The sequence below is a fragment of the Coptis chinensis genome, chromosome 7 (assembly GCF_015680905.1).
Source record: "Coptis chinensis isolate HL-2020 chromosome 7, ASM1568090v1, whole genome shotgun sequence".
Lineage (NCBI taxonomy): Eukaryota > Viridiplantae > Streptophyta > Magnoliopsida > Ranunculales > Ranunculaceae > Coptis > Coptis chinensis.
In genome coordinates this window covers 11,690,155-11,834,333 of record NC_141462.1, presented here as the reverse complement: position 1 = coordinate 11,834,333, position 144,179 = coordinate 11,690,155, and the positions used below count along the sequence as shown (strand labels likewise).

The 144,179-nt window shown below is 37.2% G+C and overlaps 7 protein-coding genes, 1 long non-coding RNA gene, 1 other non-coding gene and 3 pseudogenes across 12 annotated transcripts; 6 read left to right on the top strand and 6 right to left on the bottom strand.

The window, feature by feature from the left end:
* Positions 1 to 11,793: 11,793 nt before the first annotated feature.
* On the bottom strand, positions 11,794 to 12,567 carry LOC147486021 (uncharacterized). The gene has a single exon (XM_086573632.1). The coding sequence runs from the start codon at positions 12,565 to 12,567 to the stop codon at positions 11,794 to 11,796; it is 774 nt and encodes a 257-aa protein (XP_086429758.1).
* Positions 12,568 to 30,467: 17,900 nt separating this feature from the next.
* Positions 30,468 to 31,465, bottom strand: LOC147486020 (uncharacterized). Its single transcript, XM_086573631.1, has 4 exons — positions 31,344 to 31,465; positions 31,161 to 31,256; positions 30,584 to 30,927; positions 30,468 to 30,528 (listed from the first exon to the last, which is right to left on the bottom strand). Exons 1-4 carry the CDS (start codon positions 31,431 to 31,433, stop codon positions 30,468 to 30,470), a joined length of 591 nt encoding a protein of 196 aa, XP_086429757.1. The 5' UTR covers positions 31,434 to 31,465.
* On the bottom strand, positions 31,344 to 33,139 carry LOC147486019 (uncharacterized). Of its 2 annotated transcripts, none has more exons than XM_086572178.1 (8): positions 33,054 to 33,139; positions 32,874 to 32,981; positions 32,695 to 32,802; positions 32,503 to 32,620; positions 32,212 to 32,283; positions 32,069 to 32,122; positions 31,792 to 31,959; positions 31,344 to 31,640 (listed from the first exon to the last, which is right to left on the bottom strand). In XM_086572178.1, the coding sequence occupies exons 1-7, from the start codon at positions 33,120 to 33,122 to the stop codon at positions 31,847 to 31,849; spliced, it is 642 nt and encodes a 213-aa protein (XP_086428304.1). In that variant the 5' UTR covers positions 33,123 to 33,139; the 3' UTR covers positions 31,344 to 31,640; positions 31,792 to 31,846. The 2 variants fall into 2 exon arrangements, with proteins under 2 accessions (XP_086428304.1, XP_086428305.1); XM_086572179.1 differs by having other exon boundaries at positions 31,504 to 31,640; positions 32,215 to 32,283.
* An 86-nt stretch (positions 33,140 to 33,225) lies between these two features.
* Positions 33,226 to 35,948, bottom strand: LOC147486018 (uncharacterized). The gene is made up of 8 exons (XM_086573630.1): positions 35,870 to 35,948; positions 35,508 to 35,795; positions 35,323 to 35,416; positions 34,799 to 35,225; positions 34,207 to 34,233; positions 34,049 to 34,149; positions 33,923 to 33,982; positions 33,226 to 33,252 (listed from the first exon to the last, which is right to left on the bottom strand). The coding sequence occupies exons 1-8, from the start codon at positions 35,884 to 35,886 to the stop codon at positions 33,226 to 33,228; spliced, it is 1,041 nt and encodes a 346-aa protein (XP_086429756.1). The 5' UTR covers positions 35,887 to 35,948.
* A 7,908-nt stretch (positions 35,949 to 43,856) lies between these two features.
* On the bottom strand, positions 43,857 to 47,049 carry LOC147486017 (uncharacterized; annotated as a pseudogene).
* A 10,104-nt stretch (positions 47,050 to 57,153) lies between these two features.
* Positions 57,154 to 64,378, top strand: LOC147486016 (U-box domain-containing protein 45-like; annotated as a pseudogene). Its single transcript, XR_015201881.1, has 6 exons — positions 57,154 to 57,463; positions 57,648 to 57,739; positions 57,887 to 58,072; positions 59,454 to 59,565; positions 59,707 to 60,878; positions 63,453 to 64,378. The product of XR_015201881.1 is annotated as a U-box domain-containing protein 45-like (transcript).
* A 2,735-nt stretch (positions 64,379 to 67,113) lies between these two features.
* On the top strand, positions 67,114 to 67,186 carry TRNAK-CUU (transfer RNA lysine (anticodon CUU)). The gene has a single exon. It is a non-coding gene; the product is annotated as a tRNA-Lys (tRNA).
* A 228-nt stretch (positions 67,187 to 67,414) lies between these two features.
* LOC147486014 (uncharacterized) lies at positions 67,415 to 69,253 on the bottom strand. Of its 2 annotated transcripts, XM_086571446.1 has the most exons (3): positions 69,167 to 69,253; positions 69,010 to 69,062; positions 67,415 to 68,247 (listed from the first exon to the last, which is right to left on the bottom strand). In XM_086571446.1, the coding sequence occupies exons 2-3, from the start codon at positions 69,040 to 69,042 to the stop codon at positions 67,543 to 67,545; spliced, it is 738 nt and encodes a 245-aa protein (XP_086427572.1). In that variant the 5' UTR covers positions 69,043 to 69,062; positions 69,167 to 69,253; the 3' UTR covers positions 67,415 to 67,542. The 2 variants fall into 2 exon arrangements, with proteins under 2 accessions (XP_086427572.1, XP_086427571.1); XM_086571445.1 differs by lacking the exon at positions 69,167 to 69,253 and having other exon boundaries at positions 69,010 to 69,160.
* A 4,795-nt stretch (positions 69,254 to 74,048) lies between these two features.
* LOC147486013 (uncharacterized) lies at positions 74,049 to 86,197 on the top strand. The gene is given in 6 exon segments (XM_086573629.1): positions 74,049 to 74,884; positions 75,063 to 75,589; positions 84,446 to 84,971; positions 85,058 to 85,074; positions 85,077 to 85,335; positions 85,597 to 86,197. Coding segments are annotated over 6 exon segments (2,766 nt in total).
* Positions 86,198 to 87,318: 1,121 nt separating this feature from the next.
* LOC147486012 (uncharacterized) lies at positions 87,319 to 89,074 on the top strand. The gene is made up of 4 exons (XR_015200915.1): positions 87,319 to 87,359; positions 87,478 to 87,570; positions 88,763 to 88,882; positions 88,969 to 89,074. It is a non-coding gene; the product is annotated as an uncharacterized LOC147486012 (long non-coding RNA).
* A 760-nt stretch (positions 89,075 to 89,834) lies between these two features.
* LOC147486011 (uncharacterized) lies at positions 89,835 to 101,572 on the top strand (annotated as a pseudogene).
* A 384-nt stretch (positions 101,573 to 101,956) lies between these two features.
* LOC147486010 (DCD domain-containing protein NRP-A-like) lies at positions 101,957 to 103,712 on the top strand. Its single transcript, XM_086573628.1, has 3 exons — positions 101,957 to 101,963; positions 102,954 to 103,135; positions 103,221 to 103,712. Exons 1-3 carry the CDS (start codon positions 101,957 to 101,959, stop codon positions 103,710 to 103,712), a joined length of 681 nt encoding a protein of 226 aa, XP_086429754.1.
* Positions 103,713 to 144,179: the final 40,467 nt, after the last annotated feature.

Genomic DNA, 144,179 nt, shown 5'->3' with positions numbered 1-144,179 from the left:
GTCGAAAGAAATGAATCTTGAAAAGTATTTCATCGGTCTTTAGTGGTGGGTACAAATGTTCCATAAATAGTTAAACAAGTTTATCCCACGAGTCCACAGAATTTGGCGCTTGGGCAGTTAACCAAGACGCTGCCTTATCGGCTAAAGTGAAGGGAAATACCCTTAGTTTAATTTGTTCAGCACCAACCGCAGGATGGTGAAATGTAGTAAGGACTTGGTTAATCCTGCGCATGTGCTGATAAGCCTTTTCATGATCTTACCCATGAAAAACGGGTAACAAATTAAATATATTTGGGGGGATTCAGAAATCCCCCACTGGGTCTGAGAGAAGGATGCAAAATTTAGGGTTATCGTTCAAGGCTTTGTAAAAGTCAGAGAGAGGAGACTCTCTTTCTTCAGCCATTACTTCAGGTGGTGTGTGTGGTATATTAGTTAGAGGTGTAGTGAGTGGTATACTAGAAAGGCGTGTTTGTTGACGTTGTTGGTTGATTACGTTAGGCGTTTCTCTTCGGCCTGACCTTAATCTCATGCAAGGCTAAGCCAATCTTAACGAAACACAACAACACTCCAAACAATCCTGATATGCTAGTATGAACCTCTAACAGGAGATGCGAGGTGTGGAAGAAAAGAGTACCTGAATGCCTCCTTGCTTCGCTTATAAATAACGTCTTGTTTACACGTGCTCAGTGTGTATAACAAGTTAAAACACTGAAAACTATGAAGAAATGGAAATTTGAAACAAACCTGTGGAAATCGAGCAATTTCAGCAGAGGGCGCAGGTCGCGCTCAGAATAGGCCTAAGTAGGGCGCAGGTAGCGCTCAAGTTCGAGCTGGAGTTCCAAGCGCTTGGCGCAGGGAGCGCTCCAATTAAGCCTTGGTAAGGCGCGGGTAGCGTTCAAGGAAAACCTCGAGAGGGGGGGGGGGCGCCCGTGTTTTGCCTTGGCAAGTCGCGGGTCGCGCTCAGCCAAAAAGTGGAGTTCCAGGCGCTTGGGTCGCGCTCCAATTTAGCCTACCCAGGGCGCGGGTCGCACTCCGTGTAATTCTTTGAGGAAAATTTTCAGTGCTGAAACGGATAACCACAGAAAGAATCAAACAAGGGTGGGTGGGTTATGGGACTTTGGAAAATTAACAATTCTAAAGAAAACAATGCTAAAGGCAACTAAGATGGCAGCGGCGCCATTTGATAATACGTAAAATTGAAAGTTTTAATAATGAATAAAGCGATGAAACACTAAAAGCAAGTAAAACTAAAACTAAACTATACTCGTAATTATCAAAGATTTCTACTCTCGATACTATTGAAGTAGAGTTGGAATAGAAGATTCATTCCACTCCTAGTTCTTTAGCATTCAAGTTTCCTACGACTATCAATCCTACCAAAGTCAATGAGAGTTTTACGAATTATACTACAAAATGTTACGGAATACTAAAGTTTGAATCTAGAATAAGAATTAGGGGAGAATTGAATCTACCTTGAATCCAACTTAAGAAACTAGCAAAGTCGGTAAAACCTTTGGGTGATGATACCAGAGGTCTGGGGTTCGAACCCCACCAGCATCAAAGAGTTACTGATCTCATTTAAAACAGGCTTGCCAATAAATAATAAAAAAAAAAACTTAAGAAACTAGCATAGATTGTTGTAATCCAATTCTTACGTTCTTACGGTAAGAATTGGTCGTTCTAATCCCTAATTATACATGACAACTCTACCAATTCATAACTAGCATGTGAGGACGTCCACCCATTCTCATGGCGAATCAACGACCTTCTAGAGTGGAATAGACTCTTACAATGAGTCTATACTACATAATCAAGTTTTCATCAAACCCCTCTAATAAAGGTTTAGCCTTGATTCATCAAACTATCATTTCCATATGAAATTGAATACGACATAATATAAAGATTCTACCTTTATTAAATTTAACTAAACAATAATTAAAATATAAATTAACAACTAAGAAATCAAACAATAACAAGACTCGAAATTAATCTAAACAATCATTAAATAAAAAAGATCGAATTTAACAAGAACTAACTATTTTATTTATCTAATGAATGATAAACAATGATTCAATATTGAAATTAAAATAAGAATAACAACTAATTAATTAATTGAAAAACTAGATCTATAACTAAGCTTTAATGGCTACTCTAATTGATACTTAAGAGCTAAGTTGTGTGTAGAAATGGAGGAGACCAGATCCACATTTTCGTGCATGGGCTAAGGGTCCATGTTTTGGGTCGGAAAAATCGAGCCCAAAGCCCAATTTCTTCAGTCCACAGGCCCCTTTTCAGCTGACTTTGACTTCAATAGGCTTTTTGTCCACTTTTGCTCCTCTTATTGGAACAAGGTTTGGACCATTGGAAAGCTCTTTCTGATCCGGTCGTTTTGACATAAGGTACGCCTAATTCCGAGGCCTGAGTCCAAAGATACGATCTTCAGAAGTTCTACTGACTTTTGTGTGTTGTTTCTACCCGCGTTGCCTCTGACTTTTTAGCTTCTGACCGGGCTTTACAAAGGCTTTTTCTCCTTGAATCTTGGCCTTAAATCACAGAACTTCTTAGCAGCCAACCCTTACTCCTTTATATCGCCAAAGTGGCACATTTCTACACATAATTAACTTCAATACCTGAAATACATAAAAGCACATAATTAGCATTAACTCTTATTTATTACTTGCATAATTGGTCTAAAAGTATTATTGTTAAGGGGTTAAAACTACAGTTTTGGGCTCTTATTAGGAGGTGAACCACGTTCTCCTGAGCTGTTGCTAACGTGAGCAGGTAAGCTAGGATAATGTGTGAATATTCCAGCAGCCAGGTCACATAAGAGATTTGAGGGAGATTTTCCATGCTAGCACGTTCCTTAATTAGATAACCTCAATCTTTCAAGTTTCTTAGACACTAATGGAATAGGAGGATGATTGATGATGATGAAATTTTATTTTTATGATTTTTTTTTAAAAGTTTACGTAATTAATGTATTATGGAGAAGTGGGGAAAAACACAGGTAATATATTCGATCAGCCATATATGTAGCCTAAACATGTGATTAGATTACGAAACATGCAAATAAAGACAAGAAATGCCGAAATAGATGACTAATCATACAATTAACACATGCTAGGTATACACAGAAAGGCTACACATGCAACTCTATATTACTCATATGTGAATAGAAACACGTCCTACGCATGCAATAATATATAGCTACGCATACATAAAATATAATCTACATGTGCAACTAAATGCGAGCTAGAGGAATATCGAGAACGAACTCATGCAAAGTAATGCCGCGTATGTGAATGGATGTTACATACACATACAAAAATAATCTAAGCATGCGGGTTGAAATCACACAGACATCTAAATATATTCGAATCATATTAACCATATTAACGTTAATATGTAATGACTAACCACACATACTCAGGAAAAATTCTATACATGCAAAGAGTTCTCATGCCAACATATAAATATGTGATGTAAAACAGGTTATAGCAATCAACCAAATAATTTCTTCGACAAAGTTTGAAGAGTGGAAGAATGTGAAACCGGGAGCTTCTCGCAACTCCACCTATTAGAATTAAGCGACTGAATTCACTATTGAAACAAGTTTAACTCGTGCACTTACTGGAAGTTAGATAAACAGGTCCAGAGAGTCCAAAATAACACTGAGAAGGGAAGTGACTTGGGCCTAAAAATTGGAGTATTGATACTCCAGGGCAATCTCGCTTGTAACTAGTCAAAGTCTCGTCCGAGATTATGAGATAAATGCAGCAGTTCAACTTCTTACATCGTTCTTAAAATGTTCTAAGGATGAGAATTCCGATTTGGTTCCCAGGTTCCTGTATGAAGAAAAATAAAAGTTGGTACGAGCAGTTAAGAGAAACGTTAGAATCGCAAAATAAATGAAAAATTGAAAAGAATAGGGGGTAGGAGAGGGGGGTTGTCTAGTGATGTATTCCAGTTGTTATGCTAAATGTTCGGAGTTCTTAGGCGTGCAACGGCTCCATTTGATAATCAGTGTTTTAGGGTTTATGTTCTTTTGAGTCCAAAGTCCATAAAACGTCCGATTAGTCGAGTTACCTTACTCACGTGGGTTAGTAGCATAGATCGAGTAAGGGATCGTCTAAACCTTAGGACTAGGCAAGATTCACAACTAGATTTATAGCTTCAAGGGAATTAGTAAGTAGGATTTACTTTGTTATTTCTTATGTTGCTCAATTAAAACTTGGAATGCAAGTTAACTTAGAATTACAAAGATTGATTACTTAATACACTAGATAGAGAGAGAGATACAGGAAGAAGGTTAATCATAAACATGCGAGGTCAATTACAAAAGTTTAGAGTACATTACCACTATAGCTCTAATCCGTCTTGAGTTCATAAACAAACCCGAAACGGCGTCGAATATCGATCTCTAGTAAGATGTACTCATCTCTGAGTTCATCTCACTAGCATGAGGAGATGAATTAACATTCCATCTCTGGAATATCTCTTCAACTCCTGGTTTAAGTATACACCAGTTAGAAAAACCAGAGGGCTAACGACCACCATAAGATCTTGCACAAGACTTGGCCTAGTGTTAACTTGGTCTCGCACGAGACTGTTCTGGAGTATCAGCACTCCAAACTTGGTCAGACTCAGTCATTTTGGGACTGGATGTATAATCTAACCCTATTCCCTAAGTAGTGATCCTGGACTACTAAATTGCAACCTGACCCTCACATGAGCATCATTAACCCTCCCCTTGGGAGGGTTTTAGCTCATGGTCCTTGGATGGATTGATTTCTTTGATGTATGAAAGGAAAAATTGAAAAAAAAGTAAAAGAAGGACTGGAAATTTAACTTGAAGAAATAGATTTTATTTGAAGTTCAAGACTTCATGTACCAACCTAGTACAAAAGCTTCAAAATGAGAAAAAAAAAAACTAAGCATGAAAATGAAAACCACAAAATGAAATGCAAGAAACTCCACCTCCTTTCTCCAACATCCAAAATATATATCCCATTCTCACGTGAAGCCTTTCCCCCATTTATTGTAAGTTTGTCTGTTCCTTTTTCAACACATCCAACCTTTTTTTCGCAGGTATATCTTTTTCTTTTAAAACATCCAAACTTTTTTTCACCCTTTTCTAATCAACAATCTAATCATGCATTTAATTTCTTGTCTTGTCTTTTCTTGTAAGGTGTCACAAAAGTGTCCATCACTTGCCACTTGTCTATGCATGATGACTTATCATATCTTGTGGGCCAGCACGTGTTGTGTCCAGTGGCGTCCCAAATTTTAGCATTTTTACAACTTTCTGTCTTTATGTAGAGCTCGTCTCCCTGGTCATTCTGGCAGTTCACTTGCTGAAATCAGCATCCAGGTTTGAAAGATGTGAGCTTTGGAAGTTTGCTGCTTCTTTACACATAGTCCCGTTCTGCACTGGTTTTGTCCCTTTGGAATCTTCGGCTCTAGTTAGGCTTTGTTCGGCTTCACTGGGGCTGAGTGGGAAGACTTCAAGTATGCACAGTATTCTTGTACTTTGATGTAGGTTTTATCATTCACTACACCATAACAGGCTATTTGCAACGGCAAAAAATCGTTGCTAATAATTTTTGCAACGCTTTTTAAGCGTTGCAAATATGGCGTAGGTAAAGTGTTGGAAAATTTTGCAACGGTTAATAAGCGTTGCAAACAGAAATTTCAACGCTTATTAACCGTTGCAAGAAAAACTTTCCAACAGTTTTTAAGCGTTGCAAATACTATTTTACAAAATTTTAGCAACGTTTTTAAATTTGTAACGGTTATGAACCGTTGCTGATGGGTTGCAAATAAAAAAAAAATCTCATATTTTGTAGCAACCAGCTAAACCTGCCCCATTTTATTAGGACACATTTAACCTGCAAAAATAACACTATTTGTTCTATATTGAAACAAACATCTCATTTCCATATTGAAACAAACATCTCAATTCTATGATAAAATCCCCATTGCCTTTTCATACAATTTGACAAGTAAATAATAGCAAACACAAGCAAAAGACTGAAAAAAATAGGATATTCGTTAAACCATGTATGCAACATAACTTCAAAATATTTTCTAAGAGTTACAAATTCATATATACAAATAAGGGTAACATATTTAATACGATTTTCCAAGCAATCTCGAATCATTGCAATACCAAGTATTGGTGATGGCTTCATTCACTATAAATCCTAGTACGGCTCCACAAAGTCCATCTAATTCCTAAAAATTCACAAAACAAATAATGAACTTAGAAATACAATAGTACTAATTAAACTCATGCAATTAATTAAATATTTGAAAATCCACCCAAAAGAAGTAAGAAGTTGAACAAATGAGAAAATAGAGGGTGGAATTTTAAACTTTTACCTTGACGAGGAGCTTGAGGTGAGCATGATCATTTGATTGGGGAACAATTATTTTGGTCTACTTCTTGCTTTTCCTTCTATCAAATTGATACCCTATATAACACATTGAACGACAACAAAATTATCTATCTAGCTATTCTAAAAGGTTTTGAAACACTTTCTATATAAACAAAAGCACCACTTCTATAAACCTAGGACTGTCCAAAAATATTGTCCTGCATCAACATGTACTAGCAAGCCATGGACCCAACATAACTCTAAAAATGAGGGGTTGGAACATAACAATGTATAGAGCAGGTCGGCCTACTTTGTACCAAGTGAAATTCAAATTTTCAAATAAACACTTGTGTTCAGTGATAATATATAGAGCAAATAATGTGGATTCTCTAACCATGAAACCCAACTAGAAGCATCTAGTCATCAGGACATTAGTTTCAAACACGGAGATAAATGGGGCAGAGAAATTGTAGATAAAAAAAAAATGTAAGAAAGAGTTGTACGAAAGATTTGTCTAACCTGTTTTATATTTCTTAAGCACAATGCAAACTCAGATACTGAGTAGTCCACCAATAGGGAAAACCAAACCTAAAAAGTCAACAAATAATGATAAATTGTGAAGACATTGACACGTGGTCGAGCCATGTGTCCTTGTAGAATAATTGAAGTCTAGTCTATCGTCTTCTTCGTCCACTTCACTGTCCCCCAAGTCTTCTTTGTACTGCTTAACATCACTCAATTCCCCTTCCCCTTAACTCATCCTCATTCCTTGACATTTCATATAATAATTCAAGAATCTTCCATCTACTGAGGGTGATGTTAGCATCCCACACCTACTGAACTCCACACATTATTGAGGGATTAGGATGCTAGCACTCCTTTTTAGGTGTTTGAGATCCTAAGCCACTAATCCGGAAAATTCTTGCTCGTAGTTCCTTAGCAGCATCAAAATGTAATGCACAGTAGGTTTTGAAGAGCATAATAGGGTATCAATCAAACTCATGGGCCCTATCACCTTTTAAAGTTCAAAGTATGTTGGGATTTCTTCCTTAATGAAAATGCTTCAAACTCTCCTACAAGTTATAAAAGTTTGAAACTCGAATCAAAAGGTTCATTGTAAAGGGCATCGAATTTAACAATGTGAAAAGTAATATCTGTGAGATCATACCAACTTGAAGATGTCTTTCATTTTTTTTTTACTTTATGAAAGAATATGTGCATCTAAAACCTTCCTTGAGCAATAGTACTGTTGATATACATGTCCAACTAACTTCTATCAAAATGTAACGATCTAAGTCTTTTTTTAACTCCTTGTTTTTACTTGTATCTGATAGATCATATATTACGGTTTATTCTCTCCCGTCTATGTTGGCAACCAATTTCTAAGTGTTTGCTGATTCTCACTTCATATTTTCCAAGTACCATCTTTGCTACACACCTTGAGTTCTTGTTAAACATGTTTGAGCACCCCAGCTTAGACCCCGTAGTAATGCTTCGTTGCATTCATTCCACCAAGTCCTAAGGAGAGACATACTAATTGCATCTTGGAAACACACAAGTGAAAATCGAAAAGGCTTAGGCTTTAGTTTATGATATCAATCTCATCAAGCATAGGACAAACTAGTGCATGAAGCATCTCAAATTTGCAGCAAACAAAATGAACATATGAAAAGGAAATAATAAATCTAATATACAATAATATAAGACAAAATACTATAGCTGCTATCTTTTATGTGTTATTAAAGCCAATACCATAAGTACCTAATAACAGAACTCTAGGTACTTAGATACACTCTTATCATCGATGCTCTAGACAATCATCTACAGTCTCCAAGTCTAATCAAATTGAAACGGCCTAACATGATAAAGTGGAATACTTGGGATCATGAAATAAGTACAAGTGTACAACATCACTTGGAATATGGTTCTTGCAGCAGAATATAGGATTAAATAAGGTCATAAAGAAAGGGAGGAAGTAAAAGCTCATGAATTGTAAAGAAACCCAACTACTTCTCCTTAACACAAAGATTCAAACATCAGAATATCATAAACAAAAGGCAGAAACATAATCGTCAGCAGTGGCGGATCTATGTGCAAGGCAGGTAAAAAGTAGGCAGGCTTTAATTATGACAATAAAAATTAGTAGTACTAACATAGCAACAACATGACCATTTCAACAATGCTGAATCATTAGTAACATGATCATAGTGCAAATTAAGAGAAAATGTTAACCAAATAATCTCTTAAAAAATTGCCAGGCCCAACTGTTTTGCACCAGGCCCCCCTTGGATCAAAGTCCCCTGGCTCTGCCACTAATCGTCAGTATTGTCAACTAGAAGTATTTCACACTGACACTACTTGAGACGGACAATTAACTCTTTTATCTTGTACATTTTTTTTAAGATGGCCACTATTGATCTCAAATTTGTCAAAAGTGTATATAAATCTGTGAGAGAGAGTACCTATCACCCATGGCTCCAAAGGCAATTGTTGAGTATGATGTTGTTGCTCCTGTGTGAGGATTAATATAGATTGGAAGCAAACCATCAGCAGGGTAGTTCTTCCGAATCTCTGTGATAACATTCTCCACTTTGAAATATCAAAGCATGCAAACCCATATATCATTGATAAAGATTTGTTCCATATCTCTAGGTTCAAGAGGATGAATTCAATCCTCCACTCGATAGGAGAACCTTAGAATCGAAATAAAATGATAGATGAACAATGGAGCTCAAAAACCCCAAAAGAGGACAAGTTTCGGTCACAAGTGGAGCATCATTTACAAAAGCCGATTATTTTAAAAAATACAGCGGAGGCCTTCCAACCAATCATAGGACCACATAGTTGCAAAGTAATTGAAAATCATCTAGCACGAGTAATGTTTCATTTGTTTTTTCCTAACTCGAAACATCTTTTAAAGTGGAGCCAACTGAGGCATCATTAGGAGAACACTATGATTATGAGGTTGTTCCATAAGATTTTGTTCCAGGACACATCAATTAGAGCATTTGCGATCGGGGATGTAAATCTACACCTCCAGATGGGAGCCACAAGGGTTTACACACCCCACCATAGACTACTATATGGTATATGTTTTTACACCCCATCTCAATTAAGTTACAAACTCGTAAAACAAAACACGGACATCACTGAGAACACCATCAGAAATTTCCTAATCGCAATAATTTTCAAGTAACTGGCATGTCACTCCTAATGGCGTGCAAGTTGCAGGACTTGGAAATCAAAATCTCCTAGTTGGGACTTGCACGTCATTCCAAATGCAGTGCGAGTTTTACTTACATCGCACACCAATCCAAACCTCATCCATATTTTTAATCCAGTCCATAAACTGCTCATCCTAGATTACAAACTGGTGTATGACACCCTCTAAGCCAAGTTTACAACACTAGTGTAAAATAGATACAATGGACACCTCAAACACTCAGTGGAAGAAGGTTCTTAAAATGGCGGTTGTAAACTTACAACGCATCCACTTTACACCACCCATTCGATGCCCTTAGAAAGCTAAGGAATAAAAGAGAGTTATAGGGCTTGATAATTGGTTCGGCATGAGTAGAGAAGGTAACGGTGTTGTCTAAATGAAGTAGCAAGAGTATTTAGAAATAAAATAGTGATAAAGAAATAAAAAGGCTAAAAACGGAAATTTGTTCCATTCCACATTCACTCCTGCTCTTCGTTCAATTTTTTTCCGGAAAAGGTACGTAATGAGGAAAAAGTTTGATCCCTTCTAAGGTGGCATGTTTTGTACGGTTGCTTCTTTAAGTAAAAAACCGCATGATAAATCAAACACCAAAACTGAGGCATTATTCAGTCACAAACATGGAGAAAATAGATGCAAATGTCTAGTACTACACTACATGTCTCATTCAGAAGTGATGCAAAATATTTTTAAATCCATTGCACTAAATGGTTTGTGCTTTCCCAACTAGAGCGAACTCCTAAAAATAAGATCTATGAAGCCTTTCATACAAAAATACTGGTTGGTGCCCATCCCTCCGACCCACAGCAGTAACAATCAAGCTCAAGTTACATGTTAATTATCAATATTGTTCAAAACAATCATTGCCTTATTGGTGACAACCCCACCCTACCCCCATCTTATGACATGGACAAAGAAATGGGGACCACAGCCCACTTTCTTCTATGTAATAAATGGATATGTAATTGCTATTTTGTGATACGCGGCAAGACAATCATATTTTTTCTTGCCTTTGTGTGAGCCAAAATATTAATTCAAGATTAAGTTGTGGCTGCCATCTTGATAAGAAGTTTCCATTTTATAAGAATTCGTAAACCATTATTTACCCGCAAAACACAAGTATAATTTGAGATTACCTTCTTCTGGTACTTCGGGACTCCAATCCTTTGAAATAAAGCAATAAATTCTAGCTGCTCTGTGCTGGAATCTGCCAGGATACTTTCACCCTTGAGCAAAATGAAGAAAAAAAAATGTTTTGTAAGACAGAAAGAAACATGCCATCGTTCTGGATGTAAACTATTGCGTGACAGAGAGAGGGATGAAATCAATCAAGGCCGTATTCTCTTTCCTCGCTTCTTCTCTATCCAACTACGTTTCTATTTCTCTCTCTACTGAATAATAAACATATCATATAAGTATATAACTACATCAATGCCTCCAAAACATGATAATAATTAACAGAAAGAAAGACCCATATATATATCGAGAAGAATTCCAGGTTATAACTCCAATCAAGAAGTCTTCTAGTCAACTATTTATTTACAATATGTTAATGGTAAGTATAGGTAATGTAAAGGTGTGATGTAGCTTTCCCTTACAAACAATCGATGGGGGACTCGAATATGTTTTTGGATGGACCGAATTCGTCTTGAGAGCGAATTGCCTACGTATCTTACTCTTGGTTTTTTGTGGGAGAGAGTAGAATCAGGTCTGGCGTAGTTCATAGAAGAGGTATTTATAGACCTTGAGAGTGTATCCTTGCCCACCACGTGTATCCTTGAGAGGTATTTATAGACCTTGAGAGCGTAGTTCATGAAGGGTGCCAACGCGCCTTCTCTTTTCTCTAGATGTAGAAACAGAATCATCCTGAAGTGTGATCATGTGAATGGTTCTGTCGTATTCCCGACCTGTTGACGGTTGGCGACGATCTTGATGAGAGCGGTCTCGGGGACGTCCTCTGCTGTGAGAGCGACCTTGGGACCTCTGATCGTTACGTCGAGGTGGGGATCTACTTCGTACTCTGCGGGCCATGAGCTTGTGGCGCAGGTCGCCGTCGGGTATGTTGGTGTATTGCTTGATGTGTCCGGCTTCTATGAGATCCTGCAAGTAATGCTTGAGCCCCCAGCATACATCGGTCTCATGGCACCTAGCTCGGTGGAAGGCGCAGTAGGGCTGGTCGGGGCGATCTGCCGGTTATCTGATCTCAGGTCGGTAGTAGGCAGCTCGTTTGATCTTCTCTAGTATGTAACTAGGAGATCTGGTGAGTACGGCGAATTCTCGGTCATTGCTCGCTTTGAGTTTGGAGGGCTGCCCTTGTTGTCGGGGTCGTTTTTTAGAGGATGATGATACCTCGTAAACTTCTCCTTCTTCTACTTCTTCTTCATCTTGGTTCTGATTTTTCAAACCTTCTTGTAACTTGATGTACCTGTCAACTCGAGCGTACAGCTCGGCCAACGTTTCGGGCTGTTCTTTCAGGAGCGATCTGGTGAGCGCCGTGTTGCGGGTGCGGCAGGCGTTTGTGAAAGCCACCGCGGCGAATGACTCTTTGAGGCCACTCTCCATGTCTAATAGTTCGGTTTTGAACCGACTTAAGAAGGAGCGGAAGGTTTCCTCCTTGCCGAGTGCAAGCTGAAAGAGTGAATTGAGATCGCCCTTCTTACGTCTGTTATGGACGTATTGGCTTGCGAACAGGTCGATGAGCTGCTCGAAGTTTTTTATCAAGTCGGCCTCGAGGGAGAAGAACCAGTCGAGTGGGCCATCTTTTAGACTAGCGAAAAATAGTTTGCAATGAAGGTGGTCGAACTCTGGTGCACTGTAGAGTGCTAGACTTTGAACATACCGAGCTATATGCTGGCCTGGGCATGTACGGCCATCGTACATTGGGAACCGTGGTTGGACGAAATCTGGAGGAGAAATCTTGCGGAGTAGCTCAGCAGCAAATGGAGATGCGCGGTAGGTTTTCAGCATCTTTTGCACTATCAGGGTGGAGTCTTTCTTTACCGCATTTTTGTCGAGCCTTTGGCTCAGCTCGTTGATCTGTTGGCTGACGTTGATGACGTCGTCCTCAGCGGTGGCACCTAGTGGGTTCTGTGTATCCACTTGTGCACGTAGTGTGTGACGTTTCCTGCCTGAGCTGAGCTATTTGCTCGTTTACCGTCCCTAGTTGTCCTGCTAACATGTGGAGTTGAGCTTCGAGGCTTGCCATGCTTCGTGGGCTTGAGAGTTTTGGTTACTGGTTTGTTTGGAAGTGGTTTGGTCTCTCAAGTAATCGAGACCACATACGGCGCCAATGTAAATGTGTGATGTAGCTTTCCCTTACAAACAGTCGATGGGGGACTGGAATAGGTTTTTGGATGGACCGAGTTCGTCTTGAGAGCGAACTGCCTACGTATCTTACTCTTAGTTTTTTGTGGGGGAGAGTAGAATCAGGTCTGGCGTAGTTCATAGGAGAGGTATTTATAGACCTTGAGAGTGTATCCTTGCCCACCACGTGTAAAGGGTGTCCCAAACGAGGGGTAGAGATCAGGATAGCATGTGAGAACTGTCCTCATAGGTCTGCTGTAATGATGTGGAGTGGCAGTCTGTACAAGTAGCTTGCGGCCGTGACCAGTAGCTGACGGTCAAGATATGTGCAAGTACACCTTTAGTCATGATTGCTTCTAGAAGTGGTATCAGAGTCACTTTCCTAGCGTAGTTCGCGTGATACTGCGACCTGTCTGTATCGTTCTATTAGCTCATGGATGCGACCTGGATCCATAGGTCGATGTGTCATTTCCACCATGTTATGCGTGTGTTGGATAGAGAATATCACTCCCCTACAGGTAATACTTTTTCTTTTCTTTTTTATCGGTAATACAATTCAAACCATCAGACACAATTATGCAAGCAAAGTCACCTTCACATATACAAAGCAGTTGAACAATCACATAAGTACACTCTTAATATTCTCATATGACCAAAAACACAAATCAAAAGAAGATTCCTTCAACTACTACAAAATATCAATAAATAAAAGGGATTCACATGCCAATTAAAAATTAATAATAATAATAGAGTTCACAAACAGTGTATTTGTTTCAATTTTGTGGTATAATGTTGTATGTGGGTCACGTAACTTGAATCTTTTGAAAATGTGAAACAGAATTAGATGACGATGATTACTGATTACTGATTACATTATGAGAAAATAGAATAAACAACCTACCCCAGTCCAACCGGGGTTATGTGCATTGTCTTGTTCCAAGTTGATAGTGTTATAGGGAATTCCTGAAGGTGTATCCCATGCAAGCAATAATCTGTCTGCTATGTCCATAGCCTTTTCAAGGAACAGTTTGTCCCCAGAGAAATCATATGTACTAAGAAGGCCACCTACAACCCTAAAATTTGATGAGCAACTTTCAGATACGTAAGCAAAATACATAGAGAAAGGCAAATGAAGATATCTATTCTCTCACTCAATCCGCAATCTGTCTCAGGGGTTCTCCATGATAGGAGAGAGTAGTAAAATAAAAATAAGATTAAACCTTATAATACAACCTTATGGTTGTCTCGAATATGCTAGCGTCATAATTTTTGTTGAAATCCAATGAGTTTGCTACCCACCTGCCAAACAGAAAATAAAGATAAACAAGATGAGATCATTCCCTTGCTAATTTTGAGCTCTAAAATAGAAATGTGGAACTCACTCTCTAGCCCCTTTGGAACTGCTCATCTAACCCCATAATGTATAGTGTATCAAGAGAGTCTATCAAAGTTGCTCCAAGGCCGCCAAAGCTATTAACACCATTCTTTGTCTGTGGCTGCAAACAAGAAGATTGAACGTGATGAAGAAGTAGTCTAAGTAACTGGAAATAAAGAAAAACAAACCTGAAGTTCATCTTGTCCCCAAGCATAGTTTTCATAACAAGTCCATGCATGAAGCATCACTTCTTTGACTTTCCCTCTCTGTTGAACGTCAATCGGATCATCCTTAAGAACATTCGTAATTATAGTTTCACCTAAAGCATATTTAAATTCTTGCAGCTGATTCTACAATCAAAGCAAAAGTCTTGAGATAATTTGGTCATCTCTGCCTGCCAATCAATAATCATGTTAATTAGTTAAAAATATAAGGGTTAGTTAGACTTACCCCATTTTTCAAAATATTAGTGATACCCCCAATTGCAAGATCCAACGGTTCTGAGAGATTTTTTTTAGGATGAAGAAATCGACCGTTGGATCACTCAAATGGGGGTATCACTAATATTTTGAAAACAAGGGGGGTAACACTAATTGCAACTAGTAATGGGGGGTAAGTCTAACTAACCCAAAATATAATAATAATAAGGAAGAAGAAGAATAAAGTATTACCTCGTGTTCTCTGATGAGAGATTGTTGATCCCAAACGAAGAAAGTGAGGAAAACGAATGATGAGGAAAAGATTGATGATTTTCTAGCCATTGATTGATTTATTATTATTAGCTTCGAGCTCTGTCAAGATTTATTTTTTTTTTTGTAAAGAAGACGGGATGGATTGGTTTCAACACAATCCATTTGTTGGGAATTAGAAAAGGAAGAAGAAGGTAGGAAGTGATTGTTCTGGGGAAGAGGAGGAGGGGTTGAAGGAGAGAAAGAGGAACAAGGGTCACCAGCAAAGATAAGAAAACCCTAACCTAGCGGCTGTGAGAGAGAAAGAGAGGTTTTCTATTTTTACATACCGAGCACGATTTCTTTTCAAAATTTCGATGTTATTTTGGTTTTTTGGATTTGTAACACTTCTCAAACGATTTTCAAGCTTTAGCAATTAATTCCAGAAATTCAACAAAATAAAGTAACGCTTTACAACATTACTAACGTTTATATAAACGTTATAAACGTTTATATCAATTGATTGCGATCGATTGCGAGTTTGAAAGCAATTGCTGTTGGATATCTTTTTGAAATTGAAAAGTGGTATGTGTTAACTAAGCAAGGGTTTCCTCTAAAGGTGAGGGTTTCGGTGGTTTGGGTGCATACTGTTGCACTGGGTTTGAGCTACCCATGGGACCTCCCTGATGTATACCCTTATACCAAGACAAATTGGGGTGGTTACACCACCCTGGGTTTTACGTGTTAGAAAAAGGATTATTGCCTGGCTTTTAGTATGAATTAAAAGCATTGACTTGTGAAGTTACGCCAGGGCAATTATCTATAACGTGATCAAGACTATCACACAAAAAACAACAAGGGGCCTCAACATTGTTAACTGGAGCTAGGGAGTTTGTCTCTTTTTCTAGCTCGAGAACTTCAACTCTTCTAATTAAAGCGGTCATCCTAGTGTTCGTGTCAAATTCCTTGTCAACGCGGAACAAACCATTTTATGAGAAAACTATGAAACTTGAATTAACTATGAATGGTGGAAACACTAAGGCGTTTGATTCCACCCTAGACCATTGTAGGTTCTCTTAATCTACTAATTTAAAGTTCTCTTTTATTGTACGAGTAGCATGAGGGAAAGGTAACCCTAGCTTGCTCGAAGATGTGATCGTGTATATCTCATAGCAATCTATGCATTAGGTTGCTTGAATTTTCAGCACATATGTATAAACTCCTAGCAAGAATTGTCTTCTTACAGCACAGCTCTTCACAAGTTTATATTAACAGTAAAAGCAATGCTTTGATGATAACAACACTTAATCTAACTATGGACTAGTCAATACGTGAAGACTATCAAGAGAGATATAATCCATGAAAGTAGTGCTACTATAAACAGTGAAATTAATCAAGCTAAACATTAAAAATCAAGTTGAGAACAGTAAATCGTAAACAAGAAAATCATACGCAAGTCTAGGGCTTCCTCTAAGCCCTAGCTTGTTATTTAGCTACTCTTAAACATGGTGATAGAAGCAAGATAGTAAAGAAAAGAATTCTGTAACAAAAGCCTCGTCCTGTATGGTGGTTTCTTCTCCAGTAGCGTCTTCTTCTTCTTCTCCAGTAGTTTTGTCTTGAGGTTTGCGATTTTGTGTGATGGGGGAGAGATAGAGAACTCTCTACTTCCTTTGTTTATATAGAGTTGGATTAGAGCGTACAAACCTTGGAACTGCTTTTGGGAACTTCCTTTCTGTGTACTTTTGGAACTATCCAAATCGAGTTCAAGCGATGGAGAGAAGCTACGAAGTGTTCTGTGAAAACACTGTAATTCTAACAAATTTTGAATTAGGCTTCTTGGAGCACGGGCACGCTCTGACTTTGACGTCTGACCTTGAAACTTTTAGGTTTTTTTCATCATGTCCTTAGCATATTATTTCCCAACTCGTATCGAGCATTCTTCTTGTGATTAACCCATGAGAATTTTACAATCCTTTTAAAACCTCAGGTCTCAGCCCTTTTCAATGCATTCACATTGATTCCAGTAAAACCAATGAAACAGGACTAATCAAATAAACTTACACTAATTAACTAGACAATATAATATAAATATGGGCATAAATGTGTAGCATTTATGTTCTTATCACTACCTTTCTTCCTTCAAACTCTCATTCATTCAAGTTCTAAACAATTTATGGTGAACCTCACTCAACACTTTAAACTCACTACTACAACTTAAACATGAAATGGTGCCGCCGTCATAGATTGAAGGAGCATGGATGATTGGTTGAGCATCTAAGGAGGAAGCATCACTCTCACCATTTCATTTCTTGTTTTTTTTTTGGTGATATTTTTTGTTATTTTTCAATATTGATCTATTTTATTTCAAATCCAGGTTCAAGATTCAACATTTGGAAAATTTGAAAGCCGCTGGCTTTGGAAAAACGAGACAAGTTGGCCAGAACCGATCGGGCAACCGCCTGCGTGTCTGCCCCACTGGTGGCGCTTGTCCGCCCAGCCACCTCAGCACAGTGGTGTCTAGTTTTTTCACAGTTCATTCAGTTTTGATTCGTGGTTGTAACTAAAAGCCCAGATTTTGTAATAGGGTAGTATAAATCAGTAGACTTTGTTGTAATAGATAGAAATAAAAAAAAAAAAGAGAAAAATGAAAAAAAAGAAAAAGAAAAAAATGAGTTTTTGATTGATTATGTGGATGAACATGAGTTAAACACTTGGTTGAAGTTGTGAAACTTACCAAGAGTTAGAGTTTTCATTGCCTTGGTAAGTTCAAGTGTGCGAGGCGAGTCGTGAGTCATATGCTCGCACACTTTGAATCAACTTGGTAATCAACACTCTAATTACGATTAACTCTAGTTAATCTGGATAATCTATCTAATCTAGTTAATCTACTAGTTTAGTATTAGTGTTAGTTTACTTTTATGTTTTGGCCCTTTGAAGGCAAAGTTGTTTAATTATTAAAAACTCGGATTTTGGGCTTTTTAAGTAGACCTTTTTTGTAACCTAAAATAGGGAACGCTCGAACGGTTGGGCCTGATTCTCATATCATGTGCCAACCAATGTTGCCTTCTCCTCAAGCAGCGTGTAAGCACAACTTGAGAGGTAAATTCTAAACCTCTTCAAAGCCCATGTAAGAGGATAGCTTGTGTGTTCAAGCATGCTTACGTGATTGTTTAAATTTTAATTATCGCACTACAATTTAAATTCACGCATAAGGCTAAACCCGAGCCACGTAACAAACATTAGGAAGTCATTCCCTAATGTAGATACATTGGACGTTGCTTGATTCTTGGAGCCCTAGACCAAACAAATAAATTAAAATCAATCAACTATAGCCTAAAGTAGTCATGCTCCTCCAAAAAAGGACAAAAATATAGCCACGAGGATTTAGAGTAATCAGTTACCAGATTCCGGTGGACCAACTACCTTCCTCACTCCCCTCCCCCCAGATTCATCGTGAATGAGATTCTTGGTAGCACACTACTCGGTGACGTGATTGCTTACTCTTCCGAGCTATGTAGTAGATTCATCCGAGTCTTGTGCCCAATTGTTCCCCTTGAACAGGGCATAGTAAATTATAGACCAGCAAAGATTTTGAAAACTCCAAACTTGCAAAAATGAATTTCGATTGTTTGAGCATACATTGCATCGTTTGTGCATGTTAGGATAGTTTTGCTGTCTTGCTAAAAGTGCATGATATTGCGTTCAAGCACTACACGTATTAGCAAGAATAAAACTTACTCACGTAGGAGAGCACGTCATCCTAGACAATCTCTAATTACTCGTCCTCCACTTTCTAATATAGCCAACGAAGTAGTGCAAGCTGAAGAGCCTCTCTCCAACTTCTACACACCGTTACAAGATGGACCTCCATCTTGTATACGACTCACACCGCTCATGAGCAATTTTTGCATTCCACCAAACCTGTTCAATCTTCTACCCATCTTCCACAGGTTTGAACACGAGTTACCGTATGAACATCTACACCGGATACATGAAGTATGCAATATTGTTCACCATCTGGGCATCACCAACGATCAAATGAACCTACTAGTGTTTCCTTGCACTCTAGTTGGTAAGAGTCATGCATAGCTTCTTTCTCAGAAGCCTGATTCCTTCGATACATGGGAAAAGGTTGTGTTCTCCTTCATGAAGAAGTACTTTCCACTAAAGAAGACAGAAGAGATAAGAAGTAAGATACAATTCTTCAAACAAAGTCCGAGTGAGACATTTTCCGAAGCATAGGATAGATTCTCTGACCTACTCCATTCATGTCCTCACCATAAACTATAAAAAGCCACTCTTGTCCAATGTTTCTTCAAAAAGCTTCTCCAAGAACACAAAGTAACCCTCGACATCATGAGTAATAGTAATTTTTTGGATAGAGGTGCAACCGAAGCTTTAACCTTTCTTGAAAACCAAGTTGAAAAGAGTACCCATTAGGGCGATATAAAAAATTCAAATACAGCCCAACCCAATACATCTAAGGCTACTGGTATTTTTGAGGTGAAATTCAATTCAGAAATCAAAACTTTAATCGAAACCCTCACAAAAAAGATAGATGCCATCACAACCAAACAAAAAGACCAAACTCCTTATCCTATCATGATCATAAATACCTCACCATGCAATTTCTGTTTAAGCTTAAATCATATAGATGATACTTGTCCCTTGATCACAAACATATCATCGCTTTAACCAGAAGAAGTATGTGCCATCAATGTACCAAATGCACTATGGAGATAACACCCAAACTTCGCATAGACTAATAATCCACAAACTCAACCATCTCCAGGTTTTAATAAACCAAATACATTCCGACAAGAACAAGGTACCTAAAACAATCAGAATAGAGCATTGGTTCCATCCCAGTTTAACCAGCACTGCCAAAACCCACCTATCAACAACCAAAGAGACCTAGTTCCAGTCACACAATCAACTAGTGTCCAAACAGATAAGCCCACCGAGATAATGTTATATGTCATGTAACAACAAACCAAAATCCTAGCCTCCATGCAACAATCTCTACACTTGTTAGCCCAAAACAAAACCCAGAAAGGTGTGTTCCCAGGATAAGCTATTCCAAACCCTAAACCAACAAACATATCCCTTTGAATCAACAAGTGACATGAACGAAGCTGGAGCGCTAAAAATTCTTTCATGATCATCCCATCTATGAGGATTAAATCATCTTTTCCATGATGTATTCCTTCCCCATTCCATTCCACCTTTTGCTTTAAAGGGAATACATCAATAAGGTAACCGGACCCTCCATTTGGAGTGTGTGGTTGTAAGTGTCGGAGCCTTAGTCCACACATATCTCGCATATTCTTTATAAAATACTTTTTACTCATCGTTTGAGTAAGTGTGAACCTGTGGAGCGAGTATACAATTTTTCTTTTCTTTATTTTACATTTCTTTTTCAAAATAGTTGTTTTTTCCGTTCTGTTAATGCTAGATTCTCGATACATCAATAGTTATGTGATTTTTCAAAAACAGAACGAGCAATAGATTTTACACAGACCAACCCCTAGAACAACGCAATCTAGGGGCAGTTTGAGATCAGTTTTGCTTACTAAGGGTCGCCTATATCACCGCGCTATTCGCACGGGTCAAGACATTTCATGTCTTGCACAATAAATCCCCCAACTTGCATAGTTGAAGCTATGTCTGTCTAGATTGAGTTTGCCCCAAAGCCGACATGAAAGTTGCCTGAGATTACCTGTTATGGTTTGTTTTCCAAAAAATAGCATTTAGAATCACAGCTACGAGTATCTTAAAACAGCTCTCAATAGTTTTCAAAACTAGAGGATATAAAAATAAAAATTATACGCCCCGGAGTAACCAAAATAATACCAGATTCACGTGTAATTTTATCTTATTGTCAAAACCTCTATATGGTTAGAGATATCTTTTGCTTGAGAAAACCAACTAAAAAAAAACCTTCTCTCTCCCTGAACTTTCTCCCTCCCTGAACTTTGCAACACCACTTGTGCTGCACCACCACCCACCGTCCACCACTCTCTCCCCGACCCTTGTAATACCTGCATCACCACCCATTGTCCACTACCGTTGGACCAGCACTGCCTCCACTCCCGTTGGACCATTGTTCAAATTAAAATATAGATATACAACAAACCCTTCTTCCCTAGCGTCCCACCACTCGTGCAGCAGCTCCCCCCACTCTCGCTCCCTTCCAACAATACTCACTGGTTACTGCCTTCGCCACCACCAATCCCTCATGATTAGCTCTGTCTGTCTACCACCATCTCCACCATTTCTCCACCAATCCCCACTGTTCTCAAATAAAACCACACCACACCTCCACTGTTTCTCAAACCACACCAATCCCTCACCATGTACCGCCTATGCTAAGCAGTTCCGACCACCTCACAATCCCACCCCTTCTATCACCATTTTCTCAAACACACTCACCACTATCGACATCATCATTCATTCACCCACTACCTATCCCAATTTTCACACTGCCAACACCACCACCCAATGACCCAACAAAACATTCCACGTAACCTTGTATAGATCCCTACCCGTGTCATTCTACCTTTAGCAACAGCAACAACCAGCACCGCAAGCCAAAAAGCTAAAAAAAAATGCCTCACAATCCCACCCCTTCCATCACCAATTGCTTTACAAACACCCACCCACCCACCTTCCCCATTTCCAAACATAAAGGAAAACTAGCCCCTTAATTAACTAGCAGCAAAAAAAAAAGGAAGGAAACAAGAAAAGTTGCTTGTTTAATTGATTAGCTAGGTATAGTTGTTTGTTGGTTTTGATGGAGTTAGGTTTGCTTCGATGCTTATTTTGTTGTTTGGGTTTGATTTATAGTAGTGCTCTTGTTTGTTGTGGTTTAGATTTGGTTTTGTTTGTTTTTGGATTTGTTAGAGCATAGGGTGTCATCATCATGCTCTCTCAGAATAAGCATGTGCATTGCCCCTTTTGTGAGTTTGACAAGTGCAAAGATAGGGCCAATGGTGGTGGTAGCTTTGCGGTTTTGTATATCGAAACTTACATTAAGAAGCAGCACTTGAGTAGCCAGGGAGATACAGATAGACTGCGGGATAAAATTAAGGAGGACATAAGTTTATATTTATCCTTTCTTAACTTTTTGAAAATGGTGAACAAATGGATATGTGGCCACTGTCTCAGCATGCATGCATTAACCATATCATGTCGTCATTCAGGAGGCATCACAAAACCACCGAAAATGATTGATGATAGGGAGTTGGGATGTCTTATTGTCGATATACCAGAACCACAGCCCATCCATATGACCATGCAACCTGCACTCTCATCACAAGGAGACGCTAGTGATATCCTGAGGCCTCTGAGTGTTGTTCCCTCTCTGGATGAGATGTTACTTGATAGGGCATTCCGTATACCTTTTTGCACTATGAAAAGTATACCACGTGCTTGTCGTTTAGCCTTTTATAGTGTATTAAAGTCTGCTCTTTGGGATATTACGACTGACCCTAGTTCAATTATGTCATGGGTTCGTCTTCTCCTTCTTCCATGTTGTACTTTATAGGTTTTTCAACCACAGAATCATCAGGAACGTCAGTCTGGTAATAGGAAAAACCTTCAACAGAAACAAATTCTCCATGTTTGACGACATGGAACAAGCCTAGTGGACTGTTTTGCCTCTTAGAGTCTGCAGTAGAGCCTCCCTCAATCCAGCCACCCTAGAGATCTGTTTCCACTCAGAATGTGCATCGATGCTTACAGAAAGTTGCTGATAGGCATTTTACTGTAGCGGTAAAAGTGTTGTCATCATCAAGGGTTGCCCCTACTCGGTGGAGACTATTCAATCATTAGAGGATAAGCACCCAATACAACAACCACCTGTGAGACCAAATGTTCCTTTTGTTGAGCCCCCTTTATTGGTAGAGAGAGACACCCTATTGTCATGCATTAGGTCATTTTCGAAAGGTACTTCTTGTGGTCGTGATGGTCTCCGAGCTCAACACTTGTTGGATGCCATGAGTGGTGTTGCAGTAGCTATATCGTCTAATTTGCTAGATGCATTGGGCCCTGTGGTGAATCTTTGGTTACAAGGACGATGTCCATACATAGCCGTTAGCGAAATTCATAGCGAATGCTCCGTTTACTTCACTTCTTAAGCGGGATAATAGTATTCATCCTATAGCTGTGGGCATGGTTCAGCATCGTCTAGTCTCCAAGATTGCAATGAAAGGAGTTTCCAGAGATGTGATTGGGTATTTATAGGATTTCCAGTATGGGGTGGGTGTTTCTGGTGGAGCAGAGGCAATTTTGCACGCTGTCATCCGTATGGTATATGCTAACGGTGACAATACCTCTTTTTCTATGCTACTGGTAAATTTTTAGAATACTTTTAACATGGTTGATTGGACCACCATGTTGAGAGAGGTTCGTATCCGATGCCCAGCTATTTCCCCTTAGGTTGAGTACTTGTATTGTCAACCTACGAGGCTATGCGTGAGGGATGGCTACATATGGTCTGCTACTGGGGTCCAGCAAGGCGACCCTTTGGGTCCCCTTTTATTTGCACTAGTGTTGCATCCTCTGATTCTATGAATCCAGTCTAGTTGCTAGTTATTGCTGCAAGCTTGGTACCTAGATGATGGGACTCTAATCAGGGATACAGAACAGGTGGCAACAACTTTGGGTATGATTCAGGAAGAAGGTCCTTCTTATGGGTTGGTTCTTAATGTGGCTAAAACTGAGATATTTTGGCCATCACCGGATCCACGTCGCATTACTCCTGGTCCCTTTCCTTTAGATTTGTCCCATCCTCAGCAGGGGGCCAGGTTGCTTGGAGGTGCAGTTAGCACTAATGCATCTTTTGTCATGGGCCTTGCTCTTAAGCATATTAACAAGGCTATGACTTTGATGGACCGTTTAGCTGTATTAGAATATCCATAATGTGAGTTAGCGCTCTTATGAGCTTGTGCTGGGCTCTCTAAGTTGGTTTTCACGATTCGTATTTGTCCACCATCCATTTTTAGAGAGGCAGCTTAGACTTTTGATTGGCATCTCTGTAGTGTTCTCCAGGGTAATGTGGTTTCTGATAATCCTAGCTTCGTTGATTTGCAGTGCCGTTTATCGATACTCCTATTATGTCTGGGTGGTTTAGGTATTTATTGTGCCATTAATGTCTCTACATTTGCTTTTGTGGCATCCCGTTTTCAGACTTCTGAGCTTCAGAACCACAATCTTAGGAGTTGTGGTCCAGTGCCTTTGGATGAGATTCTTGATGTTGCTAGCAGTGCATTGAGTCTATGCCTACCCGATTTTGACCTCAATTCTCTGGCTATGAATGCTACCGTCCCCTCAAAACCACAAAACATTTTGGCAGAAGCGTTATACGGTAGGATTGTTGCTGGTCTCGAGAGGGAGTTTGATTTATCTGCTCATCAAAAGGCAGCAATGGGATGCTTGCAGTCAGAACTCACAAAAGATTATCTACTTGCTATTCCGAAGGAAGGACTTGGACAGCATATGTCGCCGATGGAGTATCGTTATATTCTATGGTACCATCTCATGATTCTTTTGTACTCTGACGATGGTTTATGCCCTGTTTGCAAAAGAGTAGATTAGATGCTTTCGAGGACCATGCAACCTATTGTTGACATTTTCCAAGTTTCAAATACCAACATGATCATGTCAGAGACATTTTATGCGATGCATTTTGGAGGGCTGGAGTACAAATGAAGAAGGAGGCTCCTGTCAATTTTCTCACTGATACGAATAAGAGAAGATCAACGCTTCGGCCTGTGGATGTATTGATCTACAATTGGCCGGTCTGAAGGGAAGCATGCATGTGTTGATGTAACTGGAGCCTCTCCATTGGTTGGGCTTGGGAATGGAGTATTTGAAGTGGGGAGAAGCAACTAATAGAGCAGCGGCAGGGAAGATTGAGAAACACGAGGATGCTTATAAGGCTAACCAGCATTGTTTCATTCCGTTTAGTTTCGATACTTTTAGTTTCTTGGCACAACAGTCTGTTGAGCTCCTTAAGAAGTTGCAGAAAGTTATGGATAATAATGTAATAACAGCTGGTTCTAACGAGTTTGTATTCAGGAGGATAGGATTTGCCATTCAGAAAGGACTTGTAGCGCAACTTGTTGCCCGCTTGTCCTAATCATTTGTAAAACTCGTTATCATTATCAATAAAATTTAAAAAAAAAAAAAAAAAAAAATCTTAGATGCTCGCAAAAAAAAAAAACATCTCTAAACAAGAATTAAACAAATAGAGTAATCCAAAGTGATAATATTCTTTGTTTAATTCTATCTTTTTCCTCCACCTCTTTATTTGTCTCGAAAATCTGACATTAAAAGACTCAAACTTGTACAAATTTTCAAAAAAAATATTTCTCCTTCTCTAATTATTTCCCCTTCTCAATCTCTCTCTTTCTAAAAACCCTTAAAAACTTTCAAAAATGTATTCTGTTACGAACAAAAACCTTCAATCTAGCAAGACTAGATGGATCAATTTCAATGATCGTGTGCAAGCACTTCTTAGAGAACTGCAACTTAAGATATGGACACATATACTAAAAGACAAACTATGAGAGAATGCTGGTGCTCGAACTGTAAAACACCAACTTGTCCCGGTCTTCAACCTCATAGTGAAAATTCAGTTTTCAAGGTTTTCATATGCCAGCCACCTGCGCACCGAGCACAACTTAAGAGAGTAATCCAACCATCTGGTTAGGATTGAGTCAAGTTTTCAAAAACTTCAAGTCTTGGGAATCTGACTTAAAATAACCCACTTTTTAAAATTTCAGTCAAACTTATTCAAAACCCAAAAAAAATTAATTAAAATTTTTCCTTCTTTTGTTTGTATATATTTCCCTTCAATTCTTTTCCGTTCTTTCATTTATCTGTTTTTCATCCATCATTGGATGTGAGTGTACCATATACTGTTGCGTAACATTTTTGATGCTGATCATTTTGGTACTTCACGGGTCAAGATCGGACGAGTAATGAAGCGCAGATCGGCTTTCGAAGTTGGCAAGGCACTAAGGACATGATAGGAATTACCTGATTTTATTTGGGCTTGGGCCAAAATTTCGAATAACTTAAAGAGGCATGTGCCATCAAATCCTTTTTAATCCACGCGACCGCCCAACCGTCCCTCATCTTCCCAATTTTTCCAAACCCTAGCCGCACTAACAAGGTGCGCGCCCGCCCCCTACCACTACTCGACCGCACACCCACCTATACACACCACCACTCCAAATTTTCACAACAAGCTCCATTTTCAACCCCCATTCCAACTAAAAACTCCAATTTCATCAATCCCTACTCTAAATGGCTCGAGTTCTAAAAATCATGCTGGAGCAAAATTTTCAAAACCTCTTCAATTCTGATATGTTTGAAGTGCACTTCAAGGCTGAGATTAGAAGAAGAGGATGGGAATCTTTGGTGTTGTTGGAAGGTGTATGTTATTCTCACTCTTTCGTTTTACAACCGCATGCAATGAAGGGAGGATGACCGCATCATGGTTGTCAGGGATGGCCACATGTTCGAGCTCACTAAGGAGGTGGTGAGTGAAGCACTGGGGGTTCCTCTGAAGGTCTATACTTAGACGGAATAGTCCCCAGACAATAAGACCACCAACTGATTCCTTCGCAGCGAGTTCTGAAACATGCAGCGATGGTTTTATTGTCTGGGGCATCTTAGTGGAAAACCTTCAACTTGGTAGGCTAAGCCAAGCCTTCTGATATCAATAAGGCGATGCTCCACATCTTGTGGATTCTTCAGGAGCAAAAGAACAGCTTCTGCATCGCTACCTTCATTTGGGAGTAACTCTGCAAACCCAGGGGGTCCACCACCCCTCTACCAGTGTTGGTCACCAGGATCATGCAACACTGGGGGTTCGATGCTACAAACGCTCTAGTGGAGGTAAAAGACGCTTCTATAGGTCCTATCTATGCCCACTGCATCCAAAAACTCTGGCATCCACCTGCCGCAAGAGCCACCGAGCAAGAACGCCCTACCGAGCCAGTGGATTACTTCGCTGAAGGTGCCACTCGACAGTTCACTCAGCCCATGGATGGAATTCACTTCCTCCATGAGGGCCAGAGCATTCTGCACCAGCACATCCACCACCTCAGGCAAGGTCAGCAAATAATAAGGACGGCTCAGCAGAACCTCAGAGAGGAGCAGCTGTCTTTCCAGCAGGAGCAGCGACGTTTTCAGCGTAGTGTCACAAGGACATTGCAGAGCATTAGAGATGAGCTCCCGCATAGCGATAGACACGCTAAGACCTGACGTCAGCCAGGAGAAGGATCTTCTCGACGTCATGACGAGTCACGCATGGATTCTAACTAGGAAGTTCCCTAGTGTCCATATAATTGGAAGTTTTCTTTTTATCGTATTTTCCTATTGTTTTATTTTCTTTTTATGTATATATAACGTTAGTAAAATATTAATTCTATATATGCTTGTTTATTTGTTTTTCTTGTGGAATTTGGTATATGAGTAGAAGGTAATACAAATACATCATATCATGCCAAGATTTTCCATTTTTTTTTTCAGTATTTAATATGTTTTTAAAAATGTAAAAACCCAAAAATTTCATAATTGAATAATAACGTAAATCCCTAGTACAATAAATCATGTATTTCTCGTTCTATATCGAACAACCCACTCCCCAAACTTATTTAGGGGTGGCAATTCATCATGAAGAACATAATACAAGTGTATCGCCGTTTTTGCTCATGTTTCTATGGTAATATCTTTCCCTATCTATTCATACTTTGAGGACAAAGTATATTTCTATTTGGGGGTGGTATAGTAGGGGTGCCAATGGGTCGGTTTTAGGTCGGGTCTTAGCAGTTTCGGTTTGGGTTTTACTATTTACGGTTTTATCGGTTTCGGTTCTCAACGGTTTTGGTATGAGAATTATAGAACCCAACCCAAAACCATAAAAACCCATATCGGTTTCGGTTCTAATTCGGGTCTTTATTATTTATTATGATTATTAAACAATTTCAATCATTTAAATACTAAAACTTGCATTTTTTATTTTTTTTTTTAAATTTCCTACACGATAATATTTTATATATAATTAGTGCACACAATTATATATACTAAACAATTTTTTTTTTTTTTTCCTAATGATCCAATTAGGATTCCCCTAACTTAATGGGAATTAGGGTTTCCCCTAAATACACACAAAAAAAAAAGTCAAATTGGGTTGACCGAATTTTTTTGTGTGTATTTAGGGGGGAGATCCTAATTTCCCATCTAGGGGGGGGGGGAATACTAATTGGATCATCTAGTAGGGGGGTAACACTAGTTCACCTTTTTTTTTCAAGTTTTTCATTGCATTCAATACTTGTTTTCAGTACTTGTCATTTCAATCAAACTTGTTTTTAAACTTTCATTGTCATTTAAATCTCAAGAACACAAGTTGCACTCATTTGAAGACATCAAATGAGTGTGACTTGGTGACAAAGTTATCTCCTTTCCTCTCTTTTCACTTCGAATGTGTTTGGTTCACCAAATATTGTTTCATCCAGAAATAAAATTCGTTGAAAATGAACTGCTGAAATTCATTTTCCATGAATGCACTTTTTAAGTGTTTGGTTCATATGTAGATACGTATTTCTGGACTGAATCAAGTCAACAGTCCCATACACCCAGAGCATATGATCAAGCCCCAAGACGCAGCCAGTAATACCCATCCAAACCCCAATCTCTCATAAATAGCCTTCTTCACTACAACAGAATTGTAGGGAAAAGACATATTCTGGTGCGTCTTTTCTCATGAAGAACGACACAGGCAAAGTGTCGGACTGTGACCCGTTTATTGGGCTGTCTTTTATTTTAAAAAAAGACGATACAAAAGTGTCGTCTGGCTCACCAAATTGCCTTGTAAAATGAGGCTTCATTGTGTGTCTTTTTATAGCTTTGGGGTTTTTTTTTAAAAATAACACAAAAACCTGATTGTTCAAGCTCACTAGAGCTTTCCTGTAACCAATAACCCTGCAGTAACCTTCCAAATAAAGCAATGACAAGACACTAAAATATTATATGAATATCAAAATGAGCATTCCGAACATTTGTTTTGTATGTAGTTCAATCACCTAGTATTGAGCTAATTGAATCACCTATTACAACAATAAAAATGTTATTTTCCTACTAAGTTTCGCTTTGCTAGTTGCCTCGATCTAAATCCTCCACAGCTCACTAAATGCACAAATCCTCCACAACTTGCTAATTGCACGCATTGCCATTTTCTTCACCTACAAAATAACGGAATATGCATGTCAATTTTTGAGTATCCCAGATCCCTTTAGGATCTAAACAACAACTCCACGGGTGAAAGAAGCAAGTAAACCCAAATGAATGCCCATGTGTACAAGCAAACCAAAGATGGGTGAAAGAAGAAAGTAAACCCCACCTGAATATCCTTACTAAATATAACTGATTTTTGGAGTATCCGAAAAAAAGAAATTCATAAATGGAAGAATATTTGGAGTTAATTTACAGATTTCCCTTCCATTCTTATAGATTCCAAATCACGATAGAATAGTATCTACCAACCTTGACATCCTACCTACCTTCATTCCATGATGTAATTAAAAAAAGTTATAACACAATTCTATATTGTCATAAGGGTACTACTTGTTGTAAACAAAAATATCACAACTGATGGTAGTGACACATGACTAGTGTGTAACAAAGAACACAAACGCCCGAGTGGCCGCGGACAGTCTTGCGGGATTAAGTGTTGTTGTTTGACATTCTTAAAAAGAATCGAACACGAAATAATCAACAATACCATCCATATTTCAAAATCAAAATTTGACATAAATCCATAAAAAGAGTACATGCAGACCAAATGAATAATAGAACCATGAAGAAAGTGGCGGTTTAGTATTTGTATATATATTTATCACCGAGCAAGGATTCTCTTTCTTTCAACAGTTTGAATGAACTGGTCACCAACTTTTCTTTGAAGAACATCATTAAGTAAACTTCCAAGTAATCTACAATCATCTTCAAAACTCTGAAACAATATTTCCTCTGCAATATCATCGGTAGTGTCGGTCATAGTGCAAGCTAGCTAGTTTCTTCACTAACTTGATTATGAATTACCATTTCGAGTTCCAAAGAAGGGAAGTATATAGAAGTTACCGACTTGATCGAAAAGTAAAATGTTTTCATGCACTCGACACAACATTGAAATCCTAAGAAAGTAATAAAAGGAGATGAAACACCAAAACCATACTTACTTGTCAAAGATATTGAGTTATATAGGAGTAAAGATAATAAACAACGTCATACCTAAATAAAACGAGTAAAAATGGTGGCCATTTGACTTTTCTTGAGAAAAATTTAGCTCTCCAAATGTCTTTTTGACCCAAACAATCTCATTGCGACCGAGGACAAGAGAAACTTGGACATTGTACATTTCAGGGAGCAATCGACATTCATATCGACAAAGAAAAACATTCGCTTTTGTTGCTCGTCCCTTTGCAACCACTTCCCTATGCATGTTCAACAATTCACACAACTGCATACCATGTGAATAGTTTCCACAGATTGTGTATTTGCTGGTTCCCGTACCTACAAATCAAATATACATTAGCAAAGAATATCAAACTAAGCAAAAAACACTTACGAAATCCAGCCAATATAAGTTAAGTAGAGTACACTAGATGTTGATGTATTAGCAACAACGCTCTTTGTACATTGATCTTTTATTTCCATCAGGATTTGGGTGAGTGTAATCATATGTTTCTCTATAGTCCCAACCCGCTCTTCAACCATAGTGCGTTGTTGAGTCTCTTGGTGAAGCTTCTCTTTGGCAGGACCTGATGCTATGAGAGAAGTTTTTGACACACCAACACCCATACCAAGCACACGACTATATTGATCGGGACCACATACTTGTGCAACTGGATCATTGTCCAAGTCCAAGTCAATGCTAGATGGGTCATCTTCAATTATAGCATTAATTCTAGCCTGTTACAATAGAAAAACACCTGTGAATCTATTGTCTAAAGTTGTATTGAATCAGAAGTTCATAACATATTCCTTACATTCTATACTCATCTCTACTATGAGTTCTATCTGTGCATTGCTATTACAAATATGCCTATAATATCTACGCAAATATACAGCAGGAAAGGAGACATACAACAAAGGAGTAATTAGAACAAGAGAAGGTACAAAACAAGGCAGCATAAGAAAAGAACCATCCTCTCCGGCGCAAGAAAAGAACCATCTTTGTGTGTATGGATAGCCATGTATGAAAGTGTTCGGGTGATCTTAACATTTGGATTCTTCTTTTTCTGGAAAAAAAAAAAGTATATAATAACCGATTTGGAATAGAAACTGGTTTTATGACTTCATATAAACTGAGATGTAAAGGAACATACCAAATTATGGATGGTTCTTGCTGCTCCTCTCCTTCCTGATGTATGTAATGATTTCAAGGCTTTTCTTGAATTCTTGCCAACCAGCCGCATTCGCTTCCTAGAAGGTTTTGCTTCATTATCTACAAACCTGTCCTAATCTTCGCGCTTCACTCCTTTTGGGCAGTGCCTCTTCCTTTCATCGTCATTGTCATACTTGTCATAATGTTTAACTCGAAACCGATGCTTGTACTCCCTCCAAGACTTAGCAAACTTCTTGAGTTGACATTTCTTGTACACTTCAGCAATACCATACTCATCCTGCACAACATAGCATTTACTTGAGAATAACATTTATAAATCCATTCACTTTATCAAGAACAGGGTCCACTCTCTTGCTCCTAATAAAAGCCATGCACCAATGTAGAAAGACAACAAAATTAATATTAAGAACTTAACATCGTAAACTAACCTTAATTTTCTTCCAAATCAATCTCTTAGTCGGAGAAGGCACATCCTTAAAACTTTCATAAAATATAGGACAATGGGTTTTCGCGGTTCCACCAAGTGCCTTTGGAATAGCTATCTGAATCATCTCCAACTGCTTGTCCATCCGCATCAAATTCAATTTTCTTATTTCCTATACAATCACAAAATCCAATCACTTTAAGTAAAGAACCCAAAAATTATTTTCATTCTTTCCATGAAAAAATGCTATACGTATGTGATTGAGAGAAAAGCTTATGTACTAGAAGACTGTCCATCATGCTGGCCAGAAACTTGGAAAGCACTTGATGATGACCCTGAAAAAGATGAAGTATACCCATTCAAAATTCATTACCAGTAATTAACTTTAAAGAAAAGGTTAAACTTGTTTCTCAAAATTCATTACCACCAAGTTGCTCAAAAAATCGTGATATAAACGAAGGCATTGAACCTTGATGGCACATCCTAGCACCTGATCCTGAAATTGAGAATAACTTTAAGCGATCAGGTAATGGTAACTTAGCGAGATTTTTAATCGTAAGATCAGGTAGGTGTTTCACATAGTTTTAGACTATATATTGGTCAAGTAAATCAACAAAAGGAAGATGTATGGAGTGGATGATCAATCAAGTAACTCAACAAAAGGAAGATGTATATAATTTAGACTATATATATTGGCCAATTAATTTTCAAGTACCTGTAGCAACAGGATTAGCCAGTGAATCAGACTTGCATGCTCCATTTATCTCACTTCCCCTCTCAACATATAGTGATGCTTTTCCCTTTTCAGCATTTCTTGTACCTTGGTTTGAGCCCTTAACACAAACTGTTAGTAGATAGCATTATTTAATGAAATTTATTGACTTTAGCAATTTAGTAATGAAGATACCTTTGTCGTTGAATCGATAAATCGTACTCCACCATTTTCATTTCTAGTCAACGCAGCATATATTGAAGCCTTTTCTTTTTCAATTCTTTTTGTCCCTTGCTTTGAGCTCTTCAAAGTAATATGAGCTTTTAGTAAACGACATTTTCATAAAACTTGTATACCTTTAGTAATGACATTACCTCTCCCCTTGAAGTAGAATTATATATTCTTTGATTCATATCTCCAGCCAAAACATCCTGTTTTGAAGCTTTATCCTTCTTTGCTTTCTTTCTCATTTGTGCCGGGCTCTTTATATAACACAAACCGTTAGTAATCGACATACTTCATAAAACTTATATACTTTTAGTTAATGATATTACCTCTGTCATTTCTTCATTAATATCTCTAGGCATAACAACATGTAATAGAGCTTTTTCTTTCTTAGCCATTTTCCTCTTTTTGCTTGGGCTCTTTACATAAAACAAAACCAATAGTGAATAGCATATTCGTTGACACTTAGTGACTTTCATATATTTAGTTATCAAAATATACCTATGCGCTCTGAAGGTCTGCCATATCCTAAAGAAATGAAAGAAATTATTCACAATACTATAAGTCTGTAATAGTATAACAAATGAACAGATGTACAACAACAATTGCTCAAGATGTAAGGGAGTATAGGATTCAGATTTTAGAGATACAAGCTTAATTAACTTGAATAGCGAAAAACAACTTTTAAATTATATGCAATCTATAAACAAGACTAATACAAAACATTGCCCACTTTCAAAACAATCTAACATTTATCCAACACCAGAAGAAAAAAAATAGTGTACTCAATGGTTCCTACTTTTCAACAAATATAAGAAGAACTGAGAGCAGAGAAATTAAATCAGGTACTTATATTACTAATTACTTAACAAACAATCGATTAAGTATGCAAGGGATTGATAGCAGTTAGATACTTAGATATACACTTGTTTCATCAAATATAAACATATCTAGACAATGTGAGTCCTAACCGATCAAAACTCGATTTCAAAACTAAATCAATTTTCAGATTCAGTACAAAATATGAACAATGACAACAGATTGGAACTACATACACTTGATTTGAATAAAAACAACAAAGCATATAAGAAAATTTGAATTATCGCCGTTGCTTGTGAGCTAAAGAAATGAGAGGACGGTGAATTATCACCGTTACAAAAAATGCAATGAAAGTTATACACCTTAGTCATGAAATTACCTCAACCCTCGAAGTATTTGTAGGCTTATCATCATGCATCACAGCTTTTCCCTTCTTGGCCTTTTTAAACAAATCATTAGTACGCACAAAATGCAATGAAAGTTATACACCTAGTCATGAAATTACCTCAACCCTCGAAGTATTTGTAGGCATAACATCATGCATCACAACCTTTTCCTTCTTGGCCTTTTTTAACTTTTTCCTTGAGCTCTTTATAGAACACAAACCTTTAGAAAAATAGCGTATTCAATGAAACTTACACATCTTTAATCACTAAGATATACCTTTGCGTTTTCCTAGTCTGCCATATCCTAAAAAAGCAAACAGATTATTGGCTCAAATATTGTACAATGGAGAAACAAAGTCTAAAATGTCTTAATGACTATACTAGACAAAGTAATGCTAGACAAAGTATAAATCTTATAAATCATCTTATAAATCTTATGACACAACATCTTATAAATCATGCATAAAAAGTGTACAATAACAAGTGCTCAAGTGTTCAGAGCAAAGTATCAATCATTGGCTAACAGAAAAATCATTCAGAAACATCCATAAAGAAAAAACATGTACCAATTTGGTGATTATAGGTTACAAATGCATATATTTCTCCTGCCTTTTCCAATGTCATTGGACTAGGTTACAAATGCATATCATTCATTCATTTTTTTTTTTTTCAAAATACGAGAATTTTTGGTACACAATCTGCACCTATTTCTCCAACATCTTCTAAATGTGATGTATATAAAAATTCTCTAGGCACTCTAGACTCAAAAGTCAAGGGGTCTTCATAAGCATCCATATCTCTAGTTAGTCTCTTTGGAGCATCTAACACCACATTCAACCACTCCTTGTTGGATCTTTACAATAAAATACTTGAGAGGCCCTGAGATGCTAGGATAAATGGCTCATCTTCAAACTTTGAACTTCTTCGAAACTCGCTAAAATTCACAAAAACTAAATTAATATCAGGGTCAAGGTAACATCCATTCGCTTTATCCTCAATTCGAACCCAATCACAGTAAAATACAGTTTGAGTGAAGTCAAAGTAGTTCAACTCGAGAATTTGTCTTATGACCCCATAATAGGTAGCTTCTTCATCGATAAGATTCCTATCTTTAGCACTCGAGCGAAAACTGGTCATCGCGTTCATTTTAACTCCGGAATTCTGAGTTGTCTTGTTAATTTCCCATTCAGCAGTAGAAAACACATATCCACTTGCTTGATAGGAATTATAAGATGTTGCTTGAAAGTGCGGACCATCAGCAAGTCTCTTGATGACAGACATCTCACTGTTTTCAAGCTGTCAAAAAACCCAACATATATATGATATTAATTGAACAAAACTACCTAATATTAATTGAACTTTAAATGTTGAATTCGGTGTCAAGATGTTTTACTTGTTGCCTTAACCAAAAAATAAAACTCATCGGACTGTTGCTTTTACGTTTGCGACTGCTGGATTTGAATCCATTGACGTATGCTTGGTATTTCCTAAATAGGAAACAAAACTAATACAAGTCAAATATATGCCTCCCCAGCTACGTAGTCACAAATTAAGATAACCTTGACTAGTTAAACTTACTTTCTCCATGGAATCGCAACTTTTGAACATTGAAGCACCCATTTTCGCACTTGTTCATATTGCACATTAGTTAGTGTATGTACACCTTTTTTGTTAAGGGGTTTTTCGCTTACAAATTCACCATCATCATCAATATATCTCTCCTTGCCTCGCTTGTGGCTTCCCTTTGAGCCATTAGGCATGTGCTCCATGCGGTACATTATTGATTCTTCAATGACATAACGTTCAGCAATACAACCTTCAGGGTGTGCCGGATTCTTTACATACTTCTTATAAGATCTCAACATCCTAAGACATGTCATCACCAAAATATTATTTATAACCAATAACAAAAATAAGCATGATTTGCTCAAAAGACTTACCGCTCAAAAATGTACATCCACCGACTCCAAACTGGTCCACAAATTTTGCTTCTTCCGCCAAATGCACAACAAGGTGTGTCATGATAACAAAGAACGAAGGTGGAAAATATTTCTCAAAAGACACATAATGCTTGACTACTCTTTCTTTCACAATACTGAAGCTCATCACGGTAAATTACTTTGGAGCAAAGGATTTTTAAAGAATGTTGACAATTGCCCAATAGCTACACGCAATGGCTTGTGTTTTTAAAAGCATGCATTAGCAGTAATGGTAATAATTGTTGCATCAAAATATGATAATCATGTGACTTCAAATCCTTTCAATTCAAAATCTACCCTGCTTGCATGTCGCTTCCAATTAGAGCTATATCCAATAGGTACCTTCAAAGTGGACAAAGTCTCTAAGAAGAGTTTTTTCTCAACCCGGGATAGAGCAAACTCAGCCTTTGGTAATAGTAACTTATCTCCCGATTCTATGGGCCACAAGTGTTGCTTAATTTTCATCTCTTTCAAATCTAGGCGTGCTTTCAACCCATCTTTACTCTTATCCAATTCCATAATAGTTGCAATGAGATTCTCCGCGACATTCTTTTCTACATGCATCACATCCAAATTGTGAAAGACACACAAGTCCTATGCATTATACAAACATTCAAATGACAATGACACATGATAAATCATATTCAAAATATTGTTAAAACATTACTTGCCTCCCAATATGGCAACTTAGTTAGAATTGAGCATTTGGTCCACGCACTAGGACCATTATCTGGTGCCCCCTTTCCATACACCGTTTCAAACCCTTCTACTATGCTCAACACCTGAGTACCGGTCAATCGGGATGGAGCAGTCTCAAGTTCTTCCTTTCCATCAAACGGTTTCTTTTGATGCCTAAAAGGATGATCTTCAGGAAGAAATCTTCTGTGACCCATATATGCAGTCTTAGACCCATGTTTCAATCTAATTGAACACGTATTTTTGGCACAAACAGGACAACCACAAGTTCCACCAATTCTACAACCAGAAAGCATGCCATACGCAGGAAAGTCGTGAATAGCCCATAATAAAACTGCTTTCATGGTAAAAGTAGACTGAGTATAAGAATCATAACATGGAGTGCCCGTGGACCACAACTCTTTCAACTCTGCAATCAAAGGCTGCAAGTAAACATCAATGTTTTTCCCTGGACTACTCTTCCCGGGTATCAACATAGACATCATAACAAATTGCTTATTCATGCAAAGAGATGGAGGTAAGTTATAGGGAACAACCATAACAGGCCAACAAGTATACGAATTGGTCTGATGAGAAAAAGGATTAAACCCATCCGTTGCAAGTCCTAGACGGACATTTCGAGGCTCAAAAGAAAACTCCGGATACTTAGCATCAATTGTACTCCAATTAAGAGAGTCGACTGGATGACGCATTCTATTTTCATTGACAACCGCCTCGAATGCCATGTCATTTGCTCCAATCCAAGGAACACTACGAAAACATAAATATCTTAATTGGCTATGTGTTAAAACCAAATGGAAATGTGTTATAAGTATTTAAACAAGAGGGTTACCTATACAATCTTTGCAACCTCGGTATCAAAGGGAAGTATCTCAATACTTTCGCTGGTACGAGTTTTTTCTTCTCTAAGAGATCATCACCTTTTTCATTCTTCCATCTACTTACACCACATCTTGGACAACATTGTAGACTTTCATCATCTTTCCAATATAATATGCAGTCATTTGGACAAGCATCTATCGTCTCATACTCCATACCTAAGGACTTGATCAATTCTTTGGCTTCGTATGTACTGACTGGTAAGGTATTATCTTCAGGGAGAATTCCTCTTAGAGTGTTCAATAGATCGGTGAAACAGTTGTCTGACAGCTGATGTTTCGTCTTAAGGTTAACCAGCTCAACTGTTACAGATAACTTCGTTTGATTGTTCCTACAAGATGAATAAATAGGCCTCTTCACATCTTCCCATAAATTGTTAAACTTTGTTTCCTTCCCTATATCATTTGGATTTTGATGATAGTGGTACTCATTATGAGAATTTGAATCATCATCCAAGATCATCTCATCTACATTTCGATCTTCATCTGAAGTACTCCCATCCATGGACTCATCCAAACCATCAAGATGAACATATCCTAACTCTTCACTAACTAAATCAATGTCTCGAGAATAGCCATCTTCATATTGGCTATGGGAGGAAGGACCAACAGTCTCAACATTGATTGCATCTTCTTCAAATGATTCCCTATGAAAATACCATGCGTATAGGATGGGTCTATTCCAATATGAATTAAATGGTCAGCCACTATTTTTGGATCAACCCTTCCACTCACATTACGACACCTCACACATGGACAAGAGCACCAAGTTCCTTTTCCTAATCTATCGGTCATGAACTTTAAAAAGGATTCAAGTCCATCCAAGTATTCATCGCTATTCAATGGTGTCGACATCCAATCTTTTGTGTGGTGGTAATAAAGCCATTCCTTTCACCACGAGAAATGGCTTTGGTTTGTGAGATTGATTCCTGCGTGCCTATTGAGGACACAAAAGATGTGTTGTAGTGAGGATACAAAAGATGAAACAGACCGGACACTCTCAAATTAATGAGATAAGTGGACATAATAAATGCAATTATAAACAAATAATATCAAAGGACAACAATGATATCAACAATCATAGTTGTTGGGTATTAAATACAAAAAGGTGGCCATAAGCAGAAAGCTATAATCAAATCAAGTTTATCAATAGCAGCCTTCAAACTCAAAAAAACACTAACAAATGTCAAAACAGGGAGACAAACAAAGACTACTAATATGTATGGAAAACTGTGTATCCCCAACTTCCCCAGGTAGATAGTCCCTCGATCGTGTTGCATAAGTAACTAAGTAAGCCTTGCCATATCTTCAAAAATATGAGTTTGTAAGTGTCCCAAATGACAAACCTCGGCTTTTAGTTGACGGATCATGCCTATTTAAGCTGTGCAAGGCCCTCAAACAATTCCCTTTCTCTGTTCTATCTCTTCTATATATGCACTCTTTGTAAACATTAAGCAACAGCTATGTTGTTATGTTGAAAAAAACTTGGAAGAAAAGTTATCACTGGGTTCTTGGCAAGTGGATACTCTTGGGCTTAACTCATCCAACTAATAATATTACTATCATTTCTCCTACAAAATTTCCACAACACAGTCCAATACCAACAAGAGCACTTCACTTCTATGGTATAAAGGCGAGAAGAAGGAAGCGACAAAAGCAAAGTGAGAAAAAAACAAAGTCACTTCACTATTTTGGCAAGAGGACTCTGGCCAAGAATATGGTACGAAGGGAATCACCCAATTCAATGGGCACTAGTAGTAAACATGTCGTCATTGTCATGGATGCACTTAAGGAATTCTCATACGAGACCTTTCAATGGGCCCTCGACCATGTCATTGGCATTGGCATCGATTATTCAAAAATACCTCAAATATTTACAAAAGCATCACTCATTCAAAAATATTTCTCAAATCAATGTTAAAATTCAGGTAAATAAGATAACTAAATCAAAATTATTCAAATCAACAAAATCAATGAATTTAACAATTCGATTTGAGGAGAACAGAAAATATAATGATAAAACTAGGGTTTCTAATTAGATTTGAGGAGAATGAAAAATCACCTTATTTGAGTAAAACACCTTTGACAATGAAAGAGAGTGGAATCGCCTTAATCTTTTTTCGTAAATCACCTTTGAGTAAATCACCTTTCGAGAAATGAAAAAAAAAAAATGAAATGAAAAAAGAAAAAAAGAGTCGGTGGTTTTATTTCGTTTTTGGGGCTGTTTATATTGGGCTTTTCTTTTTTAAGTATTTCAAACAAAAAAAATAAACGAGACTTTTGTAATATAAACGGTATTGGGTTACGGGTCCAAAGATTCGCTAGCTAATGTTCGCTCTCTTTTAACCTTATGCCTTTTATTAACCAATCTGGTGTAGTGCTTCCTCTTTTCATGGATAATACTCGTTCTCTCTCTCGTCAATAAGGAAAGCAACTTCCTTTTAATTCACTGATTTTGACCAAGATGGAGAATATGTTTTCCATTTTTCTGTTTTCTCAAATGAACCAAACAACAAAGGGTTTCTACTTTCCAAGAAAATACTTTCTTTTCCTACATTTTCCTTCAACCAAACACAGCCTTCATGTTTTAATCTCACACCAACTTCAATGTTTTTAATGTTTTTCACTTCATAAGAAACTTGTTTTTCAATACCCTTTTAGATCTAGAACAATGAATAAGAAAAGTTGAAAAAGTTCTTGTTTTTAGTCATCAACCATTTTTCCCATCTTAAGATTTAGGATGAACTTCAACTCATAAACAAACTCACTACAATATATAATACGTCAAGTACCACTACAAGACATATGTCCCAAGTGGGGATATCACCTCCAGGAACATATTTCCATCTTGTAAACTCGTAATTTGTAAGTCACAACCATCTCTGGCCTTTCATTACGCATACACAAAGCCTCTTTTGGGCATAATAAAATAACAGGTCATTCCCGTATATTCAAGAAATCCAAACCTACATTCCCGAACACTCAAAGAATACAGCCATCCCGCAAGGCGAATACCTTAGTTCCTTTTTAGGGCGACTTTTCACATGACATCATTAGTTATAAACATTTCTTTTCTTTTTCTCTTCAACAAAGAGGCATTGAGAGATCTAAAGATATGGGCGACACATTAAATTTTCACAAGACTTTTTACATCACATTTTAACAGCCAAGAGTTCTCATTAAATGTAATTCTTTTATCACATGAAATCATCTTCTCAAGCAATAGAATAATTACAAAACATACCAAACACGATATGATAGCCATTCAACTCACTTCAAATATCAACTATATAAATTATATATATATCGATATTTTCAATCATGAGCAATGCATAAATTGAATGCCTCGTCAATTAAAATACACTCCCAACCGAGAGCAACACTCTGAAAGAGTACATACAATCAAGTTTCACATATCATTTATCACAGATACTTTAATAAATTTCCAAGATACACTAACAAAATTCAATAACTAGCCATAACCAATTCTCTATATATTTTTATATTTACGATAAAATAAAACATATACACCAATCTTTCTACAATAGTAAGAATATAACAAAAGTATAAACATTAACCATATAGTGACATCATGCCAACACCCAAATTAAACACTTAACCATATTCATTTTAGATTTTTGCTAATACTAACAACCTTGTTAATCTGTGCCTCGACTAACAACCCACCATTGGATTTCTCTGAATCTCTAACATGTCAGACTTCCTAGTGTAATTAAGTTAGACGGAATTTGAGATCAATCCAATAATAGGTCGACCTCCATCTAATCAAAAGCAAAAGATTACACACTGCAGTTTTCTGGTGTAGTTTCTACTACGACCAATCCCACTAATGGAAACCTCGACAGAAACTTAACCATTTGATAAATCTAGAAATCTAATATGTCAAACTACGATGTGTCAGGAAACTATGGAATAAAATTTATACAAATCCGGGTACTAGAAGGTCTCCATCTAGGCAAAAACAAAAGACTATGCAAAAATAGTATTTTCTGTCCAATATTCGTCTTTTTCACATACAACCCTACAATTTAGTAATGTCTTCATACATCCAATCTACATTTAAGATTATGCTATCAATATCAATTTCTCATTTCGACAATATACTCCAATGGTAATTTGCACCAAGATAAACTATACATAAATCCATACTATCCAATTCATTATGATAATAGAACTCTCACAAGAATATTAATTTTGTATTATATTATGGATAATTCAAAACAATAAAATCAATGCTAAGAGGTGTATAGCACCATAAACATTCAATTCATCCCAAAAATCAACTATAGAGCTCATACAATAAATTCTCATAATTAATACTATTGCAACCAATTACCGCGACCAATAATCTTACTAGTATTAGAGCTCTATTTGTTATCGGCTGCACCAATTCGGTTGCCTACGTACCCATTTTAGGATCAAGCCGTCGTAGTTCACCTTTCTCTCCTCACCCCTCCTGCCTCTTTTCCTCAGCCCCCTCTTTCTCTCTCCCTCTCTCCTTCATTTTATATCCCTCTCTTAGGTTTACTCATGGGGAGTAGTATGGTCCAGGGCCTATTCTTTGGGCCCAATACATATTATGGTTTGGGCCTTATCTCTTGGCCCAGTACCTATGTGATACATCCCTGAATATGGCTACTACATTTGCCCCCTCTCGGGTTCGGCGACGATGACGACGGCGGACCCGAGAAGTCCTCAAACCTCCTTGTCTCTCTCTTTGAACTCTAGATATCCACAGTATCCTGCGACTGTACATAGTCTTCTTCTCCTCAGGATATTTCATATCCATGTACTCAAGCATCTTGGACCGGTGTCTGCGGAAGTACTCAATCCATCGGTTCTCGTCAGATACCCCATTAACGTATCAACGAAGGGTCTCATCCCCTTTGCTCTCTCTCTCTTCAACTCAATACAATGCCCACGATGTGTCCCAACCCAGCCAGCACCTCTCATATAGAACTCACTACCATGTCAGCGGAACGCCTCCCCCAGCCACCTGCTCTCCTTCTTGGAACTCACTGACCTGTCCACGGGGTATATCACCTCAGCCACCATCTCTCCTTCAGAGAACTCACCACTATGTCCGCAGAGTGTCTCAGCCCAGCTATAAGCTCTCCTTCACAGAACTCTTTCACAGAACTCACTACTATATCCACACAGTCTCCCCTTTTTATTTCCCTTTCGTAGAACTCAACCTTGTATCTGCCAAGGGTCTCATCCCCTTTGCATTTACTCATAGAACTCGATATCCCGTCCGCAAAGGGCCTCGTCCCCTCTATTTCTCTTTTGTCGAACTCAATAGTATTGTTTCTTCTGGATACACTGCTTGCTCCTAATTGCAATTTGGAACTCCGGCTCGCGGAAGGCTCATCCCCCCTGCTATCTCTGCTTTGGAATGGAGTCTGATGAGAGGCAACTCAGCTTGTCCCTAAGCTTGATTCGAATCTCATGTCCACGGAGGGCTCATCCCTCCTGCTGTCTCTGCTCAGGAGTGGAGTCTGATAAGGGGCAACTCAGCTTGCCCCCATGTTTGATTCGGATCTCATGTCTGCGGAAGGCTCATCCCCCCCACTGTCTCGGCTCTAGAATGGAGTCTGATGAAGGGCAACTCAGCTTGCCCCCATATTTGATTCGGATCTCATGTCTGTGGAGGGCTCATCCCCCCACTATCTCTGCTCTGGAATGGAGTCTGATGAGGGGCAACTCAACTTGCCCCCATGTTTGATTCGAATCTTATGTCTGCGGAGGACTCATCCCCGTCCGCTCGGGAGTAGAGTTTGATGAGGGCAACTCAGCTTGCCCCCATGTTTGGTCGGATCTCATATCCGGAGAGGGGCTCATCCCCCCCATTTGCCTATGCTCGGAGTGGAGTCTGGTGAGGGGCAACTCCACTTGCCCCTAGGCTTGACTCGGATCTCATGTCCGCATATCCTATCCCGCTCGAGGCTTCGGACACGAAGGTCCGGGACAGCTCTGCTTGCCCTACACGCGCTATTTGGACACGAGGGTCCGCGGATCCTATCCCGCTCGAGGCTTCGGACAGACCGGTCTGGGACAGCTCTACCTGCCCCACACGCGCTGTTTGGACACGAGGGTCTGCGGATCCTATCCCACTCGAGGCTTCGGACATGACGGTCCGGGACAGCTCTGCCTGACCCACACGCGCTGTTCGGACACAAGGGTCCGTGGAGGACTCATCCCCCCGCACTCATTCAGATAGCCCCACGACATATCCGCGAAGGCTCTTCTCGAACCCCTCCGCTCTCCTTCGAAATGCTTATCCAGGAACAGCTTGGCCTGCCCCCTATTTGATTCGGACACGATGGTCCGCGGAGGGCTCATCCCCCCCGCACTCATTCGGATTCCATCTCTGGGTCGACTCCCAGAGATGGTTCAAATTTGTCATTTGGAACTTCACCCACTTTCGCACACTCTGGACTTGGAAATAATTCTGCGGACAGTCCAAGATCTTGCATTTTCAAAACTGCCTTTATTTGAGTGTAACTTACTTGTTCAGGTAATTCCTCCTTTATTGACTTCAACCTTTCTCTTGAGCCAACTTTAGAAATAGCACCCTGAATATTTAAATATATCTCGTGAGTCATGCCAATCTCCTCACAAAATCTGTTCCAATTGATTTCATATCCTTCTTGGACAGCTTCAAAAATGTATTCGGAAATAGTACTTTCTTTTATCGGTGCTGCTCTCCCAGGGAAGTTAATTAGCGATTTTCTGAATAGTGATGCCATCCTTATGCCACATTCTCCAAGCTTCATACTTAGCTTATGTTAATTCCCTCTAGGGATTTGGTGTTGAATACATTTTATTAGCAACTTCAGTTTGTATGATGACTGCCCGATCTAAAGAGAGGTTCAACCCTTCAAAGAAATCGCGGACATTTTGAAGAATGTGATCTCCATATGTAGTTACAAGGTGCTGATTGACACCATCAATGTTTGCCAATCTGGCTTTGGTAGATGGGCAGCATAGTGCAATCTTCTGTATTGTTTGATCTGGAGCTATTCCCTTGATCCTTGCAAGCTTCAGTCTCATGTCTAACAACATGTGATAGAGTTTCACCTCAGCCTCAGAAAATCCTTCACATTCTAGCGAAGCAATGTTTTTAAGATCTCCTCCAATTTTTCCCGTTGAGTTTCTATGTTCTTCCTCGTCAAGCATTTCATCTGTCACAATTCTATACTTATCCTTCATGGTCTCCTTCAAATAACCTTAAGAAATCAATTGATCGGCAACTGCTTTCCAACAATCTGATGAAAAATATTTCCCAAGTCCATGGAGTGGAAGCTTATCATATTGATTCTCAATAACTTTTTTTGAATGAGAACCCCGTAGTACGTCTATGGGCATATTGAGGCCCCAACAACCGCCACAAAATCTTATGCACAACACCAACAAATAAACTTCTCTAGACATGTCACGCTCCTTTTTCATGTTGTTACAGTTATCACAATTACCACAATCACTGGATGCAGATTCCTCGCCGAAATACTCTAGCAAGAACTGTCAACAAGCAATACTTTTGTGCTGCCATCAAAGATTCAATAATAGCTTCTCTCTAAATTCCTTGTGATTCACCACAAAAGAAATCAGCCTTCGCAAAATCACTTCTTGTATAGTACAGCCAACAGATAGAAGCTAAGCCATCTCTGCCATAGCATCCACGTTCCTGATAATAAGATTCCAGACTTTTGGGACAACCATAGTGTGTCACACACCTTATGTTTGGTTTATCAATTCCCATGCCAAAAGCTACAGTTGCAACCATGACATGCACTTCATCTCGTATGAACGACCTGTGGGACTCCTCACGATCTTTACCAGACATCTGACCATGATAAATTCCAGCTTTGATTCTTTTGTCCTGGAGTGACATGTAAATCTGCTTGGTATCTTTGACTGTTGTACAATATATGATAATTGAGCCAGCAGAAGTTAAGTATTTCGATATTTCTCCCACAAGTTCATCCATAAGTGGAAGACTTCGACCAAAACACTTAACACCATAGAAAAGATTTGCACGATCCAATGAACCTTTTGAAATAAATGGGTCCTTCATCTTCAAAGAGCAGATAATGTCCCTTCTTACTCACTTCTAAACCTTATGTCATTCCACTAAGAGCCTTTGTTAGTTTGCCCTATCTCAATCCGACTTAGCCCAGTACTCCCCAAAACTGGATTCGACTCAAACCCAAGTTTTATCACCTGACTCCGAATACAAATCCCCAACACAAAATCCTCCAATGAAGAACAAGACCGCAAGACACTGTTCAAGCGTCCAAACAAGGTGAAGCTGATATTTAGTTTGAAACGTGATTGGAGCAGCTGCTTGTCCCTTATAAACTTTATCCACTGCTTCACTCACAACACTAGCGTTCAGAATAGGATCCCCTGAAGCACCGGTTTCAACATCGAATCCTGTAGCACGCCATTGTGGCAAGCCACCATCTAATACCCAAACTCTCTCATGTCTAAATGCTCGAAACATCCACCAAACACAAGCGGCGCCAAAAATTCCTTTTCCATCATAAACAACCAGCCCATCTTTATTATGGATACCAAGCACTGAAATCGTAGCAGCAAACGCTTCTTCCTTTGCTAACAGGTGCAGTAAATTTGAAGCTCGATCTGAAATTCCATCTACATCAAAGAAAAGTGCGCCTGGAATCGGGCAACCTAATATTCTCGAAATGGATTTCTCTTCTCATCTGGTATATACCAAGATGCATCCAGAACCTTAACATCAGGGCTTCTGATATTCACATGCAACCAATCAGCTGAAAGAACAGGTTCACTGGTAGATACCACATCGCCATCCCTCACTACCCCACAGCCCCAACAAACCTCTCAGGCCCCATCTCCACTACGCGCAGCCTCACCACTAGCTCGTAAAACATCCCCGGGGCCCCCATCATCTCCATTTTGGCTGGCGACATATCCCGAACAACTTTCTTGACTAGCCATGGCAGATCAATCAGGAAGGCAGCCATTCTGCCTTTTCCATCTTCCCTGGTCCACTAACCCCGCACCACTTGCCCCACGACTTCCTACCCAACAGCAAACAACTCAGCCCACCACATCAACCCGGCCTCCATTTCGGCCTCCAGGAGTAGCTCCTCCACGTCCCTCTTCACAACCCCAAGCCCTTAATAAGGGCGAAGTCGGCCTCCATCTCCAACCCGGAAAGACATCTCGAATACCATCACTAGCAAACAAGTCCCTTTCGACCTCAAAGTTGCGATATAAGTGAGTCCGAGACTCCCTCACCAAAAGCGGGGCAGCTCGGCGACCTCTCGACCATCACCACCATCTCAAGCGGCTCTCCCAACCTCGGTACCGAGGCAAAGACTGGTTCTCAGCCAACAGGTACGATAGGTACGCCATTAAGGACATCAAAGCAATTTCACGGTCAGTTGCAGGCCTCCCAAAGTATAAAGCTTTAAGAGCATAAGCAGTAAGAAGCCCAGCAGCAATTTCAAGCGCAGTGCTCATTGAAATCACCAACGACATGGGCTGCTGCCCAGCCATTTAATTTGAAAACCTCCAACTTTTGGATTGCATTGCAGAGGACCACCGATGTTGCATCATTTACTACTCCTTCTCCGAAAACAAGGATGTAAAGTAAATGGGGTCCAATCTTGGTGCATAACCTAGAGAGTACAGACGGCATCCGTTGATGAGAAGATTGTACCAATTGAAAGGCGTCAACCTAGATAGTCCCATGCATCCAGGCCAACAACCCATCTTTTGGGAACAGCCACCATCTACCTGAAATCCAGTGTTGAAGACTATGGGTGAAAGAAGATAGACGAAGACAAGTTTTCATCAAATCTTAGGATGCGAGAGTTCGTGCCTCTACTCATGAACAAAAGTATAATTCCTGTAATGCATCCACATTGTCTTCTTCAAATTCCCATCTTGCAGACGAGACAAGTTTATTAAATTGTGTTAACAACACCGAGATTTACTGTGGTGTTTGTTAATTAAAGGTGACACCTTTCTCTTGTATTTGCTGCGGAACCTGGTATTAGCAGTAACTGCCAACCATCTTTGCGTCATCTACTACCTCGTTCCCTACAGACGGCGCCATTTGTTGCAACTAATTACCGCAACCAATAATCTTACTTGTATTAGAGCTCTATTTGTTATCAGCTGCACCAATTCGGTTGCCTACGTACCCGTTTCGGGATCAAGCCGTCGTAGTTCACCTCTCTCTCCTCACCCCTCCTGCCTCTTTTCTCAGCCCCCCTTTTCTCTCTCTCTCTCTCTCCTTCATTTTATATCCCTCTCTTAGGTTTACTCATGGGGCGTAGTATGGTCCTGGGCCTATTCTTTGGGCTCAATACATACTATGGTCTGGGCCTTATCTCTTGGCCTAGTACCTATGTGATACATCCCTGAATATGACTATTACAAATACCAGACACTATTATGCGAAAATTAATATAACTTTCCCACCATATATCCAAACAGAACAAACTATATACCAAAACGATCGTATTGAAAAAACCTACGTTCCGTCATAAGGAACTTTTCTGATATTTCTGACGGGTTTTGTAGAAAACCTCAATTACTGACGTTACACTAATTAATTACAATATTGGTCGATAAATCTTATAAGCACACAAGTTAACAATCTTATGAAACGGGCTCCAAAAATTACGAAATTAATACTGCAGTCATTAGAAACTTCCAGGAACTTACTCACAAAAATCTAGAATTTTCTAACGTCATGAATAATTTTTCAAAATCGTACAAAACAGATATTTACCGAAAATCATAGCAAAATCATTTATTATCCAAAAATAGTGAATCATATGCCTAAGCACATCTACTCCAAAAGTTCTATCTATAGAAATTGGAAGCAATGATTCTAACTTGTAATACAACGAGAAAGCACGTTTTAAGAAAACAATTTATGTAATTACGAAAATTTACCTAGAATTAAAATAGATATTTACCTAGAATTAATATATATTTTGTATTGCAATTTGTAAATGATGCAACTAATTTTGTATTGCAATTTGTTCCCCCATTAGATCAGAGATTACAATGTATTATAAATGATGATGTGTGTGGACAAATTTATGTACGAAATGGCTAATAATTAAATAGAATACAGGTGGGGGTCAGCCTAACCCCAACTTAATGTTTAAAATATATATATATATATAGCAAAAAATATATTAATTATAGGTAAATTCTAGGTAAATATCTATTTTAATTCCATGTAAATTCTAGGTACATTTAATTCTAGGTAAATATATATATACCTAGAATTAAATGTACCTAGAATTTACATGGAATTAAAATAGATATTTACCTAGAATTTACCTATAATTAATATATTTTTTTGCTAAAAGGTAGTTGATTAAAATAGAAAGAATAAAAGTTGCGAGGAAAAAGAATAAGAGCCGTATGAAATGACTAAGAAGGATATATCATATGTGTATCCTTATGATCAATACATTAGATCTTAGTGAATAAATCTAAAGTACATAGTGTAGTCCCATTTTCTACTCAACACTTCAAGATAGACAATAATTAACTTCACTAGATTACCATCGAACATATAAGGATACCCATATATAAAACCCACATTTCAAAAAGAAGAATCTTGGTGTCAATAGCTCAATATTCCTAGTATGTCTTTAATCAAATTAATAATATTTGATCACAAAAATCCAATAAATAAATCAATACTCAACTAATATAAATCATATGAATTTCAATCAATTAATTTTTTTAAATAAATAAGGTTTAAACTACTCACATTGAATTCAATGTTAGTAAAAGAATATCAAAATTAAACTTCATTTTCTTCGATCCTTTTTCTTATTGTTCTTTTCTTTCTTTCAATCAAAAATATTCTTATTTTTAATGGAGGCTAGGGTTTTGTTTTTGAATAAAATTTATTTACAAAGGAAATTTGCAGTTTTTCTTTATTCAATGTTTTAAGCCTGTTTAACTTAATTTTTGGGCTTAATGTGGGTCTAAAAACACCAAGGTCCATACTTATATGAATGGATACATTTTGACTGTGTTTTCAAGTCCAAAATGATTCTCAAATACTCACAAAAGTTCTAACAACCAATTTAAATAGTATGTGTACTTCATAAATCAACAACAACAAGAATACAAATGTTTCACTAAAGAAAAAATAATTGTAACATGCTAGATAGACTTCAAAATAATTAGTTTTAATCTAAATAATATAATTTACGTTGTTTAAAAATTGGGGTTGTTATCAAACTTGTTGTAAAAGTCTTGTGAAAATTTAATGTGTCGCCCACATCTTTAGATCTCTTCGTGCCTCTTTGGTGAAAATAATAATAAAAGAAATGTTTATGACTAATGATGTCATGTGAAAAGCTGCCCTAGAGAGGAACTAAGGTATTCACCTTGCGGACTGGTTGTATTCTTTGAGTGTACGGGAATGTAGGTCTGGATTCCTTGAATGTACAAGAATGACCTATTATTATTTTTTATGTCCAAAAGAGGTTTTGTTTATGCACATGGAACGCCCAGAGATGGATGTGACTCACAAGTTACAAGTTTACAAGATGAAAATATGTTCCTAGAGGCAATATCTCCATTTGGCATGCACATATGTCTTGTAGTGGTACTCGGTGTGAGAGAAGCACACAAGTATGTGTGATTTGGTAAATGTGTAAAGTGCAAATCGTAGAGTAGGAACTAAAAGTTGGGTCGGGTCTATTTATAAATGAGTCAACAAGATAATTAATAAGCAAAGTGAAGTATTGATTTTACATATGGCTGAGTTATTGCATATGAATATTTATGTATTATAGTGTATACGATTTATTATAAAAGAATATGTATGTGGTTTGTGTGAGTTGATACTCACGATGGATGAATGTACTCTCTCGATATGATATTTTCTCATTCTCATCAGTAGACAAGTGTTTTTAAGTAAAAAGATGTATATCTGGTTTGTGTGATATGATGTATATGGTGGTGCTATGAACGTTGATATTTGTGATATCTTCAGTCTGATTATGTATGCCCACGTTGGTTGATGTGAGAGTAAAATAGAAGTATACTTTAAAAGATTACGTTTGAGAAATCTCTTTGTTTTGCAGGAGGGTAGGACTTATTAACCTTTTATATATATTGACAACTGTCCTACCCTGACACAACGTGATAGATTAAAGGTAAGGTATAATTTGTTTGTTTACTAGTTTGAAATTATGTATAATGAGCTTGCTTGGAAGAAACTACACGTTGTTTTGGAAAACATAACTATCTTGTCTTCCAAGTTGAAATGGTAGATAATGTTATATTTGTTTATTAGAAAATTGAATGTAGTATTATATATTTTATTTTAGTCTTATTCATACCAGCAAATTCAATTTGCTGACCCATGTTTACTTTCTTTTGCAATGTGGGTGTGTTATTAGGAATATAGATGGTGGAGTGCAGTGGATGAGGACACTTGATTTGGATTCACTCTTGGAGTCTTCTAGTTTAAGTTTTCTAAAATGTATTATTTTGTTTTGAGACAAATGTGATAGGGTATTGCTTTTAATTTAACAATGTGATTTAAGGATTGTTTCTTTTGTTTTAATTTTGATCTTTATTCATAATGTTGTGTTTGATAATAAGTTATTAGGTTTTCGATTTGTCATGGGTTTTCAAATGATTGAATAGGGTGACGATTAAGATATTTATATCTTAAATAAAATTTTATTTTCTTGATGTACATACTATTTTATTAAGTTGAATAATTTTCTTGTGTTGTACGGAGCTTGTGTTCAAAATGTATTGGATTCTGTGATTCAACCTTGTTGGTCGACAAGAATCACAAGTTTATTTACATCAAGAATCACAAGAATTGTGGTACTCACATACCACAATTCTCTCGCTCCCATTATCGCAATGCCCAAGCGCATTGACTAAATTATTGTGTTGGACCTTCTTTAGAACCTCAATTTTCTACCTGGAATGTTTTCAAACCTCTTTTACTTATTTCCTTAAAATCCATTTTCTTGACTGCTATTTCAATCCCATTGGTAAGGATCCCTTTATACACAACCACAAATCCCCCTGTACCCAAAATGTTTTTTTTTTACTAAAGTCGTTTGTCGCTTGTCAAAGAAGCTGGATTGGAAAGGTGACCTTTCCACTTTAAGGAATTTGAATATCATCCGATATGTCCATGTCATTGACAATGACTTTATGCGTCACATTCTTAATATTATTTATATTAAAATAAGTATTTTTTTTTCTTTATATCATGAAATAAAAACTTTGAAATTAACAATATCTAAAATTGGCACCGAAGGTCATAATTTTGATCGATCAAGTAAATGAATACTTTGTGCTGAGAACAGGAAGATCACTTCACGTACATACGTATTTAGTCACTTTGATTTGTTTTGGAATGTGGCCACATTTTTTCGGCTCCTAACTTTTTCCTCTTTTCTTTTTTTTTTTGTGGTCCTAAACTTTGGGTAGTTTGAAAGTTTTGTTTTCCTAGTTCAATTAAATTTGTCTCAATAAACTGTAACTTGGATTGTTTTCGACCAATTTGGATTACAAAATTATCAAATATGATCTACTTTTCATGTTTATACTAACATGACTTTCCTTCATGCAATTTCTTTGAAAATGAAAAATAATTTATTGTTAAGAATTTGTAGAGTTAGAAATTATTGTGTGCATTAAAATGAACTACCATAATTTCCTCTTTATTTGCCTTATTTATTGCAACATCGAGGCTACAACGGGTCTAACTCTTGATTTATTCACCATTATATTAAATCTCAGCCGTGGGTCCATCCATACCTCCTTGTTTTGTTAAGTTGATTTATTATTTAACAACCACATATATAGATATTGGTGTGGGATATGTCGTCCAATGAACAACAATGCCTTCGCGTGCATGAAAAGAGGAGAGACTATAAATAATACAAAACAAGCATTTGGTTGTGTTAGAGCATCTTTAGGAGAGATACTTTCTTATCATCAAACACCAAATTTTCAACAATTTGGTGTTTTTTCGTCTTTAGGAGAGTCACATGTTGATGAAAACACCAAACCAAACACCAAATCGGCCAAAATTTGGTTCCAGCTTTAGTGCTGTATCAAATATCTCACGCGGTTTTGGAAAAACCGTGTGATTTTTCTAACATCGCATAAGCTTGGGCTAGAGTGTGGGCTTCAATCACGCGGTTTTGTGAAAACCGTGTGAGAGATTTGGGAAGGAAAAAAAAATACATCGTGAGTTTTTGAAAAACTGCGTAGGCTTGGGCTTTTAAGATGGGCTTTAGTGGCGCGGTTTTGAGAAAGCCGCATGGGCTATATGGCGCGGTTTATCCAAAACCGCGTCATTTGATGTTCAATATTTGATGTTGCTCCTGAAGTTGGTTGATGTTTTTTTGGTTTGGTTCCAAAATTTGGTGTTTTTTTAGTTTCTCTCCTAAAGATGCTCTTAGGTTAAGTCTAATGGTACGACAAAATACCAAATATGACAGAAATGGTGATCCAATGGTGCATCAAAATGCTAACCCGCTAATGTTATCGGTATAAGTTTACCTATATATACTGCTAGTTTTAATAATATAACGTATGCTCTGCACACCATAATGAGTGGCAGCCAGAGAAATCTAATCTACACGCCTCTCTGTGTGGCAGCTAGAATTTTGGTTCATGTTTCCACCCGCCACTGTACTCACAGTAGCGGCTAGAACTGAATTTGACTCTACCAAAGTTATTTAAGTTATTTTTAGAAATTAGTTTGTGCAATTACCTTTATATCCTACCCTTTTATATTTTTGTGCTTTAGTTGTATTTCTATAATTTTATTTTATGAATGATTTGTCCTAATTTCTATTTTAAGATTAAATTCATTCCAATTTGCAACAACTTAATTATTGAAATAAAACTTTTATTGAAAATAAGAAAACAACTTATATACACTGAATATAAATAGGGAAAAATTAAAGCATAACACACACAACAAGTTAAAAGGAAATACATTAAAAATGCATCAAATATAATATGTACGAAGCATTTAAAATACTTAATCAAATTAACTAATTGATTTCTTCTCAGCAGTATTCTTCAAAGTGCAAATCTCTTGAAACGATTAGTGCATTCATTGAAAGAGTTTGATCTTTAAAGATTTGTTTCTTTGTGTGTTTGTACCATTCTTTTCCTTGAGGTGTCATAGTTGAGGTATTTGTGCTCATGATCTCCTTTTCCCACAACAATGTCTCACTTTTTTTTTTTAAGTGAAAATTTTATTGGATGAATGAAGAATTTTACAAATAATTAGGACAAGCGTGCAACAAGTCGCCGCAAGTCCTTTCTAAATAGCAAATCTTATTCTTCTAAAAAGCGGATTTCGTTAGAACCAAATTGCCATAACGTTATCGTTCATCTATAACTCTCTAAAGTCTCTCGGAAGTTTCAACGATCTGTTGTTCCAAGAAACTGAAAGTGTCGAAACTAAACGGAATGAAACAATGGTGGTTAGCCGTGCAAGCTTCCTCATGCTTCTCTATCTTCACTGTTGCTACTCTCTTAGCTGCTTCTCCCACCTCAAAGACTCTATTCCCAAGCCCTACCAACGGAGAGGCGCAAGTTTAACTCTTGAAGGATTAGATGTTTCACTTTTATACAATTTTTTTCCTATGGCCAATCGTTGCCTCAATGGCCTCCATTGCCTGTTGAGATTGTCGCGTTAATTCTTTAAGAGAAGATTCGTTTTGACTTTCAACACTCAATTATAATACGAACACAAAGAACACTCACAATAAACTAATTCTTTGGCCTCATTCCCTTCTATTTACAATGTGCAATATGACTTGACTAAAACAAACCAGTTAAGTCCATACTAAATTTCTACCCATTTATTTTCTTATATATAATCAATGAAATTAACAAATAAAAATTTTATAAACAAAAAAAATAGAAAAAGAAGAAAAAATCATACCTAGTTGTGGGAATTTTTTGTTGTATCGATGAGAGATCAAAAGTTCGGCGTAATAAAAGAAATAAAGATAAGAGATTTGAAGAGTGAGGGTGAGTTTGTTTTTTTTTAAATTTTCAGTGTTTTTAGTGTTTAGTTTCGGTTCGGTAATGAGAAAGAGAGGGTTGGGAGAAAGGGTAATACATTAAGACATTAAAAAGTAAAACTCTACACGCTTTTGTAAGTGGCGGATACAAATTCAATTTTTTTTCTCACCTGCTATTACCAATGGCGGGTGCGCATGGGCTAAATTTTTTTGGGTTTTCTGCTGCACACCTCTACTATTAGAGGCTTAAAAAAAATCATTAGGTTTGGATTCACCATCTCACTAACGCTATATCCTGTGCGATTGTGGTCAGGCCTGGCCCTAAGCAGGTGCAATGTGGAAGTGACATGACACAGGGGCCCCAATATACAAGGCCCAAAAAAATAATATTAGTAGAAAAGGCCTATTTGGCAAATCACACTCCCAAAAAACTAGAAATTTCACAAATCAGAATAAGCAACGGAAATATCCTTCATATTCTCTTTCCCCATTAATTATTTTCCTAAAAATAGGAAATAAGATATATAATAAATCTAGAAATTGGGCTCTAGACACTTTCTTTAGTGTGCTTTTTGTCTAGAGAAAGACCAATATTATCTTTTGATTCTACTCCAATTTTAATAACACGTCACTTTTTGGGTGTATTAAGTGTTTTTAAAACTTCTTATTTCTCCTTTTTACCCTTTTATTTGTATCTGTCAATCTCTTCCACAAATAAATAATATGAAAATCTAATGTGCACAGACTATAGGTGTGTGTGTGCCAATCGAGGCCACTCATCAAGCAAGAGTGCGTGTGTATTGCTCCAAGATGTACTGCAATCAAATAATACAATTGTCTTATAAAAAAACCATTTATAAACAAAGCTTAAACATGTTATTCAAAATCGTAGATGATTTTAAATTGTTAAATTTGTATTGAAATTAGTGTAATCAACATTACTTTTTTCGTTTTGAAGTTGATGTTTTCCACATTGTTTTGGTCTCTTCAGAAATTCATCTCACTTTTAATTAGAATTTTGTAGATTTCAGATGAATTTTAGTTATTTTGATTAACCCACTACTCTTTTGGTAACTGATTTAGTTCGTAGTTTTTTTTTTGTTGGTAGTTGTCTTTTTTAGTTGGGACTAATAAAAGAGGTCAAAATTGTAAAAGTCAGTCTAAAATTTGAGATAGATGTCAAATTTCAGTTTTTATGGAGGAAAAACAAAAAAAAAGTTTGTTATTTCCTCTGAACTTAAGAAATTTACTTCTGTGTATCTATACCCAATTTTCTGTATAATAAATGAGCATTATCGAAAAAATAGATCTTCTCAACGAGTAGATATCTCTCTCAACGATTAGATACCTCATTAATTATTTGCCTCAATTACTCAAATACAAAAGAAAGAGTAAAAAAAAAAACCCCTCATTTACCATTTCACTTTCTAATCATCTAGTATCCTCTCGTTCTCAAAATTTATTTTTACAATTGTGGATTTATATTAGTTTTCACTTTGATTATTCACCTAACTTTTGATTATTCTTCAAGTAAGTTAGAGATTAAAATCAATTTTCCCTTTCTTAAATATTATTTTAATAACTCAATTTAATTCCAAAGTAATCTAGTCTAATTTAATGTTGTATATATATTTTAATTGCAGGCATTACAAATTGTCATGTGAATTGTGAAGTGTGCAGTGACTTCATCAAGGCAGACGCATACCACTATCGTTCATCTTCATTTAAGTATTAAGCATATCAGGAGACTTTTACGTATACAAGAAAGACTAAATGGGCTAGTGTTAATATCTATTGAAAATAAATTTTTAAAGAAAATTAACTTTGAAAGCTTTTTGCCGTCAAAAATGCGAGAAGGGAATATTTCGATAATCCATTTTGTGTTGATGGAAGAGTACTCGAAGAGGGCCACATTTCGCTGTTTGCACGGGGCATTGAAAACTCAGGGACGGCCCTAATTGTGGTATGGTGTTTTGCTGCACCAAACCATTAGACTTAACCGGGATGATTCTAGAAAGTAGAAACTAGAAAGCCTCCTAGAGGGCTTTTAGACGTCACGAAGTATTCTGAAGGAAGTTACCGCGGGACTAATGAGTGGTGTCGGTGTTACACTGTTTAGTGTTTACTCAACGTGCACCATTGGACCTATCAGAGTCTTTCTCCCAACGAGTTGCGAAATCCTGCAATTTGAAGTTGTGGTTAAAAACATGTCCATGTGCGCGCCGTTAGTTAAATAATAATAATAAAAAAGAGATTTTTGATTAAAATGGAATATGCCTTATGTCTCCATCTCCGTACGCTTGCATGGAAACATCCGCTGACGTCCCAATCAAAATTACATAATTACAAAACCTCACAACTTGAATAAACTTGGTTAGTGGATCAATAAGTAGAGATAATAGATGGCAACTACTAACTGACAAACGAGAAAGTCGGCAAATGTCGGCCAGTAATCCGGGAGATAAAAGCGGCAAAAAAAATACGAATCTCCATTCCCATTTTTAATCATTAATCAAATAAAAAACAAAATCATATGTACAACAACGTTGGACACTTTTCTGTCCACCAACAACGTATTTGTAATATTGAAGGCCCGGACAACAACTGGCTTATTTATAAGATTGAAGCGGACATAAAACTGTCCAGCCAAGTTACAGACCAGAAAAACCACACTCCAAATAGTATCTCATGTGTCTGTTTCTGTCCATGTCTCATTTGTACACTCCGTAATAATCGGTCTTCCACAAACAATTTGATCCAAACCCTAAACCTAAATAATATTTTTTATATTTTATATTAGGTCTCGTCCAAAATATAAATCTAAATATAAATCTGAATTTGTTGTTTTCAATTAAATGCTTGCTGATGAAGCCACCGTGGCAGTTACTTTTCTTTTTCTGGTATGTTTGTTTATTATTTATTCTGTTACAACATTTTGTTTTCTTAGAAATTGTGAAATAATATTTCCTAATTTGGTAAGTTTTTATTTAAACTTTGTCTGCCATTTTTATGAATTATATATTTTTTTCATTTAGAGATCTGATTGTTTGATGATTTGGTAATTATGTTTGTTTTGAATTTCAGCTGAATTGAGCTTTTGTAATAATATATATTAATTGGGAGTAATGGATGTCGCCGAGGTAGAAGAAAGCCTTTTTGCCGTCAGCGATGCCAAGGTAAATTACGTGTTATATTGGATTCAGTGGTAGCGATGAATGGGATGTATATTAAATGTGATAATGCCAGAGTGGCATTAGAAATTTTTATAAGGTTCAAGTTTATTAACTGAAGTGAAATGGTGGATGGTTTTTTGTTTTGTACAGCTACATAGAGGAATGTGCAGCACGCTTTCGGCAATTGTTTGTAAAATTTTAGGAATTTTTCCTGACTTAGAAGCAGCACGGCCAAGGAGCAAGTCGGGTATTCAAGCTCTATGTTCTTTGCATATAGCACTTGAAAAGGCCAAGAATCTTCTCCAGCATTGCTCAAATTGTAGTAAACTTTACTTGGTATGGTTGCTTTTAATAGTTTTTTAGTTAATTGTGTAAATGACGTACGACAAGGTCATCAATAAAGCCATATTACTGTCTCTTCTTATTATTTTTTTCTACTAGAAGTTTTGCAGTTTATAGTATTCATAGTAGATTTTTATCATTGGGTTAGGTAGCATCACTTTGTAGGTTGTGCAACACTTTATATGCTGATTTCGTAGTGTTCATAATGAATTTTTACTTATTTAGTTTCTTTTGATAAGATAAGAAATGTTGATCAACTATTCGTCCATTCGCAATTATATTCCTTGTTAACAGCTCCATAAGAACACATTGAAGGTTCCTTATATGTGTTTTTGATGTGCATTTCATGTGATGTACTTACCTATGTGTTGGATTCATACAAACCCGATTGCACATAAGAACTTATGCACCACGAGGGAATTAGATCATTTAAATGTTACTGAATGAAATGGATGTTTCTCTCTCTCTCTCTCTCTCTCTTTTTTTGATAACTAAATGAATGCTTCTCCTAAGTTGTCACCTTTAGGCTCTGTTTGGCCATGTGAAATTCGGTAGTACTCGGCCATGTTTAGGGTATGGAAAACAAGTGGTGGATACTCAAAAAGTAGTTACTCTAGAAACTGTTTTCTTTAGAGAGATTGTCTCATGTTGTTTTTCATTGTTTTTTTTCAACTCCCCCAATAGAATAAAATCCAAAAAAAAAAAAAAATCGACAAAAGAAAACCTGTATTAATAACTTCAAAAAGAAAAATCAAACTTCAATTCAACATAATTTCATTGAAGAATCAAAGTGATGGTCGGTCGATTGGAATGGAGACGGTAAAGAAGAAGAAACCATAGACCATTTATGTTTTTTTTGTTGCTTGCTCCTCCTGTTTATGATATATAATTTTAATTTGGAAAGGTAAAGGGAGAAATTTGTGAGAGAAGAAAATGAGTGGGTGAAGAAGAAGACTCAATTTTTTGAGTGTATAACTTGAATGAATAATAAAAGGATGTTTTCTCTCTCCTGTATTTCTCTTGTGTATTACGTTATCTCACCTAAACCTAAAGATCCACTATACATATTTTTTCTGGTTTCACAATCTACCTGGTTTATACCCTACTCATTAGTTTGGCCCCAATTCATAAAATGGGCCGGGACCAAACACTAAGACCTAGTATCAGGGTCTTATTCCTTCTACTGGTTGGGCAATTCATGCTGCCAAACAGGGCCTTAAGATTATATGTGATTTTATCTATGTGACTGAAAATCTAGGTGGAGTTTTTATGATGTGCACCTGATCATGTTTCCACTATACACCTGAGCACAGTGTGGTTAAGTACTATTAAGCATCTTCCCTGATGTCCCTCCCCTTTCTTCAATTGGTTGTAGGCTATAACTGGGGATTCTGTTCTCCTAAAATTCGAGAAGGCAAAAAATGTGCCCTTGAGGAAAGTCTCAGGCAGCGTCCGAAGGCATTGTTCCAGAAGCTATTGGCTGTCAGGTAGCTGTTGTACACTGTTATCTTTTATTCTCTTTTTAGGCCTTTGGCACTTTTCTTCTGTTGCTTTATGTTGAAGCTTTTTGTGATTTTTGTTTTTCTTTATAGTAATTTTCCTTCTGTTTATAATCTTATACCTTTCAGATCTCAGATGTTGTAGTTGAACTTGAGGGGACTGAATTTTCACTTGATCCACTAGAGAAGCAAGTTGGCGATGAAGTGATTGCATTGCTCCAGCAAGATAGAAAATTTAACAACAACTGCAATGATATTAATGAGCTTGAAATCTTTCACCAAGCTGCTTCAAGGCTTGGCATTACATCTTCTAGGGCAGCTCTCACAGAGAGAAGAGCTCTTAAGAAGCTGATTGATAGAGCACGAGCTGAGGAAGATAAAAGAAAGGAATCCATTGTGGCTTACCTCTTACATCTCATGAGAAAGTACTCCAAGCTATTCAGAAGTGAATACTCAGATGACAATGATTCACAGGGATCCTCTCCTTGTTCCCCTACTGTTCAGGGTTTGTTTGACGAGTTCGGTGGACCTGGAGTGAATGGGCAAGCTTTTGATAGGCAGTTCTCAAAGTTGAGTTCTTTTAATTTTAAGCCTAGTGGTAGGAGATGGGGCAAATGGCAGTACCACCTGAGGAATTGAGGTGTTCAATTTAGATTTGCAGCTCATGTATGACCCTGTCATAATCTCGTCTGGGCAGACTTACGGCGAGTTTGCATTGAGAAATGGTTCAGTGATGGGCATAGCACCTGTCCGAAGACTCAACAACAGCTCATCCATCTTTGTTTAACTCCCAATTACTGTGTTAAGGGTTTAATTGCTGGATGGTGCGAACAGAATGGTGTTCCTCTTCCTAGTCGCCACCAGATTCTCTTGACCCTAAATTACTGGCGGCTGGCATTATCAGAGTGTGACTCAACAAATTCTAGATCCATGGGAAGCATTGGCTCCTGTAAGTTAAAAGGAGTAAAGGTGGTTCCCCTTGAGGAGAGCGGCAACGAGGAACATGAAGGGAATGAACTGGAAGATATGTCTGGCAGAGAATGTGAACTGGACATGTTTGAAAGGTACAAGAACCTACTGGCCATTTTAAGTGAAGGGAAAGATATGAATCGAAAATGCCAGGTGGTTGAAGAAATACGGCTTTTGTTGAAGGACGATGAAGAAGGCAGGATTTATATGGGGGCTAATGGTTTTGTTGAGGCACTGGTGCAATTTTTGGGCTCTGCTGTTGATGAGGGACATGATAAGGCTCAAGAAATTGGTGCTATGGCTCTCTTCAACCTTGCTGTCAATAATAACAGGTGCCATTTTTTTTCTCCTTGCCCCATTCTCCACATATTTCTGTTTGGTCCTTTGCCATTTTTTATTATCATTTTTGCACTAAAAGTGTTGCCGTATGATATTACTTCTACTAAATTGTGTTTTGAAAAGCAACTGGTCCGGCTTTGTAGATACTAATCTTAATATTCTCTCGTGGTAATCACCATATCACAATAACACCTACTTGATGACCTGAACTGTAAAAAGTGTTGAATGGTGCCCCGTTTTTTCCAGTACTCGGGTCTGTTCTCGATCCGTATCTAGGCATTTTCTTCTAATGAGGCTCCCAATATCCGTGTTGGCTGACATCCTGGTCTAATGCTTTATAAAACTGTAATCCCATGAGGCTATGAGAATGGGTAATGACATTCCTATAGACAATTGAGACTCTTTTTTCTGAATATTCCTGTTTGGTAATCACCGTTTTTAAACGATGTTATACTAGTAATCTTAAAATGTATTCTGATTTGGTTACTATTTTCAGACTATCAGCAGCAATGTGCTCATAGTATCTAAGCTGTCATATAGGATGAGGAATGAGCACTGCATAAATAATCTTTAATATTTTGTCGTACCTCTGGACAGAATTGTTGTTTTTATTATACGCCTATGTGAGTATTTATATTGTCCATTCCAACTTTCAGCTAGTAAAATTATATTGTATTTTACTTCTTAAGGTGGCAGTTTACTCACTCTTTGTAAATTTGGTATCTTACTCAAAATCAATTGGTGGTGAACTTTAATACTATACTGCAAAGCTGTGAACATCCCATATGGGATTATACTAAACTTCTCTACACGCCCCCCTCACTTCTGGTGTTACTTGAGCCTAACACGTGGGTACTTGGGTGACATGGAATAAACGGGCCCTTATGGCTCAAAACACAATAACGTGCTATGATACTGTCTTAAGATAGTCGTTTTTTTTTTTTTTTTTTTTTTTTCTTCATATATAAGTCCACAGTAACACGAAGGCCACCTTTTTTTTTTTGTAATGGACAAAACGACTTCCTTTGTTTAATCAGTGTGGATGTTGGCGTATATTCTTTGGCACCAACAATGCAACTGTAAACAATTAAGAGGATGCAACATAACTTTAACAGAACTTATAATCCCTAATTGCAAAAAACCGGCAACACAGATAATCTTTAAGATTACACTTACTTTATTCCATCAAGGATTCAGAAAACACACGCGTACAAACTATGTCATCAAACAAAAGAGAGAAAAGAAAAAGGAAAAAAGAAAAAAAAGAAGAAGAGTTCTTGTAAACTCCAACCAAATTAGTCTTTTCTTTATTTAGAAATCAAGAAAAAAGAAGAGATAATTGAAGAAGAAAGATGGAGAGAAGAAGAAAAAATTTAAGGTAGTATAACCAATTGTATTTGTGGCCCAAACATTTGGGCATCCAACTCAAAACCAATTAACTATGAGTCGACAGGCCTGAGAACTATAATGCCATGCTGCAAGGCTTTATATATCCCATGTGGTACTACACAACTTCTCAGCACAACATATTTTTATTTTATTTTTTTGATTGACAAGCCTGTTTTAAATGAGATCAGTTACCTCTTTGATATTGGCGGGGTTCGAGCCCTAGACCTCTAGTATCATCACCCAAAGGTTTTACCGACTTTGCTAAAGTGATTTATAGTTCTTTGTTCATTCTTTGATTCATTCTGAATCACTACTCCAGTGCATCAAGATTCATTTATGCATTAGGGTTGTTGGCGATCTTCTGAGGGTGTAAATCTATGTTGCATGGGTACGCCTATTATTCCGGCGTGTCCCGTGTCGTGCCGACACCGACGCGACACAGATTCGCCATTCGAATCAATACTCAGTTTCAAAGAAAAAAATAAAAAAGATTAAGAAAGAAGGAAGAGAGCGAGAAATGGAGTAGACTGACCTGATGTTGTCGGCTGTGCACCTTCTTCCTCCATGGCGGCGGCTGCAACCCAGATCTAGGATTTGTTTAACACAATTAAGAAGAAGTGGGCTTTTAATAAGTGATGTGGGCTTTAATAAGTGACGTGGGCTTGGGCTATTTTCATTTTTTCTTCCATAGATAGGATTAAATGGGGCTTTTAATAAGCAATGTGGGCTTGGGCTTTTTTGGAATGGTTATATTCAAGATCTAAACTTGTTTTAAATGGCAAATGGGCTTTATCAAAATCTATATATATATATATATATATATATATATATTTTTTTTTCTATATATATTTTCTATTTAAAATAATTTATCTTTTAATAAAATATAATATTAAATTAAAATATTAGCCGTGTCCCCGTGTCTTGATTTTCAGACCTTGCTGTGTCCAAATCGCCGTACCCGTGTCCAAACCGGACACTCCTACCCGTACCCATGCAACACAGATTGTAAATAAATGAAATTACAAATCATAGTATCTAACAATGCCTTCAAGTAAAGTGATTGTCATACATGCATGATGCATTTGTTCCTCCTCTATTTTGGTCTAGGCTTTCAGCAAGCAGATTCCTTTTATTTTGATAAATACGATTTCCCGCTCTTAATGATTCATATGTTTCAGGAACAAGGAGATGATGCTATCTGCAGGAGTAATTCCGCTACTAGAAGATATGTTTCTCAATTCAAAATCCTACGAACCTGCTACTGCTTTATTTCTCAACCTCTCCTGTCTGGAAGCAGCGAAGTCTATAATTGGGTCTGGCCAGGCAGTTCCATTCTTCGTACAGATCCTTCAAACCAAATCATCTCCGCAATGCAAGCTTGATGCTCTTCATACCCTATACAACCTTTCCACCCTTGTATCAAATATTCCCGGCCTTCTTTCCGCCGGTATTATAGATGGTCTTCAGGCCCTCCTTACAAGTCCAGTAGCCCAATGGGCTGAAAGAACGATTGCTGTCTTGAGTAACTTAGCTTTAAATAATTCAGGAAAAGATGAAATTATGTTGGCGCCAGTCCTTGTTAGTGGGATTGCTTCTATTTTGGACACAGGTGAGCCCATTGAGCAGGAGCAAGCTGTTTCCTGTCTTTTTATTTTATGTAATGGGGATGACAAGTGCAGTGAAACTGTATTACAAGAAGGGGTGATACCGTCACTCGTGTCAATCTCAGTTAATGGGACTACAAGAGGGAAGGAGAAAGCACAAAAGTTGCTGATGTTGTTCAGGGAGCAGAGACAACGGGACCCATTGCCTGTTCAGGTACAAAAGCCGAATGAGAGTATTGAAGAATCCTCACCTGTTCGAGTCAAAGCCACTGTGTAAAATCGACTACTAGGCGGATTGGGAGGGGTTTGAGTTCTATATGGAGGAGCAAGAATTTTTCTGTTCACTAGTACTGTGGACCTAGTTTTGGCCCCCATGTAAATTTTCTTGTATCGGTTTTTTCCACATTTCCCTTATTCTTCTCCACAGACATTATTTATTTTCCTCCCTGAAAGAAGGAGATGTACAGGCAATCGTTATATTTAGGTTTTTACTTTTTTAATTTCTTTCTCCTTACTTTGTTTAATTAAGTGCTCAGGAGAGGAATGAGATTGCAGTGTCAGGCCAGTGATAGTCCTACCAGTTGCTATCGTGAATATCAATTACTACTGAAGGAGATGTTAGGGTGATTTTGCAGCCGAGTTGGTATTAGAAGATGCTATATCTTTTATCTATCAATAGTATACTTGGGTATGTTATAGCTGTATTAGAAGTTTTTTGTCTCCATTGGAATAATCTGGTAGGCTTGGGCATGTAGTTAAGCCGAATATTTGCCAGGAACAAGGTCTTAGTTTTGCTGTCTTCATGTGGGTAGGATGCAGAGATAAATCATGTTCTAACTCTGCACATACTGCAGGTTTGTCAGATACAAGATGTTAAATGTGCTGTTTCCATGTAGGAAGGAACCCCGGATACAGGGATGATTCCTGTTCTAACTCACTTGGAAGTGGAACATAATCCCATGGATTGGGTGAAGATGTCTTGCAAAGAGCCAAAGGGTAGCGAGAAACTGAGAACTCCACCATCTGAACCCTTGAGAACAGAAAATTAGATCTCTTTGCGAATTTGAGTTCTATTGCACCAATATATTCTAGCCAGACTCTGGTAGTTAGTCCCCGTACTTTCCTTGTGAAGGCCATGCTGAATACTTTAGCAATGATATATGCCTTACCACTTGATGTGGCCTTGGGTTTACAGAGCAAGGACTGTTCCTACTTCCTAGCCTAGAATCAGTTCTCGTGACAGGGATTTCCGTGTTCCTCTATTTCTGTATGGAACCTGAACAGAAAACCAAAGAATTTGAATTGGCAAAAGAGGAAAATAGGCCAATTCTATCTGTACCCTAGTTGCTTTCCCGACGAAAGATGTATTTTTCCCTTGTGATTGTTGTTTTTGCTTCATCCAGAGTATTTTTTCCTGGCACTAAGTAGGACGGACAATGTCCCAGCTCGCAACTGGTACTGTTACTAAAAATTGTATTTCCAGTCTCTGCCTTCCATCGTCTCATCTTGGACTAATAGATGTCATTACATTTAGGCCATGAACTTTATTTGTAAAAGAGTAACGAATTTCATCATATGATAATGAGTGTTTTCAAACTAACCCACTTTTAGGTTGCTTGAATTCTATTCAATATTAAACGTAATACTAGATTTTTATGAAGGTGGATTCTCGCTCACAAGTGTATGAACTCTACACCAGTAATAAACATTTTCATGGACTAAATTGTTTACAAGTATATATATGTTTCAATCTGAAAACTTGGTGCACTTGAGGGAAGAAATGAAAGAAGGATATGTTTGATCGAGTTATATACTTATATGCTTCTGGACTGAACCAACGACATAATTTCCTTTTCCCTTCCCTGTTTTTTCGCGTTTTTCAAATTTTCAAAAGAGGCGCTAAACATATTTGAAACTGGTTTAAGTGTTATATTATAATTCTAAAAACAAGACAGGGGATGTAGCTCGAACAAAATGGTTTAGCTTGTCTGCCGAATATCGCAGTTTCTCAGGCACCACTGCGAGTTACGAGGATCGACTCCTCGCGTCCCCATAAAATGTGTTTTGCCCTCTTAAGCCATTCAAATCTGTCGTCATTGGCTCATTGCTATTAGTATCAAAATATAAGACATCAGCAGAACCTTGAAAATTATTCCTTCACCAAGACAACCACCCATCATGGACCCTAGAGCAACAGAACCACTAGATTAACCGATTACAGGGTAAGGGGAACTATGCAAATTGGAGCTAAAAAAGTGTCACCACTGTTACTGTTTAATGTTTATATTCTTGCTAGGAACGATCCTGTACCAATGAACACCGTCGTTCATAGAATAACTGATAAACAATTTCTTCGCATGTTCTTTTTGTTTTTTTTTTTTTTTTTTTTTCGCAAACCTGTTTTAAATGAGATCAGTAACTTTTTGATGCTGGCGGGGTTTGAGCCCAGACCTCTAGTATCATCACCCAAAAGTTTTACCGACTTTGCTAGTCGGCACCTACTTCTCCTGTCTTTATCATCCTCTATCTTTCTCTTCTTCACTCTGTAGGACAGGGTATCGGCACACCGTTTCAATTTAGGACTACTTAATTTGAAGACGCTGTTTTCTCTTGCTTGTCGCAGGACTACTGAACTACATGGCCAACAGATATACCCGGAATCCTCGTACTTAAACCGAACTGTTGAGCTCTACACACTACATGCCTCTAAAAGCCGGAACACGCTTTCTGAGATTGTTTACAAGTATATATATGTGTTCCAATATAATCTGAAAACTTGGCGAACAAATGAGATGAACGGATGAAGAAATGAGAGAAGTAGATGTTTGCTGGAGTTATATGCTTCTGGACTCAACCAACAGCATTATCTTATTCTCATTTCGAGGTCTAGCACTCTAGCTATGGAGCTAAACATATTTCAAGCAAAGACAACTGGTATATTTTATATATTTGAAGTCTACCTTATTTATACTTAAATTGTCGAATTAAGAACGGGGATGTAGCTCAAACAAAACCAAAATTCTATAGCAACCGAATCTTTTGAACCGAATTTGTGAACACACTGATATGGCACTCATCAGGTAGGGGGTGCGTGTGTATTGGTCAAAGAAGTACTGAAAATCAAGGTCTCTCTAACAAAATGGTTTAGCTTTATGCTGATTATCGCAGTGTCCTAGGCACCGTCACTCTAGACCACTCTAATTAGTTACTATATAATGACGTGTAGAAGGCTAAAGCCCGTCTAGCTCAGTTGGTAGAGCGCAAGGCTCTTAACCTTGTGGTCGTGGGTTCGAGCCCCACGGTGGGCGCACTGAAATTCGAGACATTTTTTGATTGCAGAGAAAAGAAAGAAAATGGAAAAAACTTACTAGCACTCTACGCTCATACTATTTACATGAGCCCCACGGTGGGCGCACTGAAATTCGAGACATTTTTTTCGTTCAAATTCTCTTCTGCAAGACTGCAACTATTCCAGCGTAGTTACACAAGTCGGAATTAGAAAACCACTATACACTACATAATGTGCCATAGAGAACAACCAGGTTAACTTAGTCTTTGATTGCAGAGAAAAGAAAGAAAATGCAAAAAACTTACTAGCACTCTACGCTCATACTATTTACATCAGATAGGGAGAAATATTTCAAGCAGTCATGTTTCATGACTTTCATCTCATAAACCATCCTTCAGCAAACAGTTCTAGAATCGGGTCTTGTTTAACTGCTTCCTTTTCTTTTGCACCTTCCAGCTTAGCGACGTCATCCAGGGGCGAAGCCTTTACAACTGAATTGGGCTTGATGGGTTCATTCTCATTCTCAACATGGACGAGTTCACCAGGTGTTTGGACCTTCTCACTTGATGCTATAGAGACATGGATAGGATCATTCTCATCCTCAATAACGGCGAGGTCACTGCAGTCTAAGTCGTTGGAGTCTTCATTTACTTTGCCTAGCTCGAACTCTTTGGTATCCATCATTGTGAAGAATAAGTGGTTAATAATAGGGTCGACCAACTGAATTACATATGGAAACTGGTCGATTGCATTCTCAAATTTCACCAGTAGAGTTTTTGCTACTTGAACGAGTGCATCGATCTTGTCAAACACATAGGCTGAGGACGGGAATATTGTCTCGATCAGGTTTTCAATGGCAAGGATTTGGTCATCTGTGTATGAAAGCATTGCAAGCCACTGGTATTGCATGGTGCTGACAATTGGGCTTGAAAGTTTAGTTACTCTTTGTGTTATATAACCTATTGGGCCTTGGACACTCTCAGCTTTGGCGGATGCTCTGTGTGCTATATTAAGCATGGCAACTCCACAAGTGTACAGTGGTTTAGGCCTGGAGTTCCTTGTGATGCTTGATGAAGGGTCCTAAAAGAGATGATATATATCAGCGTTCAGCCGGAGTACAGGAAAAAGCAGTCACACAGTGACGATCATTAAAACAAAAATATATATTACAAAAAGAAAAATTGTGGCTAATTAGATTTTTCTAGCTTCGCCAAAATATGTTCACCTTCACTTTGAGTGTTTGGACTGTAGTAGGTTTTTTGGTAAGGTCAAACAAATGAGTGTTTCTATTCTGAGAATGATCTCCATGGTAGTAGGGAGATAAACAATCACCACAAATTAGATTCTAAACCTTCTCAGGCGGTCAGGCCCACATTTGGACTTCTAGTAGAATATTGTAGCAATTTTGTTAGGCATGTAAAATCCAAAATTAGTAGGAGGAGTGGATGACTGCATGCATTGATGCCCATGTGTGAGAAAGAAGACAAATGCCATCGTTGCCGTCAGTACTTGGGTGTGTTTCAGTTTGCCATAATAATCTGACCAACTATGCTTTTATAGTAGATGGACCTAAATTGTAACGGCAGAAGCACAAAAATGTAAACAAGTACTTACAGCAATTTAGCCAAAAAAAAATGTACTTAAAGCAGTATTAGTCATCATCAATTAATTGTTCAACAATGTGGCATTTTTGCATTCTCTTAAATGTGATCCTTCCCGGCCTCTTGCTCGGCCACTAGCTAAGAATATTTTCGGCAATGCAGCAAAACTAGCTCTAGAAACCAGAATTGCATGGGTACAAAGCCTTGCTAATTATCTGAATACACATATATAAGGACATACCTCGTGTTGAATAGATGTTCCTTCAAGCTCCATTGATTCAAGAGCAACTTCACCTGTCAAATATGGAAACCATTAAAAATAAAAAGATAGCATTAAAGAACAACCATTTTAGAATAAACTAATTCAATTGAAAAACGTAGGAATTTTTGTATAAAACCTTAAGAAAAAAAAGAAAGGATTTAAGATGGTGGCATAAGAAGCTCAAAAGGAGCAATAGAGGGTGGAAATTATCTTTGACAGTTTCACTCTAAGTATAGACAGACCTTTTTTATTCCCATCGGCCCATGGTTATCTTTAGTTAGTCATTTTTTGTTTGCTTCCTACGTAATGACACATGTGAAAATGTTGCAGGCTTGCAGCATTAGAGCATCTTCACAACCCACTTCATTCCAAGTGGAAAATTATATCACATCCTCTTCAAAAATTGGGAAAAGTGACTGGGCAGGTCAGGCCGTCAGGCCCAAAAAGCTATATTGAGATATATATTATAGGCTATCTTTAGATATATATTATAGTTGTACCATCTTGGCTCTATTTTTTGAGTATTCACATAGTCTCTAATATTTGTTAAATTTTTTGACTAATTACGAAAAAGTAAAAGACTAATATAGAAAAATCAGATAATTTGAGCACTCACATAGACTTCAGTTTTTTCTAAACTCTATTACTAATTACAAAAAAAATATAATATAAAGAAGGAAACAATCCCATCTAGAGTTTCACATATTCTCCAATTTTTCCTAAAACGATATAGCTAATTACAAAAAAAAAAAATAGGAGACAAAAAAACTAAATTGCTAAAAACAATAGCTTCCACCTTAAAACTCTTACGCCACAAAGAATAGTTTTCACACTAATCTTAGGTGAAGTTTAACATAACAAAGTTTCTTTCTAGAAAAAGACAATGAAATATCGAAGGAAAAAATGAAATGAGTTGCCTGAACATTTACTTTCTACATTTGTTAACCTCACATGTGACTGAGACAAAAAAGGAAAAATAAAAGTCAACTAATCATAAAATAAGTAACAGTGTACACTAAAAACTAAGTGTACACCCAATACTATATGAAACTAAACTCAACGAACAATTAATGGGAAACCGAAAACTGGATGCAAATGCATCGAACTAACCTCAAATAATATTTAATGAAAAATCGAAAACTTGATACAAATGAAAACACTAACTAATCTTAAAAAGTAATTAATGGGAAATTGGACTATGGATACAACTGCATTAAACTAACCTTAAAGAATAATTAATGAGAAATCAAAACTTGGATGCAAATACATCGAATTAACATAAAAAAATAATTGTCGGGAAATCGAAAACTGGTTGGAAATGCATTGAACTAACCCTCAATGATTAAATTAATGAGAAATCGGAAACTGGATACAACTGCATTGAACTAACACACTACTAAAAAAAAGGGTTTTTATCTCGGTTATAAAATTAGCCTTATCTCGGTTCTGCTGATAAGAGAGATAATATGTCCTGTAATTTAGGTACTAACTCTGAGTATAAATCTGTTATCTCGCTTCTTACTTAACCGAGATAAAATATATGGATTTTACCACTGGTGGATAGGAACTGATATAATAGGAAATTTCATTTATCTCACCATTGTGGAACAGATATAATAGGAAATTTCATTTATCTCACCATTCTAAAACTGATATAATAGGAAATTTAATTTATCTCACATTGAACTGATATAATTGATATTAAACCAAATATCTCGGCACTCAAATGATATAATAGCTATTATACCAAATATCTCGGCACTAAAATGATATAATAGCTATTATACCAAATATCTCGGAATAAATTAAAGAAAACAGAAATTCCAACAAAAATAGAAGTCCAACAAAAATTGAACTCCCACTCTACAGTACTCTCTAGCTCAGGAATATCACGAACTCACGATAATGGCAACTGCCATTCTAATCCCAAGTATCTCGCTCTCTGCTATCTCTTCGTGTATTTTTAATCCCAACTATCTCGCTAACTATCTTGCTCTCCACTATATATCTATTCGTGTATTTTTAATCCCAGCTATCTCGCTCTCCACTATCCGTGTATTTTGCCCTCTTCACCTCTCACACCAACGACTCAGAAACAAGTTCCACTACCCATTTCAACTCCACAGCAGTTCAACAACTCTTCTGGGTTTTCAGGTACTAAAATGATCTTAGATTAAGCTAGGAGATTATATAGTGTTCAAAACTAGTCAGATTTTTGAAAATTCATGTATAAATAAGTTAGTGCCTAACCTTTATAAACTGATTTGCAGTTTTTCCATCAGCTATTCATTCCTTGTTAAAACAAATTGGATCTGAGGAGGTTTTGGTCATCCTGCCTCAACTAGATTTGCTTTTGAGCAGGTATTACTCTTATCTTTTTTCAGATAAGGCCTTCTTGTACATAGCGAGCTTTTTTCTTGTATCTATGACTATATCAAGCTAGTGCTATTATTTAAGGTAACGTGATTGCACACAAATAGCTGATAAGAGTATGAGACCAAACAGATTCTTCCAATTAACCAGAATTGAACTTATTCCACCGGCTGGATTGTCTTCATTATTTAAAATAAGAATCATTCATTATATTTCGGTTAAATTCATTGCCTTTTCCTTGGTATTTGAACTCATGAGTTTCGTAACACCCACCGGAGTTAAGAATAGATCCAGGCCTGTAGTATTAGAACAAATAGCGTTATCGATAAGCTTGTTAACGAGTTGCCCTCCATAAGACGAAACGAACTTTGTGTCTAATAACATGATTAACAGAAACATTGGCTGCTAGTGGAAGCAATGAGGCATTGATGTACAAATGGTCGGTCACCTGATAATTTAGATTTCTGGCCACCCAAATTTAAGTCAAATACAACTTTTAAATGTCGAAAGCTACCTTTTGCACAACCCCCTAGTATTCTTATGTGGTCTTGGTAAACTACATTTTGCTTGGTAATTCATAGCTTTGCAATCTATGTTACTTTATTGCAATCTGTTAAAATTGCACCCCTCATAAGTTTAGCTTTCAGGGTAGACTTCTGCCCTTGCAACTTGGTTTTATGTAAGTTGAGAATGCAAGGTTTTCGTCATGAAATTTTGTATTTGGGTAGTAGAACCATTTGATATGCTTTCTCAATTGTAAATAGGTTCACTTTTGTTTTTTCAGCTTGTTTATTGCCATTGTTATATCCTGAGTAGTGAATTAGCGGCTAAACATTTTATTTATTTATTTGTAGATCTTTTATCACTTCCCAGTCCTTGTTAGAATCGAATTGGACAAGAGAAGGTCCTGATTGCTTTGCTCCAACTTGGGTTGCTTTTAGAGTTGGTACACTTCTATCTTCTTTATCTGATTAAGTTTAATCTTTTTGGGTTAACCTTTGTTCATGTGTATATGACTTTATCAATTTTGTTTTGTGTACATGAGTGTGAGGAAACATGTTTTCTGTTATGCACCTTTGTTTTTGGATAGTACAACCATTTTTTTATTGGTCAATAGTCCATACATTTATAGTTTTAGTTGTTACTCGCTTAAAATGTTACACTATTGAATTCAAGTATTGTTACTTTAGGACCTGTTTGGTAGTATGGATGGCCCAACATGTACAATGTACAAGACCCTTGATAGTATATCTTGTTGTTTGGTCCATTTATTATGTGAGTATGGGCCACAACTTAGTGATTAACCAGCACACATAAAGGCCCGAAACCGGGTTAACGAAATCCATTGGGAAAGCTAAGATACGGTTATACAAACCTTATGAAACCACAGGAAATCGATTTAAAAAGGGTAAGTTAGAAAAGGAGGAAAATACTGTTCTTCTTCTTCTCTAGTGAATTTTACTCTACCAAAATTTTTAAAGTATTGATCACAATATTTCTATCTCACCACCCACCCATCTATCTAAAAACCCATCTCTCACCTTACTCCCACTTTTCACAACATTTTTTAGTTAAGAAGTTTTGAAAATGAGTTGTTTAGAATTTGGGGTTTTTGAGCCCATGTATTAGTTTGCTTATCTGATTTCGATTAATTGGAGGATGATTATTCATTTTGAAGCTCTCAATATAAGTACTATTTTCAGTAATAAAGAGTTTTTTTTTTTGGGGGGGGGGATTTAAATTGGGGTTCTACAATACCAATATGCAATTTCAAATGGTGATTTTTTGATAAATTTGTAATACGTGTATTTCTTGATCCTACAGTTATTCAATTCCAGTAGTTTTTTTTTTTTTTTTTTTTTTTTTTTTTTTTTGAAAAATAATTATTTTGTGGATTGTTAAGAAGTCATAGTGAAAATTATACCAAACACCTTCCACACTATTTTTGATTTTCTAATACAATCTACACACTTGTTTATACATCTACTGTGTTGGATCACCTAAATTAGGTTGGCTAATACAAAAATTCCTATTGCCAAACAGAGCCTTACTGTGTATATGCATGAATATCTATTAATTCAGTAAGTTAACTTTGATTCTCATAGCATAGGTTTCACTTTCAATGATGTTGATATATAGTTTTACCTAAGAAAGAGGAAAACCTGTTTTTTTGTACATCTAGTTAAGCTATAAAATGAAGAAGTAACATGGTTACGCATGAATTCTAGTTTGTTCACCTCGTTATTTGTCTGTATGTATTAAATAGCTAGTACCGAGCAACCCCTGACCATATAATACGTAACATTATTAATGTTTTATTAGAAATAAAGACTGGTCATGTAGTGTTCTTGTTAGATTTCATATCTGGCATATTCGTGGGGGATTAAAAAATGCCTTTTGATTACTTTGTTAACTGAACAATACTGTTTACATTCAGATTACACTTTGACACATTCAAAATGGATAAGGGTTGGATGTCCAAGGATAAGTTATCTATTGAATTCCAAGTAGGGGAGGGGTTCAGAATTTTCTATAGTTTGCACGGGGCCATGCTGGTGAGGGAAATCCTATACGATGTCCATGCAAACTATGCGGGAATGTCAAGAAATTGATGGAACTCGACGTTAAAAATCATTTGTATTTCAATGGCATGTGCCAAAGTTATACTACATGGACATGGCATGGGGAAAGAACAACAAGTGCAGCTCCCTCGTATATGGATACAGATAAGCCTTCCCATCATCATTTTGAGTGGGAGCTGTAGAGGATCTGTTGAAAACAAACAAAAATTGGTTCAGCCGCCAAGAAGATCGATTATGCGGGTAACCCCCGAAATGATTAAGAAGTTGCTTGAAGATGCTGAGGAACCTTTGTATAGAGGATGTTCAAAGTATACGAAGTTATCTGCCACTGTTAACTTGTTCAATCTGAAAGCGAAGAGTGGGTGGTCCGACAAAAGCTTCACAAAGATGTTACAAATGATGAGAGACATGCAACCAAGCGAAGAGAATATACTGCCCAAAAATATGCGTGAGGTTAAAAAGACATTGGCAGTGTATGGAATGAAATATGAGAAGATAGATGCGTGTCCCAATGATTGCATACTATATCGGAAGGGGTTTAGTGGCAGAAAGACATGCCATGTACCTACATGTGGACTTTCAAGATATAAGTTGAAGGATAATATGATTGAGCAAAGTAATGGTTCGCCTGCAAAAGTTTTGTGGTATTTTCCACCGATCCCTAGATTCGAAAAGATGTTCCAATCAGCAGAGACAGCGAAAAATTTAACATGGCATGCCAATGAGAGAGAAGTTGATGGGCAACTACGTCACCCAGCAAACTCACCCGCATGGAAGCTAGTGGATGATAAGTGGCCAGAGTTTGGAGCAGAACCAAGAAACCTTCGCTTAGCACTTTCGGCAGATGGAATCAACCCACATAGCTCTCTTAGTAGTAAATATAGTTGTTGGCCTGTTGTGTTAGTCACTTATAATCTTCCTCCGTGGTTGTGCATGAAAAGGAAGTTTATGATGTTGACAATGTTGATTTCGGTCCACATCAACCGGAAATGACATTGACATATACTTAGCACCTTTGATCGAGGACTTGAAAAAATTGTGGAAGAAAGGGGTTAAGATTTATGATGCTTTCCAAAGACAAAAATTTACACTAAAGGCTATTCTCTTATGGACAATTAACGATTTTCCTGCATTTAGTAATTTGTCCGGTGCTTGTGTTAAAGGCTATTACGCTTGTCCGATATGTGGTGAACACACAGATTCTTGCAGATTGAAGCATTGCATGAAGAATGTGTACATGGCTCACAGAAGATATCTTCCGGAAGAGCATCCGTATCGAAAGCAAAAAAAGGCGTTTAATGGTAAATGTGAGTTTCGATCCGCACCAACACCACTCACCGGTGTGCGTATACGGAAGAAGGTTAAAACACTTGTAACTTTTTGGGGCAAAAGTGACGAGTCAAAAAGGTTAAGAGCAAATATTGTTCATGATGATGTTACACGTTGTTGGAGGAAGAGGTCGATTTTTTTCAGGCTTGTGTATTGGAGACATTTACTTCTCCGACACAACTTGGATGGCATGCATATTGAGAAAAATGTTTGTGATAGCATTATTGGGACCTTGCTTAACATTAAGGGGAAAACGAAGGACGGGTTTGATAAACGTAAAAATAGATAGTCTACCTACGAAATGAACGATGAACTCAAAACGTAAGTAAACTACAACTAATCTATGCTGCCTATATTTATCAAAGATTTCTACTCTCAATTCTATCGAAATAGAGTGGAGTAACAAATTCGTTCCACTCCTAGTTCTCTAGCATGGAATGATTTCATAGTTAACTAATCGGTCTTAAGTCTAATGAGAGCTTTACGAAGGGGAATTATACTACGATGCAATATGAAAAGCAATATGTTGAATGTCACTACGAAATATATGGAAATACTAATGTTCTTGAATCTAGATAAAGAATTAGAGGGGAATTGAATCCACCTCGAATCCAACTTAATCACCTAGAATAGACTGTTGTAATCCAATTCTTACATTCTTACGGTAAGAATTACTCGTTCTAATCCCTAATTAACATGGCATTTTTACCAATTATAACTAGCATGTGAGGTCATCCACCCATTCTCATGGCGAAACACGACCTTCTAGAATGGAATAGACTCTACAACGCTTCTAAACTATACAACTAAGTTTTCATCAAGGCTTTATCAACCCCTCTAATGGAGGTTTTAGCCTTGATTCATCAAACCATCATTTCCCATTGAAATTGAATACAACATATTACAAAGATTCTAACTTTATGAAATTTAACTAAACAATAATCGAAATCTAATTAATAACTAAGAATTGAATGATAACAAGAATTGAAATTAGATCTAATAAATTGTAAATGACAAAAATCGAAATTGACAAGAATAACTATTTTATTTATCTAATCAATAAAGAACAATGATTTAAAGTTTTAATCTAAAACAGGGAATGAAATTCTAAAACTGAGATCTAAAACTAATTAATGGAGGCTACTAATCTAATTTCTAATCTAGGTTTAACTATCTACCATTAACAAAGAGCTAAGTTTTTGTTTTTATACTTTCAGATCCAAAAATCGTGCATGGGCTTGGAGCCATGTTTTGGGCCGGAAAATCGGGCCCAAAACCCAATTCTTTCAGTCAAAAAAGGCCTCTTCAGCTGCAGTTGGCTTCAACAGACTTTTCGTCCACTTCTGCTCCTCTGATTGGGTCAAGTCTTGGACAATTGGAAATCTCTTTCCGAGCCGGTCGTTTTGACATAAGGTAGGCCCCATTCTGAGGTCTGAGTCTAAAAATACGACGCCGGAAGTTCTCACGACTTGTGTCTGTTTTACGCCAGCGTCGACTTTTCAGCTTTTGACCGGGCTTTAGAAAGGCTTTATCTTCTTGAATCTTGGCCTTTAATCACGGAACTCCTTAGTAATCGACCTTTGCTCCTTTATCTCGCTAAAGTGGCACATTTCTGCACATAATGGACTTTGAAACCTGAAATGCATAAAAACACGTAATCGGTGTTAACTCTTAATTATTACTCACATAATTGGTCTAATAGTATGATATTCTGGGGTTAAAACTACAGTTTTGGGCTCTTATCAAACCACCCCCAAAACAGCATTTTGCTTGTCCTCAAGCAAAGATGAGAAATTAGAATAAGTGACCAAAAATGGAGTTTAACTAACTCTCGTTCAAGCTTTGAGTCGCGATTGCATTGACCATATGCAACAAGGCCTTTAACCACTAGGAATTCCCTAGTGGACGAGTTATAGCCTCGTGAGAGTTTTCCAGTGAAGGTACTCACAAACTTCATCTATACTACAACGACTAAGAAATACAACTATTGTTTCCTTATTTATGTCTCAATTATCTATACATCTCACTAGCAATGAATACAGAATATTCTTGTCGAAACCTAAGCTAATATATGCATAATAATCAATCATCTAAAATAAACATATATACAATGAGTAATACTATGAAATGTCTAGCATGTTCGTTTCTGAAACTCGGAATAGCGTCCTTAAGTAGGTTCTCACATAAAAGTCAGGACAAAAATCACTCTGATTTTTCCACTCAAGTTTTGCTACTCCAGTGTGCAGTGGGCATACTTTACCTTACAATCTCAATGACACACAAGGAAGCCGAAGTTGATCAAACACATCTGCCACTTACTATCCCACTAACCTATTCCTAATTAAGCTAGAGGTCTTTATTAGGTGTTGCGGGGATTAGGAGATGGTTTAAGAAGGAAGGAAATGGATATTCAAAAGGGAAAAGTCTGAGATAATAGAGTCTTCATATTATGTAATTAGAGAAAACTTTGTTATTTACTTTTGCTTCTACACTTTGTTTCCATCCTTAGCCATATTTTTTTTTTCTTTTTCTTTGGCTTTTGACTCCTTTTATTCTATTTTTTTGGAGTTTTTATTTTATTTCTATTTTTATTTTTCTTTTCTTTGGATGGAAACTTCTTTTCTTTATTTTTTTGAAATAATTAACTAACTTTTGTTTACACAGGTTTTTCTCTTATTTTTTCTTCCTTATTCTATTATCAGACTTATCTAAATTGGGTAGGTTGATTTTTTTTTTTTTTTTTTTTTTTTTTTTTTTTTTTTTTTTTTTTTTTTTTCTATTTTGTAACAGGGTAAAGGATTTGTGGTTTATGAAAGGGCTAATGAAAGGCTCGATTAATTGACTAGCGGAAAATATACTTAGGTCGGAATTTCTAGCTATATCGATCCAAAAAGGGCCTAAATTCTCTCTTAGGACATGGTATAGTGGTCAAGCAAGTGGACGTGTGATTTCTCTATTCGGAATATACTTCTCCCCTTGTGTCATTTCTCAAATGTTTCACTCATATAAGGCTTTAGGCTATATTCTCAGGGATTTGTAGAATAAGTACTCTAGCCTAGATTTGAAACTTATTGCCAAACAATCATAGATACTCATGTAATATATTTATAGATAGATACAAAGATTATTACCTACATATTAACCTAAGTTTCTAAAACTATTCTAATGCAAAAGCTACGTGAGACTTCTAGATTATTAAAACATAGAGAAAGAAACAATACCAATATTCCTAAGTGTATAGCATAAACTTTTTATTTTTATTTTTATTATTTTTAAGACAAAAATCGTAATATACAACCTAATATGTGCTTAACATTTACATCGTGTTTCTATACCACCCCCAAACAATTTGGGAGAAGGGGTTCATGAAACAATTCAATAGCACAATTAAATTATGTAACTAACTAATTTTTATAATTTTTAATATTTTATAAATAAAAAAGTCGTAATTTACATCCTAAAAGTGTCTAATTTTTGCAAATGTTTCTATCCCACCCCAAACAATCGAGCGCTTTGTCCTCAAAGTGTAAAGAGATAAGGAAAGAATTTACCATAGAAAGCGTGGCAAAAATTAGCGATGCACTGTGAATGTAAATATTGTAAAGATGATACGATAATATGAATAACAATTAAACTGGTACGTAGTAACTAACACAAACTCTACTGGAGTAAACATTACAGGCTTAGGGTGGCAACATGATTTGAAATGAATACCAAAATACGCCACCCCCAAACAAAATTGGAAAACTCTTTTTAAGTTTGAAAATTTTGTTTGGCCTAGACTCCAGAACGTTGGTATTGTACGAAAACTTAGGTCTTTTAAAGTCAGATTCCCTAGACTTATCTAAACATATGTATGAATATGCAGTTTATCATATATCAACAACCGAAATAGTTGTGGATCGTTCCATAAATAAATATCGCAGAAAACATATCCAAACACAATCAAGCACCAAGATTTCCCTCTGACGCACCTAGTGGAATGAAAGCTAAGTCGGATAGACCTATAACATAACCGAGCATGCACCTTATGTTTCATCTTTGAACGAGAGGGTGTCCTAGTGAATAAGTGTGGAAAAGTGAATGGTTGTGGAAAATATGGTGGATTGGGATAAGTTTTAGAGGGAAAGCATGGAAAAAATGAGGATGTGGGTTTAGCACAAAACTCATTCATGGTGTAGTTAGGGACCGTCTCAAGTCTGAAAATGAAGGTGTCAAGTGGTTTATCCTTGGGAAGTATTTGTTTACTAGGTGGATTTAAAAAATCATGAAGGACAGGAGAAACTAAAGGATCGAGTGCAAACTCGAGGTTCCTTTGAAAAGGTGGAGGGTGGGGAATATTGGTGATGGAAGGTGAATGATTCTCAGCTAGAGCTCTCAAGTCCATATCATCAGAAATCTTGATATATGCAAGACATTCCTCAATAGGTGGGTCAAAAGGATCACTGGGATAGAGATTGAAAAATTCATCTTCCGTCATAGCATCAAGGGATGAATGGTTGTGGCAAAGGGGGGACTCACGAAGTGGTAAAAAGCGGTGCAAAAGAGTTGCGGGGAATTCTTCTTCGATTTCGGTCTACTACCAGGGGAGTCATTGTTAAAGTCGGAATTTCGAAGGAAAGGAATTTGTTAATCTGTTTCTCCGGAAACATGTTTTGAAGTAATCTTGAGCTAAGCTCGATCATGCTAACCTCTCCATTTGTAGATGAATCGGGATCTGTGTCCTTGTTTTGAAAACATTTACCTCAACAGAAAGATGGCCAAAGGACAAGGACATCGAACCATCGCGGCGGTTTATGAAGCGTTGGCGATGCCAAGAAGGGGCGCCCTAAAATGATAGGTACAGAGAGGATTAGTGACCACGTGTCAAGGATAAAGTAAATTTGGGTAGTAAAAATTTTGGACTTTAACCAAAGACGTTTTCAACCACACCCTTAGGATACTTAATAGACCCGATCGGCTAATTGCAATGTCATTTTAGTAGGTTGCATCTCCTCTAGACCTATTTGTTTATACAAATAAAAGCGGGGAGTAAGTTAACACTAGCCCCCAGGTCTAGTAGCGAGGTTGTCGTGTGAGAATCTCCTAAGGTGCATTGTACAGTAGGACGACCAGGGTCCTTGTACTTAACAATTCCATTATTTTCGGATAAAGTTGGGAACTGTTCAGTTAGAAAGGCGTCTTTAAGTATGTTGGTCTTACGCCTAGTAGTGCACAACTCCTTAAGAAACTTAGCGTGGTTAGGTAGCTTTTTTATAGCTTCGAGAAAAGGAAGGTTTATCGTTAGATTTTTGAAAACGTTCCTAATCTCCTCAAAGTTAGTATCCCCACGGGTTAGCATGGCTAATTTATGAGGGCGGTGGTTTCACTCTATATTTAGCGTATGGCTCGACTTGATGTGTAACCTTGGCTTTACGTTTCTTAGGTTGTGGTTTAACCGGTACCTCTACGGTGGTAGGTTCTTCGGGTTTCTATTTCGTATCTAGTTCGATATCCGGTGTAGAATCTTGATGGGGTAACTATAGGCATAGTTACTTTGTTATCAACCACTCTTCCGGAACGGAGAGTGGTGATGGCATTTAGCTGACCTACGGATGTAGTTTCCGTACTAGTATTACCGTTTACCTCAAAGGCTGTGTTTGCTATTCTAGGGTTGGGTATCGCGTGGCCTGGAAACACGCCTTTTGGTTGGGCTTTCTCTTGGGATAACTGTTGGTTTAAATTATTAACGGATTGTAGAATGTGTTGGTTAGATTGAGCCATGGTTTGGAAAAGTTGTTGGCTCACTTGTATGAAGGTGTCAAGACGATCCGGTTGTGTGGGTGTAGTAGTCACGGGTGGTGTGACTGGAACTATCTCGCGTTGATTATTTATGGGCGGATTGTGATAGTTATTATTTACCGGAATGATACCTCTATTAGCATTATAATTATTATAACTACATTGACCTTGTGCTTGACTTTGTCGAGGTTGCGCTTGGTTGTTATAATTATTATAATTACCCTGATCCTGTCCTTGTTGTGGTGGAGCTTGGTTATAAGCGTCGTTGGCCTAACATATTGATTATTGTACCACTGTAGGTGTGACTTGTTGGTTATTTCTCCAACGAAGTTGGGATTTTGTCTCAAAGGCGTTAGGTTCACTATTAATGGAACAAGAATGTTCATAGGTTATAGGGCCGATGGGAGTCGGGATCTTCGGGACTCAACGAAACTACATGGATTTGAATTTACATTCATGACGGGGATAGGCTTTTGTTGTACAGAAATGGCCTCTACCTTTTTTAGTGAGGGATTCAATTAGAGTTTTAAGCTCGGGATCTGATTTAACCTCAAACATCTTGGTAGCCTTAAGCTGTTGAAGAAGAACTAGCGGAGGCGGGAGTAATCGTCACTACCCCCATTATTATTACGCTTAGTCCGATCTTCCAAAATTTATATGCCTCACGAGGCTCCTTTAGTTAGGAAACTACCCCATTCATTATGTCTAGGACTTCTTTATGGTGGTGTAGAAGTCCTTTGAAAAAGGCCACGAACTAACGTGTCTTTTGCTAGGTGATGGTGTGGACACTCTATAAGGAGATCGGTGAAGCGATTCCAAGCCTCGGAAAATGATTCATGAGGATTCTCCGAGAAAGAAGTGAATCTTGGAAAGCATTTCATCCATCTTTAGGGGTGGGTAAAAATATTCCATAAACAAATTTGAACAAGTTTGGCCCACGAGTCCACAGAATTAAGCCTTTGGGCAATTAACCAAGACGCCTTTATCAGCTAAGATGAAAGGGAATACCCTCAATTTAATTTGTTCGCACCAACCGTAGGATGGTGGAATTTTGTAAGGACTTGTTCAATCCTACGCATGTGCTGATAAGGTTTTTCATGGTTTAAACCATGAAAAACGGGTAACAAATTAAATATATTTGGGGGGATGCGGAAATCCCCCACTGGGTCTCCTAGAACGATGCAAGATTTAGGGCTATCGCTCAAGGCTTTATAAAAGTCAGAGAGAGGAGTCTCTCTTTCTTTAGCCATAATATTTGGTGGTGTGTGTGAAATAGTAGCTAGAGGTGTAGTGGGTGGGAAACTAGATAGACTTGTTTGTTGACGTTGCCGTGTAATTACGTTAGTTGTTTTTCTTCGACCAGACCTTAATCTCATGCAAGACTAAGTCGAACTTAACTAAACATGCAACACTCCAAACAATTCTGATATACTAGTAGAAACCTCTAACTGGAGATGCGAGGTGTGGAAGAAAGGAATACCTGATTGCGTCCTTGCTTCGCTTATGAATAGCGTCTTGTTTCTGGCGTGTTAGAGTGTATATAACAAGTTAAAACACCGAAAAACTTGAAAAATCGAAATTCAAAACAAACCTGTGGAAATCCGGCAAATTTCAGCTTTAGTGGCTGGTGCGCTTGCTTTGAATGCGGTCGGCTCGTGTTCAATAACTTAGCTGGTCGCTTTCTCTCGGGCGGTCGGTATGGGCGGTATGCGGTCTCCGTGTAATTTTCGAGAACTTTTCAATGCTGAAAATGAACAACCCGCAGTATGAATCAAACAAGGGTGGGTGGGTGAAATGGGACTTAAAAATGACTAATTATACTATGAAAACAATGCTAAAGTGAAACTAAGATGGCAGCGGCGCCATTTGATAAACGTAAAAATAGATAGTCTACCTACGAAAAAAACGATGAACTCAAAACGTAAGTAAACTACAACTAATCTATGCTGCCTATATTTATCAAAGATTTCTACTCTCAATTCTATCGAAATAGAGTGGAGTAACAAATTCGTTCCACTCCTAGTTCTCTAGCATGGAATGATTTCATAGTTAACTAATCGGTCTTAAGTCTAATGAGAGCTTTACGAAGGGGAATTATACTACGATGCAATATGAAAAGCAATATGTTGAATGTCACTACGAAATATATGGAAATACTAATGTTCTTGAATCTAGATAAAGAATTAGAGGGGAATTGAATCCACCTCGAATCCAACTTAATCACCTAGAATAGACTGTTGTAATTCAATTCTTATGTTCTTACGGTAAGAATTGCTCGTTCTAATCCCTAATTAACATGACATTTCTACCAATGATAACTAGCATGTGAGGTCGTCCACCCATTCTCATGGCGAAACACGACCTTCTAGAATGGAATAGACTCTACAACGTTTTTACACTATACAACTAAGTTTTCATCAAGGCTTCATCAACCCCTCTAATGGAGGTTTTAGCCTTGATTCATCAAACCATCATTTCCCATTGAAATTGAATACAACATATTACAAAGATTCTAACTTTATGAAATTTAACTAAACAATAATCGAAATCTAATTAATAACTAAGAATTGAATGATAACAAGAATTGAAATTAGATCTAATAAATTGTAAATAACAAAAATCGAAATTGACAAGAATAACTATTTTATTTATCTAATCAATAAAGAACAATGATTTAAAGTTTTAATCTAAAACAGGGAATGAAATTCTAAAACTGAGATCTAAAACTAATTAATGGAGGCTACTAATCTAATTTCTAATCTAGGTCTAACTATCTACCATTAACAAAGAGCTAAGCTTTTGTTTTTATACTTTCAGATCCAAAAATCGTGCATGGGCTTGGAGCCATGTTTTGGGCCGGAAAATCGGGCCCAAAACCCAATTCTTTCAGTCCAAAAAGGCCTCTTCAGCTGCAGTTGGCTTCAATAGAATTTTTGTCCACTTTTGCTCCTCTGATTGGATCAAGGCTTGAACCATTGGAAAGCTCTTTCCGAGCCGGTCGTTTTGACATAAGGTAGGCCCCATTCCAAGGTCTGAGTCTAAAGATACGACCTTCGGAAGTTTCTCACGACTTGTGTCTTTGTTTACGCCAAGCGTCGACTTTTCAGCTTTTGACCGGGCTTTAGAAAGGCTTTATCTTTTTGAATCTTGGCCTTTAATCACGGAAGTCCTTAGTAACCGACCTTTGCTCCTTTATCTCGCTAAAGTGGCACATTTCTGCACATAATGGACTTTGAAACCCGAAATGCATAAAACACGTAATCAGTGTTAACTCTTAATTATTACTCACATAATTGGTCTAATAGTATGACTGTTACAGGGTTAAAACTACAGTTTTGGGCTCTTATCAGGGGTTGCTTCTCGTCGTGATCTTAAGGAGATGGGTTTGAGAAAGGAATTGGCACCAGAAAGAAAAGGATTGAGAACATACGCCACCGAATTTTGTTACACATTATCCAAAGCAGAGAAATTACGAGTTTGCAAAACCTTGCATGAGCTAAAAGTTCCTGAAGGTTACTCATCTAATTTCAGGCCACTTGTTTCAAAGGAAGATTTAAAATTAGGTGGTTTGAAATCCCACGATTGTCATGTGCTGATGCAACAATTGCTTCCGGTGGCAATAAGATCTGTGTTGCCAAAGCATGTGAGATATGTAATTATTAGATTCTGCTTCTTCTTCAATGCCATTTGTGTGAAAGTAGTCGATTTGCAGAAATTACGTGAAACTCAGAAAGAATTGGTAATCACATTATGTCTTCTGGAGAAGTACTTTCCACCATCTTTCTTCGACATTATAGTTCATTTAACCGTACATCTTGTGAGAGAAGTCCAACTTTGTGGTCCAGTTTTCTTTCGATGGATGTACCCATTTGAGAGGTAAGTTTGCCGAATATCATTTATAGTTCAAATTATACCAAGTTAATATAGGAAATTCCATCAATATTCCTTTTCTTTTTGTTAAGGTACATGAAGGTTTTAAAGACTATGCAAGAAATCGTAATCGTCCAGAAGGTTGCATTGCTGAATGTTATATTGTAGAAGAAGCAGTTGAGTTTTGTAGTGAGTTTTTATCTGATTTGGGTGCTGTTGGTACTCCACATGTTGAAAGCAACATAGCCAAGGAGATTGTTTCTGGAAAGCCTCCATCAGGTGGTGATTTGGTAGTTGTCGACCGGAAGTCCTTAGAGGAAGCACATGGTTATGTGTTGCACAATACAAATGTTGTTGAACCTTATATCGAGTAATGACATTTCAAATACATTTGAGGAGTTCAATTTTTTTTCTAATTTTTCTGTCATATCTAACCAGAGTTGGAGTTCATAATTTGTAGGGAGCATATGAACTACTTAAGGCAAAACATCATCCCTTAATCAAAAAGCCAAAAGTGGTTACATGATGCACATATTAGCACTTTTAGTGATTGGTTAAGAAAAAGGGTGAGTTACTAAACAACTTGAATTTTTTATTTACTACTCTAATAAGCGTAACTAATTTTATAAAGAACACAGGTTTCAGATGAAAGGAGCATCCCTGGTAACAATGTCTCGAAAACCTTACGTTGGATAGCTCAAGGTCCTCATATACATGTATTGAAATATCACAATTATGTGATTAATGGTTGTCGTTTCTCCACAAAGGATCATGATGCGTCACGAGTCAATCAGAATAGTGGAGTGAGTTTAGTTGCCAGTGGAATGCAGATAACAAGTGCAAGAGATAAAAATCCACTCTTTTTAGAAAGTTGCTACTATGGTGTTATTACCGAAATATGGTTGCTTGATTACACTAAGTTCAAACTCCCAGTATTCAAGTGTGATTGGGTTGAGAATCAAAATGGCATCAAGGTAGATGACTTGGGTTTTATACTGGTTGATCTTGGTAGAATTGGGTACAAATCTGATTCTTTCGTCTTTGCCTCTCAAGTGAAGCAAGTTTTCTATGTACTGGATCCGATCGATCCTAAATGGTCAGTTGCCCTAGCAACTCCTCAGAGATATTATGATCATGATAATGAGAATGAAGATGATGACTTCATTGATGATGGTATTGGAGACAACATTAGAACGAAGTATTTCGGATATGGAATCTCTGGATGTGAATGACGATGAACAATCAATGTATGGACGTGAAGATTGTGAGGGGATCTGGATTGCTCACAATCCTTCAAAGAAAAGAAAAGCCCATAAATGAAACATTTCAGCTCTATTTATTTGATTATTGTATCTTTTATTTTCTTTTTCTTTTCTGTTAGTTCTAATAGTGTAGCTTGAATTTTCGTATTTAGGAGAATCTTGAGATGATCCGAATAAAACTAATAAAGCTTTCAGGCCTTTGTTTATATTCAATTGTCTTGTTTATCTTGTTATTTTCATGTCATTACTTGGTCATAATTCTGAAGCAGGTTTTTTATTTTTAATTTTGCACTTCTCTGCCTTTGTTTTTTTTTTTTGGTAAAGATAGTCTCTGCCTTTGCTGTTGGAAATGCTTATGGGATGCATTAGTTTCCTATATTTTTGTTTAGATTGTTGATTCACTGTCCATTTTCTTCCGAAATTAGAAAATTGACCGTTAATCTGTCATACCCTAAAATTTCTACATAGATTTAACATGTGTTGTGCATTTTTATTTTTGCCATGTAGGTTATCATGGGTACAGAAGAAGATGGCCAATCAAATGGCAACCGAAAAAGGAACGATGCAACCGAAAAATCGAAAAAGGGAAACACGAAAAGAGGAACAACAATAATGATTGAGCTTAACAAGAAATGGGATGGAAATAAAATTAGAGTTGTCTATGATGAAAAAGGAAGGCCAAATAATCGGGTAGTACGGAGAAAACTTGCTGGTATGGAAGGTGCATTGGCAAGGTCCAAGGTACCATTGAGTGAATTTGAAACTTGGCATGATTTACCAGAACCTTTGAGAGATGATTTATGGGAAGCAATGCAGGTACGTAATCGTATAATTCTATGTACTTTATATTGTGAACAATTTGTTTTTTGCTCTTCTTCCTAAAGCTGATGTCTTATATGCTTTTTTATGTCTAGCAAATAATTGATATTGATCCAAATTGTATGGATAAAGTCATATCATCCATTGGGGAAAGATGGAGGACTTTCAAGACCAATTTAACTAGGAAATATATTACTCCTTACATAAATGACCGCGACCCTCTTGGAGAAACCACCAAAAATTTATGATTTTATTCGTCATCCAAAATGGTCGGGAACAGTTTGTGAAGTCAAGATTGACGGATGAGTTTCAGGTATGTATAGTAATTGTTTAAACTCGGGATGAATGAAATTCAAATTGCATAGTGATAGTTAGTTATGTATGTTCATCCCCTACTATACTTAGTTATTGTTGTCTTTTTGAATTCAAAGGAGTATAGCAAGCTGCAATCTGAGAGGAGAAAGAAGAATGTGTATAACCACCGACTCAGTAGATCAGGCTATGTTGGTCTCGAAGAAGAGATGGTAATCATTTAGTTTTCTAAATTTTCTGTTATTAATTTGGTTTTTTTTTGGTCGGTAAGCGAGGTTTTTACTTTCTCTATATACATGGTTGATTCTGAATTGCTCCATCTCTTCCTTCATATTTTGAATTTTCCGGATCATCTTCTCTGCTGCCCATGGGTACTTGGTTTTCTTTTTCAGCCACGCTATAACATTTGTTGAGTCTGTTTGTACCGCTATCTTACTTACTCCTTGTGTTAATGCCATCCCCATTCCTTGCTCTACGACCTGTAGCTCTATCAAAGCAATATTCTGCATGTTTGACTTGCCTTGGCTTGCTGCAAGTACTTCTCCTCTATCATTACGTAGTAATGCTGCCCATTCTCCCTCTGTTCCTTGTAGAGTCCCGTCAGTATTCAGATTGTGTATCTCCTTCTCTGCTCTCATCCACTTACAGTACTCATACTTTTTCTGTTTTACTCCAACCTCTATCTCCCACATTTCCATGAAGTTCTGTGCTTCCGGTCCTTGCTCCATTCTTATGTTAAGAGCCAGTAGTCGTCTTCTTACATCTCCGATCACTGAGTTTACTAACTGGTCTGCGTCAACTTGCTTATTCTGAAAAATCTTGTCATTTTCGCGTTTTCCATATCCCATATACAAAAGCATTCCATGTAAACCTGTGACTATCTTGTATGCAACCTTTACCTCGTGTAATTTTTTCAGCCCATTGTACCTCTTCTTGCCACATATGGGCCATGGGCCTGCTGAAACCTATCTTCGAAGCAAGATATACTACATAATGTTTTGCAAGAATCTGTACATGTATGAAAGAGATGATCTACAGTTTCAGTTTCCCGCCAACACACGACACACAAACATCGATTTGCTACTTTCTTCCACTCTTTTAGTTTTACGCAACATCTTGAGCCCTCCTTTCAATGCCATCCGGTGATGAAGGAATTTTCTGTTATTAATTGACTTCACGAGTTTAGGTGGTATGCGGTTTAGGTGTCCGGTTCATGTAGGATCGGGCTATTAATTGATTTACTATCCGGTTATCAAATCAATTCTCAGATGTCCGATTAGGTGGCTGTAGGTCCAAGGTTTATCACCTCACCTCTTGTCCAATACTTTAGGTCATATTATATGTTACTGTTTGTAGCAATGAATATACTCTAGTCTAATACAGTTTTTTGTTTATGTTTAATAGAAAGAAGAGTTCGGTTCCTCAGTAGAACATGATGATCGGAGTGTCAAATGGCTAAGGGCTCGTCAAAAGAAGAATGGTGAATTTGTGAATGATGCTACTATGGAAATTGCAGAAAGAATTGTGAGTTTTCTTGAAGTTTTTGTTAATTTTTTTTTTACTTTTATATATAAAATATTGAAATGTATTAACATAATTCTGTCATGTAGGCTCAATTGAAACTGAAGGAGAAGGAGGGGAATTTAGTAACTAAGGGAAAGAATGAAATACTTACTCGGGGCTTTAGGAACCCCGGAGCATAGTGGTAGAGTTAGGGGGAGGGAGGTTTGTAACTCCAACAACATACTTTAAACTTCCTAGACGTACTTGGAAGAGAAATAGAGAGGAGCTTGAGACCCAACTACATGAAGAAAAAGCAAGAAGGATGGAAGCAGAAGAAAGGGTGAGGTTTCTAGAAAAGGAAAGTGCATTAAGGAAGAAAGAGATGCATAAGTCGCCACCACCTGAGAATGTTGGATCTAATAGTGCTAGAAGTGATAATAGAGTAAACTAACAGGTATCAACTTAGTTATGCATCTGATTATGACTTGTTTGTGTTACGCATTCGATTTCTTTCTTTTTTCTTTGTGGGACTTAATTAGATCTGTCAAACATACAGGTAGAAGATAGGGATACACTTAGCAAGATGTTGCCCAATCTTGAAATCAGTACACCCAAGGTACTTATCCTTTAAATTGATATGATTCTTATCACGATATATGCATAAGCTCTAACTCATATCCATGTTTCTTATAGGCTATTAAGTGTTCTCTGGCTTTGAGATCCAAAGGCAACATTGTTGCTAAAGGTTTACTTTTCAAGAAGACTGGACCAGAAGAAAAAGTCCACAACATTCCTTTGGGAGAACACAATGTACGAGTACAGATTGACTTAATAATGAAACCTGATCTCCCCCTCCCAATACCAGTACCAAGTGGTGACTTGAGCGTTATTAGCGATGCATAGCACAGTTTTGTGGCATCGCTAAAAGAATTTGTCATAGTTGGCGATGTGGTAAAGAATCATAGAAAGATTAATGACGTATTTGGTTGATTTACACTTGTTCATTCATTTGATTCATTATGTTGTTTTCCCCACTCATTTATGTAGGAAGGAGATGGTGATTTTGATGCATCCGAGAAGGCTAGAAACTATAAAAAAATCAAGGAAACAGTCAACATTTTATGTTTTTCACCGATATCTTCTTAACACTTAGCACTTAGTACTTTTAGTGTACATATATTGATTTATTTTTTTATTAAACATGCAGGTGAAAGATCTTTGGTATCCAAAAATGAAGAAGACTCCGACCAATCATGAATTCAGTACACCCAAGGTACTTATCCTTTAAATTGATATAATTCTTATCACGATATATGCATAAGCTCTAACTCATATCCATGTTTCTTATAGGCTATTAAGTGTTCTCTGGCTTTGAGATCCAAAGGCAACATTGTTGCTAAAGGTTTACTTTTCAAGAAGACTGGACCAGAAGAAAAAGTCCACAACATTCCTTTGGGAGAACACAATGTACGAGTACAGATTGACTTAATAATGAAACCTGATCTCCCCCTCCCAATACCAGTACCAAGTGGTGACTTGAGCGTTATTAGCGATGCATGGCACAACTTTGTGGCATGGCCAAAAGAATTTGTCATAGTCGGCGATGTGGTAAAGAATCATAGAAAGATTAATGACGTATTTGGTTGATTTACACTTGTTCATTCATTTGATTCATTATGTTGTTTTCCCTACTTATTTATGTAGGAAGGAGATGGTGATTTTGATGCACCCGAGAAGGCTAGCAACGATAAAAAATCAAATAAACAGGTCAACATTTTTATCTTCTTAACACTTCGTACTTTTAGTGTACATATATTGATATATTGATTTACTATTTTTTTTTTGTAGGGTGTGAAGTGTAGTTTGACTTTGACTTTGGAAAGCAACATCGTTGCTAAAGGCTCAGTTTTCAAGAATACTCGACCTCAAGAAAATATTAATGATATTCCCTTAGGAGAAGCCAATTTTCGAGTACAAATTGACACTGTAATCAAACCTGACCTCCCTCTCCCAGTACCGGTTGGTGACTTGAGATTTGTTAAGGATGCATGGCATAGTTTTGTGGCGTGGCCAAAAGAATTTGTGATAATCGGCAATGTGGTAAACTATTAGACAAAAAGTAATGATTATTGGTGTTGACATGCATACACTAATTTTTTTTTCTCCTTATTCATGTAGGAAGAAAAACATGATTTACTTGGATCAGAGAAGGCTAGAAAGGATAACAAAGGCAAACAGGTCAAAGTTTACATTATTGTATTTTTATATGCATTTTGTACTTTTAATATATGACTTAGATTTATTACTATACTCATGCAGATAAAAGATTTTGGTGTTGTGGCTAAAAGTAAGAAGGCATTGCCTAACTTTGAAATTAGTACTCCAATGTGTATTTAGCTTATTTCATATGATCATAATCCCATATATTTACTAATTGTTATTTATAGACTTTTGCATAAAGAAAAATTGGTTTTTCTAGGAACAATCTCATTTCTAGCATTCCCCAAAGACAAAGAGTAAATTTACATAGAGGAAGGTACCAATGAAAGGCAGGGAAATGTTCACACCTTTGACTCATAGCATTAGATAGGTTAATCTAGTAAATAAGTAAAACTAGTACATTGGTAATCAAACACTATGTGCGTTAATTATTATTAGAGTTTGGTGAACAATCTAAATTGGTTCTAGGGCGACTAGGAGGAAAAGTTATTTCATTTTGTATAAACTCGGGTTGTTGTGCCTCCTGGGTAGTATTGAGTTTTATCTTGCCGCTATTCTGGAAACAATATTGGTGGAGAAACATGACTTTTATGCTTTCATAGCTTGAACGACTAATACTATGCTGATTTAACCAAGATTATCTGGTGATGTTATTGGCAGAATGTATGTCTATGGACACTCATATTCAAGTAATTACACATAATTTATAAGTGTGAACTGTTGCTTGCTAAAGATGCAAATTGTTATATATTTGATTGGTCATATTTCGGGGGATGGTCATATTTCGGGGGATACAATTACTTTTTTCTCCAACAAACAGATTTTCGGTTCATATTGTCCTATCAATAACACAAGTCCCTGTAACATGTTATTGGAGTAAAAATTATTTTATATAACTGTTTAACTGCTTAAAAACATGTTTTCTCCATTAAAAAGATAAGCAAGCAATTGCACACTTGTGATGTGTTTGATTGCTTGTAGGAAGATTGAATTTACCGTAAATCATATTTCCAATGAGTACTAGTTTTTAATAAACTATATTTAACAGTGTCAATTCCCTTTTATAAAATCCATGGCAGTGATGGCACTTAGCCACTAAGGCAAGATTGTGGTGCAGGCGGGTTGTGGCCTATTTACCCTGTTTTAGTATAGAACACTCACTCCCTCGGCAGTAATATTGAACTTATATAGTAATGAAAGTAAAATGTCTTAAATGTCTAAATGCACTAACTGAACTATCTATATAGCAATTTTTAAGATGACAACACATAGTCGCCCTACTATGTATCGGCCTAACTAAGTTGAAGAAGCAATTGCAACTATGCTTCAAATGAGCTTCCTTCTCAAGTTCTCAGAGCATTCTTGTATTCAAAGACTTGCTTCCAATGGATGCAGCTTACTTATGCTCCATATAATATATTGATTTGAGTAACACGTTTTTCTAAAGTTTGGCTACAGTAAATTAGTAATGTTCTCAATCTTGGTGTGGTAGTGGTTTCACTGAAGATGCAAATTGTTATCTATTTGATTGGGTAGCACTTGCATTAATCCAGCAATATATCCAATGGCTTAAAAAATGATAGCATGTTGTTATTTAGGTCTTGCTCTAAGTGCAATATTCCAGTTTTCCACAAATCCTGTTATGACTCCCATACTATTTATAAGTTGAATGATACTTGACAAGTTTCCAACCACTTTTAACATTTTCATTTGTGCCAATTGTATTAGTGTTTTGCATTGTAAACTTCTTTTTTTGAAGATCTTAACTTAACTTAAGTTTCATCCTCATAACCTAATGGTTTCGCAGATGCAACTAGTTTTGGCAGGACTTTAGATTATTTAAACTTCAATCGATTTGAAAGTATGAGTTGATTTTTTTTCTTTCTAGATTTAGCGATGATGTTTATAATAATAAGTTGTGAAGTTCTATCCATGTGAATTAGCTTATTCAAGTTAAATTTGTGCCCTTGTCCTTGTATTCTCTTCAATTTCTTTGGGTTTTCAATTTCAATTTCAATTTCTTTTGTATAGTTTAGTGCTTTTTATTTTTTTTCTAGTAGCGTCAGTGATATAAGTCCATATCTATGTTATGCCCGTCAATATTTTGATTATTTCACATAGGAAAAGGAGGAAACACTTGATGAGATGGAACGTAGTATCAGAGAATATGGCGATATGCTTGACAACACGATGGAATCGTCTGATAATATTGTCATCCCTATAGAAAGGGAGCTTTTTGGGGAAGAGATTGAGCTAGGCCATTTTTCCATTGAAAAATCTGATTTGTTGGATATTTGTAGCATGAATTGGCTAAGTGTCAGCTGCATGACTACATACATGAAGTGAGCTAAAGTTGCATGCTGCTTTATGATAACCGTAAAAATAGTAGAATCCTAAATATTAATGTTAACAACACTAATACGTAATCCTACCGTTCTTACGTTTAAATCAATTCTTCTTACTATCAAAACATAATCATGCAATATAATGAGTAAGGATTCGTTCCACTCTTAACTGTCTAGACTTAAATTGAATTCAACTAATCAAACCCAAAAGGAACAATGGTGAGAGTAATGATTTGATGTGAAATTTCTATACTACCATTCCCAACACAAAACAATAATAAGAACATGTCATTATGGAATAAGTAATTAACTTTATAAATCTAATAGAACAATAAGAACAAGATATGATTGAATGAATAACAACTACTTATTAATCTAATGAACAATAAAAACAATGATTCAATGCTCAAGAAATAAACTAATCAATTAATGTAAAACTAAATAATGTAAAACTAGATCTGGATCTAAAAACTAATCTCTAATGGCTACTTTCTACCTAACCTAATTTTACTACCTAACCTCCTCCTTAACAAAGAGTCAAACTTTTGTTTTTATACTTTCAGATCCAAAAATCGTGCATGGGCTTGGAGCCATGTTTTGGGCCGGAAAATCGGGCCCAAAACCCAATTTCTTTAGTCCAAAATGGGCTCTTCAGCTGCAGTTGGCTTCAACAGATATTTCGTCCATTTTTGCTCCTCTGATTGGGTCAAGGCTTAGACCATTGGAAAGCTCTTTATGAGCCGATCGTTCTGACATAAGATACTCCCAATTCCGAGGTCTGAGTCCAAAGATGGCCTTCGAAGTTCTATTTGATTTGATTTGTGCAATCAACGCCCGTGTTGATTTTTCAGCTTTTGACCGGGCTTTACAAAAGCTTTGTCTCCTTGAATCTTGGCCTTTATTCACAAAACTCCTTAGCAACCGACCTTTGCTCCTTTATCTCGCTAAAGTGGCACATTTATGCACATAATGGACTTTGAAGCCTGAAATGCATAAAAGCACGTAATCAGTATTAACTCTTAATTATTACTCACATAATTGGTCTAAAAGTATGATGGTTAAGGGGTTAAAACTACAGTTTTGGGCTCTTATCACTTTAAACATTTGTATTTGATTAGTAGATGCAATTATCGTAACATTTTTAATTTTTAATTTTTTTAGATATCTTTATGGGAGTTTCATGAGTTCTCAAGAAAGATACACATTTGCTAATCCTTCTAACTTCACAAACTATGGGAATGATGATGGGGAGAAAGTTGAACATTTGCAACACATATTAGGTTATTAAGGCGGAATCAAATTCTATTGATTCCTTACAATTTGGGGTAAGTGTTTTGTTTGTCTCTTAATTATATTTATTACTTAAATGACTATACCCTATACATTATGGATTAATTATTATCTATTTATTTCATTGTAGGAGACATTGGGTATTGATTGTTATTGATATATCATCACAACAAGTTTACTGGTTGGATTCTTCTAGAAATCCGACTCCAATATTCAGAATAAAAGTTCTTGTTGACAAGTAAGTTATGTGTTTCATGTATTTTCTTGTATGATTATAATCTTTTTCCTTTAAAATACCAACCCTTTAAGTTCTCAACTTTATTAGAAACATATTCAAACTCGTATTGTCTTACATGATGCTTCTCGCTAGCATCCTCCTTTAGTATATGTTGTGTTAATGCGTGTGCCCTCTTGAAGTGAATGCAATGTGAGCTTGGATCTCAAAATGTTTGCAGCAAGGTCTTATATGAATATGTGTATACCCAATTTAATTTCTTTTTCTGTAGTGCTATTAGAGCTTTCACTTATGCTGGAGGGAAAAGAATGATGGCAGGACCAAATTGGCAAGTGGTCAAGGTAAACAAAGCCAAATTCAGTATATTTTATTACTTTTTCCTTCCAAGTAAGTATGACTAATCTTATTATTTGTCTTGTGTAGTGCCCAAAACAACGGGGAGGTGTAGAATGTACCTACTACGTTATGATGTTTATGAGACACTTTCTTAGGGATCCTTCTCAATCTTTAACAAATAAGGTAAACACATATATACTTCTTTGTCATATAATTAAATTAGAATATTAATGCCTTATAATATATTAGTTTGCGTTTTCTTTCCTTCTCTAATTTAGATACAAGAGTTGGGGAAGATAGCAAAGATATACCAAAGATGAAATAAGAGACCTTCGTTCGGTTCTACTTGACTTTATTCAACAATTCTCATTGAGTATAACTTGAAGTGGTTAAAGGCATTTGGGAGCGAGACTTTTGGTGAATGGTGAGTATTTTCTTACATTGTTTTTCTTTTTTAGAAATTATTTGCTAAATAGTATGTCTTTGTTTTGCTGACAATCAAACCTATCATGGAAAAATGATAAAGTCAAACTCTTTAAGGTGTTCATTTTGGCTTTGTAGGTTTTGGATCATCACTTTCAGTTAGAAGATTCTGGAGATAGCTAGCTTTCAAGGATTTGGAGATTCTATTAGTTTTCTTAGGTTAAATGTTATTGAAATCACCTTTTGGCTAGTGATTACTTTTATTACTTGACGTAGTTATTACTTTTATTCGTATTCGACATATAAGACTTTTTTCTTAGTAAATAAATTCTTGTAAGGAATTTATGTATGCCATATTGCTTGTATTAATTGTTTTGATGATCAATGTGATGCTGGTAAGGGAAATCCTATACTAATACTATGTCCATGCAAACTATGCGGGAATGTCAAGAAATTGTTGGATGTTATACTACATGGACATGGCATGTTGATACAGGTCAGTTTCTTCTCTCTTTTGTTTCCTTGGAGGAAGACTGCAAAAAAGCACAAGAAAGCTATGCCGCGTGAAGGAAGATGAAAAAGCGCTTTGCAAGCACCCCATATGGCTTCTACTCCCTTCAGCTTCATGGAGCCCTACACAGAACTATACTACCAAACAGGCAGAGGTCTCAGCCTCTTAGGTATGTTGTTATAGTCCTAGCATCCTCCTAATCTAATAATTTACTCTTTGCTTCACAAAGACTGGTATTAGAAGCAGTATACTAATGCATAACTTTTCAGGTGTTGCCTATCTTTGCATGGTTCAAGTGATATTGGAGCACGGAAGTCCATCAATTTAACCTCGATCTCGCCTTGCATGAGATGTGGCCTCAGATATTGATAACATTTGAAGTCGTGTCTTTGGGTCCATGAGAATTTTTGGCTTAGGTACATCAGGTATTTCTGTTCTCAGATTACCTATTGTTGGAAAATGACGGTTTAAGAAAGAAGAGTCACTGAGTCAAAGACTTCTTATATTTTCAATAATCTTCCAGGCCACATACACCATTGCAACGTGGGAGGTAGCTACTTTTTTGTGCGCTTGGAAGCTTCCAGACCAGCTCATTAGTTGATCCTATTATCATCATCTGAGAATATTGAATCTAAGTTATTCATGTATAAATAAGTTAGTGCCTAACCTTTATAAACTGATTCGTAGTTCTTCCATCATCTATTCATTCCTTGTTAGAACAAATTGGATTTGAGGAGGTTCTGGTCATCCTGCCTCAACTTGATTTGCTTTTTAGCAGGTATTACTCTTATCTTTTTTTTAGATAAGGCCTTCTTGTATGTAGCGAGCGTTTTTCTTGTATCTATGACTATATCAACTTGGTTTTACTAACTGAGACCAAAAGAAATTTACAGTGGTACTATATTCTACTAGTGTTATCTGCGTTCTTTCTTTGTTTCTTTCTGACTGTTAACCGCTCTCTTTGCAGTGTCATGTGATTTATGGCGCAAATATTGCCCAAGACCTGAAGGATTTGCATGAAGAAGATGACTTAGCCATTGTTCTTGACTCAAAGGATCGTCCACGCTGCATCATAGAATTCATTTCTCAGAGCCTTCAAATGCTACCTTTGGAGGATTCAAAGAGAGACCTCTTGGTATATCCATCTTGGCCTAGCAAAGCACTTCATTATAGTCATACGATTTGATTATGCTTTGGCTTATGGTAGGCTCAATGCACTGTAGGAATCCAAATTTACTTGTTTTCATGAAGGAATTGCTATCTGTGAACAGCTCATTGGTATCCCAATTCCACTCTCTTACATTCGCTTGACCTCAAGGTTTCTAGTGCTTTGGCATCTCACCCTTCCGGTCATACTCTGGGACGACTGCAGGTGGATCGTTGTCCCTGCTACTTTTATCAGCGCGCCCTCCTTGTTCTGCATTGAGGAAGTATGTTTCTCTTTAACAATTTTGCATTACGTTTTACTTAATTATGTTTAGAGTGCATCCCGTGCTTTCTTATGCTATTTATTCATTTCGATTTGTGAATCTCGTGGAGGCATTCTTTATCTCCTTCTCACTGCATTTTGTTTGATGGTTATATTGATTCATGTATACATGCATCACGGTATCCATATGCATTTATCTATACAGACGATTCCTATCAAAAAATATATCTATCTGACGCATGGATAGCTGTATATATTTGTTAAGTTTATTTACTTCTTGCTTCGTAACTCCTTTGAGTAAAACCTAGGTCGGCAATCTGCGTGGCTGCCTCGATAGCGATGCTTGGGTCTAGCAGAGAGGCGGATGCATCCATTTATGCGGAAGGAATTCGCGAACCCTAGATGGAAGAATGTGGGTGACATTCTATCTTGGTTTTAATTGATTCAAGCATTCTTTACTTTATTTATGTTTACTATTTAGTCCGAATCCGGATGTTAAACGCGTCTCTTATTTTTTAGGTACTATTACAATAAAGTCACAAAGCAATCTAAGTGGACGATTCGATGACGAAGGTTTTTTTCTTGTGGTTTCTCCACATATCGTGGTCTTTTTCCCCTCCTAAATAATTTCTAGTTACCTATTCCGTTCTTTCTTATCTTGCTATATAATGCTTCCGGTTGGCTCGTGAGCAAGCAGAAAATTTGTCTAGTCGGGGATTTCAACCCGAGTCCTGCTTTGTGACGCGCCAAGCCGCCAAGTATGGTAAATGTTTCTACAAATCGAAGGACCATCTACCTCATCTGTTTTGAGCCATTGATTGTTGCCGCTGCTGTGAGTTATTTGCTGTGGCGCCCTTGGGATCACAATCTACTCAAGTTATTCCTTCCGTGGCACCAAATGTTGTTGGAGGTCACTCTCCCGTGGCATCCGTCACTCCCTCACATGCTACGATCATCGGGAATGGAGTTTCGTTGCTTGTCTTTGGCAAACACTACATTGACGTATTGACTGTTTAGTCCTCTTGAATTTTACAATAATCGTTGGAAGTGAATTTTGGATAATCGTAGTTTCTTTGCTTTTTCTCGCTATCAATGGTTTCGTGGAATACTTCCGTGAATTTACTTCCTCAAGATGTTGCAAATTCTGGCGATGTAGCCTCTGCTCGGGATCCGGAGGTACTTTCGGTTAAGCTCTCTTATCGGATGCCTTCTTATGCGAGAAAAAAGACTAATTAAATTCCTGTTTCCCTTTGCGAAGTCAATAAGTATACAAATTAAAATAGACAAGCATCATTTGTACTATCTTCTTAAGGATGGTATATGGTTTCATATGGATCTTTTATTTCTCTACTTGCAATGGAGTTTAAGGCACTTGATCCTATTAATCTAATAGTTATAGTGATTAGTTTGCTAATTTAACTTGCCTTTGCGTATCATCGATGTTTTTACTTTTAGCGGGGAAGCAAAAAGGGTATGGCGATTGTTGGAAAAATAAATATTACTCCACTGGAGGAAAAGTCAGTTGATGATGAACCTTTGGTTTATGCTAGTAAACAGGTGCTTGCTTAGGATTCTCCTTTTATAGCACTGAATTAAAAATAAAGTAGAAAATACCTTTTTATAGTTGACTTGTACAGACTAAAAGAAGTTTTGGTTATGTATCCTTTTAGGAGGCAAAAATTGCGTTTAAAGAACTTTTGGAATCTGCGAATGTTGAGCCTAATTGGAGCTGGGAACAGGTATATTTATCTCTTCCCAATATTTCAGTTTCTAGATATACACTTTGATTTAATGATGAAATTAAAATATTACAGGCCATGAGAGTAATAGTTAATGACAAAAGATATGCAGCTTTGAGAACACTTGGAGAAAAAAAGCAAGCGTTTAATGAGGTAAGCCTTCACAATGATGGTTATTCATTTTCTTTTTCTTCTACGTTTCTCTTTGCTTCTCGTCATCAGTGATATCGTAATTACTTGTACTTTTTGTATTTTAGTACTTGGGTCAAAGGAAAAAACAGGAAGCCGAGGAAAGACGATTAAACAAAAAAGTCTCGAGAAGAATTCACAAAAATGCTAGAAGTAAGGCGGATAGTACTCCCAAATCTATTATTTTCAACAATAAGATGGGAAACTAATTGATACTTTTGCTTTGACAGAGTCCAAAGAACTAACATCGCCTACAAGATGGAGGTTTGTCTTCTCTCTTAAGTAGCACCGATTTTTTTCGTGTTGATAGTAAAGTTTGCTATAAAATTGAAACCTTTCAACGTATTTCATACTGTTATTCGTATTTTGAGACGGCATAAGCAGAGTACTATTTAAATGTAATGTCACTTCTAACGCTCTATATGAATTGTTTCATTATTATCTAGCAAAGCGATATCCATGTTTGAGGATGACGAGCGATTCAAGGCTATTGAACGTCCTAGAGATCGCGAGGATCTTTTTGAAAACTATTTGTCGGAACTTCAGAAAAAGGCAAGTTTTACTTGTTATCAAATTTCTCTATGTTTGAATGATGTGATTTCTCCTCATGTGGTCTTTAATTCAGTATATTCCACCTATCTAAGTTTTACTTTACAAGACATCCTCCACCGTTCCAGTCTATTGAAGGTCATATGTTGTGTTAAGTTGCATGTTTTCAAATTTTTGCAACCCATCTTATACTGTGTTCTAGTCTTTACCTTACCTTCTTTATTTACTCAAGTCATTTGGTATTCCTTGCTAATTTTGAGTCACAAGACATCTTTGTTCATCCACTTCAGTTGGGACAATCTTGTTCTAAGAAGGTTGAGAAACAGTGTGCTCACTTTTATTCTGTCGACATAACCGAACAAGAAGCACAAGCAGGCCTTGTCTATCGAGTCCAATCATCGGACAAGAGCAAGTTTAAGCTATTGTATTTTGAACCGAAGGATAACGGTGGATTAAGCCTGGCATTGCAGGAGGAGAGCGCAAAAATAGGAAAATGTACCTCAGCTGGGATGTATTTTCTTGGTTTTCCTGTTTACCGGTTGGATCAAGCAAATCAATTAGGTGGCAAAGCAACAAAGGATCCCCGATCTCGCTTTCCTTAAAAAATTGGACATATTTCAGCCATGTGAAATATCTGAGCTAAAAGCAGGCACCCATGTATTTTCTGTTTATGGTAAGTTTTGCTTACTTGATCTTTGGGAAATGGTACTTTTGGATTGAGCGATTAATGCGTATTCTTAGCCTTTCGGCCGTTTTCTTAATCTTTTTGGAATGGTATCTGAAATCTTCGGTCCTTATTACTGTACAGGTGACAACTTCTTTAAAAGTGCAAGCTACGTAATAGAAGTTCTTTGTCTTTGGACCTTTTCAGAAGAAAAGGATAAACTTCGGGGTTGTTGAAGCTTCGAATCTTGACTAAAAGGGTGGAACTATCCAAGTTTGAAACCGAAGTATAGAGAGGTTAAATTTTTTCGCGTTGGCACTCCTTCTATCCTGTATAGATAAATTCATTCTCACATTTGTTCGCATAGCAGGGTGTTGGCACAATTCACGAGAGATGACCCGGTAGATATGCACGTGAAATGCAAGTTGTGAGTTTACCTTCACTCTTCGTCTTGGATTTCATAGTCTTATGAATTGTTCCACATCATTGACTATTGAACTGGAGCAACTACATTTTTACTTGATCGTTACGTATTTACTTACTTATATAGATTGATGAACTACTGAAACAAAGAAACACAATCCATGCCTCCTATTTCAATTTGCCCTCCTCCTCGAAACGAAGTTCGAGTAGTAGCAAAACCAGTGATTCCTTCAAAGAATCCAAGAAGGAAGATGAACGCCAAAACCGGTCGTAAAAAAAACATTGGGCAAAGGATAGGCCGAAGAAAAGCAAATGGTTCAACGTTCACTTGAAAATGGATAAGGACAAGCCTTGCTGAATTGGAGTATATGACCTTCCTAATGGGTCTTCATGTGTACCGAAGGTCCAATTCTGTCATGTGAAGCAAATGGTCCGATTGCTGCATTGATGGCTTATTAGTGAAGGAGATGATGCTCCTAGTACAATATTTGCATAATCTTGCATGTAAAGGATAAATGCTGCGATTGTAAAATTCATGCAATTTATTATTGCTTCTCTTGTTATTCAATTTATAAGCATTTTGCTTGTTCCATGCCTTAAAAAAAAAAAAGTACATGTGATCGAGGTTTTTTTTTTTTCCGCCTCTCGAAAGTATCTCTAAGTGTTATGCTTCAATTTGTATGGGAGTCATGATTTCTTATATCAATGATTAATGTCTTTGGTGAATCTGTGGCTTAACAGAATGGCAGGTGGATGGAGAAAAGAAACACACTCAAAGAAAAAGAAGAACGAAACACACACTTTGGGAGATAGAATTCCACATACCCCTGGTGTATAGCAGTGCACCTGCATATCATTATACAAAAGAGCAGCTTGGTGCGGTAATATTTGGCTGTAAACATGAGACAATGGGCGAGTGCCTAAGGAACCTGTTATTTGGTTAGTATAGTAGTACTTGACTTTTTAATTGCATATTACTTAAAGCATGTTATTTTGTCTCTAGCTACAAGCCTACCCAAAATTGGGATTTTTTAAACTACTTCTCTAGTAGATCTTCAATTATGTTTATGCAATTATGCGTAGTATAAAAAACAGATAACATATATCACTAATAATTAAGGACACACCCCCCTTATTAACATTTTACCGGATTGGACTTGGTTGATCTGATGGATTTGACCCGTAAAAAGCTACTTTGATTCCAGAGACCCAGAGAAGAGCCACACATGTTTACATGTTCCATTATTTCACTTAGGGTATCAATAAATGAGGGGGTATTCGGATTGATTTTCAGCTTTAGACATAATCCATAACTTTTTATTGGAGAGCTGTCGCTTGATTGAGAAAGAAAGCATACGGAGAACATTCATATCTTTTAAATTCGGACTTAACTAATAGATGCAGCACCACTGCGGCAGATTTTCTTAAGTGTGTGTTGTTGGCTTTCTTCCACTCAATAATATCACACATACCGTTTTCTTCAATTATGCGATAATCCACTGAATGACATTGTCAGAGCTCTCCTGTAGTGGCGCCTAAGTAAAGCACATAGGTGCATAGCGATTTTGGAATTTTCAGATATGAGTTTGTTTGTTTAAAATCCCAGATTTTTCTATTAATAACACTTTTTTGTAGTTTGTTAACATATCTAACTTTCATATTAATTTATTTTCATTTCTAATAACTTATACTATGTTTTGGTTTGAACTTTCATTAAATCTCTATTAACTTTTGTGCAGGCTTACCAATTCGGCATTTCTCGTATATAAAAAATATTGAGCCAGGGTTGCCGATATTCCTATTCAACTACAATGGTAGGAAATTACACGGCATTTACGACGCAACTAGTCATGGCCGATTAAACATCAACCCACATGCATGGACAAATAACGGTTCGACCCGGACTCAATTTCCTGCCCAAGTACTGCCCGCATACTTTTTTCCTAATTCTTTAGTGATATCTCTATATATATTGTATTCGATCACATGATGTTTGATTTTCCCAGGTCCTTGTTCGTATCAGGAAGCAATGCAAGTCCTTGCCAGAGGACCAGTACAAGAAGGTCCTAGAGAAAAACTACATGGATGAGCTGTGCTTTCGGTTTGAACTTGATCACAAACAAACTGCTAAACTCCTTTCCTTGTTTGAGTCTTCTTCTGCAACTAGCCCCTACAATGCACCGATTAGAAGACCTCTTCAAAGATATGCTCCTAGAAACGAAGACAAATCGAAGTTAACTTCAGACGACGGTGCTTTTGCTGAGTTCTTTAACAAAGCATCAGCAGTTGGAGCTGAATTTACCCTTCCTACGACACGGACATGGGATTCTCTCTTCGAAGAGACTCATGGCTCTGATGCTAAGCCTAGTACTAGTTGGGAGGAAGCAGGGGCTTCATATGTTGTTTCTGGTTGGGACGAAGAGGAAGGGCCTTGTTGGACGAACAACCCATATATGGAGGACGAACATTCTCCTATAGCACCTTCGGTATCTGGGTAAGTATAAAAATCTCTGAATTGATTACAGATTGTGAGATTAAGCAACGTGAGGACCCTGCATCTATCCTACCAAAGCTTCATTAGGGTGAGATAGCTTCCAGTGACATACATAGTAATGATGTCCTTGAGCAATCAAATAATTATGTTAAGGTAGGGGCCTCCACTAAAGATGCACTTCAAGTTGAGTCCTCGGTTGCCAAGCGTTCTGCTCAGAGCGTGGAGATATTCTTTGGATTCTCAAATTTTTTTTTTTAGTAGGAAATTCAGCAGGAACCATCTGTAAGAAGGAAATTCAGCAGGAACCATCTGTCTCAGTTCTTAACTATATAGAGAAAGGTTAAAAAAAATGTTTTATTATATATAGTTCGAAGAATAGTAGTTGATACAATATTTGAGTTTTTATAAATAAATGACTGATCACTAGTACTCTTTGAAAGTTAAGATCATGTTCGACATTGTTCTTTCTTATCTTAATGAAATACGTTTTTCAAATAATTTACTTATGTTGGGTTGTTTTTGTTAATTGGTGTTGGTGTTGATGTTTATGAATATGAAAGGGAATGTGGTGGTATGGGACAGGTTTTTATTTCCTGGTTAATTGTCATGAGCAATACCAGCAAAAAATGATAAAAAATGACAAAGGGTGAGATAAAAGGTTGTCCAACAATCTCCTTTTCCAAAAGAATTTATCACGGTTATTTTTTGATATTATCTCGGTTTCAATAAAAAAAACATCTCATTTTTCTTCTATACTAATTGGTTTCAATCAACAATTTATCTCGATTTTATTCTATATTATATCGGTTTTATTTAGAAAACCGAGATAATATATTTAGATAAGATGTCAGACTTCTGAGATAATTTTGTAGTTTATTATCTCGGTTTTATAGAACTCTATTACCTCAATGGATTTTACCTAGGTTGTTTTTTCTTAGAAAACCGAAGTAAAAACTCTAATATCTCACCTTTTAGCTGAGCTTATAAACCCTTTTTTTAGTAGTGACATCAAAGAAAAAGTAATTATAAATTGGGAACATGATGCAAATGCGTAGAACTAATCTAAAATAATAATTAATGGGAAATCAGAAACCGAATGTAACTATATTGAACTAATCTCAAAAAATAAACTAGATGCAAATGCATTAAACTAACCTCAAGAAATAATTAACGGAAAATCGAAAACTGGATGCAAATTCATTGAACTAACCTCAAACAATAATTAACAGGAAATCAAAAACTATATGCAAATGCAACCTTATCGAATAATAAACAAAAAATCAAAAACTGGATGCAAATGCATTAAAAAAATCTCAAAGAATAATTAACGGGAAATCAAATATTGGATGCAAATGCATTGAACTAACCTCCAAGAACAATTAATAGGAAATTAGATGTAAATGCATTGAACTAACCTCAAAAAATAAATAAAGGGAAATCGAAAACTAAATGTAACTGCATTGAACTAACATAAAAAAATAAATAACAAAATTGAAAATAAAAAACTGGATGCAAATGCATTGAACTAACCTCAAAACATAATTGTGTTATATGTTGTGGGAATGTCTCAATAAATATAGTTTTGCATTTAAAATAGTGTTTATCTTATCTATTTTCGTATGATTGGGAACGCCTTGCTATTCAAGTAGCTTCAATGAACTTCGCCTTATTAGGCAATCTCACAAAACTTCAATCAAACTTCTATTATTAAACAACAAAATGAAGTTGAAGGGTTTTATCAAGGGCAAGTTCTTTTTTTTAAATGGATAGCGGGGTTTTCACGTTATAAGAAATTTGGATGAGTGATCAATATAATATTCATATATAATAGTTATGTATATATAGTTACAAATATTTTTTAGAATAATTAATATAACATCACACGTTTGTAGATAATCTTTGAAGATCCTACATAGTGAGTCATGTATAATTTAAAGAATAATTAACGGGAAATCGGGAACTGGATAATTTTTTATGACGATCCCACATAGTAAATGAAACATAATTTATTTTTATGTCCTGTTTGAAGTTGGTATTACACACCACATTGGATAATTAAAAGAAAATCGGAAACTGGATTCAAATACATTGAACTGAGCTTAAAGAGTAATTAATAGGAAATCGGAAATTTTATGCAAATACAATAAACCAAACTCAAAAAGTAATTAACTCAAAATTAGAAACTGGATGTACATGCATTAAACTAACGTTAGAGAATAACTAGTGAGAAATTATAAATTGGATGCAAATTCTTTAAAAATATTTAACGAGAAATTGGAAACGGTATGCAAATACATCAAACAAACTTCAAATAATAATTAACGGAAAATAAAAAACTGGATGCAAATGCATTGAACTAATCTAAACAAATAATTAATAGAAAATCAAAAACCGATGCAACTACGTTGAACTAACCTTATATAATAATTGGCGGAAATTGGAAATTAGATGCAAATACATTAACCATTGAAATAACCTCAAAGAATAGTTAACGAAAAATAAAAAACCGAATGTAATTGCATCGAACTAACCTCAAAGCATAAATAATCAAAAACTAGATGCAGATATATTGAACTAACCTCAAAGAATTATTAACAGGAAGTCATAAACTGTATGCAAATGCAATGAACTAATCTCAAAGACTAATTAACGAAATATCGAAAAATAGATGCAACTGTACTAAACTAATCTCAATGAATAATTAATGGAAAATCATAAATTTGATGCAACTACATTGAACTAACCTAAAAAAATAATTAACAGAAAATTGAAAACTTGATGCAAATGCATTGAACTAACCTCAAAGAACAATTAACTAGAAATCAAAAATTGGATGCAACTACATTGAGCTAACCTCAAAAAATAATTAACAAAAAATCAGAAACTGGATGCAACTGCATTAAACTAAAATAAGATATTAACTAATGGTAAATCATAAATTGGATGCAATATCTTGAGGAATATTTAACGGAAAATCAGAAACTTGATACAAATGCATTGAAATAACTTCAAAGAATAGTTAATAAGAAATCAGAAATCAGATGGGTCAAACTAACTTCAAAGCATAAATAACCATAAATTTGAAACTAGATGCAAATGCATTGAACATCGAACTAACCTCTAAAAATAATTAACTGGAAATCAGAAATTGGATGCAGATGTATTGAACTAATCTGAAATAGTAATTAACGAGAAATTAGAACCTGGATGGAAATGCAATGAACTAATCTCAAAAACTAATTAACGAAATATCGAAAACTGGATGCAACTGCACTAAATTAACGTTAATGAATAACTAACGAGAATTCATAAACTTGATGCAACTGCACTAAATTAACCTCAAAGAATAATTAACGGAAAATCAGAAACTTGATGCAATTGCATTGAACTAATCTCAAAGAATAATTAATTGGAAATCAGAAACTAGATGCAATAACTACATTGAACTAACCTCAATGAATAATTAACAGAAAATCGAAAACTTGATGTAAATGCATTGAACTAACCTCAAAACATAGTCACTATGTCAGAATTCTCTATTTGCAACGGCCAATGTCTGTTGTAAATGGTCCAAAAACGACAGCTATAGACTGTTGCAACATCCTTAAAAATGTTGTCGTTTTCATTAACGACAGCTCCTAACAGTTGTTTTGGTTTAAATAATTCGTCAGCTTATGGCTGTAGTTTAGTTTAAATGATACGACTGCTTGAAGCCGTGGTTAACTGAATTTTTTTGACAGTTTTTGGCTGTTGCTTATTTTATTCCGCTTTCTTCAAAATTTATGAAACTACATCCCATGGCCGTCCTTCAGGCCATTTTTTTTTCACCTGTAATAATTTCCAACACACAAATCACATAGATATAAGACCTACTGTAACAAGCACACAAAACACACATTTACAACTTAATTTTCATTTTGCACCAAACTTCCATTAAAATACCAAAATATAAAGATAATTTGACGTTTACAAAAGCTTGACATCCAAAAGTCAAGATAAATGCAGCTTTAAATGTTACTCTCTGATGCTCACAAAACATCTAAATGCTTAGACAAAATACTACATCTAAACTTGTTTACACAAGACTATATTTGATGTCTCAAAACTCATAAGAAAATAAATGCACAATCTTTCATTTTAAAGGCAGGAGAGTCAATTCAAGGGCCTTCATCAAGGAAAAAGTACATAACTCTTTGACCAAGGGATGACTTTACCAAGCTCAGCATCTCCTATCGTTCCATCTCCATCCTAAAGTTGTTTATCGTAATCAAGTATCTCATCAATGCGGCCGTTATAGGCATATGTAAGTAGGTGGAGCCATATAAGTATGGACTTGTCCCAGTGCAATCACCTTTTTCATTACAAACTTTTCTTTCACTAGGCAACTTGCAGATGGAGGAAGGCCCATACATGACTCTTCATGAACTGGTAGGGGTCACATTTGCTACATTAAGAAAACACAATGAAAATAAACCAACATATACCAAGAAAATGTAAAACAATGAAAAACATAAAACAAATTGACCAAATAACAAAGGATGTGAAACCCGACAGGGTAAAATTCATGCAAATTTGGAACAAACATGTAGATATAGTGCAAAACATATTCATTAAATATAGCGGCATTTATGAAAAGAAAGAAGTACCCATGATAGGTCAAGCACTTGATCAGAAGGATGTGGGAAATGAAGGCTATACTTGACAATTTTTATCTATCACATGTTTGTAGAGAAACAAATACAATAGCATATGCTCTAGCTTGCAGCAAATTCTACAAATGAATGATGTATTGATATGAGGATGCTAAAATCCATACACAAAGCAGTAACCAAAAGTAAGAAATAGGGATTAGTACCGGTATGAACAGAATGCACTGTTGCACTTGATGAAAACACATTCCAATCAGACTAAACCCCATAAGGAACGGTATACCTATGCCTCCTAACCCTCATATCAATGTCCTAAAATGAACTCAGGGTATTGAAGAAGCTTGTGTCAAAAGGATCCTAATGCAATGTTAAAAGTGCAGAACCTATGTTATATTAAGCCAAGCATGACGAAAGCTAAGTAGTATAGATCTCAAAAATATTACGAGATGTAATGCCCATACTAGAAGACTTTGTATTGAAGAGTCACGCCCCACGAAGATTAGAAAGAATCGGCCACTAGGGATAATGAGAATAACAAAATATAGACAAGGAGGAAAATATGTCAAGCAAAAATCTGCTAAACTAAAAAAGCCACAGGCATCTTTGCAAGCAAAAACCCTATTTTTTCGGTGAAATGAACATTTCATTGTTGAGATTTTACATTCATTAAATCAAAGAAAAGTTGGTCAAAAAGACCTACAAGGATATATACAAGTAAAAGGGAAAACATAACAACATCTGGAAATCTTACAGAACCTAAGCACTCTAACTTAATTAAGCATTTAAAAACGTGTGGTGAAGAGGCGTATGGATTCCTTATTTTGTTGAAACTCAGTTACTGATATCACCCGATTTACCAATCAAGAGTCCGGATAGCAAGAAAATATAATCTAATTTTATGGCACATAAGACTTTTGAAATGTGTGCCACATTGAGTGTAATAAAAGATACTAAGAAACCAAATAAAGTTTGATGTCATAAACCATATATATATGCAGTGGCTTATCAAAAGAAACCGAATCTAATTAGAAATTTTATCAATGTGAAAGAATAAAGCATAGAATAGGAGTTAAAAAAACAGATGGAAGGGGGCACCTAATTAATATCTTTCAATTCTTCCCCAGCCCCAAAAACTGCATCCTGGTTGTCTTTCCTACTTGAAAAGACTGAAATGCTATCATAAGCAAAAGTCCAAGTCATCCCCCTGAAAAGTTTAAAGATATCACAGGTGTGAATGAAACTAATAGGCTACCTAAACACGGCAAAAATAAATCAAAAGGAAAACAAATGCAGTACATAAAATGAGCAAATGTATAACTAAACAAAGAATACAAAGCAGATCACTTAAAGGCAACCACTGACCTTAACAAGTTTATAAGATAGCATGTCACCTAGATAGAGATTAATACTAGCAATAACAAGAAGTGCTTCACCTAAGATGAGGAACCAAGTGTTATATTAGACACAGGAGAAGAAAAATAACCTAGTATGTGTTTCTATCTACCATATGAGTAGGAAAAAAAAACAGGGTTTGAAACAACAAGACATGCAACAAACAGATTTCAACAAGTTGCAAAAGAGTGCAACACGGTACCCACTATTGTAATTTAGAATGTCAATATTCAACAAGTTCCAATGAAAAGAACACATACCAACATCTTCAAGGAAACTCTAAAACCAATGCTCGCGGCTCTCATTCAATTAAATAGATCGATGTTCTCTTGGTGTGAATATTACTGCTGCTATAATGAGTGTAAAGCCTTTACCAACACGAAAAAAAAAAGGGGGGGGGGGGGACTTAAAGGAACAAAAGACCATAAAATACTTGTTTCTGCATTAATTCTCAAAATCTATATTTCCAAAATTACCAACAAGATTACCATTTTATGTAGCATTGAGTAATCTCCAAAGTGTAAGAGTCCAATCAAAAAGTTCTACGAACAAAAATAAAGGATAAGAATGTCAAAGAAAAATGTCGTTCTGATCTACTTTCTAAAAAAAAAAATAGCACACCATATGACCAAATTAAACCAATACAATTCAGTCAAATAGATGGTGTCGATGCAGCTAATGGACAGCCTGAAATGCAGCAAGAAAACTGCACAGAAAGCAGTCCACTGGACAACTTAATTTCAGTCGGAAAGATGACTAAATCTAAGTCTACTAAAGGACTATATTCAAGCCCCCAAGATGAATGAGAATGCAGTCCATTACCTGTACCAAGAACATCCCCTACTTTGTCCCTTTCATACATGCTTAATATTTAAACAAATTGAACGGTAAAGAAAATCCCATTTAGTAAGGAAATGTGTTGCTAACCTACATGTTAACCTTTCTACTTGCACGAGACCCGTTTGGTATCCCATGATACATAACGCCCGTAATATTTTGACTAGCCTCTACCTACTGACGATGAGAGCACCACATATGGCATTATGCAGATCCAACATTCTAAGATCCTATTGCTACTATTTTGCATCTATAGTATTAGACTATATTTCTCATTCTAGTTTGTATCATATGCTCAGTATGCGACACCCTTTATAACCAACCATTTATATCACCTTAAAAGTTATAGCAATCATTCTTAAAACTCAGATTTAACCATATACCTAAGTTTCTAACCTTAGACTCTCAACGTAAATAGCTCAAACTTTCAGCAAATTGCAAATGGTGTCTTAGAACTACATGATATTAGATTTTTTCTAACTTTATAGTAGAGAAACTATTCAAAATCAGTCTATATAATGCTTCTCTACAATCCCAATCTTTGGTAACATACATCCAAACATTGCCTAGCTATGATTCTTGGGCACATGAATCCGGTGTGCGTACTAAGATCATTTAATCTAATTTCGGTTCATATGGTCATGGAAGAATTTCATCAAACAATTTAAGTGCAAAAAGAAAATGTAGTAGATTATTTGAATATTAATTGGAAGAGAAATCCCAACAAATATTCAGGCATGACTATCGGTCAAAAATATATATATTTACATATATTTCAGATACTATACCTCAAACCAATTCACCTCAAGGGTATCACACACGGATAAGAATCCCATGTAACAAATAAAATGTAAAAAAGATCCCCATAAATAGCTAGAAAAGTGGATCTGTTCTTACCAGATCATCTCCATTTTTAAGAATAGCTAGAACCCCAAATTCTATATTGATTGCTGCAAATCAACGCAAAATCAAATAAAAAAACACAAAGATTTAAGCTTTAAACATTACCGAGCACAAGAAAATCAAGGTTTACCAACCCAAAGGGAGAGAGAGAGATTGAAACAAGGAACAAGATCGAAGAGTCAAGGTTTAAGCTTGATCTTTGCATGACACTAAAAAAGAGAAGAGAGAAAGGAGGCTTCGAAGATAATTTGTAAAAGAGAGACTAAAACATTTTACTGAAGAATGGGAGAGAGCAGCGCAAACATTTCAATTTCATCAAAATTTTCGTTTCCCTCTAAAGTAGTAGAAGAAGGCGGTGGGACTGGGGAGAGAGGGAAAAAGGGATTCGAGAGAAAGTTTTAGTCAAAAAAGGATCGACTGCTTTGAGCCATCCAAAAGGATTGAAACTGCTTTGAACCGTCAAAAATGGTTTTTGGACCGTCAACTACTATACTACGGTTAGTAGCCGTCCTATTCTAAGTGTAGCTCATGTCCTAAATTTACAGTTTTGAGGTAGTGAGTTCTATTATTTGTAGGGGGAATATAATGTCTCGACAAGTATAGTTTTGTATTTTAAATTGTGTTTATCATAATTCTTTTATTATGATTGAGAGTGTCTTGCTATTCAAGTAGTTTCAATATCACCTTCGCCACATTGAGCATTCTCATCAAACTTCAATTATTAAACCTAACAACTAAAAGAAGTCGATAGGTTTTATCAAGGTTTGGTGTTTCTTTTTATTGAGAGTGGTACAAGAAATTTGAATGAGTGATTAATATAATTTTCATATACATCTCATAGCTCTGCATAATTGCTAATATTTTTTAAAATAATTTAATATAACGACACCGGCCCGTTCGTAGGACGGGTTCGAAAACTAGTTGAAGTTGATAGTCCGAACTTCGAAGTTAGAACACCGACTTTAAAATTGATTGATAGACAAAACAAATTAGAAAATGCATTACTAGAAAAGGGCCCGCAGTCTCTATTTCAAAGCAATTGTCACCAAGTTTGGCGTTTTATTAAACGCGTTTAAAACCGCAAGGGCGTCTTGTATACGTTTAGAACCTGTTCTTTTCAAAATATCACGTTTGAAACACGATTTAAATGTAAAAACCGTATATATCGCGAGATTTCAAAAATATCCAGTTTTAAACTTTCTTCTATTTGTTTTTGTTCAACCACTTTAGCACTTGACCAAAAAAAGAACCCCAGAGCTTTACCCTAAAAAAAACCCCGAGAAGAGCTCCTTCACAACTTAACATTCGGATTTTTCGATTTCTACAAAACATTACCAACTCTATTAGGGCATCTCCAATGGAGTGTAAAAATCCACCTCCACATAGGCTCCACATAGGCACCATTAGGAATATACACTCTATCTAAATCCCTAAATACATAAAGTGTATATTTACTATTTGTGGCTATTCCAATGGTAGGTGGAGGCAAATGTGTAAAAATAGATAACAACGGACTTAAACTGTCACAGCTCATTCAAAATAATAAAAAATGACGGGTTTGGTCCGACGCAAAAGCTTAAAACAAATAGTGATCCACTTTCATACTTTATTCAAAGTAACGTTCGTGTTTTGTAATAGTTGTAAATCACTGAGCGACGGAGTTAGACCGTCGCAAACAGAAAAATAAAGCTTCAAACGTGAGTTGAAGTGACGTCCGAGTTTTTCAGTTAAACAGACGTTACTATAAGTGACGTCCGGGTTTTTTTTATTAACTAATAGCAAAATGGGGAATTCCCCACTAATAACTTATTACCTACAATATACAACCCCCATTAGAAGGAGTTTTTTTAGCATTTAAAGTGTAAATTTTACACTTTATACTATTTACACCCCCTATTGGAGATGCCCTTCGAAGTGAATATGGTGTTACGAATAAAATTAACAATTGACAAGGTAGATTAGTATCATATCATGGACTGTCTTTGTTGCTCCCCTTCTACCTGATGTATGTAAAGCCTTCACAACTTCTTTAGCTAGCCGCCTTGCCATTTGTCCGCATACGTTTTCTCGAAGATTTATATTCATTATCCACGAATTTTTCCTATTCTTCCAATTTCACTCCTGTTGGGTAGTTCCTTTTCCTATCGACGTCATTATAATACTTGTGTGATGATTTTTCCTAATCTAGAAATACAAATATTTTGTTGATGATTGATAAGCACCCAAAAGTGTATTATGAAACCCCGTTGAGACATATAAATTTGGTTAACTATGTGTTTAATAATCATGAAATAAATATGTTTTCATACTTTTGTAGGTATTCGCAGTAAACATGGAAATATGGTTTAAACCTGCGATAAAGCATGAGGAACGACATATATATGAATTCTTCCAAATCCGCACAGAAGCATCAAACTTTCAAGCTCCTACCTCTTGAACCATGATTCCAAATGCAACAAGTAAGCTGCTCAGACAAGCAGGGCGATGAACTCTACGCATAGGCGGGAAGTTGTAAAATTGCCCAAAGACCGAACCGCCACTGGACTACACATAGGACCCACAAGATTGGATGAGTCATCAATCATGGAGCATGTCAAGACAAAAATGACAAATTATTGATGCAAAGTTGACACCTTGCATGTAATTAATTAGATTAGGTGTTAATAGTGAAAAAAAGGCAAGGTGTCACTTTGTTTTAATGTGGTGGATAAAAATGAAGTAAATGTGGTTTGATGTTTCACATGGGAGGAAATGAGATGTCTTTCATATGGAGAAGAAAACAAAAATAAGGGGACACTCTATTTACTCTTGACTTCTTTTCCTTACCTTGTATTATTTTAGTTCCTTAGCCATTTTTATTATTTAGTTTTAGTTTTGTAAGAAAAGCTTGTAATAGTTTTAATGGAGGAAACTTTGGTTTTTTTCTAAGAAATAAATAAAAATCAAGTGAGTTTAGATAGTTAGTTTTCTTTTTCCTCTTTCTCTCTCTCTTTTTGTATTTCTAACTAGTAATCCTTTGTCCCAAGGATCATGAGCTAACTTCCCTTTAGGGGAGTTAATCCAACTCATGTGAGGGAAAATATTTGTTGTTGGGTTGGTTAGTTGTTTAAGAAGAACAACTAGACCTACATCCTATCCCAAAATGATAGTTGGTGTAGTGTCTAGTTAGGAATCAAAGTGATGAGCTTAGAGATAAGTCATTGCGTGGTTCCACTTGCTAACATGTATGACCTTAGAGATGAGCCATACATGCTAGGGATCAAGTTTTCTTCCATTATGGCTTATCTATGAGTCTAGGAAGAATCAAATGAACCTATTCAAATCAACATCAAAAAGTTAGTTTCACATGAGGAAGATTAACTCTCCACCTTTTTCTTTAGCAATTTGTATTTTGTCTTAGTTTCATGATTTCTAATCTTAATGTTCTTCTTTAATGTTTGTTTAGGAAAGAAACTTAGTATTTGTATTAACTTATTCACTAGTTCCCTAAGAGTAAAAACCAAATTGTAGTTGTCCTAGACTTTAGGTTGGTTCAAATCTTTATTTCAACTTTACGAACACGAAGATCGTGAGTAAGGAAACTTTTAATTCGCTCTTTCGCTAAATTATAGAGTCAATATCTAACGTAGTAAAAAGCTATATCAAAATGGCGCCGCTGCTGTTCTAAAGGCATAGGACTTGTGCTACAGATTGGAAGTTGCATCAAGGGGGAACCCACAATCTCTTCCTTTCTTCCTTTTCGTTCTTTCTTACGTTTTTTTTTTTTTTGTTATTTTCGTATTTTGTCTCGAAAACAACCTATTCACTCACGGATTTTTGGCTGTACTTCCAGGTACCAAAAGTTAGGACTGGGAAAGTATACTTCAGGCGATTATAAGAGTTCTGTGAAAAGTTGAACTCATTGTGACATCAACGACACGTGTGTGCGGTATTGGACACGCGTCCGCTGGTCTAACCCGCGTCCGCGGGTGTATTTGTTCTGTTGGTGCTAATAATTTATCTCCAGCATCCCCTAATCTATCTTGATCCATATCCAGGCCTCAATCTCTGGACCTGTAACTAAAAATTCGACTATTCTATTGGGATTAATCACGTCGACAAATTGAAACGTTTTTTTCAATTTTTTTGGCGGAATAGCGGGAAGCTATAGGTTCCAAAGTTTTATTTTTTTTTTTATTTTATTTTGTTGCATGAATGCCATGTACGTAGTTATTATAAATTAATTTATGGATTATTATTTACGTCTTAGGCTAGAAATATGCATGAACCATGTTAATACGCTCGTAAATATTTATATGCGATTAAGTGGGTATGAATTGCATATTAATGTATATATACATACCAATGGTACTGTTTTGCATGGTTATCTATATTTATATGTATAAGGGTCTATTTTTGCATGTTTAGTATTTCTCTACGTATACTGATAATATGATAAAATGAATAGTTTTACCTACGAAATAAAGCGATGAAACTCTAAACGTAAGTAAAACTAAACAATAAATATGATGCCTATATTTTATCAAAAATTTCTACTCTCAATCCTATGAGATATAGTGGAGTAGAGTGATTCATTCCACTCCTAGTCCTTCCGCATGTTGTGTTTTCTAAGTATAAGTACTCTACTTAAGGTCTAATGAGAGATTTACGAAAAGGCAACTAGACTACGATGCAACTACCCACAAGATGCAACTAGTCGGTTATCAAAATAACTAAGGGAATGCTACGTTGATTCGATGATAAGGAGTTAGAGGGGGATTGATTCCACCTTAACTCGACTTAATCCTATTAACGACGAATCGTCCTAATCCGAATTGAACTACTTCGCAGAACAATTGGTTCTTCCTAATCCCTAATTACATATGGCATTCCTACTAATTCATAACTAGCATGTGAACGATTAAACCTATTCTCATGGTGAACTAATCGTTTCTAGAGTGGAAAGGAAATTACGACAATTCTACGATAGTCGGAATCAAGCTTTCATCAAAGCTTCTCAACCCCCTCTAATGGAGGTTTAGCCGAGAATCATTACACAATCATTTCCGATTAAAGTTAAACTAAACATGATATAAAGAATTGAAATTTACTAATCTAAATTAAACAATAATTAAAATCTAATTAATGACTAAGAATTGAATAACAAGTAGTAAATGAATCAGATCTAACACAAATGTAAATGACAAGAATCGAAATTTAACAACTAGCTATTTTATTAATCAAACTAATTAAGAGTAATGATTCTAATAGTTTAATCTAAAACAAGAATTAGATTTGAAATTAAACTTAATTAAAACAATTAAATCTAGATCTAGAAGCTATTCTAATGGCTACTTTCTATTCTAAGCTCCTTTATTTTCTAACCTAAAAATCTACTATTCTCTACTAAAAAATCTACCATTAACAAAGAGCTAAGCTTTTGTTTTATACTTTCAGATCAAAAATCGTGCATGGGCTTGGAGCCATGTTTTGGGCCAGAGAATCAGGCCCAAAACCCAATTCTTTCAGTCCAAAAAGGCCTCTTCAGCTGCAGTTAGCTTCAACAGACTTTTCGTCTACTTCTGCTCCTCTGATTGGATCACGGATTAGACCATTGGAAAGCTCTTTCCGAGCCGGTCGTTTTGACATAAAGTAGGCCCCATTCCAAGATCTGAGTCCAAAGATATGGCCTTCGGAAGTTCTGCTGACTTTGTGTGCTGTTTCTGTCCGCGTCGACTTTTCAGCTTTTGACCGGGCTTTAGAAAGGCTTTGTCTTCTTGAATCTTGGCCTTTAATCATGGAACTCCTTAGTAACCGACCTTTGCTCCTTTATCTCACTAAAGTGGCACATTTCTGCACATAATGGACTTTGAAGCCTGAAATGCATAAAACACGAATGTCGGTTTAACTCTTAATTATTTCTCACATAATTGGTCTAAAAGTATGTCTGTTATAGGGTTAAAACTACAGTTTTGGGCTCTTATCAAACCACCCCCAAACAGCATTTTGCTTGTCCTCAAGCAAAGATGAGAAATTAGAATAAGTGACCAAAAATGGAGTTCTAACTACTCTCGTTTAGCTAAGTCGATTGATTGCATTGACCATATGCAACAAGGCCTTAAACCACTAGGAATTCCCTAGTGGACGAGTTATAGCCTCGTGAGAGTTTTCCAGTGAAGGTACTCACAAACTTCATCTATACTACAACGACTAAGAAATAAAACTATTGTTTCCTTATTCATGCTCCAAATTATCTATACCTCTCATTAGCAATGTATATAGAGTAATCAAGTCGAAACCTAAGCTAATATATGCATAATAATCAATCATCTACAATAAACATATATACAATGAGTAATACTATGAAATGCAATAGCAGGTCCGTTTCTGAAACTCGGAATAGCGTCCTTAAGTAGGTTCTCACAATAATAGTCAAGATACAACACTCTGATTTTTCCACTCAAGTTTCGCTACTCTAGTGTGCAGGCGCAGTGGGCACACTTTACCTTACAATCTCAATGACAACAAGGAAGCCGGAGTCGATCAAACACATCTGCCACTTACTATCACACTAACCTATTCCTAATTGAGCTAGAGGTCTTTATTAGGTGTTGCGGGGATTAGGAGATGTTTTAAGAAGGAAGAAAATGGATATTCAAAAAGGACAAGTCTGAGATAATAGAGTCTTCATATTATGTAACTAGAGAAAACCTTGTTATTTACTTTTGCTTCTACATTTTGTTTCCATCCTTAGCCATATTTTTTTTTTTTTCTTTTTTTTTTTCTTTGGCTTTTGACTCCTTTTATTCTATTTTTTTTTTGGAGTTTTTATTTATTTCTATTTTTATTTTTCTTTTCTTTGGATGGAAACTTCTTTTCTTTATTTCCTGAAGCAACTAACTAATTTTTGTTTACACAGGTTTTTCTCTTCTTCTTTCTTCCTCATTCTATTCTCAGACTTATTCTAAATTGGGTAGGTTGATTTATTTTTTTATTTTGTTTTTGTTTTTGTAACAGGGTAAAGGGATTGTGGTTTATGAAAGGCTAAAGAAAGGCTCAGAGGGGCGACTAGCGGAAAATAATTCATAGGTTTGAATTTCTGGCTATATTGATCCAAAGAGGGCCTAAATTCTCGCTTAGGATATGGTTTAGTGATCAAGCAAGTGGACGTGTGATATCTCTATCCGGATTTTACTTCTCCCTTGTGTCATTTCTCAAATGTTTCTCTCATATAAGGCTTTAGGCTATATTCTCACAGGATTTGTAGAATAAGTACTCTAGCCTAGATTTCAGAAACTTACTGCTAACAATCATAGATACTCATGTAATATATTTATAGATAGATGCAAAGATTATTACCTACATATTAACCTAAGTTTCTAAAAATTATTCTGATGCAAAAGCTACGTGAGATTTCTAGATTGTTAAGAGCATAGAGAAGGAAAACAATACCACTATTCCTAAGTGTATAGCATGAACTTATTTATTTATATTTTTGAATTTTTAAAATTTTAACTAGAAAACAAATGCATATTAACTCTATCTATACCCTAACAGATGCCTTAATTACACGTGTTTCTATGCCCCCCAAACAAGAAGCATGCGTTGTCCTCAAAGCATTTAAATAAAGAGGGTAGGAAAAATACCATTGAAACGCGTGAAATTAGGGGATATCTCGCAAAACAAAGTTAGAACGCATACTAATATAGGAAATAAAAACTGACGCAACTCTATACGAGTTCTACCCATTATGGGGTTAACAAGAATGAAATTGCTTGGGACATAAGCAGACACTAACTAGAATGAAAACTTACCTTATCTCCCCGCGTATTACTCATCATCTTACTCATCCTCTTCTTCCATAAAGAAGTGAGGTTCCTTTGCGTCCTGCCATGCCATGATAATTTGCCGGGACTTCCGCCATTTATCATCTATTATTGCTAACCTATTAAGAGCCACTTGGTCGATGGGGTGTAAGGTGCAACCCGATGAGGTTGTATCCTCCACCCTTGCCAAGTCATTGTGACGGAAGGATCGAATAATACTATTGGTGGGTCGTGCCGAAGTCTTAACCGTAATCCAATCCGTGGAAGCGTGTACAAAAACAGGAAAAGAAACATAGCATAATATGGGAAACTAGAATGGGCATAAGAAGGAACTTATGCCTCATGCTATGGGATCGAGCTAAACTAGACATCAAGGTTCGGGAAGGTCATGACACATACATCCGAGGCTAAAGCAAGGGAAGCGCCTGCTAGTGGCATCATTCACGTAAGAAAAAACGCCATTCCCTTTAAAATGTTTAGCATGATCCAAAACATAACAGTTCCTATGTTCATGGCCGGGCTACCAAAAGCGGCGTTATAGTCCCTTGGTCCTCGATACGGAAAATGCCCGCTACTGCATCGACTCATGCAAGAACTTCGTAAGTGTAGACATACATATTATCTACCCAATAGCACCATGGGTCTTGTATTTCAGCGGGCATAGCAAGTCCAAGAACAAATGCTAGCAAGAACCTGGTAATTTCCATTGGTTCATTACCAATGTTGATGGAGAACACTTGTTCTCCATCTGGTCTTTCAAAGAAAATGCAGTTATCGTAAAAATAAGATGCTAGTTTTGGAGAATAAAGTGCATCAGGTCTTACCATAAGCGGCTCCCAGCCAACGTATGTGATCGCCTCGCGAAACCAAGCACCATAAGTAGTGCTTTGGAATAAATCTTTGAAAGACTGTTCCGGTATCAATGTTGGAGATGTCATCTCAAACTTACGCTCTGGAATAGCTGCGAATGATCCGGATACTTCCCGCAGAAAACTGGAAATTTTTCTGTCCACGAAAGTCAGGGCGCGAGTGCGCTCTGATAGGGCGCGAGTGCGCTCTGAATAGTTGGAATTTCCAGTGTTTGAGCGGGTCGCTCAGCTTGAAGCGAAGCTTCGCTCGACAAAAATTCAGAAAAAATATGCGAGCGCTTGAAAGTCGCGCCTCTGTAGGGCGAGTGCGCTTCGGAGGAGTTGCCTTTGAAACTTCGGAAAATGAGCCGAAACGTGGGAATCGTGGGAGTGAAAGGTGAGTGATGGAGTTTAGGTGTAGTGTGAGTTGTGAGTGTAGAATGTATGAAGTTTATATAGGTTTTAAGTTGCTAAAACGGATCGGGAAGTTGCCAAAACTAATTACGGCCGGTTCGAAATCCTAAAATTTCCAAACCTGAAAGCGGAAACAACTCATTATCTTGATTCTAATTCAAACCTAGTATCTTTTAGGTTGAATTTATGATAGAATCTACCTATTTAATCTAGATTTCATCCTACCCTTTATACTTATTCCCGGATATGCCTAATCGGCCATATTTTTTCACCTTGACTCCATAATAAATTCTAACACGAGGGTTATATAAAAAATCATCTTTGGAATAGATAAAACCACCCCCAAACAATTTGGGAAGGTGGGATCAATATGAGACAACCACGATAATAAAAATAACCGCGATTATATTAAAAAATTTTATTCGAGTACATTTCACTACAAAATTCAAATTACGTAAATAAAACTAACATTAAAATAAATAACAATAATGAAACTACAAATAAACATAAAACATCAAACGATGCTATCCCTAACTACTCCGCGGTGATCGGTAGCGGAGGGCACACGGTCCGAGATCGGGCTCGGCTCCCCGATGGGCCAAAGCACCATTCGATCATTCGGCGACGCTATCGTGCCTCGATGGTGTGTCCTCGGAAGGAGAGTCCCCGTGAGGTGGGAATCGTGTAAGCATCTCTTTCCCCGAACCGGGCGCCGAGCTTCTAGCTCGCCTTCATCTGTTCCCACCTCTCATCCTCTCTGCGGTATGCGGATCTCGGTTATGATGCATCGTTGTTCGTCGAGTCCGGATGTCTTCGCAGATGGTGTTGAGCTTACGCGATGCCACCGATGAATCACAGCCATGCGTTAGCGTCGACCAACACCTCTCCAAGGCATCCGCATCAAAACAAGTCAAATCCTCCTCATCCTCCGAGGCATTCTGATTTCCCCCAACCTCCTCGGCATTCTGATCTCCACCATCCTCTTCTTCTTCTTCTCGATCCTCAGCCAACCTCCAAACTCGTTGGACACACTCCTTATAGATGCGAGGGTTATGGTGTAGGGTGCTGTAAGTCCTATCAGTCACCTGAGTTGCTCTCAACTTCAACATGATATTGGTTATCAACACAAGGAGAGGGGCAACAGACTTCCCTACTCCCCTAATCATGCTAAGTAAAAACTCCAAGATGCAGAACTCATACTTCTGCTCCTGGAGTATCCATAAGATGTGGAGGCAGATTCAGCCGATGATGTCGCCGACCTTCTCCTTCCCGGGGCGTTCCGACCAATCCATCGAAGCTGCGGCATTACCGGTTGGTCCTAAGGAAGCTCGATGAACACAATCGCGACCTCGCATTGTAGTTCCTTCAAGTAACTATCTCGTTCATCAATGGCTCTACCCCATTATGTTGGGACTTCTGCAACGTGACATCAAATGGATTCTCTAGCGGGATGCCTAGAATCTCGATAACAACCGGTCGTCACTTCCTTCCTCCTCTTCGCCACCACAACAAAATCCTCGTCCCTTCCAACTCCCTCAGATTGTAGAACCGTGGGACTAAGTCCTCGTGGTAATAGGCTTCAGTCGAAAGTACCACAAGCTATTCTAGTCTCGACTGATCATCTCGTCACCGTAAAAGCGGTAGCGAAAGTGGTCGCTGTAAAAGCTTGCTCCGGCAAAATTCGGCGTTGTTGAGCCATTGGTATTTGGAATGTAGTGGGGGTTTAAATGGGATGTGGTGGTGGGTTGTTAATCGACCAACTGAAGCAAACAGTGGTGGTGGTGGAGTGGTGGTACGGCAGCAACAAAGTTTGGAATTTCCAGTGGTTTTTGCTTATTTAATTTGGTGGAGGTGGTGGTAGGGCGCGTTTGCAGTCGATTTGGGTTGGGTATTGATTGTGGGAGTGGGTTAATTTAGGTTTTTTTTTTTTAGGTTTTGTTTTAAGCTTTGGGCGTTAATGGCGGATTGTGGAAGATGATCGCGACTGTTGGTGAAGGTAAGGGCGCGGGTGTGCTGTCGGTGGGCGATCGAAATTTGTGATTTTTTTCTATTTTTCGCGAAACTTCAAATCAAAATTGCCGCTTCGTTATCGGTCCGATTTTTGCGAATGAGTTATGGAAATGATCAGGAGAGAATTTCCAATCCAATGATCCATAAGACACTCTATTCCGACTGTGGATGACATATAAGATAGTGGAAAATGCCTCAAAGTGCGTGCATGACGTACGTTATGCGAACAATTGGACTCTAAAATCATGGATTATGTCAACCCAAATCGTAATACAATTAAACGGCCTAAGCAACTGTAATGGGACATAAACATTCTAGGACGGAAACACGAACACCCCACCCCCAAACAATTTTTTTACAACGGAGCTTAGAAAATTTGTTTTAGTAATGGGTCTTTTAAAGTCGATTCGAGACTTCCTATATTACTATGTTTATTCTTTAATATATATATATATATATATATATATATATATATATATATATATATATATATATATTTATTTTATTTTAATTTTAAAAAGAAAACAATAAACAAGAAGGACATAATTCACCCCATAGAGAAACATGACTAAAAAATCCGAGAAAACATGCAAGAGTGGAAAACGTGAATTATGTTTAAACGTGGACTTAGGATCCGGTACTTACAGCCACACACTCCGTAGGGAGGGTCCGGTTACCTTAATGGTGTACTTACCAATATATGGAAATGAAAGGAAATGCACCAAACACAAAAGTTGAGTCGTTTATAGTCAGATACTCGAGACTTTATCTAAACATATGTATGAACATGCAGTTTATCATATATCAACAACCGAAATAATTGTGGATCATTCCATAAATAAATATCACAGAAAATATATCCAAACACAATCAAGCACCAAGATTTCCTATGACGCAATCTAGTGAAATGAAAGCGAAGTCGGATAACCCTATTACTTAACCTAGCATGCACCTTTTTTTTCATTTTTGAACGAGAGGGTGTCCTAGTGAATAAGTGTGGAAGAGTGAATGGTTGTGGAGAATATGGTGGATATGGGTAAGTTGTAGAAGGAAAGCATGGAAAAAATGAGGATGTGGGTTTAGCACAAAACTCATTCATAGTGTAGGTAGGGACTGTCTCAAGTCTGAAAATAAAGGTGTCACACGCTTTTGTCTTCTGAAGTATTTGTTTACTAGATGAATTTAAAAAATTATGAAGCACAGAAGAAATAACAGGATCTAGTGCAAACTCGAGATTCCTTTGAAAGGGTGGAAGGAGGGGAGATGAGGTGGATGTTGTGGAAAGTAGTTCTTGATAGGGTGAATTATCACCTGCTCTAAGAAACTCATCGAATTGCTCATCTAGATTGGTCATATCCTCGTTACTATGATAGTCATCTACATCTTTGAGAAAGCCATCTATCTCATCCTCATCTGTAATATGTGTATCGACTAGTGTAGGGATGGAAATGTCGGAGTCTAAACTTCCAAAGGAAAGAAATTTGGGCATATGATTATCCGGGAACGTGTTATTGAAATAATCTCGAGCAAAGCTCTCGATCATGCTAACCTCTCCATCCATAGATTTAATCCGGGTAACTGTGTCTTTGTTTTAAAAACATTGACTTCAACAGCAAGATGGCCAAAAGACATGGACATTGAACCATCGCGGCAATTAATGAACGCATTGGCAGTTGCCAGGAAAGGATGCCCTAGGATGATTGGGACAGAGTCGCTAATCCACTTCTCGTGGTCGAGGATGACAAAATCAACCGGATAGTAAAAATCCTGAATTTTTACCAGAACATTTTCGACGACACCCTTAGGATACTTAATAGACCAATCAGCTAATTGCAACGTCATTTTAGTGGGTTGCATCTCGCCTAGACCTATTTGTCTATACAAATAAAATGGGGAGTAAGTTAACGCTTAGCCCCAAGTCTAATAACGCGGTCGTCAGATAAGAATCTCCTAAGGTGCATTGTACAGTAGGACGACCAGGGTCTTTGTACTTAACAATTCCATTATGTTCAGATAAAGTTGGGAATTGTTCTGTTAAAAAGGCGTCTTTTGGTATATTGGTCTTAGGCCTAGTAGTACACAATTCCTTAAGAAACTTAGCATCGTCGTAATCCGAATTGAACTGCTTCGCAGAACAATTGGTTCTTCCTAATCCCTAATTACACATGGCATTCCTACCAATTCATAACTAGCATGTGAATGATTAAACCCATTCTCACGGTGAACTAATCGTTTCTAGAGTGGAAAAGAAATTACGATGATTCTACGATAGTCGGAATCAAGCTTTCATCAAGGCTTCTGAACCCCCTCTAATGGAGGTTTAGCCGAGAATCATTATGTAATCATTTCTGATTAAAGTTAAACTAAACATGATATAAAGAATTAAAATTTACTAATCTAAATTAAACAATAATTAAAATCTAATTAATGACTAAGAATTGAATAACAAGTAGTAAATGAATCAGATCTAACACAAATGTAAATGACAAGAATCGAAATTTAACAACTAGCTATTTTATTAATCAAACTAATTAAGAGTAATGATTCTAATAGTTTAATCTAAAACAAGAATTGGATTTGAAATTAAACTTAATTAAAACAATTAAATCTAGATCTAGAAGCTATTCTAATGGCTACTTTCTATTCTAAACTCCTTTATTTTCTAACCTAAAAATCTACTATTCTCTACTAAAAAATCTACCATTAACAAAGAGCTAAGCTTTTGTTTTTATACTTTCAGATCCAAAAATCGTGCATGGGCTTGGAGCCATGTTTTGGGCCAGAGAATCAGGCCCAAAACCCAATTCTTTCAGTCCAAAAAGGCCTCTTCAGCTGCAGTTGGCTTCAACAGACTTTTCGTCCACTTCTGCTCCTCTGATTGGATCACGGCTTAGACCATTGGAAAGCTCTTTCCGAGCCGGTCGTTTTGACATAAGGTAGGCCCCATTCCGAGGTTTGAGTCCAAAGATATGGCCTTCGGAAGTTCTGCTGACTTTGTGTGCTGTTTTTGCCCGCGTCGACTTTTCAGCTTTTGACCGGGCTTTAGAAAGGCTTTGTCTTCTTGAATCTTGGCCTTTAATCAAGGAACTCCTTAGTAACCGACCTTTGCTCATTTATCTCGCTAAAGTGGCACATTTCTACACATAATGGACTTTAAAGCCTGAAATGCATAAAAACACGTAATCAGTGTTAACTCTTAATTATTTCTCACATAATTGGTCTAAAAGTATGTCTGTTATAGGGTTAAAACTACAGTTTTGGGCTCTTATCAAATACGCACACGGTATTGTCTAATAAGTCAATTTTGTCAAGAAAGAGGAGAACATTCCAACGAGGGTTAAAATCTGAGTTGGGTAAGTTGTTTCTAAACCCTACGGGGTGAAGATGCCCTCTATATGACACTTGCAATCTCAATGAGTATTGTCAAAATCAAATTATTATGCAATACAAGAGTCGTATTTTAGTTTATGTATAATACCTTACATGTTTAGTTTTGTCGTATTTATCTGGCATGATGTATACTATATTAAGATGCTAATGTATTTAGATACGCATATGAGTGATTCAAATTTCCCATTCTATTGTTGATATACGTTTACGTAATATCGATTGACAAATTAGCGTACATATACGTATTGCTGATGTATATTTGCCTGTACGTATGGAAGTATTTATCGATGACACAAGTTTGCATATTCGTATAGCTATACGTATGAGTAGAGTATCTTCACATGCTACTGCACCTAGTATTGTATGAGTAGATCGTATTTGCATGTTTGTATTTTCACCCTTGCATAAATCTTAAAAAAAACAAAATAAATAAAAATAAATAAATAAAAAATAAATTAAATTAAAATTAATACCGACTTTGCATAAATTTTAATTCCATAAATCTTAATCATATTCCAACGGTGTCTAGGAAACTTGAAAGATTGAGGTTACTTAATTAGAACCGTGCTTGCACGGAAAGCCTCCCACATATCTCTCTTGTGACCTGGTGTTGGTTTATGCATCGTATTCTAGCTTCACTGCTATGTTAGCAGCAGTTTAGGCCTACGTTGATTCAACTCTAATGCTTAAGATAATAATAAAATTCGAGTACTACTAAATTCCTTCTGTAAGTTAGATCTAATTTTATGTTTGCATGAGATTAAGGTCTGGTTCCACTATAGAAATTGAACATACCTATCGTTGAAAAAAATCCGATAAGCAATTGCGTAAGTTCTCACCTAAAAATTGTTCTTCTTCTGTTAATTACCTTCATCACGATCCTTCGTCACCATCAACTACTGTCATTATGGCAGACGATCCTCCACCAGCTGAGAAGCCCCTCTCGGACTTCTATACTGCATTACAGGAAGGACCTTCTTCCTGCATCAAACTTGAGGACATTGTCGGTGATTTTCGTATCCCACCAAACGTTTTTAGTTTGTTACCTATATATCATGGTTTGGAGCACGAAAAACCTTACAATCATCTTCGTAGGCTGACAAGTGGCAACAACATTTCACCATCCAAAGCGATCTCTAAGGAACAACTCTTGCTTTATTAAATTTGTTTCCATTCACTTTAGCGGAAAAAGCGTCAATTTGGCTAGCAGGACAACAGCCACAGTCCATAGACACATGGAATAAACTAGTTCAAGCTTTCATGTTTCAGTTTTACACTCAGAAGAAAACAACTGAAATGCTTCAGAAAATTCAATTCTTTCGTCAAAATCCTCATGAATCCTTTACGGAAGCATGGAGTCGTTTTATTGATCTTACGTAAGAATGTCCTCATCACCAACCGGACAAAGCTGTCCTTGTTGGTTCATTCTTTAATAGTCTTTCCGATCATCAAAAGAAACTCTTGATATAATGAGCGGTTGCTTCATGGACAAAGGAGCTACTAAAGCATATACTTTTCTTGAAAAACAAGCGAAAAAAGGTACACACTGGGGTAACACTGAGTCATCTAGATCATCAAAGGACAATGGTACAAAAGCCACATCTATTTTTTGAAGTAAAACCCGATCGAATTAAAAATTTGATAGAATCCCTAACTAAAAAGTAGATGCCCTTGCGGTTCAAGTAAATGATCAAATACCAAAACAAGTCACGAGCGTTGACACATCCCCATGTGTTCTTTGTCTCATTCGACCATCCCGATGTTTATTGTCCCTTGTTATATGCCTCCCCTTCCAACAGTCGGAGGAGGCATGCTTTCAACATTCCAATGCACCGTGGAGACAACATCGAACTTCGGCTTGGCCAAAATAACCAACAAATGGGGCTCCTCTAGGTTTTGGCTTAATCCTGTTCGACCAACCAACAACTTTATTCCATACCGCCAAGGAAATAATCAACAATACCAACAAGGTCAATTTCAAAATAATTCCAATGCTAACTATCAAACCAACCACAACCTTGTTCCAGCTAATCCAGATCCCAACTATAATCAACAACTTCTCAGCAATAATCGTAAACTACTACTTGTTGCACAACCTGCGCAACCCGTTTCGGATAGGACAAACGAGACTTTTTTTAGCTTACATGAACCAACAGTCTCAAATTTTAACGTCTATCCAACAATCACTTCAACAATTGGCGCAAGAAAAGAGTCAGAAAGGCGTGTTTCCTGGACAAGCAGTTCCAAACCCTAAACCAGCAAACACAGCCTTTGAACTTACTAATGCACCTGGTACAAGCACCTCCAATCAAGGTGAGGTGCATGCAATCACTACTCTACGATCTGGAAAAACGGTAGACAATCAAATACGTATGCCAGATGATCAACCAAAGGAATCCGAAGGTTCCAATGAATCTATTTCTAATAATGAACCTACGGACGATTCACGGATCAAACAAAGTCAACATCTCGAATTTAGGAAATAAGCAAGAAGACCCTTTTCCAAATTCGCCCTAAGGCACCGCTTTTTCCTGCATGCTTGGCAAAGAATAAACCCGATGAGAATTTTCTTTGAAATTCGAGAGACTTTTAAAAATTTGACGATCAACTTACCTTTTCTCGATGCCTTAAAACTATTACCAAAACATGCAAAATTTCTTAAGGATATGTGCACCACAAAAAGGAGAACTAATGTTCCTCAACAAGCGTTCCTCACCGAACAATTTCCATCAATCACAGAACACAATGGTATAGTCAAATACAAAGACCCTGGTAGACCAACGGTTCCATGCACCTTAGGTGACAAATATCGGCTACTGCGCTACTAGACCTAGGAGCTAGTGTGAACTTACTCAGATTACTTATTTAAACAACTAGGTCTTCATGAGCTCAAACCTACCACCATGACTCTACGGTTAGCCGATCGTTCCATTAAGTATCCAAAAGAATTGTGGAAAAGCGCCCTTGTAAAAGTCCAAGACTTTTTCTATCCTGTAGACTTTGTTATTTTGGATACAGAAGTTGCATGTGATTCCATTCCTATCATCTTAGGACGTCCGTTCCTAGCAACTGCCAATGCTCTTATTAACTATAGGGATGGTTCAATGACCATGTCCTTCGGAAATCTATCGGTAGAGGTAAATGTGTTCAAGTTGATGAAACAAATTCCATAGCCTGACATTGATGGTGATGTGAACAGGGTTGACAGCATTCCACAAGAGTATTTAACAAACTCGTTTCCAGAAGATGAAGTGTACCAATTTCTTTCCTTTAGCGAATCTGAGTTTGAGGACGATGATTATACACAAGAAGTAAATGAGTTATTAGAGTCAATACCATTATTTGACCCTACGACTGTGATGTCCAGTAACTTGGATGAACATCAATCTATTTACTGCATGGATGATGACTTTCCTCAAGAATCTTTAATACCCACTCCGCCCACCCCTGAATTAAAACATCTTCCTTCGGAATTAAAATACGTACAGCTTGATCCAAATGATCGTCACCTAGTTATCATTTCTTCATAATTAACTGACGATCAGGAAGCTCGTTTAATTAATGTCATTCAACAACATCGTTCTGCTATTGGATGGTCCCTCGATGACATTAAAGGCATTGAACCCTCGTGTGCACCCATCGCGATACACCTTGAAGAAAATGCTAAGGCGTCAAGCGTGAACCGCAGCGTCGCCTAAACCCTACCATGAAAGATGTGGTACGAGATGAAGTTTTAAAATTACTCGATGCGGGTATTATTTACCCTATCTCTGATAGTGTTTGGGTGAGTCCAATACACGTTTTTCCCAAGAAATCTGGTATTACAGTTGTGCGAAATGATAAAGATGAATGCATTTCCGCTCGTATCCCAGTGAAATGGCGAATATGCATTGACTATCGCAAACTTAATGCCGTCACTCGTAAGGATCACTTTCCACTTCCATTCATCGATCAGATGCTCGAACACTTAGACGGTTATGCATATTACTGTTTTCTTGATGGTTATTCAGGTTATTTTCAGATAGTCATAGACCCTGCTGATCAAGAAAAAACCACGTTCACCTATCCATTTGGTACATTTGCATATAAATGAATGCCTTCCGGCCTTTGCAATGCACCTGGTACTTTCCAACCCTGCATGCTTCACATTTTCAGTGATATGGTTGAACGTTTTATGGAAGTGTTCATGGACGACTTCTCCATATATGGAGATTCTTTTGATAGTTGTCTATCAAATCTTGAAAAAGTCTTTACACGTTATGAAGAGAAAAACCTTGTTCTTAATTGGGAAAAATGTCATTTCATGGTTACAAAAGGAATAGTTTTAGGCCATATTGTTTCAAAGGACGGAATCGAAGTCGACAAAGCTAAGATAGAAAAAATTGCTTCACTTCCTATACCAAAAATAGTTCGAGACATTTGCACATTCTTAGGACACGCAGGTTTCTATAGGAGATTTATTCAAGATTTCTCAAAGGTTGCTCGACCTTTAACTAATCTCCTGCTTAAAGATGCCGTTTTTTATTTCAGTTTCAATTGCAAACAAGCTTTTGAGATTTTAAAAACTGCACTAACTACCGCTCCCATAATTCAACCACTTGATTGGTCTAAACCTTTTGAATTAATGTGTGACGCGAACGACTATGCTATTCTATTGGATTAGTACTAGAACGCCGGAGGAAGATAAGCCAGTTGTCATTTACTATGCGAGTAAAACCCTTAATGAAGCTCAACATAACTATACCACCACTGAGAAAGAGTTTCTTGCCGTTGTATATGCTTTGGATACGTTTCGTCCTTACCTAGTGGGTTCTCCAACTATTGTCTACACTGACCATGCGGCACTTTGTTATCTATTAGCGAAAAAAGATGCAAAACAAAGGTTGATCCGATGGATTCTCCTTTTGCAAGAGTTTACTCTAGAAATTAGAGATAAAAAAGGTTGCGAAAATGTGGTTGCGGACCATTTATCACGACTTGTCAGTGATATTGATACTGATACCGAACCTATCTGTGATTCTTTTCCAGATGAACACTTGTACTCTATTTTTTCGTCCCCTTGGTACGTTGACATAGTAAATTACTTAGTTACCGGAGAAGTCCCTTCATCTTGGTCTCGTAATGACCAGAAAAAGTTCTTATCCACTGTGAAATTTTATTTCTGGGATGATCCATACCTCTTCAAGTATTGTTCCGACCAACTAATCCGCCATTGCATTCCTGACTGGGAACATAATAACGTGTTATCCTTCTGCCATGAACAATCTTGTGGTGGTCATTTTAGTGGTAAGAAAACTGCGGCCAAGGTTCTACAATGTGGATTTTATTGGCCAACACTGTTTAGAGATGCACATGAGCATTACAAAGCATGCAATCGCTGCCAGCAGCTGGGACGCATTACTCAACGAAATATGATGCCCTTAAATCCCATTTTAATTGTGGAAATCTTTGATGTATGGGGCATCGACTTCATGGGTCCATTTCCAAATTCATATGGCTTCCTATACATTCTAGTAGCAGTTGACTATATGTCAAAATGGATTGAGGCATTGGCATGTCGTGCTAACGATCATAAAACGGTCGTTTTGTTCGTAAAAGAAAATATTTTCTCTTGATTTGGTGTTCCAAAAGCTATAATTAGTGATGGGGGAAAACATTTCTGTAATAAAATTTTTGAATCATTAGTAAAGAAATATGGAGTCACGCACAAAGTGGCAACTCCGTATCATCCTCAAACCAGTGGTCAAGTAGAAGTCTCTAATAGAGAGATCAAATCCATTTTGGAAAAAACTGTCAATCCATCTAGAAAAGACTGGTCTCTACGATTATTTGATGCATTGTGGGCATACAGAACAGCTTTTAAGACACCTATAGGGATGTCTCCTTATCACCTCGTATTTGGAAAACCTTGTCATCTGCCGGTTGAACTTGAGCACCGTGCTCTATGGGCCATCAAAAGCCTCAATTATAATACTAACGCGACAGGCGCGAAGAGAAAATTACAATTAAATGAGCTTGAGGAAATTCGGAGTGATGCCTATGATCTCTCGAATTCCTATAAAGCCAACATGAAAAGAGTGCATGACAATCACATATTAAGAAAAGAATTCAAAGTGGGTCAAAAAGTTTTGTTGTACAACTCAAGATTACACATTTTTCCAGGAAAATTTAAAACTCGATGGTCTGGTCCTTTCACCGTCTCTGCTGTCACCCCTTATGGGGCTATTTCTTTGAAAAACATAAATGATGACAGCGAATTTCAAGTAAATGGCCAATGCCTTAAACATTATCATGAGTTACGCTCTCCAGATGTCGAAGAGACTCTTCTCAATGATCTAGTCTACATAGACTAATAGATTCGATGGTGTACTTCTTTCCATGCGTTTAAATAGAGAAAGTACGCCATTTGGGTAGCCGGGACCTCTTCTATTTTCTTTTCTTAAAATCCCTAGAGTGTGTGGTTGCAAGCGCCGGAGCCATAGTCCACAAAAACTCTACTTCAGAACTGAGTATAAATGTCTTCTGATAATTGAGCATACGTGCCTCCTGGAAAACAATAGGTACCAAAAATCTCAACTCCTTCTTTCTCCTCCCTTTTCTATTCTCTTCCTCGCGAACTCCAACTCATCATCTGGTGTAAATCTCACCCATCTCGAATTGGTAATGGTCGTAGTACTTTTGCTCGAAAGCGACGTGCGCAAAGGATGGGGTGGTGTATGAATTGTCAACAACGCTTCTGTCCAAGTCTTGATCTTCTATCCGAGGACTCCAACTCATCATAAGGTATATTATTGTCTGACACCAGCTCAGCAGGATAAACTTCGTCGTCGTCCCGTTGTTCCCACAGGTTGGGATTCGTCTTGAGGATCTGACGTTAAAAGGCTCACCTTCGTCTTGAGGATCTGACGTAAAAAGACTCAACATGTATATAATTGTTTTTCCCTTAGCACCAAGCATGGTGCCCAAAGAGAGTCATGATATGCAATATCGGACATTTCCTAGTTCGTGCGGGCAATGGATTCCACCAGGCCAACCCCGATCGGTTTTCTATGTGACTGTATCAAGGGGCGGTTTGAGGCTATACCATATGTACTAAGGGTAATATTATTATTAGACCATTGCACATTGGTCGGGGATGGTACCGATCCGAACCCCTAGGCCCCAAAACATAAAGGTTAAGCCACGATCACGGATTGGATTGGGTTCGCCAGAGCCGACATGAAAGTTGCGAGTTAAAATTTGTGATGTCTTTGTTTGGACTTCCGGTGTTGTTGAAACGTTCCTTTCGTTTTGTACATTTGTATATAAAAGTGTAAATAAATAAAAACAAAAAAAAAAAAAAAAAATAAAAAAAATAAAAAAAAAAAAAAAAAAAAAAAAAAAAAAAAAAAAAAATTTAGTTTGAATGTGATTATGTCATATTCCAGTGGATGGAATTTTTAATGCCGATCGTTTTGATATCTCATTGGTTCAATTTGGAGTTAAAACAAATCAAAATTCCAAGTTTGAAATTTCGGAACAATTCGGGACATAAGGGGAATTTCTAGAAATCATTTGGGCTTGGGCAAAAAATTGGACCTAACCCAAATTCACGGACCCGGCTACAAAAACCCACACGCGGGGCACCCACGTGTCCACCCCTCTCATTTCTTCCCCCTAAAAATCCAGATCTTGGTCTCCCTCACACTCCCCTCGTGCACGCGACTCGACAGACGTGAATTTAACCCGCGCACGCGAGCCAAACTCCACCATCACAGTTGAGAAGAATTTCGAAAATCTCTACAATTCCGGGATGTTCCATCCATTTTTCGATGAGGAAATTGCTAGTAGAGAGTGGGAATATCTATTGCATCGAATTCCAGCCCGATTATTAGAAGATTTAGTGTTGAAATTTTACAACAATGGAGGTTTCTGGGTGATGAATTTTGGATACGGCGGATGGGTTGGAGCGTGAACTCATTTGGAGTTAATATCGAATACAGCACAGATTCTAATAAACTCTGATAGTCCGACTCTGTTGTTGTCGAATATCCGACTTCTGAGGGACTTAATGTTTGACACACTTCTCGAGGGAGAGTACAATGATGGCTCGAACTGCGTGTACCGGCCTTTTCGCTCGAGACGGAACCAACTAGCCGTCACTCAATGGCTAGCTTGCAACGTCATTGGAACTTCAAAGACGTCTGACGTGAACAAGACATTCTTGCACCTGCTGTGGATCCTCCAGGAGAAGAAGCACACTTTACGTATGGTCCATTTTTGGGCCATATTCTTCGACAGCGTCAAAGCGAATCGACTCCTTTTCTTTGTACTTGTTACTTTCGGTTTATGCTTAACTTAGGGTTCGGTTCGCTACTCCTTTCATTCCAACAAGGTCTTTCGAGAATTTCAGAATTTTCGAGACTTGTGTTCGGACCATTTGGGACCCGGTAGCTAGAGATGACATTGAGCGTGATAACGCGTACCTCCTCCTCCCCCTTCACCACCCGATTTGTTTTAATGAGGCTACCATGCACCGAATCAACTCCCATGGAAGCCTTGAGACATATGAACACTAGTATCGCGCGAGGATGTTTTTCTTCGGGGAAGAGATGCTTACTTCCCAAAATGACTTCCAAGAAGAAATCTTAATCGCTAAGGCCGTTTCGAGAGAATGATGATGGCAAATCGTTTGCAATTCCAAGATCAATTTTCTGATCTATAGGCCACATTCGGACCGGTCGGCTCGGCGAAGTTAAATCGTGGCCCGGCGGCGTAGAAAACCGAAGTTCATCTTCTGCTAACCCAGAGGATTCCAGTAGCTATTTATTTCCCTTATGCATTGCATTTTTAGTTTTCTTGTGATAAAAACATTATATATCGATTGATTTCTCATAATTTTGTATCTCCAGACGGTTTGAATGAGAAATTATTTATGTTATGCAATTATTGTAATTCCTACTATATTAGTTTGTCCCTTGATGCATTGGGCCTACTCACAAAGCCCAACTGTCAGCACCAAACGGATTGATCCAAACGGTCAGATGCCCAACGGTCAGAAATCAAGTTATAAAGACAACTCTCCTTTTCCACTTTCACTCATTCCCTTCTCTCCCTCTTCACAAATTCTTCTTCACAAGTTCTTAATTTCTTGAACATAATGAATCAAATAGAGCGATGGGAAAAGGAGCAACGTGAATGGGCTATCACAATATTCGTGATAACAGTGTTTATCATTGTTCTACTGTCACTCATGCATAACATGATCCAGAACATCTAGATCTATGTAACTATCTCTCTTTTCGTCTGTCATTTTATATATTAGTATGGTGTGTTAAATAATTCTCACACATTTGTACGGGTTATGTATTAAATGGAGAAGTTTAGTATTAAATATTTATGTATATTAGTTGTCTTTTACTCTCTAAAAAATAAAAAAAATAATAATAAATAAATAATAAAAAATAAATAAAAAAATAAAAACCATAATAAAGAAACACCATCCCAAACTCACCAAAATAATTAATTGATACACATGGTGTTCAGAGAAGATCGCACACGCTACAAGGTACGCATAACACTTGTCACACATGCAGCGCGATTATTCTATCCATATTCTATTACTGAGTTATGATCATCATTTCTGAAATTACGTGTAAGTCTAACTACACTGTAAAACTTTCCTCCGTATTTTCTAATATTGAACCATCTCATTAATTGTCTTTGGAAATCTGACATGACAAGACTTACTATGGATCCCCATTGATGCTGTTCATAATCACATGGGTCATTAACTACACTTGGAATCCATATTGGTACAGACTCATAGATTGGCTATAAATCTCGTCTTTTTCAGCCATTCTTATTCAAACAATTTTCACTATCCTTTCCTCAGTAATACTACCAATGGATCAACCAAGAAAAATAACGGCTGAGAAAGACTACCTGAAAACTTTCGAAGATGGTCGGTTTTCTCCTTAGTTTGACACCGAAATCATATGTCGCAGATGGACGCCTCTTCTATATCATTCAGCAGCTGGTTATTCCCGAGAATTGGTTTTGATGTTCTACCAATTTAGCGGATCTGAAAATGGAAAATTCTACTTCAATGCCTATGGACGACGATCGGAATTGACTAAGGAAATTATCTCCGACATACTTCAAATCCCAATGAATACCCAGGAGTCCCTTTTTCAAGAGTCATCATTTGATTCCGCCAAATCTTTACTACGAGCTACCGTATCTCATGACGAAGTCGGAAATACACATCACATTGTTCTTCAACGCTCTTTGAAACAGAATCAACGTGTTGTGCTCCACTGGTCGGGACACAATATGGTAGGTACATCACACTAATGAGAAGTCACAAAGCCTCAACTTCACCTACTTTGGATTTTGCAGACGCAAAGAGATAACTTTTGTCTAATCCAACACCTCTGGAACGTAATCACCAAGAAAACAAGAAGGTCAGCACCCCTACCCACTTTAGTCACGCAGATTATGATGCTTTGGGGTTATCCAGTAATTTCTCCAGAGACACCCCTTCAAAGAGCACATATAAAAGTACTCCAAACAGACTACTCCGTTGGTTTTTGGACTCCTGATACTCTGATAGATGAACAAAACGACCCAAGCTCAAATTTTGACAATTTATTTGATGAAAATGTCATCCTGAACATAATTAATCCCATGGAAGGCATTCAACTTCTTCATCATGGTTTGAGGGAACTACACGCTTCGTCGAATATCATCATCACAACTCTTAAGGATTTCCAAGAGCGTCAAGCAATGCATGATGTTGAGCGGGGAGGAGATCTTGGAAAATCATTCTCGATCCTTGCAAAATCACGCTCTCTAATGGAAAATCAAAACTGTACTCTCTGCCGACCAAGGGGACATTCGGATGCAGCTCGACCAACAAATGGAAGAACTAAGCGATGCGGTGCACAATATGCGTCTCCAAGATCAACATAACAATCCATAATTTTCTAATATTACTAAGTCAATAAATAAATACTCGTATATGTTATTACATTTTTCGTCGTATTATCAATTTTGTCTTATCTTTGTGTTTTCTTTTGTATGAAATGCTTAATAGGATTGTCATCATTTGCGTTGTGACTAATATAATTTAACATGTGCTTACAGGAGGGTCTATTCTCTTACATACTCATTTATCCATCCAGTTTGCCTTTGTCGTTACCTATTTCTTTACTTCATCCACTATGGCATCTTCATCAATTGCATCTTCATCAAACATGGTATCTCCCAAACTCATTCCTGAGCAATCCTTTCAGTCTATGATGTATTCCAATACCTATGGCCATCTCTTCCGTGACTACATTACAAACATCGGATGGTCTTCCCTAATTCTTCAACCTGACCAAACTTATTCTCCAAGTTTGGTTGCATACTTTTATGCTAATATGGAAGACACACCAGCATTCAACCATGCACATGGTTTCTACTTAGACGGGTTCACAATCCAAGTTGGTGACACACCTCATATCTTTTCTGAACATCAACTTGCACTAACTTTGGATCTTCCATATCACAAACCTGTTGCATCATGGCATTACATCTATCATAATTCTTACCATTCCTTTCAGTGGCAAGTGATAAGAGCCCAAAACTGTAGTTTTAACCCTGTAACAGTCATACTATTAGACCAATTATGTGAGTAATAATTAAGAGTTAACACTGATCACGTGTTTTTATGCATTCTAGGCTTCAAAGTCCATTATGTGCAGAAATGTGCCACTTTAGCGAGATAAAGGAGCAAAGGTCGGTTACTTAGGAGTTCCGTGATTAAAGGCCAAGATTCAAGAAGATAAAGCCTTTCTAAAGCTCGGTCAAAAGAAAAAGTCGACGGTAAATGTAAAGACACACAAGTCGAGAGAACTTCGAAGGCCGTATCTTTGGACTCAGACCTCGGAATGAGGCCTACCTTATGTCAAAACGACCGGCTCAGAAAGATCTTTCCAATGGTCTAAGCCTTAACCCAATCAGAGGAGCAGAAGTAGACGAAAAGTCTGTTGAAGCCAACTGCAGCTGAAGAGGCCTTTTTGGACTGAAAGAATTGGGTTTTGGGCCTGATTCTCTGGCCCAAAACATGGCTCCAAGCCCATGCACGATTTTTGGATCTGAATGTATAAAAACCAAAGCTTCACTCTTTGTTAATGGTAGATAGTTAGACTTAGATTAAAGATTAGATTAGTAGCCTCCATTAATTAATTCTAGATCTAGTTTTCCTTAGATTTAATTAGTTTAATTTAATTAAGTTCATATCTTGTTTTTATTTAATTCCTTGAATGATTGTTCGTTATTTAATTAGATAAATAAAATAGTTATTATTATTCAATTTCGATTTTTGTCATTTGCATTTATAGATCTAGTTTAAATTCTTGTTCTTATTTCATTCTTAGTTAATTAATTAGATTTCAATTATTGTTTAATTTAGATTAGTAAAGTTAGAATTTTGATATGATGTGTAGTTATAATTCAATGGGAAATGATGGGTTGATGATTCGAGGCTAAAACCTCCATTAGAGGGGTTGATGAAGCTTTGATGAAAACTTAGTGGTATAGTGTAGAAGCATTGTAGAATCTATTCCACTCTAGAAGGTCGTGATTCACCATGAGAATGGGTGGACGACCTCACATGCTAGTTAGTATTTGGTAGAAATGCCATGAACACTAGGGATTAGAACTCGAAATTCTTGCCGTAAGAACGTAAGAATCGAGATACAAGAACCTATGCTAGGTTACAAATTGGATTCGAGGTGGATTCCAATTCCCTCTAATCCTTTATCTAGATTCAAAAACAATCATATTTCCATAGCATTCGTAGTTTAAATTCAAATAATCAATTTCATATTGCATCGTAGTATAATTCCCCCTCGTAAAACTCTCATTAGACTTAAGACTGATTAATTAGATTAGAAAACATCACATGCTAGAGAACTAGGAGTGGAACGAATTTGTGACTCCACTCTATTTCGATAGAATTGAGAGTAGAAACTTTGATAAATATAGACTCATAAATAGTTTAGTTTACTTACGTTTTGAGTTCATTGTTCATTTAGTAGGTAGACTATTCAAATTTATCTTTTATCAAATGGCGCCGCTGCCATCTTAGTGCACTTTAGCATTGTTTTCATAGTAGAATTAGTCATTTTTAAGTCCCATTAAACCCACCCACCCTTGTTTGATTCATACTGTGGTTATCCGTTTCAGCGTCAAAAAATTCCGTGACAAAATTACAGCGGAAGCATCCCGGCTATTATAAGGCGCTCCTGCGCTCTATAGTCACGGGTACACGGAGCGCGACCGCCCCCATACCGAGCGCGACCCGCCCTAAGTTACTGGAACAGTGAGTGCGACCACCCTTAAACACTGGAATTTCAAGTTACACGGAGCGACCGCACGCTCTATGTGCGCACCAGCGCACTTTAGGTGATTTTGCGGATTTTCACGAGGTTTGTTCGAACCGATTTTTTGAAGTTTTTCAGTGTTCTAACTTGTTATTTACAATGAACATGCGTAAACAAGGCGCTATTCATAAGAGAAGCAGGGACGAATCAGGTATTCCTTTCTTCCACACCTCGCATCTCGGTTAGAGGTTTTACTAGTATATCGAGAATTGTTTGGAGTGTTGCATGTTTAGTTAAGTTCGACTTAGTCTTGCATGAGATTAAGGTCTGGTCAAAGAAAAACAACTAACATAATTACACGACAACGTCAACAAACAAGTCTATCTAGTTTCCCACCCACTACACCTCTAGCTACTATTTCACACACACCACCTGATATTATGGATGAAGAAAAAGAGACTCATCTCTCTGACTTTTATAAAGCCTTGAGCGATAGCTCTAAATCTTGCATTGTTCTAGCAGACCGATTGGGGATTTCCAGATCCCCCAAATATATTTAATTTGTTACCCGTTTTCATGGTTTAGACCATGAAAAACCTTATCACATACGCGAGGATTGAACAAGTCCTTACAACATTCCACCATCCTACGGTTGGTGCGGAACAAATTAAATTGAGGGTATTCCCTTTCACCTTAGCTGATAAAGGCGGTCTTGGTTAACTGCCCAAGTGCCTAATTCGTGGACTCGTGGGCCAAACTTGTTGTTGTTTATGGAACATTTTTACCCACTCCTAAAGGCGGATGAAATGCTTTCCAAGATTCACTTCTTTTTTGAGAATCCTCATGAATCATTTTCGGAGGCTTGGAATCGTTTCACCGATCTCCTTATAGAGTGTCCACACCATCACCTAGCAAAAGACGTTAGTTCGATTGCCTTTTCAAAGGACTTCTATACCACCATAAAGAAGTCCTAGACATAATGAATGGGGGTAGTTTCCTAAGTAAAGGAGCCTCGAGGAGGCATATAAATTTTGGAAGATCAGATTAAAGCGTAATAATTATTGGGGGGTAGTGACGATTACTCCCGCTCCGCTAGTTCTTCCTCCACAGTTAAGGCTACCAGTATGTTTGAGGTTAAATCAGATCCTGAGCTTAAAACTCTAATTGAATCCCTCACAAAAAAGGTAGAGGCTATTTCTGTGCAACAAAAGCCTATCCCCGTCATGAATGTAAATTCAAATCCATGTAGTTTCTGTTGGAGTCCTGAGCATCCTGACTCCCACTGTCCTATAGCCTATGAACATTCTTGTTCCATTAATAGTGAACCTAACGCCCCTTGGAGACAAAATCCCAACTTCGGTTGGAGAAATAACCAACAAGTCACACCTACGAGTGGTACAATAATCAATATGTTAGGCCAACTTACAGTTATAACCAAGCTCCACCACAACAAGTACGGGGATCGGGGTAATTATAATAATTATAACAACCAAAGCGCAACCTCGACAAAGTCAAGCACAAGGTCAATGTAGTTATAATAATTATAATGCTAATAGAGGTATCGTTCGTAAATAATAACTATCACAATCCACCCATAAATAATCAACGCGAGATAGTTCGGTCCACACCACCCGTGACTACTACACCCACACAACCGGATCGTCTTGACACCTTCATACAAGTGAGCCAACAACTTTTCCAAACCATGGCTCAATCTAACCAACACATTCTACAATCCGTTAATAATTTAAACCAACAGTTAGCCCAAGAGAAAGCCCAACTAAAAGGCGTGTTTCGGGCCAAGCGATACCCAACCCTAAAACAACAAACACAACCTTTGAGGTAAGCGGTAATACTAGTACGGAAACGACAATAGTAGGTGACACGAATGCCATCACCACTCGCGGATTCGAAGAGAGGTTGATAACAAAGTAACTATGCCTATAGTTACCCCATCGATACTCTACACCGGATATCGAACTAGATACCGGTAGAAACCGAAGACCCCTACCACCGTAGAGGTACCCGGTTAAACAACAAACTAAGAAACAGAAAGCCAAGGTAGTACATCAAGTCGAGCCATACGCTAAATATAGAGCAAAACCACCATTCCCTCGAAGTTAGCCATGCTAACCGGGGATACAAACTTTGAGGAGATTAGGAACGCGTTTTCAAGAATCTAACGATAAACCTTCCTTTTCGGAAGCTATTAAAAAGCTCCCTAACCACGCTAAGTTTCTTAAAGAGTTGTGCACTACTAGGCGTAAGACCAACATACCTAAAGGCGCCTTTCTAACTGAGCAGGTTCCCAACTTTATCCGAAAATAATGGAATTGTTAAGTACAAGGACCACGGTAGATCCCCATTGTATAATGCACCTTAGGAGATTCTCACGACGACGATTTACTACTAGACACGGGGGCTAGTGTTAACTTACTCCCGTTTTATTTTTATAAACAAATAGGTCTAGTAGCGGTAATACTAGATGCGGAAACTACATCCGTGGTCGTCATTTAAATGTCATCACCACTCTCGGACGGAAGAGTGGTTGATAACAAAGTAACTATGCCTATAGTTACCCTATCGATACTCCTACCACCGGATATCGAACTAGATGCGAAATAGAAACTGAAGAACCTACCCAGCGTAGAGGTACCGGTTAAACCACAACCTAAGAAACGAGAAAGCCAAGGTTACACATCAAGTCGAGCCATACGCTAAATATAGAGCGAAACCACCGTTCCCTCAGAAAATTAGCCATGCTAACCAGGGATACTAACTTTGAGGAGATTAGGAACGTTTTCAAAAATCTAACGATAAACCTTCCTTTTCTCGAAGCTATAAAAAAGCTACCTAACCACGCTAAGTTTCTTAAGGAGTTGTGCACTACTAGGCGTAAGACCAACATACCTAAAGACGCCTTTCTAAGCAAGCAGGTTCCCAACTTTATCCGAAAATAATGGAATTGTTAAGTACAAGGACCCTGGTCGTCCTACTGTACAATGCACCTTAGGAGATTCTCACACGACGACCGCGCTACTAGACCTGGGGGCTAGTGTTAACTTACTCCCGTTTTATTTGTATAAACAAATAGGTCTAGAGGAGATGCAACCTACTAAAATGACATTGCAATTAGCTGATCGGTCTATTAAGTATCCTAAGGGTGTGGTTGAAAACGTGCTGGTTAAAGTCCAAAATTTTTACTACCCAGCCGACTTCGTTATCCTCGACACAGAAGTCACTAACGACTCTGTACCTATCATTTTAGGGCGTCCCTTCTTGGCTCACGCCAACGCGGCTCATAAAGCTGCCGCGATGGTTCGATGTCCTTGTCCTTTGGCTATCTTTTACGTTGAGGTAAATGTTTTCAAAGCGAGGACCACGGTATCCCAATTCATCTACAAATGGCGAGGTTAGCATGATCGAGAGCTTAGCTCAAGATTACTTCAAAAACATGTTTCGGAGAAACAGTTAACAAATTCCTTTCCTTCGGAAATTTTGACTTTAACAATGACTCCCTGGTAGTAGACGAAATCGAAGAAGAATTCCTGCAACTCTTTTGCACCGCTTCTTTACCACTTCGGCGAGTCCCCCTTGCCAACAACCATTCATCCCTTGATGCTATGACGGAAGATGAATTTTTCAATCTCTATCCCAGTGATCCTTTTGACCCACCTATTGAGGAATGTCTTGCATATATCAAGATTTCTGATGATATGGACTTGAGAGCTCTAGCTGAGAATCATTCACCTTCCATCACCAATATTCCCCACCCTCCACCTTTTCAAAGGAACCTCGAGTTTGCACTCGATCCTTTAGTTTCTCATGTGCTTCATGATTTTTTAAATCCACCTAATAAACAAATACTTCCCAAGGATAAACCACTTGACACCTTCATTTTTCAGACTTGAGGCAGGTCCCTAACTACACCATGAATGAGTTTTGTGCTAAACCCACATCCTCATTTTTTCCATGCTTTCCCTCTAAAACTTATCCCAATCCACCATATTTTCCACAACCATTCACTTTTCCACACTTATTCACTAGGACACCCTCTTGTTCAAAGATGAAACATAAGGTGCATGCTCGGTTATGTTATAGGTCTATCCGACTTCGCTTTCATTCCACTAAGCTGCGTCGTAGGAAATCTTGGTGCTTGATTGTGTTTGGATATGTTTTCTGCGATATTTATTTATGGAACGATCCACAACTATTTCGGTTGTTGATATATGATAAACTGCATATTCATACATATGTTTAGATAAGTCTCGGGAATCTGACCTTAAAAGACCCACGTTTTAAAACAAATTTTTACAAACCTATTTTCAAAAATTTGTTTGGGGGTGGGGTGTTGGTTTTTCTATTCTTGATCACTCAAATTCCTATTCTTACCCCCACCTCACTCCCTTGTTTAAAAAAAAAAAAAAAAAAAAAAAAAACTCTGGCCTGGAAATTGCCTGGAGCGCGCCGCTGACTTCCGTAGACTAGAAAATTTCTAGTTTTCTGCGGGTTGTTCCTGGGTCATTTGCAGCTGTTCCAGAGCGTAGTTTCGAGATGACATCTCCTACAATAATACCGGAACAGTCTTTCGAAGATTTGTTCCCAAGCACTACTTATGGTGCTTGGACTCGCGAGGTGATCACACACGTAGGTTGGGAACCGCTTATGGTTCTTGCTAGCATTTGTTCTTGGACTTGCCATGCCCGCTGAAATACAAGACCCATGGTGCTATTGGGTAGATAATATGCATGTCCGGGAGATAAGGTAAGTTTTTAATTCCATTTAGTGTCCGCTAATGTCCCAAGCAATTTAAGTCCTGTTAACCCCATAATGGGTGGAACTCTTATAGAGTTCGCCGGTTTTATATTAGT

What these genes read in the sequence shown, in the direction of transcription:
- LOC147486021 (XM_086573632.1), bottom strand. Translation starts at nt 12,567, where the DNA reads ATGCTGAAAACCTACCGCGCATCTCCATTTGCTGCTGAGCTACTCCGC.
- LOC147486020 (XM_086573631.1), bottom strand. Translation starts at nt 31,433, where the DNA reads ATGCGGCTGGTTGGCAAGAATTCAAGAAAAGCCTTGAAATCATTACAT. An exon ending in CAAGAACCATCCATAATTTG is followed by an intron (nt 31,257 to 31,343) that starts GTATGTTCCTTT and finishes TTTTTTTTCCAG; the next exon opens with AAAAAGAAGAATCCAAATGT. An exon ending in ACTTATATTGGCTGGATTTC is followed by an intron (nt 30,529 to 30,583) that starts GTAAGTGTTTTT and finishes TTTGATTTGTAG; the next exon opens with GTACGGGAACCAGCAAATAC.
- LOC147486019 (XM_086572178.1), bottom strand. Translation starts at nt 33,122, where the DNA reads ATGGCTAAGAAAGAAAAAGCTCTATTACATGTTGTTATGCCTAGAGAT. An exon ending in ATTCTACTTCAAGGGGAGAG is followed by an intron (nt 32,803 to 32,873) that starts GTAATGTCATTA and finishes ATTACTTTGAAG; the next exon opens with AGCTCAAAGCAAGGGACAAA. An exon ending in GGCTAATCCTGTTGCTACAG is followed by an intron (nt 32,284 to 32,502) that starts GTACTTGAAAAT and finishes TCTCAATTTCAG; the next exon opens with GATCAGGTGCTAGGATGTGC.
- LOC147486018 (XM_086573630.1), bottom strand. An exon ending in AGCATCTCAGGGCCTCTCAA is followed by an intron (nt 34,234 to 34,798) that starts GTATTTTATTGT and finishes TTGCTTTTTTAG; the next exon opens with GATATGGCAGACTAGGAAAA. An exon ending in CAGACTAGGAAAACGCAAAG is followed by an intron (nt 34,150 to 34,206) that starts GTATATCTTAGT and finishes ATTTTTCTAAAG; the next exon opens with GTTTGTGTTCTATAAAGAGC.
- LOC147486014 (XM_086571446.1), bottom strand. Translation starts at nt 69,042, where the DNA reads ATGGAGCTTGAAGGAACATCTATTCAACACGAG. An exon ending in GAACATCTATTCAACACGAG is followed by an intron (nt 68,248 to 69,009) that starts GTATGTCCTTAT and finishes CATCTCTTTTAG; the next exon opens with GACCCTTCATCAAGCATCAC.
- LOC147486010 (XM_086573628.1), top strand. An exon ending in GGACTCAATTTCCTGCCCAA is followed by an intron (nt 103,136 to 103,220) that starts GTACTGCCCGCA and finishes TGATTTTCCCAG; the next exon opens with GTCCTTGTTCGTATCAGGAA.